The 136137-nt window shown below is 46.0% G+C and overlaps 2 protein-coding genes across 3 annotated transcripts; one reads left to right on the top strand and one right to left on the bottom strand.

The window, feature by feature from the left end:
* The first annotated feature begins 28224 nt into the window (after positions 1-28224).
* BRSK1 (BR serine/threonine kinase 1) lies at positions 28225-91045 on the top strand. The gene is made up of 19 exons (XM_033962067.1): positions 28225-28333; positions 62885-62979; positions 64802-64887; positions 67631-67771; positions 68058-68174; positions 68709-68742; positions 73738-73806; positions 74050-74196; positions 74572-74603; positions 80497-80661; positions 80844-80941; positions 82000-82150; positions 83337-83397; positions 84161-84710; positions 84813-84861; positions 85601-85724; positions 85821-86001; positions 88624-88713; positions 90531-91045. Exons 1-19 carry the CDS (start codon positions 28225-28227, stop codon positions 90749-90751), a joined length of 2520 nt encoding a protein of 839 aa, XP_033817958.1. The 3' UTR covers positions 90752-91045.
* A 7772-nt stretch (positions 91046-98817) lies between these two features.
* Positions 98818-127272, bottom strand: TMEM150B (transmembrane protein 150B). Of its 2 annotated transcripts, XM_033961345.1 has the most exons (7): positions 126980-127272; positions 123155-123230; positions 113618-113677; positions 109429-109496; positions 103610-103737; positions 102053-102230; positions 98818-99878 (listed from the first exon to the last, which is right to left on the bottom strand). In XM_033961345.1, the coding sequence occupies exons 1-7, from the start codon at positions 127047-127049 to the stop codon at positions 99712-99714; spliced, it is 747 nt and encodes a 248-aa protein (XP_033817236.1). In that variant the 5' UTR covers positions 127050-127272; the 3' UTR covers positions 98818-99711. The 2 variants fall into 2 exon arrangements, with proteins under 2 accessions (XP_033817236.1, XP_033817237.1); XM_033961346.1 differs by lacking the exon at positions 113618-113677.
* Between the last annotated feature and the right edge of the window lie 8865 nt (positions 127273-136137).

Below are 136137 nucleotides of genomic sequence, written 5' to 3'. Positions count from 1 at the left end.
TGCTGCACTAGACAGTGTCCTGGGAGGGAATGGGAGAGGCTTCTGCACTACATAGTGTCATGGGGAGGGGCCGCTGCACTAGACAGTGTCATGGGAGGGAAGTGGAGGGGCTTCTGCACTACATAGTGTCATGGGGAGGGGCCGCTGCACTAGATAGTGTCCTGGGAGGGAAGGGGAGGGGCTTCTGCACTACATAGTGTCATGGGGAGGGGCCGCTGCACTAGATAGTGTCCTGGGAGGGAAGGGGAGGGGCTTCTGCACTACATAGTGGTATGGGGAGGGGCCGCTGCACTAGACAGTGTCCTGGTTGGGAAGGGGAGGGGCTTCTGCACTACATAGTGTCATGGGGAGGGGCCGCTGCACTAGACAGTGTCCTGGGAGGGAAGGGGAGGGGCTTCTGCACTACATAGTGTCATGGGGAGGGGTCGCTGCACTAAACAGTGTCCTGGGAGGGAAGGGGAGGGGCTTCTGCACTACATAGTGTCATGGAGAGGGACTGCTGCACTAGACAGTGTCCTGGGAGGGAAGGGGAGAGGCTTCTGCACTACATAGTGTCATGGGGAGGGGCCGCTGCACTAGACAGTGTCATGGGAGGGAAGTGGAGGGGCTTCTGCACTACATAGTGTCATGGGGAGGGGCCGCTGCACTAGACAGTGTCCTGGGAGGGAAGGGGAGGGGCTTCTGCACTACATAGTGTCATGGGGAGGGGCCGCTGCATGAGATAGTGTCCTGGGAAGGGGAGGGGCTTCTGCACTACATAGTGTCATGGGGAGGGGCCGCTGCACTAGACAGTGTCCTGGGAGGGAAGGGGAGGGGCTTCTGCACTACATAGTGTCATGGGGAGGGGCCGCTGCACTAGACAGTGTCCTGGGAGGGAAGCGGAGGGGCTTCTGCACTACATAGTGTCATGGGGAGGGGCCGCTGCACTAGATAGTGTCCTAGGAGGGAAGGGGAGGGGCTTCTGCACTACATAGTGTCATGGGGAGGGGCCGCTGCACTAGACAGTGTCCTGGGAGGGAAGCGGAGAGGCTTCTGCACTACATAGTGTCATGAGGAGGGGCCGCTGCACTAGACAGTGTCCTGGGAGGGAAGGGGAGGGGCTTCTGCACTACATAGTGTCATGGGGAGGGGCCGCTGCACTAAATAGTGTCCTGGGAGGGAAGGGGAGGGGCTTCTGCACTACATAGTGGTATGGGGAGGGGCCGCTGCACTAGACAGTGTCCTGGTTGGGAAGGGGAGGGGCTTCTGCACTACATAGTGTCATGGGGAGGGGCCGCTGCACTAGACAGTGTCCTGGGAGGGAAGGGGAGGGGCTTCTGCACTACATAGAAACATAGAAATAGACGGCAGATAAGGGCCACGGCCCATCCAGTCTACCCACCGCAATGACCCTTCCCCACCTAACTCAGTGAATAGATCCCACGTATCTATCCCATTTGGCCTTAAAATCAGGCACGCTGCTGGCCTCAGTGACCTGAAGTGGAAGATTATTCCAGCGGTCAACCACTCTCTCAGTGAAAAAGAATTTCCTGGTGTCACTGTGCAGTTTCCCTCCCCTGATTTTCCACGGGTGCCCCCTGGTTGCCGTGGGACCCATGAGAAGGAAGATATCTTCTTCCACTTCGATGCGACCCGTGAGATACTTGAACGTCTCGATCATGTCTCCCCTCTCTCTGCGTTCCTCGAGTGAGTAGAGCTGTAACTTATCCAGCCTTTCCTCGTAAGGGAGATCCTTGAGACCCGTGATCATCCGGGTTGCCATTCTCTGCACCGACTCTAGTCTCAGCACATCTTTTCGGTAATGCGGCCTCCAAAATTGCACACAGTACTCCAGGTGTGGTCTCACCATGGATCTATACAATGGCATAATGACTTCAGGCTTACGGCTGACGAAACTCCTGCGTATGCAACCTATGATTTGCCTTGCTTTGGAGGAAGCTTGCTCCACTTGATTGGCAGCCTTCATGTCCTCACTGACGATCACCCCTAGGTCACGCTCTGCTTCAGTTCTTGTTAGGATCTCGCCATTTAGGGTGTAAGTCTTGCATGGATTATGGCTGCCCAGGTGCATGACTTTGCATTTTTTGGCATTGAAGCTGAGTTGCCAGGACCTAGACCAGCGCTCCAGTAGTAGTAGGTCGTGCATCATGTTGTCGGGCATTGAGTTTTTGTCTGTTGTACTCTTGGCCACTACATTGCTTAGTTTGGCGTCATCAGCGAATAATGTTATTTTACCTCGGAGACCTTCTGCCAAGTCTCTTATGTAGATGTTGAACAGGATCGGGCCCAGGACGGAGCCCTGTGGCACTCCACTGATCACCTCCGTCGTTTCGGAGGGGGTGCCATTCACCATTACCCTCTGAAGCCTACCCTACATAGTGTCATGGGGAGGGGCCGCTGCACTAAACAGTGTCCTGGGAGGGAAGGGGAGGGGCTTCTGCACTACATAGTGTCATGGAGAGGGACTGCTGCACTAGACAGTGTCCTGGGAGGGAAGGGGAGAGGCTTCTGCACTACATAGTGTCATGGGGAGGGGCCGCTGCACTAGACAGTGTCAAGGGAGGGAAGTGGAGGGGCTTCTGCACTACATAGTGTCATGGGGAGGGGCCGCTGCAATAGATAGTGTCCTGGGAGGGAAGGGGAGGGGCTTCTGCACTACATAGTGTCATGGGGAGGGGCCGCTGCACTAGACAGTGTCCTGGGAGGGAAGGGGAGGGGCTTCTGCACTACATAGTGTCATGGGGAGGGGCCGCTGCACGAGATAGTGTCCTGGGAGGGAAGGGGAGGGGCTTCTGCACTACATAGTGTCATGGGGAGGGGCCGCTGCACTAGACAGTGTCCTGGGAGGGAAGGGGAGGGGCTTCTGCACTACATAGTGTCATGGGGAGGGGCCGCTGCACTAGACAGTGTCCTGGGAGGGAAGCGGAGGGGCTTCTGCACTACATAGTGTCATGGGGAGGGGCCGCTGCACTAGATAGTGTCCTGGGAGGGAAGGGGAGGGGCTTCTGCACTACATAGTGTCATGGGGAGGGGCCGCTGCACTAGACAGTGTCCTGGGAGGGAAGCGGAGGGGCTTCTGCACTACATAGTGTCATGGGGAGGGGCCGCTGCACTAGATAGTGTCCTGGGAGGGAAGGGGAGGGGCTTCTGCACTACATAGTGGTATGGGGAGGGGCCGCTGCACTAGACAGTGTCCTTGTTGGGAAGGGGAGGGGCTTCTGCACTACATAGTGTCATGGGGAGGGGCCGCTGCACTAAACAGTGTCCTGAGAGGGAAGGGGAGGGGCTTCTGCACTACATAGTGTCATGGGGAGGGAAAGCTGCACTAGACAGTGTCCTGGGAGGGAAGGGGAGAGGCTTCTGCACTACATAGTGTCATGGGGAGGGGCCGCTGCACTAGACAGTGTCATGGGAGGGAAGTGGAGGGGCTTCTGCACTACATAGTGTCATGGGGAGGGGCCGCTGCACTAGATAGTGTCCTGGGAGGGAAGGGGAGGGGCTTCTGCACTACATAGTGTCATGGGGAGGGGCCGCTGCACTAGACAGTGTCAGGGGAGGGGAGGGGAGGGACTTCTGCACTACATAGTGTCATGGGGAGGGGCCGCTGCACTAGATAGTGTCCTGGGAGGGAAGGGGAGGGGCTTCTGCACTACATAGTGTCATGGGGAGGGGCCGCTGCACGAGATAGTGTCCTGGGAGGGAAGGGGAGGGGCTTCGGCACTACATAGTGTCATGGGGAGGGGCCGCTGCACGAGATAGTGTCCTGGGAGGGAAGGGGAGGGGCTTCGGCACTACATAGTGTCATGGGGAGGTGCCGCTGCACTAGACAGTGTCCTGGGAGGGAAGCGGAGGGGCTTCTGCACTACATAGTGTCATGGGGAGGGGCCGCTGCACTAGATAGTGTCCTGGGAGGGAAGGGCAGGGGCTTCTGCACTACATAGTGTCATGGGGAGGGGCCGCTGCACTAGACAGTGTCCTGGGAGGGAAGCGGAGGGGCTTCTGCACTACATAGTGTCATGGGGAGGGGCCGCTGCACTAGATAGTGTCCTGGGAGGGAAGGGGAGGGGCTTCTGCACTACATAGTGGTATGGGGAGGGGCCGCTGCACTAGACAGTGTCCTGGTTGGGAAGGGGAGGGGCATCTGCACTACATAGTGTCATGGGGATGGGCCGCTGCACTAGACAGTGTCCTGGGAGGGAAGGGGAGGGGCTTCTGCACTACATAGTGTCATGGGGAGGGGCCGCTGCACTAGACAGTGTCCTGGGAGGGAAGGGGAGGGGCTTCTGCACTACATAGTGTCATGGGGAGGGGCTGCTGCACTAGACAGTGTCCTGGGAGGGAAGCGGAGGGGCTTCTGCACTACATAGTGTCATGGGGAGGGGCCGCTACACTAGATAGTGTCCTGGGAGGGAAGGGGAGGGGCTTCTGCACTACATAGTGTCATGGGGATGGGCCGCTGCACTAGATAGTGTCCTGGGAGGGAAGGGGAGGGGCTTCTGCACTACATAGTGTCATGGGGAGGGGCCGCTGCACTAGATAGTGTCCTGGAAGGGGAGGGGCTTCTGCACTACATAGTGTCATGGGGAGGGGCCGCTGCACTAGACAGTGTCCTGGAAGGGGAGGGGCTTCTGCACTACAAAGTGTCATGGGGAGGGGCCGCTGCACTAGACAGTGTCCTGGGAGGGAAGCGGAGGGGCTTCTGCACTACATAGTGTCATGGGGACGGGCCGCTGCACTAGATAGTGCCCTAGGAGGGAAGGGGAGGGGCTTCTGCACTACATAGTGTCATGGGGAGGGGCCGCTGCACTAGACAGTGTCCTGGGAGGGAAGGGGAGGGGCTTCTGCAATACATAGTGTCATGGGGAGGGGCCGCTGCACTAGACAGTGTCCTGGGAGGGAAGGGGAGGGGCTTCTGCACTACATAGTGTCATGGGGAGGGGCCGCTGCACTAGACAGTGTCCTGGTTGGGAAGGGGAGGGGCTTCTGCACTACATAGTGTCATGGGGAGGGGCCGCTGCACTAGACAGTGTCATGGGAGGGAATTGGAGGGGCTTCTGCACTACATAGTGTCATGGGGAGGGGCCGCTGCACTAGATAGTGTCCTGGGAGGGAAGGGGAGGGGCTTCTGCACTACATAGTGTCATGGGGAGGGGCCTCTGCACTAGAAAGTGTCCTGGGAGGGGAGGGGAGGGGCTTCTGCACTATATAGTGTCATGGGGAGGGGCCGCTGCACTAGACAGTGTCATGGGAGGGAAGTGGAGGGGCTTCTGCACTACATAGTGTCATGGGGAGGGGCCGCTGCACTAGATAGTGTCCTGGGAGGGAAGAGGAGGGGCTTCTGCACTACATAGTGTCATGGGGAGGGGCCGCTGCACTAGACAGTGTCCTGGGAGGGGAGGGGAGGGGCTTCTGCACTACATAGTGTCATGGGGAGGGGCCGCTGCACTAGACAGTGTCATGGGAGGGAAGTGGAGGGGCTTCTGCACTACATAGTGTCATGGGGAGGGGCCGCTGCACTAGATAGTGTCCTGGGAGGGAAGGGGAGGGGCTTCTGCACTACATAGTGTCATGGGGAGGGGCCGCTGCACTAGACAGTGTCCTGGGAGGGGAGGGGAGGGGCTTCTGCACTACATAGTGTCATGGGGAGGGGCCGCTGCACTAGATAGTGTCCTGGGAGGGAAGGGGAGGGGCTTCTGCACTACATAGTGTCATGGGGAGGGGCCGCTGCACGAGATAGTGTCCTGGGAGGGAAGGGGAGGGGCTTCTGCACTACATAGTGTCATGGGGAGGGGCCGCTGCACTAGACAGTGTCCTGGGAGGGAAGGGGAGGGGCTTCAGCACTACATAGTGTCATGGGGAGGGGCCGCTGCACTAGACAGTGTCCTGGTTGGGAAGGGGAGGGGAGGGGCTTCTGCACTACATAGTGTCATGGGGAGGTGCCGCTGCACTAGACAGTGTCCTGGGAGGGAAGCGGAGGGGCTTCTGCACTACATAGTGTCATGGGGAGGGGCCGCTGCACTAGATAGTGTCCTGGGAGGGAAGGGGAGGGGCTTCTGCACTACATAGTGTCATGGGGAGGGGCCGCTGCACTAGATAGTGTCCTGGGAGGGAAGGGGAGGGGCTTCTGCACTACATAGTGGTATGGGGAGGGGCCGCTGCACTAGACAGTGTCCTGGTTGGGAAGGGGAGGGGCATCTGCACTACATAGTGTCAAGGGGATGGGCCGCTGCACTAGACAGTGTCCTGGGAGGGAAGGGGAGGGGCTTCTGCACTACATAGTGTCATGGGGAGGGGCCGCTGCACTAGACAGTGTCCTGGGAGGGAAGGGGAGGGGCTTCTGCACTACATAGTGTCATGGGGAGGGGCCGCTGCACTAGACAGTGTCCTGGTTGGGAAGGGGAGGGGCTTCTGCACTACATAGTGTCATGGAGAGGGGCCGCTGCACTAGACAGTGTCCTGGGAGGGAAGCGGAGGGGCTTCTGCACTACATAGTGTCATGGGGAGGGGCCGCTGCACTAGATAGTGTCCTGGAAGGGGAGGGGCTTCTGCACTACATAGTGTCATGGGGAGGGGCCGCTGCACTAGACAGTGTCCTGGGAGGGAAGGGGAGGGGCTTCTGCACTACAAAGTGTCATGGGGAGGGGCCGCTGCACTAGACAGTGTCCTGGGAGGGAAGCGGAGGGGCTTCTGCACTACATAGTGTCATGGGGACGGGCCGCTGCACTAGATAGTGCCCTAGGAGGGAAGGGGAGGGGCTTCTGCACTACATAGTGTCATGGGGAGGGGCCGCTGCACTAGACAGTGTCCTGGGAGGGAAGGGGAGGGGCTTCTGCACTACATAGTGTCATGGGAAGGGGCCGCTGCACTAGACAGTGTCCTGGGAGGGAAGGGGAGGGGCTTCTGCACTACATAGTGTCATGGGGAGGGGCCGCTGCACTAGACAGTGTCCTGGTTGGGAAGGGGAGGGGCTTCTGCACTACATAGTGTCATGGGGAGGGGCCGCTGCACTAGACAGTGTCCTGGGAGGGAAGGGGAGGGGCTTCTGTACTACATAGCGTCATGGGGAGGGGCCGCTGCACTAGACAGTGTCCTGGTTGGGAAGGGGAGGGGCTTCTGCACTACATAGTGTCATGGGGAGGGGCCGCTGCACTAGACAGTGTCCTGGGAGGGAAGCGGAGGGGCTTCTGCACTACATAGTGTCATGGGGAGGGGCAGCTGCACTAGATAGTGTCCTGGGAGGGAAGGGGAGGGGCTTATGCACTACATAGTGTCATGGGGAGGGGCCGCTGCACTAGACAGTGTCCTGGGAGGGAAGGAGAGGGGCTTCTGCACTACATAGTGTCATGGGGAGGGGCCGCTGCACTAGACAGTGTCCTGGGAGGGAAGGGGAGGGGCTTCTGCACTACATAGTGTCATGGGGAGGGGCCGCTGCACTAGATAGTGTCCTGGGAGGGAAGGGGAGGGGCTTCTGCACTACATAGTGTCATGGGGAGGGGCCGCTGCACTAGATAGTGTCCTGGGAGGGAAGGGGAGGGGCTTCTGCACTACATAGTGTCATGGGGAGGGACCGCTGCACTAGACAGTGTCCTGGGAGGGAAGGGGAGGGGCTTCTGCACTACATAGTGTCATGGGGAGGGGCCGCTGCACTAGACAGTGTCCTGGTTGGGAAGGGGAGGGGCTTCTGCACTACATAGTGTCATGGGGAGGGGCCGCTGCACTAGACAGTGTCCTGGGAGGGAAGCGGAGGGGCTTCTGCACTACATAGTGTCATGGGGAGGGGCCGCTGCACTAGATAGTGTCCTGGGAGGGAAGGGGAGGGGCTTCTGCACTACATATTGTCATGGGGAGGGGCCGCTGCACTAGACAGTGTCCTGGGAGGGAAGCGGAGGGGCTTCTGCACTACATAGTGTCATGGGGAGGGGCCGCTGCACTAGATAGTGTCCTGGGAGGGAAGGGGAGGGGCTTCTGCACTACATAGTGTCATGGGGAGGGGCCGCTGCACTAGACAGTGTCCTGGGAGGGAAGGGGAGGGGCTTCTGCACTACATAGTGTCATGGGGAGGGGCCGCTGCACTAGACAGTGTCCTGGGAGGGAAGGGGAGGGGCTTCTGCACTACATAGTGTCATGGGGAGGGGCTGCTGCACTAGACAGTGTCCTGGTTGGGAAGGGGAGGGGCTTCTGCACTACATAGTGTCATGGGGAGGGGCCGCTGCACTAGACAGTGTCCTGGGAGGGAAGGGGAGGGGCTTCTGCACTACATAGTGTCATGGGGAGGGGCCGCTGCACTAGACAGTGTCCTGGTTGGGAAGGGGAGGGGCTTCTGCACTACATAGTGTCATGGGGAGGGGCCGCTGCTCTAGATAGTGTCCTGGGAGGGAAGGGGAGGGGCTTCTGCACTACATAGTGTCATGGGGAGCGGCCGCTGCACTAGATAGTGTCCTGGAAGGGAAGGGGAGGGGCTTCTGCACTACATAGTGTCATGGGGAGGGGCCGCTGCACTAGACAGTGTCCTGGGAGGGAAGGGGAGGGGCTTCTGCACTACATAGTGTCATGGGGAGGGGCCGCTGCACTAGACAGTGTCCTGGGAGGGAAGGAGAGGGGCTTCTGCACTACATAGTGTCATGGGGAGGGGCCGCTGCACTAGACAGTGTCCTGGGAGGGAAGGGGAGGGGCTTCTGCACTACATAGTGTCATGGGGAGGGACCGCTGCACTAGACAGTGTCCTGGGAGGGAAGGGGGGGGGCTTCTGCACTACATAATGTCCTGGGGAGGGGCCACTGCACTAGACAGTGGCATGGGAGGGAAGGGGGAGGGGCTTCTGCACTACATAATGTCCTGGGAAGGGGCCACTGCACTAGACAGTGGCATGGGAAGGAAGGGGGAGGGGCTTCTGCAATATATACAGCTTCCTCAGAGGGGGAGGGGCTGCTGCCACATACACTGTGCCCTGGAAGGGGCAGCGGAACTATTGCACTATAAACAGTGTCCTGAGTGGGGGGAGACGGATGCTTTGTGTTCAGTGTCCTAAGGACATACTGACTTAATTATCCATCTAGGCCAGCATCCTGCTTCCAGCAGTGGCCAAGCCGGGTCACAAGTCAGGATCCCAAAAAGTAGCAAGATTCTGGCAAAGATGCCAAGTTACCCAGATCCAGGCTGGGGACAGTCCCAATTTCTCACCACCCCATCCTGGTAACATAACATAGTAACATAGTAGATGACGGCACATAAAGACCCGAATGGTCCATCCAGTCTGCCCAACCTGATTCAAACATTATGCAACCTGCTGCGCTGATTCAATGGTCAGGATAAGGCACTACAAATCCCATACTGCAATGGGATTTAAGTTTCAAAACCAGGACTGGTCCAGAAGTCTTCAGCCTGGAACTTGGTATCTCTGTTCTCAGGCTACTATGGGGCAGGGGTGTAGGCAGCACTCCGATTTTGGGAGTGCCCAGAGTAAGGTTACCATATGGCTCTGGAAAGCAATGGAAGTAAAACCCGGATGTCAATATCTGTCCTCCTTTTTCTGGAGCCATATGGTAACCCTAGCCTAGGGATGACCAGAGTGGAGGAGAGGGGCATTCCTTCCCCCTCCCTCCATGCACTAAACATATCTTTGATGGTGGGGACTTCCTGAGCCGAACCCCTCCTGGCGCTGTTTCTTTAATGGAGAAGTCAACTGTGTGCCTCCAGTTGCCAGCAGGACTTACTCATGCTCAGTTTGCAGTTTGTAGTGGGTTGGCGGGGCTTCCAGCATCCCTGCTAACTGTTTAAAGAGGTGGTGCAGTTCTGGAGGGGGTTTGAGCCCAAAGTGGGGAATCCAGGGCCCCCCATGGCTAGGCACTGCTATGGGGAGGAGTGGGAGGCCTGCTGACCTAAATACAGCATCCTGGGACGGGGGGAGGAGTGGACAGACTGATGCCCTTTATATAGTTTTTTTTAGGAAGGAGACAGGCGGAGAGACTATTGCCCTCTATACAGTGTTTTGGGAAGGAGAGAAGTTGAGGGACTGCTACCCTGTATACTTTGCCATAGGAGAGGGAGGTGTGAAGGGACTGCTGCCATATGTGGTGCCTTGGGAAGGGGACAGGTGCTAAGCAGAAGCCACTGCAGCCTGCATGCTATATCCTGGGAGGGGATAGTTGCTGATATGTCAAGTAACCCATTGATACTCTGTGTTTTGCAGTATATCAAATGAACTTGGCAATTCCAGGATGGAGACCTTTTGGTCTGTCCTGGTTTTAGACTTATATCCCAAAACAGTGTGAGATTTGTAGTGCCTAATACTGTAAATCCTACCATGCACCAGGGATGAGATGGTCAACAATCCAAGACTGGCACAAAATCTCCAGCCTGGAACTAGTTAACTTGGGCATCTCTGCAATTGGAGCACTCGAGGCCTGTAAGGCATCCCTTCTGGGGAGAGGGGTGGGGCACTGCATGCTATATAGTCTGTGCTCTGAGAGCCAGAATGGTGGGACACTGCCACCTTGTCACCTCTGGCCTGGGAGAGGGAGGAGTGAGAGCACTGTAACCCCCAGCCGTTCTCTGGGGGAAGAATGAAAGGAATGGACAGGAGGCATTGTTGGTTGAGTTTGTGTTGTCAGGTCTCCAAGGACTGGCCAAAGTGCTCACAAGTTTAACACTTGGCTAATTCAGCCCCTCTTAAGAACATAAGCAATGCCTTCGCTGGGTCAGACCTGAGGTCCATCGTGCCCAGCAGTCCGCTCATGTGGCGGCCCAACAGGTCCAGGATCTGTGCAGTAATCCTCTATCTATACCCCTCTATCCCCTTTTCCATAGCAGGAAATTGTCCAATCCTTTCTTGAACCCCAGTACCGTACTCTGCCCTATTACTCCCTCTGGAAGTGCATTCCAGGTGTCCACCATATGTTGGGTAAAGAACTTCCTAGCATTCGTTTTGAATCTGTCACCTTTCAACTTTTCAGAATGCCCTCTTGTTCTTTTATTTTTCGAAAGTTTGAAGAATCTGTCCCTCTCCACTCTCTCTATGCCCTTCATGATCTTGTAAGTCTCTATCATATCCCCTCTAAGTCTCCTCTTCTCCAGGGAAAAGAGTCCCAGTTTCTCCAATCTCTCAGCGTATGAAAGGTTTTCCATACCTTTTATCAGACGTGTCGCTTTCCTCTGAACCCTCTCGAGTAACGCCATATCCTTCTTAAGGTATGGTGACCAATATTGGACGCAGTACTCTAGATGTGGACGCACCATCGCCCGATACAACGGCAGGATAACTTCTTTCGTTCTTGATTATACCTAGCATTCTATTCGCTCTCTTAGCGGCCACTGCGCACTGTGCCGTCGGCTTCATTGTCATGTCCACCATTACCCCTAAGTCCCTTTCTTGGGTACTCTCCTTCAATAACATCCCTCTCTTCGTATAGCTGTACCTTGGGTTTCTGCTTCCCACATGTAGTACTTTACATTTCTCAACGTTGAACTTCATCTGCCATCTCATCGCCCATTCCCCTAGTTTGTTCAGGTCCCTTTACAATTCTTCGCAGTCCTCTTTAGTCCGAGCTCCACTAAATAGTTTGGTGTCGTCTTGTCCATATGTTTCCTTGTTCCCGTTATGCAGACAGCTGCATCATATACCTACTTATATTCCAAGCTTTTGGAAGCAGGGACCCTATTTGGAGAAGCAGAATGAATTTCTAACCCAGTGGCTGGCACTTATCTTTGGCTGATGCATGACCTAAAGTCCATGTCTCTTTTCTCCCAAGCCGTCTATCTCTGCTCTTTCTATTATCTCACCTTTAAATAAGGATATGTATCACCTTCTCCTCCTTAAAAAAATAAGCACTCCTTCCTTTCTCCTGAAACCCACTATGTCCTCAACGTTCCTTGAAGGCACTAGCAGTTTAAAACTTTTCAATTCTTTCAACTCTTTCTTCTCCCCTTTCCTAGAGATTTTTAATGCTATGTCTGGATTTCATAATCCCTTGATTTGTCTGATAGTACACCATTGGAAGCTATGGCAGAAAAAGATAACCTTGACACCATCGGCATCACGGAAACATGGTGGAATGAGGAAAATGTCTGGGACACTGTGCTACCAGGATACAAGCTATACCACAGAGACAGAGTAGGACAAAAAGGTGGGGGTATTGCCCTATACATCAAAGAGGGAATCGAGTCTACCGGAGAGAACATGCTGGAAATGAAAAATAAGGTAGAGTCTCTATGGGCCAAAATACCAGGAACAAATGGAACGGAAACGAAAATCGGCATCTACTACCGACCCCCAGAGCAGTCCGAAGAAACTGATAGAGAAATGTTGGACCGGGAAAGATGGTAGAGTCGCTGATAAAAAACCGCATCATTGACCACCTTGACGGACACAATCTGATGAGGACCAGCAAAGGAAGATCTTGCTTGATGAACTTACTGCACTTCTTCGAGGGAGTAAACAGGCAGATAGACAACGGTGACCCGGTCGACATTGTATATCTGGATTTTCAGAAGGCGACAAGGCATGAACGACTACTTTGAAAAATTGTGAGCCATGGAATCGAGGGTGAAATACGTGGATAAAAAACTGGTTGGCGGATAGGAAACAGAGAGTGGGGGGTAAATGGACAATACTCGGACTGGAAAAGCGTCACGAGTGGAGTGCCGCAGGGTTTGGTGCTTGGGCCTGTGCTCTTCAACATATTTATAAATGACCTGGAAATTGGTACGACGAGCGAGGTGATTAAATTTGCAGACGATACAAAGTTATTCAGAGTAGTGAAGACACAGAAGGATTGCGAAGACCTGCAACGTGACATAAACACGCTCGAGAAATGGGCTGCAACATAGCAAATGAGGTTTAACTCGAATAAGTGTAAGGTGATGCATGTCAGTAACAAAAATCTTATACATGAATACAGGATATCCGGAGCAGTACTCGGAGAGACCCTCCAGGAAAGAGACTTGGAAGTACTGGTAGACAAGTCAATGAAGCCATCCGCGCAATGCGCAGTGGCAGCAAAAAGGGCAAACAGAATGCTAGGAATGATTAAGAAGGGGATCACAAACAGATCGGAGAAGGTTATCGCCGCTTTATTGGGTCATAGTTAGCCTCCACCTGGAATATTGCGTCCAGCACTGGTCTCCATACATGAAGAAGGACATAGTACTAGTCAAAAGGGTCCAGAGAAGAGCGACTAAAATGGTTAAGGGACTGGAGGAATTAACGTACAGTGAGAGATTAGAGAAACTGGGCCTCTTCTCCATTGAAAAAAGGAGACTGAGAGGGGACATGATCGAAACATTCAAGATAATGAAGGGAATAGACAGTATATAAAGATAGGTTGTTTACCCTCTCCAAGGTAGAGAGAACGAGAGGGCACTCTCTAAAATTGAAAAGGGATAGATTCCGTATGAACGTAAGGAAGTTCTTCTTCACCCAGAGAGTTGTAAAAATCTGGAATGCTCTTCCAGAGGCTGTTATAGGGGAAAACACCCTCCAGGGATTCAGAACAAAGTTAGACAAGTTCCTTCTGAACCAGTATGTACGCAGGTAAGGCTAGGCTCAATTAGGAGACTGGTCTTTGACCTAAGGGCCACTGCGGGAGCGGACTGCTGGGCACGATGGACCACTGGTCTGACCCAGTAGCGGCAGTTCTTATGTTCTATTCTGCTCTTTTCAAATTCATGCTATTGAAACTTCTAGCACAGGACTATTGAAGGGAATTTAAAGACCATTGCACATATCATGAGAATAATCAACCTCACCCCTAAGCCAGGGTATATGGAGTACGATATTGGTGTCAAATTTACAGCTAATTCTCACCATAAAACTTTTCCTCTAGAGTTCATAAGATGTAGCATGTATAGGCAGCTTATCCAGGTGTGTTTGGAACTTCTTTCTGATGAAGAATTTGACATCCAAAATGATGGGAAATATTTCTGTATCTTTCTACCACATTTTCTTGGTCTCAGACTGCATTTCTTTGTACTTGAGGATCTTCTCTTTCTCCATACAATGGGGGGGGGGGGGGGGAGGGTGGATGTGGAAGAGTGGCTTAATATTTAGGGCAGTAGGCTGGAAAACAGAAGGCCTATATTCCAAATCTCACCATAGCTCCTCAAGCCCTTGGGCAATCCATTAAAATCCTGTTTCTCTGAGATGGCCCCCACAAGCCATTTATGACTTGGGTATAGGGGGAACTACCATTCCATACTTCTGGTTGCAGCAATCCAGTTTTGCATTGCTAAAGTGATGGATATAACACATAGAATTAGATGTTTATGGTACAGTAGTAGCATACTGATTACAGAAAAGGACCATAAGAACATAAGAATAGCCTTACTGGGTCAGACCAATGGTCCATCAAGCCCAGTAGCCTGTTCTCATGATGACCAATCCAGGTCACTACTACTTGGCCAAAACCCAAGGAGTAGCAACATTCTCAATAACAGACTATGAACTTTTCCTCCAAGAACTTGTCAAAACCTTTTTTTAAATCCAGCTACATTAGCCACTCTTACCACAACCTCTGGCAATGCATTCCAAAGCTTTAACTATTCTCTGAGTGAAAAAATATTTCCTCCTATTGGTTTTAAAAGTATTTCCCTGTAACTTCATCAAGTGTCCCCTAGACTTTGTAATTTTTGACAGAGTGAAAAATCAAGTGGGTTCTACTCCACTCAGGATTTTGTAGACATCAATCATATCTCCCCTCAGCCATCTGTTTTCCAAGCCGAAAGAGCCCTAACCTTATATGAGAGGAGTTCCATCCCCTTTATCACTCTTCTTTGAACCTTTTTTAGAGCCGCTATATCTTTCTTGAACGCAATACTCATGGAGCGATACAGAGGCATTGTTAAGCATCCTTTTTAAAATAATTCTTAGCATCATATTTGCTTTTTTGGCCGCAGCTGCACATTGGGTAGAAGGTTTGATCGTATTGTCTACAATGACACCCAGATCCTTTTCATGGGCACTAACCCCCAAGGTGGACCCTAGTATCCAGTTACTGTGATTCGGGTTATTCTTCCTAATGTGCATCATTTTGCATTTGTCCACATTAAATTTCATCTGCCACTTGGACGCCCAGTCTTCCAATTTCCTAAGGTCTGCCTGCAATTTTTCACAATCTGTGTTTTAACAACCTTTCTAGTTTTCTCATTCATTTTGATTCCTGTCTATACTGCTAAGCACATATCCAAGTTGTTAGCCAGCTCTGTGGGTGGCAGTGGACACTGAGCACCCCCAGTATTGAGCAAGCTCCCCTGCAGGTGCTTATGTTTAATCATTGAAACAGAGGAAATTACGACAGATCAGGGCCATTTGGCCTACCCAGTCTGCCCATCCATATCATCTGCTGTCTCTTCCTTCCCTGTCATGCCTGTCCTATACTTTCTTGAATTAAAATACAGTATTCGTTTGCACCACCTTTACCAGAAGGTTGTTCCACGCATCCACCACCCTTTCCATAAAGAAGTATTTCTTTAGATTGCTTTTGAGTCTATCCCTTTTCATCTTAATTTTATGCCCTTTCATTCCAGAGCTTCCTTTCTGTAGGATATTACTTCTTGCCAAGCCAGTTTCTCTTTTTCTCCTTGGATTGGATAACCTGCACTCCAATAGTCCAAATAGCTGCAAAAACCAGTAGCACTGGATCCAGTCCTCCAGTATCCTAGATTGCATTGCATTACATTACATTACATTAGGGACTTCTATTCCGCCTATACCTTGCAGATCCCTTTGACTTTGCTGGACAGCATCTGGAGGCAACCAACTTATCAATACATAGAAACATGATGGCAGATAAAGGTCAAATGGCCCATCCAGTCTCTCCATCCACAGTAACCATTATCTCTTCCTCTCTCTAACAGATTCCACATGCCTATTCCACACCTTCTTGAATTCAGATAGTCTCTGTCTCCACTACTTCCTCCGGGAGACTGATCCACGCATCTACCACCCTTTCTGTAAAAAAGTATTTTCTTAGATTTCTCCTATGCCCTCGCATTCCAGAGCTTCCTATCAAATGACTTGACTCGTGTATTTATGTCGCATAGATATTTAAACATCTCTATCATATCTTCCCTCTCCCGCCTTTCCTCCAAAGTATACATATTGAGATCTTTAAGTCTGTCCCTGTACGCCTTATGATGAAGACCACGCACCATTTTAGTAGCCTTCCTCTGGATCGACTCCATCCTTTTTATATCTTTTTGAAGGTGCGGCCTCCAGAATTGTACACAATATTCTAAATGAGGTTTCACCACAGTCTTATACAGGGGCATCAATACCTCCTTTTTTCTACTGGCCAAACTTCTTCCTATGCACCCTAGCATCCTTCTAGCTTTCACTATCACTTCACAGACATTTTCAGATTTAACCAAAATGGCAGCTGTAAACAAATTGAAGATTATACTGGGATTAGTTTATTTAATTTATATAGATGCTGGTGCAATGATGAAAGGCCCCCGAACCAATACCAGTTCACCTTTCTTGGTATAGGACAACTAAGACGAACAAACCATCGGGTGCTCACCAATTCTTATATGATTGTTCTGAACTAGGTCCGCTACAAATCTCCGTGGCAAATACCACCCACAAGCCTTCCAAAGCACACAGAAACAAGACCAAGAATAGAATTTTTAAAAAGTTAGAATATACAGAAACTCCTACCATAACACACTATGGGAATTTCAAGGAATATTATCTGAACGCCCGTCCGTGAGAAACAAGGCACAGGTGATATATGATTGGATCTAACAAAAGAACCCAGACCTCCTATTCCTAACTGAAACATGGATAGTATCTGATACAAATGTTATAATGAAAGAAATGTTACCGCAGGGTTATAAAATCATTCCACTAGCTAGAAGTTGGAAAAAAGGGGGAGGTCTAGCAATAATCTTAAAATAATTTTTCAATTTTAGCAGAAAAGATTTTAAAACTACAGAAGAATTGGAAATCCTAACTTGTAAAATCACTAACACCGAATTGAAAGAACCATTAGCAGTGACACTTTTTTATATCCCCCCCCCCAAAAAAAAAAAAAAAATGGACAAGAGCCAAAGAAAAATTATTTGAATTCCTCATGACTAACACCTTAAGGGGCCTGTATAATCTGCTACTGGGCGACATAAACATACATCTAGAGCAAGTGGGAAAACCAAATTGACAGAAATTAATATGTTCCTAACAACCCTCGGTTTTATAATACCAGATACAGAGGAAACACATGAAAAGGGACACCAACTAGACATAGTCACTTTTTCACACAAAGACATCCCTGAACCAAAGATCCAATATTGTATAGGAGCATGGGAGAAATGCATATGGTCAGACCATTATATTTGCAATTTTGATTTACGCTGGAAAAAGAAACAATCTTTTGCAAAACACATATGCAAAAACACAAAGAAGAAAACAGTCACCAATAGAGGCATTATAAATCCAATTGAATTCTGGGCACATTATGAATTACATCCCAAAATTGAGGAAGAACAGGACTTCCCTGCTGAATGGGGAAAGTTCAGCAAAGAAGTATTAAACCAAATAGCACCTATTCAAACATACGAAAAGAAAGAGAGGATGTCAAAAGAGTGGTTCGATTCCGAAACTAGTTATTAAACAGGAATTGAGAAAACTAGAAAGAACATGGCTTAAAACAAATAAACAGGAAGATAAAAGAAACTGGAAAGAAACAATGAAAAAAATACAAAACTCTGATAAAAGAAAAGTGTTCAAAACACTCCGCTCAGAAAAAAGGAACAACTAAAATAAACAGAAGAGAACTGTTTAAACTGGTAAATAGGTTAACAGACACAACACAGGTTCTGAAAAAGAATAATGAACGCATAACATCGGATGATACCCTGGCCAGCTACTTCAACAACAAAATCTTAGACTTAAGAGCAACAATACCTACACCCACACCCGAATTCGAATTCCAGTTCAGACCACATGAAAGGGTGCCCAGAGTGGACATGCTCTGGGATCATTTTGAGCTCCCTAATTGGCATCAATTCCTCACTATGTTTAACAAATACACCAAATCAAACTGCTTGCTAGACGAATGCCCATCTAAGATCATGAAAGTGGCAGTACCTGAATTTAAAAGGGATTTATTTAACTGGATAACAACCACTCTCATCAGAGGGACATCACATGAGGAAATGGGACATCCTGATCACAACCATCCCTAAAGACCAGAAAAACTCTATCGCACTGAAGTCCAATTACAGGCCCATAGCAAGTATCCCCTTATTCACAAAACTACTGGAAGGACTGGTAACTAGTGAATTACCTAGACAAATTCAACATCCTCAGTGAACACCAATCAGGATTCAGAAAAGGATACAGCACAGAGACAGTGTTAGCTTCAATACTCAATCACCTTTACGGTCTCTTTAGCAAAGGTACTAGTGCTCTGATCTTACAACTAGATTTCAGCAGTGCTTTTGACCTAGTGGATCATGAAATAATGCCAATTTGCTTGGATGCATTGGGGCTCTCAAGAACTGGTTTCAGGGTTTTTTGACCAAAAGATCATATCAAGTAGTCTGCGATGGGAAATATTCCAGCTCTTGGAAAAATCCTTCGGGGGTGCCCCAAGGCTCTCCACTATCTCCCACCTTATTTAATATCTCCATTTCATCATTAGGTCATCTATTACAAAAGTTAAACCTAAAATACTACATATATGCTGATGATATCTCTATTTTAATTCTGCTGAATAACATGACCAACGAAACTTTAGAACACATTACCCATATCATGACTGAAATCGAACAGTGGACAATCAATTTTAAATTGAAATTAAACACAGAAAAGACAAAAATTTATTGGCAAGCCCAAAGGATAAAATTACCAGAACATCTTTACACCTAAATGGTTACGATTACCCAATAACGAAAACCATAAAAATACTAGGAGTTACATTAGACACCCACCTGACCATGATCGAACACACAAACCTAGTGGCAAAAAAAGTGCTTTTATGCACTATGGAAATTGAAGACCATTAAAAAATATTTCGACCCTCTATCTTTTAGACTTCTGGTTCAGTCATTGGTCCTCTCCACATTGGATTACTGCAACATCATTTATGTGGGTTTACTTAAAAAAAACTGTAAAAAAAATTAAGAATAGTGCAGAACACGGCCATCCGCTTAATATTCAGACTAAAGAAAAGCGAGCATGTTAGCCCCTACGACAAACTGCTACACTGGTTACCAATGGAGGCGCGAATAATGTTCAAGTTCTCTTGCCTATGCTTTAAACTGGTATGGGAATGGCCCCTACCTATCTCTTACCACATTTCGAGCTACACATTCCCAGTAGGACAACCAGAAACTCCAATCTTTTTGCCTACCCAAGGATCACTTTTTGCAAATACAGGTCCTTTATGGACAGAACTTTGAAGTCTCAAGCTAGCAAACAGCAGACTTGGCTAGGCAACTACATCAACAGAGCTAGGCTGACCTACGTCGCATTTCAGAAAGAAATTAAGACAGCACTATTCAACAGATTTATCTCCTAATCAGTTACCAGTTCTAAACGATTAACTCCATGCTGATAACTTGAGAAATACGTGTACTGTACAAACTGTATTATATCGTATTGTATTTTACTAATTGTAATCTGTAATTCACTGACTGTACTGTATCATCCTCGCCATTTGTATTCTGTAATTCGCTGACTGTCCAGCTCTCTTCACTGTGAACCCCTAGCAGTCGTAAGATTATGGCGGTATAGAAGAAATAAAGTTATTATTATTATTATTTTGAACCTGTTTGGCCATCTTAAGATCATCACATACAATCACATCTAAGTCCCGCTCTTCCATCATGCACATAAGTTCTTCATCCCCCTAAACTGTACACAATACTGACCCAGTTGATATCTGGGACGCTCTAATCTGTTGATACCAACTTGGCTAGCCAATGGCCTGCTGTGATGCTAGGTCTTAAGTAATCCTTGCATGAAATGTGACAAAAGCCAGGCCTACATCGGCCTGTTCAGTTGTCCTGAGACAAGGTGGCAACTCAAAGCTATACTGCCATCTTGGGTTTTATCCACTTGATTGTTTGAGGAGTTGACGGTTTTGTCAGCCAAACCCTTGTGTCACTAGGGTCACCAGCTCATCCCAGTTGAACTCAAAGAGTCCTGATTTTACCACTGTTGAATTCAAGGCCATAGGTCTGAGTTCCCCTAAGGAAAATAAGACTACAATCTTCCTGTGAGCAATGGGACTGGATCAATAGTTCTCGAATAGTTCTGTTATTGTCTAAATGTAACCTAATTGTTATCATGACTATTCTGTTCTTAAATGGATTGTGAATGTCAAATTATAACCCGTTCTAAGCTTCTGGGAAAACGGAATAAAAATCTAAATAAACTTCTCTGGGTTGACTTGGGTGAGGTGGCAGACCTGTGTGTCATCATGAGATTATTATGATCCAGTCTTGATTTTATAACAACCATCCCAAACCACTCTCTGGCACAAGCAACCTGTCTGCTGCATAGGGAGCAGCATTAGAAGATCAGGACAGGACTTCCACGTTATGATTAGAGAATGCCATGGGGACAAATTTTTCCCCATTCCCATGGGAACTCATTTTTCTGTCCCGTCCCAGAGAGTTCTTTTACTGCCCCATTCCTGCAAACTCTGTCCTCATCTGCCCAAGCCTCAAACTTCTAAAATCATAAGAGTCCAAGACTTGTGTGGTTAAGGCAGAGCTTACAGGAATGGGGTGGGACAGGGACAGCGACAAAACTCACGGGGACAGGGAAAATTGAGTTCCTGCAGGAACAGGGAAAATTTTATCCCCCCATGTCATTCTCTAGTTATGATGGCATGGGGCTCAGGAGAAGGTATCCAGTGCCTCGGAATATTTCTTGGTGGATAGCTGCTATAACCCATTCCTAGCACATGAGCCCGTCCTACTCCAGGACCATGCATGCCTGAGGCAGTCCAGCACTGCTCAGAGTCACCATTTCTGTCACAATTTCATTGTCCCTCAACTGTTTAAATATTTTGTCAACGGAATCCAAACAGCCAAATTCCTCTGAGACCAAAAGCAGATGGTAGGGCTCTAATTTTACATAGTAACATAGTAAATGATGGCAGATAAAGACCTGAATGGTCCTTCCAGTCTGCTCAACCATACATGCTCCATAATTTAATTATTTAATTTAAATGGTCCTTTTTCTTAGATATTTTTGGGCCAGAAACCCAGAGCCCTGCCCAGTAGTGTGCTTAGGTTCCATCGACTGGAGTCTCCATCAAAGCTCACTCCTGCCCATCTTAACCATTCCAGCCATCGAAACCCTCCCCAGCCTGTCCTCAACTGAATGTCCAGTGCTGGCCTTAGTTCCTTCAATATATATCCATTATTTTTTGATTAGAGATCCTCTGTGCTCATCCTATGCTTGTTTGAACTCTGTCACTGTTGGTTTGGGTTTTTTTTAAATAGTATTTATATACTACTTATAGCGTAAGTGGTTTACATTCAGTTACTCAAGCATTTTTTCTTGTCCGTCCTGGTGGGCTCACACTCTACCTAATGTACCTGGGGCGATGGGAGAATGAAGTGACTTGCCCAGGGTCACAAGGAGCAGCGTGGGATTTGAACCCACAACCTCAGGGTGCTGAGGCTGTACCTCTAACCACTGTGCCAGACACTCCCCTCCCTCGGAAGCGCATTCCACGCATCAACCACCCTCTCCGTAAAGAAGAATTTCCTAACATTACTCTTGATGCTCATTGCTGTGCGTTCGCCCTTAAAAACGGGTGTCATGTGATATAAACGTGAGGCAGTCCTCGCTGCGGTTTTCGCTGTCATTTGTGCATTTTGAAGCTCCTCAAACACTTGTCTGTTAAAGAGACAATAAATATGTTTTGTCACAGAGCTCAGAATTTTGCTAGTCTCCTGATTTTCATCCCCCCCCCCATTGCTTTCTGCATTTTCCTGGCATTTCCTCTGGTATTTTCAGTTCCCCCCCCCCCCATGCTCTCTGCATTTTGTTGGTAGTATCCTCTGATAGCTCTAAGCCCCATCTGGTACAAGGCTGTTACAAAACCGTTCATAGTCAAATGGGCGCAAGACAAATACGCGTAGTCAAATGCACGCAGACATTTGGGTGCAGGACAATAAAGCGCGGGTCTGTATCGCTCAAGACAGTAGCATGCAAGACGTGCACGGACACATGTGCACAGGTCTATATTGTGCTAGACAATAGCACGCAAGACAAATGCACGTGGACACATGCGCGCAGATCTTTATTCAGTATTGTGTTTCAATTTATTTATTTATATTGTGGTCCTTTGCCCATGGGGCCTCCTTCCTATGTCTTTAGTGCCCCCAGGGCCTCTTTTGCCGCATACGTCATGCGTAGATTTCTGCGGAGTAGAGAACATTTATATTGCGCGCGAATGTCTCTCGCTGTATTGTCTTGCGTGATGTTGTCTCACGCTCATTTAATCTGCGTGTGATTGTGTTGCATGCGATTGTGTCACGCTCAGTTATCGTGCGCGTGATTGGCGCGCATTTGTATTCTGTGGTATTGTCTTGCATGCATTTGACCGCGCATTTGTCTTGCGCGCATTTGACTTGCCACCTTACAAAACACCTATGCCACGGAATACAACTAGATGCCAATCTAGAAGCCTCTATTAGGCACGGTATCACTTTTATTGTGGAAGGAGTTGTACCACAGATCTCTTAGGCACGGTATCGCTCTTAATATAAGAGTACAGGGGATCTAGAATCAGAAAATAATATTAAAAATTGAACTAAGGCCAGTACTGGGCAGACTTGCACGGTCTGTGTCTGTGTACGGCCGTTTGGTGGGGGATGGGCTGGGGAGGGCTTCAGTGGCTGGAGTAGGTTTTGACGGAGATTTCGGCAGTTGGAACCCAAGCACAATACCGGGTAGAGCTTTGGATTCTTGCCCAGATATAGCTAAGAAAGAAAAAAAAATTAAATTGAATCAGGTTGGGCAGACTGGATGGACCATTTGGGTCTTTATCTGCCGTCATCTACTATGTTACTATGTCTTGTCCTCCAGTCGCCGTGCAATTGCTGTGAAGGCAGACCTTCCATTGAGTGCAAAAGGAAAGGGTCACACATCCACCGGAAGTCAGAGTTTAAAAGGGAGCACCCCAACTCTATATCACTATAGCAGGGGTGTCCAATGTCGGTCCTCGAGGGCCGCAATCCAGTCGGGTTTTCAAGATTTCCCCAATGAATATGCATTGAAAGCAGTGCATGCAAATAGATCTCATGCATATTCATTGGGGAAATCCTGAAAACCCGACTGGATTCCGGCCCTCGAGGACCGACTTTGACACCTGTGAGTTAGACAATTGACAAAACAATTTGGACACACATGAATAAGTAGGAAGGAGGGGGAAAGTTACAATTACATTGTTTGTTAAAATTTACATAAAATGGAAAATACATTAGGTATAAATGGGGTGAGGCGAGAAGAAAATATTGTTGATTATTACAAGGATATAAAAATTTAAAATAGGTCATATCATAAATCAAATGCGTCTTGAAATAAATAAGTTTTTAGAAATTTTTTAAAAGAGATAAGATCTTTTTCATTTTTAATAAAATTTGGGAGAGAATTCCACAATGAAGGGGCCACCACTGAGAACATATCATTTCGTCTAGTGCCGATTATTCTTAACGATGGGACTGAAAGCAGATTTGACGAAGATGATCTTAAAGAGCGAGAAGGGTTGTATGGGACAATCATTTTTGATATAAATTGCTACAATTTCTGGCCTTTATATGACAACATTTACTAGGTCAGTTTGTTACTATATCTATTTATTTTGTTTTCTATCCCGTTGTCCCCAAAGAGCTTAGAACAGGTTACAGGTTAAACATACATAATACACAGCAGGTTATGATTTGCCATAATTACAGTGCAAGTTTTACGATAACAAATTTTTATCCTAACGCGGCACATACTAGGGGATCTAATGCCAATATACATAATAGACAGTTTACAGGTTACAATTTGCCATAGTTATCCTTTCTCTGCAAGTTTTTTTCAGTATAATTGTGGGATTTCTTCCTTTTGGAGATGTGCAGGCTTCCGCTGGAAATGGTTTTTCTACTGAGTGATATTCTGTGGGACTCCTTCCATCTGAAGATGTTTTGACCTCTAGTGAGTTTGATTAGTCTTTTTTTAAGTCTTGTCTGTTATTTGGTGTTAATTCCCCCATTTTATTCATGTATTATTTTAATGTACACCGCTTCGAATTTTATGATTAGTGTTTAACCAAATTTTAATAAACTATGAAACTATGTATCACTACTGAGGGATTACCTTCTTCTGGATATACTCTAATGTTCAGTAGGTGTGGTATCACTACCAGGTGATATACAGTGGGTCTGCTTTCTTTTAAAAACACTCTGGCCTCCAGTGAATGTTAGCATTAAACATCACCAAAACCAAAGCCCTATTCTTTCCAACGAAGCAAGGATTAACACTGTCAACGCCTTTTCTAATAAGCAACCTACCAATTAACATAGTATCTTCTTTAAAATTATTAGGAGTCACTATTGATGATAAATTTACGTACCACGAACATATCAGCAATGTGGTAAAATGCTGTTTTTTTCGTTTGCGCTTAATTCGCTCGATGTCTAAATTTTTGGAACCTAAATCTTTGAATATCTTAATACACTCTTTGGTCATGTCCAAATTAGACTATTGTAATTCACTCTTATTAAACATCACACAAAAAGAAAAAAAACGTCTACAAATAATACAAAATACTGCAGTTAAAATCATTCATAATGGCAAAAAATACGACCACGTAACACCTTTTTTAATAGACTCACACTGGCTCCCAATTAATCAACGAATAACCTATAAAATATCACTTTTAACTTTCAAAACTCTATTCAATAATGAACCCTTATTTATAGATCAACTGTTAATTCCATATAGCTCGTCCCGAGCATTAAGATCAACTGCTCAAGGAATACTTACTGTACCTTCCCTAAAGATCATTGGAACCAGACGTCACGACATATTCTCAGTCATGGCTCCCCTTACTTGGAATGCCCTTCCTTTATACATTAGAGAAATCAAAGACCTGAACTTATTTAAATCTAACTTAAAAACTTTCCTTTTTAAAACTTCTTTTAATATTTAAAACCTTCTTACTTATTATTATTTTTAATTTTTTAATCAGTAATTTTAAATAATCCCTTTTTCTTTTTATTCCTAACTTCTCTCAATATGACTTTCTAAACCCCCAACCCTAATGTTTTTTCCTCTATCATATTTTCACTTTCTTCTCCTCCGAGAAACGCACTATGTAACTTTAACCTACTTTACCCCTTCCCATTGTTTCTCTAGTTTGTCTGTATTGTCTGTCTGAAGTTTTTTTATGTACCTCTTTTAAAGCTATGTACAGCATTTCTTTTTTAATTGTTGCTCGCTTAGTACAAAATAGGCGATTTATCAAATTCAATAAAACTTGAAACTTGATATCACTATATTGGATGATATAGTGAGGGACGCCTTCCTTCTGAAGACACTCTAGCCTCCATCAGAGGTGTTTTCATTGTTGTGTGGAACTTCTTTCTTCTGAAGATATTCTGAATTCCAATACATATGGTATCACTATTGGGTAATATACTTTGGGACTCCTTTCTTGTAAAGATGTTCTTTGACATCCAATGAATGTGCTATCACAATTGAGTGATATACTGCAGGTCTTCTTGCTTCTGAAGACTTTCTGGCCTCTAGTGGATATGGTATCAGGATTAAGAACATGCCTTACTGGGTCAGACCAATGATCCTTCTAGCCCAGGAGCCCGTCTACACGGTGGCCAATTCAGATCACAAGTACCTAGCAGGAACCCAAATAGTAGCAACATTCCATGCTATATAATCCAGGGCAAACAGTGGCTTCCCCCCATGTCTGTCTCAGTAGCAGACTATAGACTTTTCCTCCAGGAAATTGTCCAAACTTTTTTTTTTTAAACCACTGTTACCACATCCTCTGGCAACACGTTCCAGATCTTAACTATTCTCAGAGAAAAAATATTTCCTCCTATTGGTTTTAAAAGTATTTCTCTGTAACATCATTGAGTGTCCCCCTAGTCTTTGTAACTGTTGATGGAGTAAAAAAAAATCGATCCACTTGTACCCGTTCTACTCCACTCAGAATTTTGTAGACTTCAATCATATCTCCTGTCAGCCGTCTCTTTTCCAAGCTGAAGAGCCACAACCTTTTTAGCCTTTCCTCATATGAAAGGAGTTCCATTCCCTCTATTGTCTTTTCTAGTTCCACTATATCTTTTGTGAGATTGGGAGATATACTACGGGATGCATTCTTTTTGAAGAGACTCTGTCCTCTTGTAGATATGGTGTCACTATTGGGTGATATGCCATGGTGGTTCTTCTTTCTGAAGATGTTCTGGCCTCCAGTGGATGCTTTGAAGATGCTTCTTCTATGGGTGGATGTGGTATTGCTGTTGGATGGTATACTGAAAATCACCTTTCTTGGACAAATACTCTGCCCCCCCCTCGCTGATGTGGTAGGACTGCTGGGTTGTATAGTACTGAAGATGCTATCGTTGTCATAGCATCCTTCTTCAAACAACGTTAGCTCACTTGCCGCTATATTATACTTCTTAAAATGCTCTGTAATGTATCTTCTGTAGCATTAAAGCTACAGCCTCAGCACCCTGAGGTTGTGGGTTCAAACCCACGCTTGCTCCACCCTGGGCAAGTCACTTAATCCCATTGCCCCAGGTACGTAGATAGATTGTGAGCCTGCCAGGACAGAGAGGGAAAACTGCTTGAGTACCTGAATAAATGCATGAGAATGGTATAGAAAATTGAATAAATATATACAATTCTTCTACTGTGCTAAATTGTGTTTGCTCTAAATTGCATTATAAGCCCAGCTCATAGCATCTCTTTTCAAACAGCACTAGCTCACCTAAGTTGTACTGTGCCCCTCTCTCTCATTAGAGTTTGCAATGTACCCTCTATACTCCTTGTTCTGTTCTGAAATATTCCTTTTTAAATTACACTGTAAGTTACCTTGAACCTTTTTTAAGCACCGCGCGACTCAATAAATCTCAGATTAGATTAGATCTATATCGGGACTTCTTCCTTAAATAGGTAGACTTGATTTCACAGGTGCTTCTTTCTTCTGAAGGTCTTTTGGTTTCGGGGAAAGCGGTGTGGCAATGGGACTCCTTCTTTCTGAAAGTGCTCTGGGGGGTGGTTTGCCACGGGGCTCCTCCATCCCGGTGCTTCTGTGTGGCCGCCCTCGCAAATACCTTATTGGAGGGTGAAATCACTGGGTCAGGTTGGAGAGAACATCTGAAAATTCAGTCACGAAATAAAGATCGCATGCCCTCTTCCCTTGCTAGTCCAACCGATGAATCTCCACGTTTCTCCTCCTGTCACCCCTGGGATTGTATGGTATTGCTCTCTCTTCTGCTTTGCACACTCTTCCCCTCTGTCTCTGTCCTTGCACAATTCCTGGCAGTGAAATCATTCTCTCAGCTCTTTGCAGGTTGTCAGGTTGTGAATGACTTAGAGTCAGAAGTGAATATGATAGGTTCTCTCTATGCCCCTCCCTCCCTAATCTGCTGTTCCATTCTCATACCCCTGGACAGGCTGCGGAAGACCCAAGCTGGGTAATAAAAAGGGGGGGGGGGATGGGAGGAGGAGCAGCAGTGAAAGAGTTAAACCAATTTTAGCTGTCAGTGAGTCCCCGGATGCTGATGAAAGAAAGAAAGAGCAAGAGAGAGAGAACGCAGAGGAGAAAAGAGAGAAGGAGAAAAGGGGGAAGGGAGGAGGGAGCAGGGGGAGGGAGGGAGGAGGAAACCGCAGCCTCAGCATCACCGAGAAAGCAGCATCCAGAGGAGGACCACACAGCTCTTGGATGATGCTAGTACCAGGACCCTAGCATTGGTCCCCCCCACCTCCCTCCCTCTCTTTCCCCTCCCACTTGGATGCATCAGCAAAGAGGACAAGCAGCAATCCACTTCCTCCCCTCCCCCCTTGTGCCCCCCATCCAGGGTGAAAAAAGAGATCAAGCATTTAAATCGAAGGAAAGGACTGTAGGAAAGGAGGAGGCGGAGGGAGGGCTAGGAAGAGACAAATCCGGCATCTGTGTCTCCTTTTTTTCCCCCCCATTGTTCTAGCCCTGGGAGGGGAAGGCCGGACCCCGCTGGAGGAGTGACAAAGCCAGGAATATGTCTGGGGGTAAGGAGACAGGAGGCGTGCATCCTTACCAGCAGAACCAGCACGCGCAGTATGTGGGACCGTACCGGCTGGAGAAGACGCTGGGCAAGGGACAGACAGGTGGGCCTTCTTGTACTATTGCTGGGATTATGTGGGGGAGGAAGAGATGGAGAAGAAGCAGGTGCCAGTAGGCTATGCGTGGAGGTGGGGGTGGGAGGGCTGATTTAAAAATGGTAATGATGCATGATACCCTTGGGGACAGCTTTATACATCAACGCAAGAGAAAGCGGCACCTCTGTTTCTCATGTAGTGTATCCCCAGGATTTCACTAGCTTATCTGTCTGTAGGTTGCAGATCTCCCTGCCAGGTATCTCCTAACAATTCGTGCATAATCTCTTTCTTCCTCTATAGACCGCAGGCATGAGCACACATCCATGGTACCAGCTGCTAATTTCTCACTGCCCTTGACTACCCCCCTCCCCCCATCTAGAAATAACTAACTCCCCCCACCCCCAACCCTGTTCCATGCCAGAAATTGAGGAAGAGATTCCTGAGAGGGGATGGCGGTGCCCTGCTCAGAGTTTGGTCCTGCAAATGGGTATTGGACTGGGGTATTTGATACGTGACACTAAGATCAACTCAAGGAAATGGGGTTTGCTGATTCTCATTTACTGTTGCTGCCAATTCTAGAGGTGAAGGGATAGATGAAAAATATCTTTTTTGGAGGGGGCATTTCTCTGCAGAGAGGAAACATGGGTTGAGGTGGTTTAGAGGATTATACCAAGTCAGGGGAATCCCACCACTTCCAAATGTTGATACTCCAGGTGGGATTGACAGAAGAAGGGGCTGGAAGTCTGTGTGGGGGGGGGAGTGTTTTCAGAGAATGGGGAGGGAGGGGAGCAGTTGATCTGGCAAGTGGCCTGGTATACAGAGAGATGGGGAATCAAAACCAGGCATACTTTTTAAGGAATAGATAAAAATGTGCCACAGAGGGCAGACTTTGCAAGAGGAGCTTTCTGCCTCTGAGATGTGCAGACACATTACTGGGCTTTGATACTGGGAATGATGTATCAGTGGGAGAGAGAAGCTCCCTGCCTCTAAGGTGTGCAGACACCCATTACTGGGCTTTGATACTGGGAATGATGTATCAGTGGGAGAGAGAAGCTCCCTGCCTCTGAGATGTGCAGACACATTACTGGGCTTTGATACTGGGAATGGTGTATCAGTGGGAGAGCGAAGCTCCTTGTCTCTGAGGTGTGCAGACACATTACTGGGCTTTGATACTGGGAATGGTGTATCAGTGGGAGAGAGAAGGTCCCTGTCTCTGAGGTGTGCAGACACACTTCATTGAGCTCTGATACTGTAGCTGGTTTAAAAAAAAAGGTTTGAACAAGTTCCTGGAGGAAAAGTTTTTAAACTGCTATTGAGACAGACATGTGAGAAGCCACTGCTTGCCCTAGATTGGTGGCATGGAATGCCGCTACTATTTAGATTTTTGTCAGGTACTTGTAACTTGGATTGGCCTCCATGAAGATGGGATACTGGGTTAAATTGGTCTGATCCAGTAAGGCTATTCTTATGTTCTTATAATGGAAATGGTGTATTAGTGGGAGTGAAGTTTCCTGCCTCTTAGGTGTGCAGACATACTAATGGGGTCTGATACTGGGAATGGTATGTCAGGTCCCAGTGCTTTGGTGATGGTGGGAATAATTTTTCTCCTGCTTTCTTATCGTGGAAATTTGCAGGCTGTATGCTCTGGTTGCTGTATAATTATACAGCTTGCTGGCCTCTTCACGTCACACTGAAGAACTGTCAGTGGGCATGCTCAAAAATGTAGTTAACTACAAGTGCAAAGTGATGCATATGGGACAGAAGAAGCCAAACTATAGCTATGTGAAGCAAGGTTCCACATTATTTGTCACCACCCAGGAAAAGGATCTAGGTGTCAAAGTTCATGTTATGGTGAAATCCTTTGCTCAGTGTTCAGCGATGGCTAAGAAAGCAAATTCAATATTAGAAATGTATTTATTATTTTAAATGTTTTTTGCCTATGTGGAGATAAATATATATATATATATATATTCTTAAAAAAACAACATAACATAAAAACATCAAAGCTATATAAAAACTACAAAACATACAGGACAGGAATAGAATATTGCCTGTAATTTCGGTCATCAAGTCTCAAAAAAGATATAGTGGAATTAGAAAAGGTACAGAGAAGGGCGACGAAAATAATAAAAGGTTTGGGACGACTTCCCTAGGAGGACAGGCTAAAGTGGCTAGGGCTCTTCAGCTTGGAGAAGAGACAGCTCAGGGGTGATATGATGGAGGTCTATAAAATACTGAGTGAAATGGAAAGGGTAGATGTGAATCACTTGTTCACTCTTTCCAAAAATACTAGGACTAGGGGACATGCGATGAAGCTACTAAGTAGTAGATTTAAAACAAACCAGAGGAAATATTTCTTCACATAACATGTAATTAAGCTCTGGAATTTATTGCTGGAGAATGTGGTGAAAACAGTTAGCTTAGCAGGGTTTAAAAAAGGTTTGGCTGATTTCCTAAAAGGAGAAGTCCATAAGACATTATTAAGATGGACTTGGGGAAATCTACCAAACACAGTGAGGTGAAAAATAATCAATAATCAGCAAATAACTCTTTTCACAACAAATGATGTGTTGAATGAGAACTTCACAACATTAAGTACATTAAGGGGAAATCCACTCCTTTTTCCTAGGATAAGCTACATAAAATCTGTTTTTCTCCTTGGGATCTTGTTAGGTACTTGTGACCTGGGTTGGCCACTGTTGGAAACAGATTACTGGGCTTGATTGACCTTCGGTCTGTCCCAGTATGACAGCTCTTATGTTCTTATGTGAGCCAAATGTAGGACAATTGAGCCATTATGACATCACTGATGAGGTTGGCTCTTAGGCATTGGTGGAATGAGCCATTATGACATCACAATCTCAGCTCTGGAATGTTGCTACTCTTTGGGTTTCTGCCTGGTACTTGGGACCTGGGTTGGCCACTGTTGGAAACAAGATACTGGGCTTGACGGACCTTCGGTCTGTCCCAGTATGGCAGCTCTTATGTGAGCCAAGTATAGGATAATCAAGCCATTGTGACATCACTGATGAGGTTGGCTCTTAGGCATTGGTGGAATTAGGCATTATGACATCACAATCTCAGCTCTGGAAACTTACTACTCTTTGGGTTTCTGCCTGGTACTTGGGACCTGGGTTGGCCACTGTTGGAAACAGGATACTTGGCTTGATGGGCCTTCGGTTTGTCCCAGTACAGCAGCTCTTATGTTTTTATTTGAGCCAAGTATTGTGACATCACTGATGAGGTTGGCTCTTAGGCATTGGTGGAATTAGGCATTGTGACATCATAATCTCAGCTCTGGAAACTTACTACTCTTTGGGTTTCTGCCTGGTACTTGGGACCTGGGTTGGCCACTGTTGGAAACAGGATACTTGGCTTGATGGGCCTTCGGTTTGTCCCAGTACAGCAGCTCTTATGTTTTTATTTGAGCCAAGTATTGTGATATCACTGATGAGGTTGGCTCTTAGGCATTGGTGGAATTAGGCATTATGACATCATAATCTCAGCTCTGGAAACTTACTACTCTTTGGGTTTCTGCCTGGTACTTGGGACCTGGGTTGGCCACTGTTGGAAACAGGATACTTGGCTTGATGGGCCTTCAGTCTGTCCCAGTATGGCAACTCTTATGTTCTTATATCACCCAGGCCACCATTGGGTGCTCCTTCCAGGTCTGCTGATGGACACTCTGGATTACCCAGAGATCTTGCTTTGTTGCAGGACTTATTGGTGATATTTTTAGGAGGGCTAGGCATGCCAAAGTCATGGCTCTTTGTTTAGATGTGGAATTGACTGTGTGGATAAGGCCCTGATAATGCAATAATACAGCTGTTATTTCCAGGATTAGAGAATCTACTGATGGCAGATTCTATCAACCCAGTAGTAGAGAACAGGGCAATGAGATGATTGGAAATAGAAAAAGAGAACACTGAAGGCAGATAAAGGCCATATGGCCTATCCAATGTGCTCATCCATGTCATCCCTTTCTCTTTTAGAGAACCTATGCACTTGTCAGAAGCTTTCTTAAATTCAGTTACAATTTCCAACTCCACCACCTCCACTAGGAGACTGTTCCACACATTTCTGTGAAAAAGTATTTTGTCAAGTTACTTCTGTGCCTGTCCCTTTTCACCTTCATCCTGTGCCCCCTCATTCCAGAGCTTCCTTTAATTTCCTGTGCATTTATGCCATATAGATATTTAAACGTCTCTATCATATCTTCCCTCTCCCGCCTTTCCTCCAAAATCTGTCCCCATACGCCTTATGTCGTACATCACCGACCATTTTAGTAGGCTTTGTCTGGATTCAACTCCATCCTGTTTATATCGTTTTAAAGATGCCGTCTCCAGAATTGCACACAATATTCTAAGTGATGTCTCTCCAGAGTCTTATACAGGGGCATCAATACATAAAGGTAAAGGGGATGGGGCTTGATATACTGCTTTTCTGTGGTTACAATCATGGTGGTTTACGTATTTTAGACAGGTACTTATTTTATACTTTGAGTAATGGAGTGTTACTTGTCTTGCCCAGAGTCACAAGGAGCAGCTGGAATTGAATCTGTAACCTCAGGGTGCTGAGACAGCAGCTCTAAACACTGGGCCAGACCTCCAATCCATCCTCCTAGCTTTTGCTGTTACTTTTTCTATCTGCATGGCCACCTTAGCATTTTTTTTGCTACTTCAGCTTGTCTGCGGTGTTCTTTGCTCACATGTTTAAAGACAATAGACTGTTTTCAGTCCAATTCTTTATATGTGAGGTTGCAAACCGTTGGACCCCTGAGGAAGGCGTGTTCGCCGAAACATGGACCGTGTAGGGTCCGGTTGGATTTTTATCACAATATTTTTTAGCATTGTACTTTTTTAATTGAATTTTCATGGTTTTATATGTTAGTGTTTAATAAATTATCTCCAGAACATCTGTATCCACAGTTTTTTGTTTTTGTTTTCATCGGTGGATTGTTTTCACTGTGTATTATTGGGTCTCCCCATTTTTCTTTGTTGTGCTGCACACCTTAGGATCATTACATTACTATTACTATTTATCATTTCTATAGCCCTGAAAGGCGTACACAGCGCTGTATGTTGAAGCCTTCAAGAGACAGTCCCTTCTCAGTAGAGCTTACAATCTAATCAAACAGACAGGACAAATAGGGGGTTATGGTGTTTTACGAGTGGGGGTTAGGAGTTAAAAGCAGCTTCGAAAGGTGGGCTTTTAGCTTGGATTTGAATACCTCCAGGGACAGAGCTTGATGCACTGAGTCAGGCAGTCTGCTCCAGGCGTATGGTGAAGCAAGAGAGAAGGGACACAGCCTGGAGTTGGCAGTAGAGGAGAGGGGTGCAGATAAGAGAGACTTACATGATGAAGGGAGTTCTCAAGGAGGAGTATAAGGAGAGATATTGAGGAGCTGCACATACAATCACACACAAATCCACTCCTCTTTCATGCGCAAAAGTTCTTCACCCCCTAAACTGTACCATTCCCTTGAATTTTTGCAGCCGAAATGCATGGCCCTGCATTTTTTTTTTAGCATTAAATCTTAGCTGCCAAATTCTGGAACATTCTTTAAGCTTTGCTAGATCCTTCCTCATGTTATCCATACCATCAGGCGTCCACCCTATTGAAGATTTTGGTATCAACTTCAAAAAGGCAAACCTTACCAGACAGCCGTTCAGCTATATCACTTACAAAATTGTTAAAAAGAACTGGCCCAAGAACCAATCCTTGAGGCATACCTTTCCTCAGAGTGAGCACCATTTACCATTACTCTCTGTTGCCTTCCACTCAACCAGTTCCTAAATTAGGGCCCATACTGAGGGCATTCAGTCTATTTATTAGTCATAAGTATAGACAGCTCACCAGGTCGTGCAGGTGCAAGGCCGGAGGATTAGGACATTGATGGGAAGATAGGACTTCGATGAGAAACCTAGGGGGCAAGGGGGCCCCTTCTGGTGATTAAGGCAGGTCATGACCTGTTGGGCCGCCGCGGGGGCGGATTGCTGGGCGGGATGGACCTCTGGTCTGACCCGGCAGAGGCACTGCTTATGTTCTTATCTATGCGGAACCATGATAAAGGCCTTGCTAAAATTTAAATACACATCTAGCGCCCTCCCTTGATCCAACTCTCTGATCACCCAGTCAAAGAAATTGATCAGATTTGTCTAAGAAGGCCTCCTCTGGTGAAATCATGTTGCCTCATCCTGTAATCCATTGAATTCTAGAAACTTCACTACTCTCTGTTGTAAAAGTATTTAATAAGAACATAAGAGGTGCCTTACTGGAACACACCAAAGGTCTATTAAGCCCAGTATCCTGTTTCCAAATAGTGGCCAACCCAGGTCACAAGTAAGAAGATAAGAATAGCCTTACTGGGTCAGACCAATGGTCCATCATGCCCAGTAGCCCGTTCTCATGGCCAAAACCCAAGGAGTAGCAATATTCCTAACTATCAATCCAGGGCAAGCAGTGGCTTCCCTATGTCTGTTTCAATAGCATACTCTGGACTTTACCTCCAGGAACCTATCCAAACCTTAAGTTAACCACTGTTACCACAACCTCTGGTAATGCGTTCCAGAGCTTAACTATTTTCTGAGTGAAAAAAAATTTCCTCCTATTGGTTTTGAAAGTATTTCCCTGTAACTTCATCGAGTGTCCCCTAGGCTTTTTAATTTATGACAGAGTGAAAAATCGATCCACTTGTACCCGTTCTACTCCACTCAGGATTTTGTAGACTTCAATTATATCTCCCCTCAGCTGAAGAGCCCTAACCTTTTTAGTCTTTCTTCATATGAGAGGAGTTCCATCTCCTTTATCATTTTGGCCGCTCTTCTTTGAACCTTTTCTAATGCCGCTATATCTTTCTTGAGATAAGGAGATCAAAACTGAACGCAATACTCCTGGTGAGGTTGTACCATGGAGCGATACAGAGATGTTATAACATTCTTAGTCTTGTTAACTATCCCTTTTCTAATAATTCCTAGCATCTTGTTTGCTTTTTTGGCCGCCGCACACTGGGCAGAAGGTTTGATTGTATTGTCTACAGTGACACCCAGATCCTTTTTTTGGGCGCTAACCCCCAAGGTGGACTCTAGCATCCGGTAACTGTGATAAGGTATTTTTTCACAATGTTCATCACAAAGTCTGACCAGTACAGAGCCATGCCCTTCAGTTACCATGAATCTTCCCTAGAAAGGGAGGGGCTCATCTGGGAATTAAACCCAGGACCCATTAATTTACTTACCACAAGGAAAAAATAGCCAAGGAGGCAAAAAACTTCAAGCCGTTCTTTTGATATATTAAGGGGAAATGACCCACGAAGGAAGCAGAGGGGCCGTTGCCATCGCCAACAAACTGAACACATTTTTTGCATCTGTATTTACCGAAGAGGATATATACAATATACCAGAAGCCGACAGGCTATACGCAGGAAACGAAGATGGGAAACTGACAGGGTTGACGGTCAGTATAGAAGAGGTATGCAGGCAGATTGATAGGCTTAAAAATGATAAATCCCCGGGACCGGACAGCATCCATCCGAGGGTAATCAAGGAACTGAAAGGGATTATAGCTGAACTGCTTCAACTAATAGCCAATCTGTCGATCAAATCAGGAAGGATTCCGGAAGACTGGAAAGTGGCGAATGTTACGCTGATCTTCAAGAAAGGTTTGAGGGGCGATCTGGGAAACTACAGACCTGTGAGTCTGACCTCGGTACTGGGAAAGATAGTAGAGGTGCTGATAAAGGACCGCATCATTGAGTACCTTGACAGACACAATCTGATGAGGGCCAGCCAGCACGGCTTTAGCAAAGGAAGATCTTGCTTGACAAACTTACTGCACTTCTTTGAGGGAGTAAACAGGCAGATAGACAAATGTGACCCGGTCGACATTGTATATCTGGATTTTCAGAAGGTGTTCGACAAGGTCCCACATGAACGACTGCTTCAAAAAATTACAAGCCATGGAATCAAGGGTGAAATACTCACGTAGATTAAAAACTGGTTAGTGGATAGGAAACAGATAGTGGGGGTAAATGGACAATACTCGGACTGGAAAAGTGTCATGAATGGAGTGCCGCAAGGTTTGGTGCTTGGGACCGTGCTCTTCAACATATTTATAAATGACCTGGAAATTGGTACGACGAGTGAGGTGATTATTTGCGGACGATACAAAGTTATTTAGAGTAGTTAAAACACAGAAGGATTGCGAAGACCTGCAACGTGACATAAATACGCTCGAGGAATGGGCTGCGACATAGCAAATGAGGTTTAACGTGGATAAGTGCAAGGTGATGCATGTCAGTAACAAAAATCTTATACACGAATACAGGATGTCCAGTGCAGAACTCAGAGAGACCTCCCAGGAAAGAGACTTGGGAGTACTGGTAGACAAGTCAATGAAGCCATCCGCGCAATGTGCGGTGACGTCGAAAAGGGCGAACAGAATGCTAGGAATGATTAAGAAGGGGATCACAAACAGATTGGAGAAGGTTATCATGCTGCTATACCGGGCTATGGTATGCCCCCACCTGGACTACTGCGTCATGAAGAAGGACATTGTACTACTCGAAAGGGTCTAGAGAAGAGCGACTAAAATGGTTAAGGGGCTAGATGAGTTGCCATACAGTGAAAAATTAGAGTAACTGGGCCTCTTCTCCCTTGAAAAGAGGAGACTGAGAGGGGACATAATCGAAACAGTCAAGATAATGAAGGGAACAGACTTAGTAGATAAAGACAGGTTGTTCACCCTCTCCAAGGTAGAGAGAACGAGAGGGCACTCTCTAAAGTTAAAAGGGTAGATTCTGTACAAACGTAAGGAAGTTCTTCTTCACGCAGAGAGTGGTAGAAATCTAGAATGCTCTTCCGGAAGCTGTTATAGGGGAAAGCACCCTCCAGAGATTCAAGACAAGGTTAGACAAGTTCTTGCTGAACCAGAACGTATGCAAGTAAGGCTAGACTCAATCAGGGCACTGGTCTTTGACCTAAGGGCCACCGCGTGAGCAGACTGCTGGGCACGATGGACCACTGACCTAGCAGTGGCAATTTTTATGTTCTTATGTTCACAGAAGTCAGACTTACTGGCTTGTAGTTCTCTACTTCTTTCTTTCTTCCACTTTTGTGGAGAGGGAACACATCCACCCTTCTCCAGTCCTCTGGTTCCCCTCTTGAATATGTTGTTGATAGGTACCATAGACTTGTGCTCGAGTCCTAGTGACTTGATGAATTGTGAATATAAAAATAAATCAGTTTTGTGCTAGTCCAGAAAGGTCCTCCAGTGTCATCCCCATGGTTGTTTTCAACGTGTTCAGCCATCTGATTGCAGGTCGCCTTCTTCACCTGGTTCCTTTGATCTTCCCAAAACATAACATCCTTCTCCAGTGATCTCTCTCTTCTGATGGTGTGACCAAAATAAGACGGTCGTAACTTCATCATTTGGTCTTCGAGTGACATAGCCGGTTTGATCTCTTCCGGAATTGATTTGTTCTTCTGGCAGAAGACTCTAGACTCTAGACTCTACAGAAGCATTAAAAAGGTCAGCCAACGGAGCTGCCAGGACTTTACTGAAGGAACTTAGGGAAGTTCTGGCAGCTCCACTGGCTGACCTTTTTAATACTTCTCTAGAGTTCCATCAGTACCCTTGGATGAATACCATCCAGCCCCATCGCTTTGTTCACCTTCAGTTTAGCTATCTCCTCACAAACACAATCCTCTGAAAATCAATCAGGATCTGCCACACTTTCAGCTCTATTTGTGTTTGTCTTCTGTGGTCCCCACTCTTGGTGCTTCAGCTGTGAACACAGGACTAAAGTTGCCAGAGCATTAGTCTTTGACCTGGGGGCCACCGTGTGAGCGGACTGCTGGGCATGATGGACCACTGGTCTGACCCAGCAGCTGCAATTCTTTTTTTTTTTACTTTATTTTTATTGAATTTAACATACTTACAAGTATAACTACTTGGTTTAGAAATACAGAATCATGTTCCAAAAGAAAAACATCATTGAACATTACAATATTTAAAATAAATATATATATATATGAAACTTAACTCTTCCTTAGACCTCAAATTAGGAGGAGGAAAAAGAAAACAAAGATATTATAGGGAGTAATATTACAATAATATAACAAAAAAGTAAAGGCTTAAATGCTACAACCCAGCAATTCCTTTAAGCTACACTCCCTCCACTAGATAAACCTTTGAGATCTAAAAAGGAATGTAGATGATCTGGTGTAAAATACACATATTTCAGACCTTTAAACTTAATAACACATTTGCATGGATAAGCTAGCAAAAAAGTAGCACCTAGCTTCCTTGTCTCTTCTCTCATGCCCAAAAACATTTTCCGTCTTTCCTGGGTTATTCTAGTTACATCATGATATAACCATAAACGTTGACCACAAAAAAGTGATCCAGACTTTTTCAAGAATAACCTCATAACTGCATTAAGATCTTGTTCAAAGATAAAGTTAACAATTAAAGTTCCTATCTCTTTAACTTCCATAAATGATTCCTCTACTATTGCCGTAAGGATTTGCAAGTCTTTATCAGTGACCATATTCTCACCTTTAGGTATATCTGAATTTCTTTTTGAAGTAGGTAAAAAGTATAGTTTATTTAGAGGCGGAATCTGATCTTGTGGATAATTCAAACATTCTACCAGAAATTTTTTAAAAATCTCAATGGGTGATATTGCCAAAATCCTTGGGCAATTTAAAATTCTCAGGTTCAATCTTCTGTTAAAGTTCTCAATCATTTCTATTTTACGGGCAGTGGAATTTTGTTCTTTAACAATGGTGGTAATTGAATTTTTCAATGAAGCTGACTCAGTTTGTATTTTGTCCATGCACTCTTGCTTGACTTTTAGCAAACTTTCAGAAAAGTTATCCATTTTCTTAACCATGACCTCAGTATCTGAGGCAGTCTTCTCCACCTTCACATCCATTCTCTTGATAGCCTCCAAAAGTATCTCCAGTGTCACTGCTGGGGTGCTTGTTGGTGCTCCTTCTCCTTCAGCAGCCCTTCCTCCCAGCGTCCCAGCTAGGGCAGTAGCTCCTCCCATTGCCTGCTCCGGGGTCTCCAACTCCTCTCCCTCGGGGCCAAGCTCGACACTCTGCGCCTCTGCTGAACATGGGGGGCGCAGAGAGATGCGGTGGAGACAAAGATGTCATCAGATCCAAAGACCCGAGTGCTCCCTCACTCAGGTCCGACGCGGAACTCTCCCACCGCGGGGATATCTGGGCGTCGGCTGGGCTGGGCAGGAGACGATGTGAGCAGCGGCAAGTGCCCCGCTCTCACACTCCCCTTCCTCTTCGTATGAGGCATTCCGTTAGAGTAAGTATCTGTTTCCAGTTATTGAAATGAAGAAAAAAAACGCTAAGCCTGCCGAGCACAGCTACATAGCGTCCGCCATCTTGTATTCCTCCTCCAATTCTTATGTTCCTCTATAGAAAAGGAGGATACCTGATCCCGCCCCATTCTGCCTCCAGCTCCGCCCCATTCAATTCCTAGCCCCACCCACAGACTCACCTCCCACACAAACCTCCCCATGCTTGGGACTGCATCTGTGCATGTGCGGACATCATCGCATCGACACTTTCCAGAAATAGCCCTGAGGTTGGTTACTTCTAAAACCCAGACAAACTTCTGGGTTTTGGAAATCCCTCCGGGCACCTGGGCAGTCCTCTACAAATAGGATATGTCCAGGTTGTCCCGGGCTTCTACCGCTAACTCCGTCTCCATCCCTTCTGCCTTGCTGCACTGCATGCTTGGAACAACCTGCCTGGCTTGTTACGTCAGGCTCTGTCTCTGGCAGTATTCAAAGCCAGACTAAAAACCCACTTATTTGAAGCTGCATTTAAACACTGACCCAAACAACTCATCTGTCTGTCATTCCCTTAATAGTCCTCTACCACCTTTTAGCCCCCTCTGTATGTCTGTCATAATTACGGTAGATTGTAAGCTCTTCTGAGCAGGGACTGTCTCTTGCATGTACAATGTACAGCGCTGCGTTTGCCTGGTAGTGCTATAGAAACAACAAAAATGTTGTGGTTGCTCCTCCATTCTCTATACCACTCTGGCTTCTCTTGGTGCCACACACCTCCTTTCTCCTGTTGGGGGCTGAGATCTGGTATCAAACTGCAGCTGTGCCCCACATTTCCCTGCTTCATTTGCTCCTTGCAATGAGACGGGCTATGAAAAAATTGGTGATGGTGTGTTTAGAGCCATGATCGCCTCACTAAAAGAAGCTAAGGTTGCCAACAGGATCCAGATTTGCCCAGCGGCATTGATCCAGTTCCGGGTTACTCCAGTGCATACAGGGACTTGGGCTTGCTTTTTCTAAGGAATGCAATGATGAAATCAGAACTACAAGTCTTTGCAGTAAAGCCAGGACTGGATCAACCCCCCATCAGGTGAATCTGGATCCAGTTGGGAACTCTAACGCTCCTCTCTTGAGAACAAGGGGTCACTCGATGAAATTGAAGGGGGACAGGTTTAAAACAAACGCAAGGAAGTACTTTTTCACACAGAGGGTGGTGGACACATGGAACACCCTTCCGGAGGCCGTGATAAGAAATAGCACAGTACAGGGTTTCAAGGATGACCTGGATAGGTTCCTGGAAGACAAAGGGATTGAGGGGTACAGATAAGAGCAGTGGAAGGTTTAGAGATAACTGTAGAGGTAGGCAATAAAATTAGTCAGGGACCGCTGACCAGGCAATATGCCTGATGGGCCGCCGCGTGAGCGGACCGCTGGGCTGGATGGACCTCTGGTCTGCCCCGGCGGAGGCGACTACTTATGTACTTATGTATTCAGTAGCCCTATCTGTTTAAGTAGACGTGCCGAATGTACAGGCTTGCAGATGTTACTTACCTATTTAACGTTAGGACCGCTGTTTGTGTCAGTTTCCAGAAAGAGGCTGGAAATTACTGCTCTCTGGATAACTTTTGGCCCCATTCCTGGGATGTATCGGACCCTTCCTATTGTTTTGCAGATACATTTTAGTTGGGCACAGAGATGTCAAGCTAGCAAAGGCATTTATGCTGGAGGGGTCCAGCGCAAGGTAGATGCAGCAGGCCAACTGTCCTTGGACTGTGGCCCGTGTGAGATTTTTAGGAAAATAAACTTCCATTTAAATAGCGAGTGCACATGATTTTAAGTATTGCAGAACCGTTTGCTGGAGATGAAAACACAATTTAAGAAGAGACTGACAGATTTAGACAAGTATAAATCATGCTATAACAGGCTAATACAAGGATTCTTCAAAACATTTCCACGCTTTCATATTTTCGCAGGAAATGGTTGGGGCGGGAGCAGTGGTGTACCTAGGGTATATGGCACCCGGGGCCCATCATTTTTTGACACCCCCCCATGTAAAAAAATATTTTTTGTAATAACCATGAAACAGAATAAATGATCAGAATAGAAACAGGCAGTGAAAATTTTCTTTTATTGAACCTCATATATGTAACCATTATTCCAAACATAATATAACAAACATAACATAAATTATGTCTGAATTGTCATGACATCAGAAGTACATATGGAGTAGTTGCAGGTGATCCTTGGGACAGTTCTGATTGTGTTAGTTCGGTTTTATGTGTTTTTTTTAATAGAAGGATTTTTATTTCTTTTTTGATGGTTTTGTAGTCTGTGGTCGAGGTCAATAGGTTGTAGAGTTGGGGGGGTCGAGTGTTAGGAGGTTGTCGAACAGTTTTTTTTCTTTTGACGATTTTGGTTGGGGGGTGTGTGAATGGTGTGTGAGTTCTCCTATGTCTGGTTGAAGTGGATTGAATTATTTAGCTGAAGAAATTAGTTACCTCCCCATTCCACACACATTAATTCTCTTCCATTTTTGTTCCCATTATAAAAAACACTGATAAGTTCCCAGAAAAAAATACATTAAAATAAGAAGTGAAAACAAAGGCCCCTACAGATGAGAACATAACATAAGAATAGCCTAACTGGGTCAGACCAATGGTCCATCATGCCCAGTAGCCCATTCTCATGGTAGCCAATCCAGGACACTAATACCTGGTCAAAACCCAAAGAGTAGCAACATTCCATGCTACTGATCCAGGGCAAGCAGACACTTCGCCCATGTCTTAATAACAGACTATGGACTTTTCCTCCAGGAATTTGTCCAAATCTTTCTTAAAACCAGCTAAGCTATCTGCTTTTACCATAACTTCTGGCCACTTCATTTTTAAGTTTAGATCTTTCCTTCCAAACAGAGACCTTGCTAGATGTCAAATAACTTCACAAGGTAACTTCACAAGGTAACTTCACAAGGACTTAGCTGTGCAGGAAATGTGAATCTCCTCATACACCCACCATATAGTGCAAAAATGTGCAAAGGTCTGTTTTTTTCTTTCGTTCACTACATAGCCTAATGCCACACAAGCAGCGCTGTTACAAACATATTCTGAAGGTCAATGCTAAGGTTAACAAAGTTTCCTTCCTTGGACCACAAGGAGATACTGACAAACCACTGGAAGAGATCCCAAAACAACTACCCAGGCACAACACCCAAAGACCACTCAATGTGTGAACCAGTTGAGTGGAGTGGACTAACTGGGGAGTGGAAATGGGCCCGGAGTTTGCTCAGCAGAATTTCCCAGCCCACCTCTTCCTCTCAACACATTGACACGCTGCCACCACCACCACCACCACCATTAGGAACACCTCAACGGGTAGGCCAGCAATGCTTATAAACTTTATAAAACACATTATTATATTTTCTTATAAAGCACATATTTTAACTGAACTCTCTGACATCCTCAGCCTTGCCATTCACAAAAATAGAAGGAAGAAAAGTTCCCATTTCCTGCTGTCTCATGTCCCCGGCCTATACAATATTTTTCTTCTGCAGACCCTTCAAAAGTCTGACCAAATCCTCGTTTCACTTGCATTATAAAGTACTGAGGATGCCATCTCTCCCAAATCCCAGGTCTTAAAGTCTAAGACAGTAGTGCAAACTAGTGCTGCCCGATTCAGGAAAAAAAATAAATTTTTGATTCGATTCAGCCTATTGAATTGGTTTTTTTATTTGATTTTCCTGCCCAATTGGGTGTTTTTTCTTTTTTTTCCCCAAACATCCTGATGGGTTTATTTTATAGCTTTTTCACCACCACCCCCCCCCCCCCCCATTGGCTTCTCCTAACCACACTGGTGCTGTGGTGTAAATAAAATAAAGAAACAAAAATGACTTTTCCTCTCTCTGTTAAATCCTAGCTCACATTTGCGGTCTAACACTAGCTCTGGCAGGATACACATTTCAAATCTGACATATTGTAATCACAAAACAGAAAATAAAATTAGTTTTTCTACCTTTTGTTGTCTGGTTATTTTTCAAATCTTGTTGGTCCAAGGCTCTGGTTGTCTTCTGATAACTTGCTTGTCAGGGTCTCCTTCTTCCTTCTTTCTGCATGCTAACCATCCATCTGCCATCTCTGTCCTCCCCGTTTCCCTTCTCTCCCCAGGAGGTCTGGCTTCTTTCCCTTTTTTGTCTCCCTCCACAGATCCATCTTATCTTAATTACCCTTTCATCCAGCATCTCTCCCTCCTTCCCTACCACCCCAGGGTCCACCATCTCTCCCTTTCTTTTCCCAACTACCCTCCTATCCAGTATCTCTATCCCCCCCTCCACACCATCCCTTGTGTCCAACATCTCTCCCTTTCTGTTCCTTCCCTCCCTAAAAACTATGGTCCATCATCTCTCTCCCTCTCCTCTATTTTCAGACCCATTATTTCTTCCCACCCAAAGTCTGGCATATGTGCGTCTCTTTGAACCCCTCCCTTCCCTCCGTGTACTTCTACAACAGGGCCCCCCTCCCCTGAAGGACTGTCCCCCCTTAAAGGTCTGCATCCCACCCCCGAAGGCCTGTCCTCCCCCTTGAAGGCCTGCACCCCCCCAAGGCCTGTCCCCCCCCCTTGAAGGCCTGTCCCCCCCCTTGAAGGCCTGCCTGCCTGTCCCCCTTGAAGGCCTGTCCCCCCCCCCTTGAAGGCCTGCTTGCCTGTCCCTCCCTTGAAGGCCTATCCCCCCCCCTTGAAGGCCTGCCTGCTTCACCCCCTTGAAGGCCTGCCTGCCTGTCCCCCCCCCCTTGAAGACCTGCTTGCCTGTCCCCCCTTGAAGGCCTGCCTGCCTGTCCCCCTTGAAAGCCTGCCTGCCTGTCCCCCTCCTTGAAGGCCTATCCCCCCCTTGAAGGCCTGCCTGCCCACCCCACCCTGAAGGCCTGATGCCCTGCCCTACCCCAAAGGACCGCTCGCCCCCAACCCTGAAGGACCGCTCATCCCCCTGGCCTCCCCGCTCCACCTACGGTAGAGAAGCAGTCCGCAGCAAGATCGCGATGCCAGCAATCCCTGCGCTGCTACCTCTGCCGCGGTCCCTCCCCTCCTCTGACGTCAGAGGAGGGGCGGGACCATGGCAGAGGAAGCAGCGCCGAAGCAGTGCAGGGATCGCGATCCCGCTGCAGGCTGCTTCTCCACCGCAAACAGTGCGGGGGGGGGGGGGGCGGGGGGAGAATCCGGACTTCGGGGGGGGGAACCAGATGCCAACGGCTTCAAGGCCGGGAACACCCCCCTTGGTACGCCACTGGGCGGGAGAAGTGGAAAGAGGGTGTGTCATAGAATGTCATGTGACTAGCCAATCCGGCAAGCCCGCTCACCTCGCAGGTAGTGATATAATTTGCTTTTGAGATATTATGTTTAAATATTTTTATTCATTTTCAACGTGCAGAGAAACATCCATGGCAAAACACAACAAAATACTTACATTTGTGCACAAATACAATCCCTCCCTCCCATCCCCCTCCCCCAATCCCCCGAATAGAAACAGAAACATAATCATCCCTGAGCTTAGGGAGCCAAGCACAACACAAATTACAGGTTCAAGAGTCTACTCCGGGCCATAGGTGTAAGAGTCATCCAAAAGCGTTCCCAGATCAAAGTAAATCGTTGACCCGGCCCAGTGTCAAGATTAGTACAATGTCTACATTCCAAGGATGCATGTATGATTAGTGTGACCATCTGGCTCCAGAAAAAAGGGGACGGATTGAGACATCCGGGTTTTACTTCCATTGAAAGCAACCAAGATGAATCAGTCTGTTCTCCTTACTTCCATTGCTTTCAATGGAAGTAAAACCCGGATGTCTCAATCCGTCCCCTTTTTTCTGGAGCCATATGGCCACACTATGTATGATCATCAAAGTTCTCCATTGACTGTAAGTCGGAGCGTCCTTTGCCAGCCACTGTGTCAAAATTGCTTTTTTTACCAAGCAACATTGCTCGTGACACAAATGCTGAAAGGCCTTTTGGTTTAGGTGGGACAATATCATAGAAACCAAAATTAAGGCTTTTGAGATATTACATAGTGTTTAAAAAAAATAAAAGTGTGGACATTTTTTTGAAGATCCCTCGTATATTCAAGTGGCCCACTATAAAAAAAAGATTGCAAACACTGGAGTTTTGGTTCTTGCAGTTCCCTGTTCAAAATAAGAACATAAGACTAGCCATACTGGGTCAGAACAATGGTCCTTCTAGCCCGGTATCCTGTTTCTACAGTGATCAATCCAGGTCACAAATATTTGGCCAAATACTCAATTAGTAGCAACATTCCATTCTACTGATTCCAGGGCAAGCAGTGGCTTCCCCATGTCTGTTTCAATAGCAGACTCTGGACTTTTCCTCCAGGAACTTATCCAAACCTTTTTTTTTTTTTTAACCCATCTAAGTTAACCGCTGTTATCGCATCCCCTGGCTAACTATTCCATGAGTGAAAAAATATTTCCTCCTGTTGGTTTTAAAGGTATTTCCCTATAAATTAATTGAGTGTCCCCTAGTCTTTGTAAATTTTGACAGAGTAAAAAAATCGATCCACTTGTACCCATTTTACACCACTCGGGATTTTGTAGATCTCAATCATATCTCTCCAAGCTGAAGAGCCCTAATCTCTTTAGTCTTTCCTCATACCAGAGGAGGTCCATCCCCTTTATCATCTTGTAGCCACATAAATGATTTCAAATGTTAACTCTTTTTAAGGATATGCTTATTCATTTCCAAGTTAAAGTTTCAAGTTTATTTAAGCTTGATATACCACTTAACCATCCTAAGCGGTGTACATAATAATTTAAACCAGGGATCTGTCAAATGCAATTAAAATATGATACAGACAAAAGGGGAAACTAAATAATAGAAAGGGAGACGGATGGGATTACAATGTTTCTTTAAATAAAACATTAAAAATCAGTGGGAGAGGGAAAAAGCAAAAGGACATATTGAATAAGTGAAATCGAGTTCCAAGTCTATACCTCATAGGCGCCTTTAAAAAGAAAGGTTTTAAGGTTAGATCAAGTGGCATTACAGAGGATTAATATTACCCTCTGCATGGTCCATTGGTCTAGCACAGTGGTTCTTAACCTGGGTTCGACCGAACCCCAGGGGTTCGGTGAGTCAGTCTCGCGGGTTCGGCGGAGGTCAAAACACACCTCCGACTCATATAGCGCTTCGGTCACGTTCAATCATCTATCAGTTATTCAGTGATTTTGATCAAGACTGATCGTGTACTCGGTTTCTTGATCTATCAATCTGTAACTAACGCCTCATATACATCAATCAATTCCTGATCAAAATTTGTGATTTAACTGATAGATGATTGAACGTGACCGAAGCGCTTATGATTCGTGATGATACGCCCCGCTTGTCCATAATTGGCTGCAGGTGATCACGCAACATCGCTTGGCCTATCTGTGCTGCAGGGGATTTGATGCGCGCAGTAGTCGAATTGTAACTGTTGTGATGGTACGTCGTGTGATACCTATCTTAATATTTCAATCCCTTACTAACTATGTCGAGCAAAATACGAAAGTGGTCGGACGAATATGTACAATATGGATTCACATGTATAACGGAAGGTGATGGGAGTCAGCGTCCTAATTGCATGATTTGCAATGCCAAGTTGAGTAATTCTAGTCTAGCTCCGGCAAAACTAAGGGAATAAAGAAGGGTTCGGTGAACACGCATATGAAACTGGTGGGGTTCAGTACCTCCAACAAGGTTAAGAACCACTGGTCTAGCATGACACTGCACGTGTTTCATAGTGTTCCATGGCTCTAGTGTGATACTTTGTACAGCATGAAGTCACTGTGTGTGTGTGTGCATGTCGTGAGCAACTGTGAAGTGAGGCACATGGAGGAAAATGTCTCTATATTGCTCTGTGGTGTGACCGTACCTTGAGTTTTATGTGCAATCCTGGTCACTGCATCTCCAAAAAAAGAGTTAGAAAAGGTTCAAAGAGAGGTGATCAAAATGATTACGGGGATGGAAAAGCTAAAACGGTTAAGGCTCTTCAGACTGGAGCAGAGATGGCTGAGGGGAATATGAGAGAATGGAGTTGGATAAGTAAACGTCAAGCAATTGTTTTAATCTTCCTAAAGTACGAAAAGATGGCGACACTCAAAGTTGCGTATGGGCTTATTTAAAACAAGCAGAGGAAAATATTTTTGTGCTCGACATATAGTGAAGCTGTGGGATCTCGTTTCTGGAAGATATTAATGAACCTTTACAAAGGTTTGGACAAGTTCCTGGAGAAAAAGTCCACGGCCCTTATTGAGACAGATGCAGAGAAATCCACTGTTTTATCCTCCGGGTTAAGCAGCAGCAAATCTTGCTACTTTTTGGGACTTGGCTAAATGGACTCTGGACTGGCCACCACTGGAAACTAGATATGTTCATGTTTATTAGAATTTCGGAATGCCCATCGGCCATCACCTGATCTGAGCAGTTTACAAAACAGAGTTAAAACAATCATTTTAAAAGTGAGGAAAGGAGCTCCATTAATGTTCAGGAAAGATGGGCTAAATGGACTCTTGGTCCGACCCAGCATGATAGCTCTTATGTTATGGTGTGAAGTGTAGTGCATGAATGTGCTCGTTCTATGGTGCCAGGGGGTTACAGAGTGACACGTTGCACAGGATTAAGGTCGCTGTTAGCATTTGTATTGTTTTGTTGGAGGGTTATAATGTGACATGTTGCTCAGGATTAAGGTCACGGTAGGCTTGTGCTATAGGGTTCTCTGTATAATACAGCTTAGCTGAGGATTTCATAGTAACATAGTAGATGACGGCAGGTAAAGCCCCATACGGTCCATCCAGGCTGCCCACAAGATAAACTCATAGCACAAGGTATGATGCGATACCACATACCCATGCTTGATCTTGATTTGTCCTTGCCATTTTCAGGGAACAGACTGTAGAAGTCTGCCTGGGACTTCCCTGATCTAGGAGGTGGAAGGCACACACGAGCTTCCATAATGCGCATGAGGAGGCGTGCCAGATGCACGCTCAGGCCCATCTAGGAAACGTTTTACAGAGCATGACATTCTCCCTTTCTCAGCCACCCACTCAGAAAAAGCAGATGCGCATTGCATGGCTGCTTTGAGAAGAAATGCTGCTCTTGATTTTCTACAAATTAGCAGAAATCTGCCTCTAAGAGCAAGAAAGTAACCACCTGATAATTGCTGTCAGCAAGCAGTAGGGCATGGATATAGTTTGATATTGTCACTGCCTGAGCAAGCTCCATAGTGCCACACGATTATCTTCTTCTGGACCTATTATTTTTGATCTTCAAGATCCCTTTTGAGGATGTCGATTTCTGTTATTTTTTTTTTTCTTTTTTCCTGAAGCGTGGTTATGCTTTCTGTGTTGACATTGCATCGTAGTTCTGTTTTGGTGGCGCGGCTCTGTACGTCTGAAAGTTGAGTTTTAAGATCATTGATGTCTTCACGAAGAGCCATCAGTGAATTAGTGCAGGAGTGTGTGGCGCAGTGGTTGAAGCTACAGCTTCAGCACCCGGGGGTGGTGGGTTCAAACCACGCGCTGCTCCTTGTGAGCCTGGGCAAGTCACTTAATCCTCCAGAGCCCCAGGTACATTGTAAGCCCGCCGGGACAGATAGGGAAAATGCTTGAGTGCCTGATTGTAAAAATGCTTAGATAACCTTGATAGGCAGTATATAAAATCCTAATAAACTTGAAACTTGAATTATGGCTACCTTGCAGTATTCCCTTTAGGGATAAGATTTCATCCATAATAAGTTCCAGAAAGACGTCTCCTTCAGCATTAGAAACCATCATGTTTATGCCGTTTAGAAGCTGGCATGATGCTGGAAGTTGGTTCTGGCTTTGTATTTTTTCTAGACATTGGAAGTCAAGTGCAAAAGGCAGTGGTTCCCAACCCTGTCCTGGAGGAACACCAGGCCAATCGGGTTTTCAGGCTAGCCCTAATGAATATGCATGAGAGAGATTTGCATATGATGGAAGTGATAGGCATGCAAATTTGCTTCATGCATATTCATTAGGGCTAGCCTGAAAACCCAATTGGCCTGGTGTTCCTCCAGGACAGGGTTGGGAACCACTGTGAATCTAACCCATTATACTGTAATAACATCACAGTCTGTGCACGCTTGTTAGTGCTACACAGTTAGGGTCAGATTCTGTAAACGGAGACCTAAATCAGCAGCTGCCTACAAAAATGGTGTTGACCATGTGGCAATCACACATAGGCACCATTTAAAGCAGTGGTTCCCAACCCTGTCCTGGAGGAACACCAGGCCAATTGGGTTTTCAGGCTAGCCCTAATGAATATGCATGAAGCAAATTTGCATGCCTATCACTTCCATCATATGCAAATCTCTCTCATGCATATTCATTAGGGCTAGCCTGAAAACCCGATTGGCCTGGTGTTCCTCCAGGACAGGGTTGGGAATCACTGATTTAAAGAACCATGGCTAACGGAGCGTACCACAAAACTTAGACATCTGCATTTTTGCTTTCTTAAAATTTCTGCACTCTGTATTTCCTCTGATCATCTGCATATTGTAACTCGCTGAACGTTCAGCTTCCTTGATTGTAAACCGCCTAGAAGTCGCAAGATTGTGGCGGAATAGAAGAATAAAATTATTATTATTATTATTGAGACATTTAAGTACATCACGGGACGGGTCAAGGTGGAAGATGATATCTTTCTTCTCAAAGGACCCTCGAACACAAGAGGACATCCGCTCAAACTCAGGGGAGGGAAGTTTCGTGGAGACGTCAGGAAGTACTTCTTCACGGAACGAGTGATAGAGCATTGGAACAAGCTTCCAGTACAGGTGATCGAGGCCTGCAGTATCCCAGACTTCAAGAATAAATGGGATACCTATGTGGGATCACTGCGAGGGTCATACCAATGAATAGGGTCGCTAGGATATTGACTTAATAGAGCAGGTCAGTAGAGTTAAGGGGGCCAGTAGAATTATAAGGGTGGGTCAATGGTGTGGGCAGACTTGATGGGCTGTAGCCCTTATCTGCCGTCATCTTTCTATGTTTCTATGTTACATTGCAAACACCTAAGTGCTTATGAGAGTCATGCCTAAGGTCATCTTTGCCCCCTAACCATGCCTACTTTGACATAGATGCGATTACAATGCCTACTTTTTTTTTTTTTTAGCAAGTTTTAAATTGGTTTTTAATGGTGCAGTCAATTACCATGCCAATTAAAACAATGAAGTTAGGCAGCGGTAGGGTGCCTATAGCTGCTTAACTTACAGCACCATTTACAGGATCAGTCCCTTATCATCTAACTCACTATTTCATACGAATATCATAATTGTGCAGGTTCCATAGTGCTACACAAGTGTCTTCTACTATGTAAACCAAAACGGAGAAAATATTTCCTCACGCAGCATGTAATTAAACTCTGGAATTCATTGCCAGAGAATGTGGTGAAATCAGTTAGCTTAACAGGGTTTAAAAAGGTTTGTATAATTTCCTAAAAGGGAACCATTATTGAAATAGCCTGGGAAAATCCATTGCTTATTCTTAGGATAAGCAGCATCAAGTCTGTTTTACTACTTGGGATCTAGTTAGGGACGGGTTGGCTACTGTTGGAAACAGGATACTGGGCTTGATGGACTTTCAGTCTGTCCCAGTACAGCAGCTCTTATGTTCTTATGTGAGCCAAGTATTGTGATCGTGTACCAATCGGTTTGCGAGCCCTTTGCGACCCGATTTACTAACCTGTGTCCTGACCATCCTCCAATGTGCGCATGGCAAATGAAGGGGAACGGCATTCAAATGATGGCAGGTGGCGATTCACTAACTAAAACCCTGCAACTCTGACTGGGCTGGCCGATCACAAACAAGCGAGGACCAGTCACTCAGGTCCTTTCCAACTGCCCTGCCTTCTGACGCCCTGCTCTCTGTCCTGCTTTCAGACTTTGCTGCCTGTCCCGATCTCCTGCTGCCCTGTTCTTCTGCCTGCCCCGAACTCTTGCAGCCCCGACTCTCTCACTGCCCTGATCTCCTGCCTGCCCCAAACTCCTGTAGCCCCGACTCTACGCTGCCCTGATCTCCTGCCTGCCCTGATTCTCTCACCCTTCCCCTCAGTGCAAGCCCGTGGTTTTAACCCGCAGGCTTAAAGTGGGTTAACACCATGGGCTACAAAAAAGTTAAAAACAGAAAAAAAAAAAAATTGCTGCCGAGCTCGGATACAGATGGTCTGCGCATGTGTTGGGATCGCTATGTGATCCGGGCAGGCAGTTGGGGGCGTGATTCCGATCGCCCTCATTTGCGTGAGGGCGATTCGTGAATCAGCCCCCCGGACATGGATCGGATCAGATCCCTCACGGATCAGATCCGATCCGTGCCCTTAGTGAATCTAGCCCTATGACATCACAATCTTAGCTCTGGAATGTTGCTACTTTTTGGATTTCTGCCTGGTACTTGGGACCTGGGTTGGCCACTGTTGGAAACAGGATACTGGGCTTGATGGACCTTCAGTCTGTCCCAATTCTTATGTGAGTCAAGTACAGTATAGGACAATCGAACCACTGTGACATCACTGATGAGGTTGGCTCTTAGGCATTGGTGGAATGAGGCATTATGACATAATAATCTCAGCTCTGGAATGTTGCTACTCTTTGGATTTCTGCCTGGTACTTGGGACCTGGGTTGGCCACTATTGGAAACAGAACACTGGGTTTAATGGACCTTCAGTCTATCCCAGTATAGCAATTCTTATATTCTTATGTTTAAATAGCCGAACTGGACCAGACTAATGGTCCATCTAGCCCAGAGTCCTGCTTCCAGCTGAAGTCAATGCAACAGGTGAAGAGTGGCCTAGTGGCAGAGCTGCTGTCCCAGTACCTTGAGGTTGTGGGATCAAATCCAGCACTGCTCCTTGTGATCCTGGGCAAGTTACCTAATGCTCTGTTGCCCCAAGTAAAAAATAAGGCTATATATGGAGAAAGCTCTACTGGACTGACATTAAAATCACACATTTCTTCTATAGTTCAAGAACATCCCAACATCCAAACTGGATTTTCCTTCTCCGCAATGTAACATAGTAACATAGTAACATAGTAGATGACGGCAGATAAAGACCCGAATGGTCCATCCAGTCTGCCCAACCTGATTCAATTTAAATTTTTTTTTTTTTTTTTTTTTCTTCTTAGCTATTTCTGGGCGAGAATCCAAAGCTCTACCCGGTACTGTGCCTGAGTTCCAACTGCCAAAATCTCCGTCAAGACCCACTCCAGCCCATCTACACCCTCCCAGCCATTGAAGCCCTCCCCAGCCCATCCTCCACCAAACGGCCATACACAGACACAGACCGTGCAAGTCTGCCCAGTAACTGGCCTAGTTTAATATTTAATATTATTTTCTGATTCTAAATCCTCTGTGTTCATCCCACGCTTCTTTGAACTCAGTCACAGTTTTACTCTCCACCACCTCTCTCGGGAGCGCATTCCAGGCATCCACCACCCTCTCCGTAAAGTAGAATTTCCTAACATTGCCCCTGAATCTACCACCCCTCAACCTCAAATTATGTCCTCTGGTTTTACCATTTTCCTTTCTCTGGAAAAGATTTTGTTCTACGTTAATACCCTTTAAGTATTTGAACGTCTGAATCATATCTCCCCTGTCTCTCCTTTCCTCTAGGGTATACATATTCAGGTCTTTCAGTCTCTCCTCATACGTCTTCTGGCGCAAGCCTCCTATCATTTTCGTCGCCCTCCTCTGGACCGCCTCAAGTCTTCTTATGTCTTTCGCCAGATACGGTCTCCAAAACTGAACACAATACTCCAAGTGGGGCCTCACCAATGACCTGTACAGGGGCATCAACACCTTCTTCCTTCTACTGACTACGCCTCTCTTTATACAGCCCAGAATCCTTCTGGCAGCAGCCACTGCCTTATCACACTGTTTTTTCGCCTTTAGATCTTCGGACACTATCACCCCAAGGTCCCTCTCTCCGTCCGTGCATATCAGCTTCTCTCCTCCCAGCATATACGGTTCCTTCCTATTATTAATCCCCAAATGCATTACTCTGCATTTCTTTGCATTGAATTTTAGTTGCCAGGCATTAGACCATTCCTCTAACTTTTGCAGATCCTTTTTCATATTTTCCACTCCCTCTTCGGTGTCTACTCTGTTACAAATCTTGGTATCATCTGCAAAAAGGCACACTTTTCCTTCTAGCCCTTCAGCAATGTCACTTACATACATATTGAACAGGATTGGCCCCAGCACCGAACCCTGAGGGACTCCACTAGTCACCTTTCCTTCCTTCGAGCGACTTCCATTAACCACCACCCTCTGGCGTCTGTCCGATAGCCAGTTTCTGACCCAGTTCACCACTTTGGGTCCTAACTTCAGCCCTTCAAGTTTGTTCAACAGCCTCCTATGAGGAACTGTATCAAAGGCTTTGCTGAAATCCAAGTAAATTACATCTAGCATATGTCCTCGATCCAGCTCTCTGGTCACCCAATCAAAAAATTCAATCAGGTTCGTTTGGCACGATTTACCTTTTGTAAAGCCATGTTGCCTCGGATCCTGTAACCCATTAGATTCAAGGAAATACACTATCCTTTCTTTCAGCAACACTTCCATTATTTTTCCAACAACTGAAGTGAGGCTCACCGGCCTGTAGTTTCCTGCTTCATCCCTGTGACCACTTTTATGAATGTCTGGTATAAAACACTCTTCGAGTCTACCTTCGCATTTCAAGGTCCCAAAATATGGAAGTCTCTTCCAAGTAGCTTGCAACACATCTCTTCTTACCTTCAATTCAGGAAATCACTAAAGACATATACTGAATATTATATTACATTATATTAGTGATTTCTATTCCGCCACTACCTTGCAGTTCAAGGTGGATTACAAAAGAAGTTATCTGGCCTTTTCCAGAGGAATTGAAGAGTAGAGCGATTTGCTACAGGGAATTGGACTGAGTCTTGCAGTGTTAGTTTGTCTTCAAGGATGTCTTGAATAGGATGGTTTTTATTTCTTTTCTGAACGATTTGTAGTCTGGAGTCGTTATCAGTAAATTGGAGAGTTGGTAGTCTAGTTTTGCTGCTTGAGTGGCTAGAAGGCCATCATACAGTTTTTTTTAGTTTGACGTCTCTAATTGAGGGATGCATGAACGGTTTGTGCGTTCTCCTGTGTTTGGTTGAGGTAGGTTGGATTAGGCGGTTGTTTAGATAGGCTGGGCTGTCTCCATTGATGGTTTTAAATGGTAGGCAGTAGAATTTGAATTGTACTCTTGCTTGTATTGGGAGCCAGTGTGAGTCGAGGTGTGCTGCTGTGACGTGGTCGTGTTTCCTCAGTGAATAGATAAGTCTTAGCGCTGTGTTTTGAACTGTTTGTAGTTGTTTTATCATGGTTGCGGGGCAGGGGAGATATGCAGTATGTTGCAGTAGTCTAGAAGACCTAAGACTAGGGACTGGACCAAAAGCTGGAATTGTGTTCTGTCGAAGAATTTTTGAACTTGCCTCAAGTTTCTCATGACCGTGAATGACTTTTGATTTGTGGTTGCATGTTGTCTCTGGAATCCCAAAACTCAACCGATTCTTGATGAAAATCCATTAATCTTATTGCAAGCCTCAATTAATCCTTGCTGACACTTGCGGGGGTATAAGAAACTGTATGCTATGGCGTGGTATATGTAAACGGCTTTGAATGGTTCACCACAAAAAAGAAGACTACAAGTTCCATTCCTCCCCCATCTTCTAACCTATTATACCGTAATGATATCCAGTGGGATAGCGAGGGTGAGAGGTGCCGGGGATGGTGGCATTCCTCCCCGCCCTCTTCTCAACCCCCCTGCACCTTCTCACCCTCCCCATCCCACCACCACCAAATGCGTGCACTCCTTCTCTACCCTGTACCTCTTTTAACTTCTCTGGCGCAAGCAGCATCACCAACTTGCAACCCATTGTTGGGTCAGTTTCTTCCACTGACGTCACTTTCTATGTGCAGGACCCGGAAGTGACATCAGAGGGAGAGCTGACGCTGGCGCGAGCAGCGGGTTGGAGTTGCTGCTCGTTTTGGCAAAGAGATAGAGGTACGGTGTGGGGGGGGGGAGAAGTGAAGGTGCACACGTGTCGGGGGAGGAGTGGGAATGAATGGGGGGCAGAGAGGAGAAGGGGTGCCAGCGCCCGGGGCAAACCGCCACGCCCCTCCCTTACAACAACACAGATGATATCACAGTCTGGGCACAGTTATAGTATGACACAGTATTTGACATTAGCATCACCTTCTTTGCTTATTATGTAGTGTTAAGTGATTTTAGTGTGATGCGAATTATGGTTGTATGACCATCTGTGAGTGCTCGTAGAGAGTGACACAGGGACAAATTCGTCCCCGTCCCCATGGGATCTCAATATCTCTGTCCTGTACCCACGAGTTCTGTTCCTGTCCCTGCCTTATTCCTGCAAGTTCGGCCTTAACCACACAAGCCTCAAACACTTATGATTTTAAAGTGTTCAAGGCTTGTACAGATGAGGACAGAGTTTGCAGGAATTGGACAGGGACAGAGCTTGTGGGAACGGGTCCCCGTGTCATTCTCTACATAGTATTACATGGCAATTTATGTGATGTGTTCTAAGGTAGGTTCAATATCTTTCAGTTGCGTGTAATGTTTTGTGCTTATAATTTGATGTAATTATGAAGTGGTGCTTTCACTTCAAGTGAGACTTTGTGTGCTGCTGATCGATCGCTTCAAGTGTCCCCTGAGGAAGGCATTTCCATACGCCGAAACAGGGATCCTTGTCGGGACTATTACTTGTCAAATAAAGATTTTACCACTGGTTAGAAAGATACCACCCTTGCCTTTTTTTGTTTGACTCTGTTTTAGGTAATGACATTATTCTCGGAAGCATGTGCCATAGTGGCACAGCTAAGGTTGTTCATATAAAAGATATTTCCAACAGCTTCTCTCATTTCAGGCCACAACTTGGGATAAAGAGGTCAGTCATCTGATTGTTAGTTCTGTTTCTTATCATTTTAGGAAATTATTGAAGATTTATTTATATATGAAATTTTTGTCGCCCCAGAGGAGGGCGACAAAAATGGTAGGAAGTTTGCACCAAATGACGTATGAAGAGAGACTAGAAGCCCTGAATATTTATATCCTAGAGCAGGGGTGTCAAAGTCCCTCCTCGAAGGCCGCAATCCAGTCAGGTTTTCAGGATTTCCTCAATGACTATGCATGAGATCTATTAGCATACAATGAAAGCAGTGCATGGAAATAGATCTCATGCATGTTCACTGGGGAAATCCTGACAACCCGACTGGATTGCGGCCCTCGAGGAGGGACTTTGACACCCCTATCTTAGAGGAAAGGAGGGGGAGATATGATTCAGATGTTCAAATACTTGAAAGGTATTAATGTATAATCAAGAAAGGTATTACAACCAGAACGAAAGAAGTTATCCTGCCGCTTTATCGGGCAATGGTGCGCCCACATCTTGAGTACTGCGTCCAGTATTGGTCACCGTACCTTAAAAAGGATATGGCATTGCTCGAGAGAGTTCAGAGGAGAGCAACACGACTGATTAAGGGGATGGAAAGCCTTTCATATGCTGAGAGATTGGAAAAACTGGGACTCTTTTCCCTAGAAAAGAGAAGATTAAGAGGGGATATGATAGAGACTTACAAGATCATGAAGGGCATAGAGAGAGTAGAGAGGGACAGATTCTTCAAACTTTCAGAAAATAAAAAAACAAGAGGGCATTCGGAAAAGTTGAAAGGAGGCAAATTCAAAACTAATGCTAGGAAATTCTTCTTTACACATCGGGTGGTGGACACCTGGAATACAATTCCAGAGGACGTTATAGGGCAGAGTACAGTACTGGGGTTTAAGAAAGGTTTGGACAAATTCCTGCTGGAAAAGGGGATAGAGTGGTATAGATAGAAATTTACTGCACAGGTCCTGGACCTGTTGGGCCGCCGCGTGAGCGGACTGCTGGGCGCGATGGACCTCGGGTCTGACCCAGCGGAGGCATTTCTTATGTTCTTATGTAGAACAAAATCTTTTCCAGAGAAAGGAAAATGGTAAAACCAGAGGGCATAATTTGAGATTTAGGAGTGGTAGACTCAGGGTAACGTAAGGAAATTCTTTATGGAGAGGGTGGCTGATGCCTGGAATGCATTCCCGAGGGAGGTGGTGGAGAGGAAAACGATGACAGAGTTCAAACAAGTGTGGGATGAACACAGAGGATCTCGAATCAGAAAATAATGGTATATATTGAAGAACTAAGGCCAGTATTGGGCAGACTTGCACGGTCTGTGTCCTGTATATGGCCATTCAGTTGAGGATGGGCTGGGGAGGGCTTTGACAGAGACTCTAGTAGATAGAATCTAAGCATAGTACAGGGCACAGCTCTGGGTTTCTGGCCCCGAAATATCTAAGAAAAAGAACAATTGAAATGAAATCATTAATTTAGAGAGAGTGTATAGTAGGGCAGATTGGATGGATCATTCGGGTCTTTATCCGCCATCATTTACTATGTGTGTGTGTTCAGCTTTTTTTTTTCTATTGTTAACCATATAGAACTACAAGGTATTGCGGTATATAAATACACTTTTATGTTATGCTGTATTTGTGTGTGTTTTATAGTATTACATGGCCTTCATGTCACTTATTAGACAGCATTACCATTGTGGATTCTGCATTGTTGCTCAATTCTAGTCTGACCTGTTACAACATCAGTGTTTACTTTTCGGAGATGAGGAGTGGCCTAGTGATAGAGCTGCTGCCTTAGCACCCAGAGGTTGTGGGATCAAATCCCAGCACTGCTTCTTGAGACCCAAGTTACTTAATCCTTCATGACCAAGAAGAGGGATGGAACTCCTCTTGTGTGAGGAAAGACTAAAAAGGTTAGAGCTCTTCAGCTTGGAAAAGAGACGGCTGAGGGGAGATACGACTGAAGTCTACAAAATCCTGAGTGGAGTAGAATGGGTACAAGTGGATCGATTTTTCACTCCCTCAAAAATTACAAAGACTAGGGGACACTCAGCTGAACAGGGAGGGGGGTGGTGTTCTAAATTATCTGCCAGCTGTAAACATCAAAGATGGATTTAAGGGGATATCTCAAAGGCCTGTGACATTCCTTTCTCCTCACAACCCATCTGGATTTGGAATATTTCTCCCCTTTCCTGGTACAATACATTTTGTTTTCTATTTTGATTGTCGTCGCTGAGAAAGGAATTCTCATTGGCTAAGTTGGGAGTTTTGCAGTCAGTCTTCACTCCCAACGACACAGTCCAGGAAGACTGCGGCACCAACCTTGGTTTGATTCGCAGCCATACACCTGAGGCGAGAAAGCTCAATCAGGGGATTGTTCTTCATGTAGTGGTTCATCTCTATCATGCCCAGATTGCAGTGGCAGCCTGGCAAAAATGAAATAATCCACAACAGGCACGTGAGGGACCACTATTCTAATATAATAAAACGCTAGGCCGCGCATGCGCACTTCCATCGCGTGGGTCCGTTTTCCGTGAGCTGTAGCGACCCATAGGAAGTGCGCATGCACGGCTTACGGTTCTTTGAAAGATGCAGCGGTGGCTACTCTCACGATCCCCGCCTGCGTCGGACTTTCGACGCAGGTGGGGATCATGAGAGGAGCCACCGCCGCGTCTTTCAAATAAAAAAAAAATACGGCAAGATGGATGTCGGCTGTGGCGGCTGTCGACGGCTGCAGGCCACGGCAGTGGCAGCTGTAGCCCGCTGTGGCTGAGAACGGAGACAGGCCGAAGTTTTTTTCAACTTCTCAAAGACGCTGCAGTGGCTCCTTGCACGAGCCGCTCCTGCGTCGGAGAAGGCGGCGATCGTGAGAGGAGCCGCCGGGAAGTTACACTGCTGGGGGCTCAGGCTGTTAAGTCCGTGCAGGCTCCTCTCGCAGTAAATAGAGGGAGAGGGAATGCTGCGGCTGCTGGACAGGGAAGTAGGGAAGAAGATAGGAAGAAAGACCCAGGGACAGGGGCAGGGAGAGAGACAGAAAGATAGACAGACAAAGGGGGCCAGGGAGGGAGAGAGACAGAAAGAAAGACAGCGGGAGGAAGAGAGACAGAAAGAAAAAGACAGGGGTATGGAGAGAAACAGAAAGAAAGACAGCGGGAGGAAGAGAGACAGAAAAAAAAGACAGGGGTATGGAGAGAAACAGAAAGAAAGACAGACATATATTCTACCACCAGGGGGAGGAAGGGAGACAGAAAGAAAAGAAGAAAGACACAGGGACAGGGAGAGACACAGAAAGACAGACAGACAAAGGGGGCCAGTGACAGAGACAGACAGAAAGAAAGACAGCAGGACAGAGAGAGAGAGACGGAAATAAAGACAGACAGACAGACATATATTCTAACACCCGTTAATGTAACGGGCTAAAATACTAGTTTTATAGAAAGACCCCACAGAGGCAGTGGCTTGAAAGGTTCATGTTCTTCAGGCTGTCAGACCTCCAGATGAAGTAGCCGGATCTGCATTAACCGTTTCTTCTCTACCTGATTTTTCTACATTTCCTTTGGGCTCCCAGTCTACTGGAGAAATTTTGCTCCAAAATTTGTGCTTTTGCTGCACCTAATCTTTTTATTGAGACGTACATAATCACCACAGGTGAGAAAGTTTGCTCATTCCCTTCATCTCTGGATAAGGAGGAAAGATTTTACTAAGTTTCAATGCCTCTTTTGAATTATCCAGCCTCCTTGCTTCATAGAAACATGATGGCAGATAAAGGCCAAATGGCCCATCTAGTTTGCCCATCCACAGCATCCACTATCTCCTCCTCTCCCTATAGGCTAAGGGGCTCATTTTCAAAGCCTGAATAGGTATGAGTGACACACAAATGAAAGATTAGATTAGATTAGAGATTAGCATTTAGACACACAAAGTACCATAGATTTCTATAATAATAATAATAATAACAGCTTATATACCGCAATACCGTGAAGTTCTATGCGGTTTACAAAAGATTAAGCAAAGGTACAAATTGACTGACTTCAAGAGGGGAAGAAGAAAGAGAAGTAATTAGACAGGAAATTCATTGTTGAGGAGAAAAGTGATCAAAAGGACAGTAGGTCACTATTGAGGGGAAAGAGATAAGTGGATCAGTTGTCAAGATGTTTTAGGAACAGGTGTGTTTTTAACGTTTCCTAAATTCCTCATAAGTAGAGGGCGAAAGTAATTGTTCTAGATCTTTACCCCAAGATGTTGCTTGGTGTGAGAGAAGGAATTCATGGTGTTTTTTCAGTTTGCAACCTCTCACTGGGGGGGAACGAAGTTGGAATGTGAGCTTCTCTTGTGTCTGTTGGTTGAGAAGGAGAAAAGGTCAGTAATGTATTTGGGGGCAAGTCCGTGTAATGCTTTAAAGCTATGGTACTCTAAGGCTCTTTACACCTGCATTTTTAGGTCATAGAGCATTAGTGTTATAAGCTATGACTCTTTACACTTGCACTATGAGATCATAGAGCTTTATGGTTATAGAAACATAATGGCAGATAAAGGCCAAAAGGCCCAGCTGAAGGATTCATTGTCTCCTCCTCTCTCTAAGAGATCCCATGTGCCTGTCCCATGCTTTCTTTAATTCAGACACAGTCATCTCCACCACCTCTAACAGGAGACTATTTCACGCATCTACCACCCTTTCTGTAAAGAAGTATTTCCTTAGATTACTCCTGAGCCTATCACCTCTTAACTTCATCCTATGCCTTCTCATTCTGGAGCTTCCTTGTTCTTTGAATATCTTGAGGATGGTGAACTCCCTGCAGACAAGGGGAATGATCCCTCTGCTTGCTGTCCGCCTTTTCCAAAAGGATGAGTTCTGTGCTAATTTCTAAAACCCTGGAAACTGTGGAGGTATTCTTATTTCAAACCCACTATACTGCTAAAGCTGGCAATCCCATTCTAATAGGCTCAAGGCATTTTTCCATGGAGTTTATAGTTCAAGAAATGATAGAAGCCTTGCTGTCGGAGAAGTGGGGTAATCCTGAATTTGGTCTTAGGGAGGGCAGAGCTTTGGCCATTGTTGCTGAAGGTAAGGATACATTGCAGAAGCCCAAGGTGGACTTCTATTTTGTTGAAAGACGGATCAACCTTAAGAAACTTGTAGGATCGCAAATTGAACACCTTGCCTAAACAAGGCCTTGCGGTTTTAGTCTTGATTGTTGCAGTTGTCTGGGGCCAAAGTTTGTTTCTTTCTCTATAATATTGCTAAAATCCATCCTTTCCTTTCTGAGCATGCTCCGAAAACTCTCATCCATGCCCTCGTCACCTCTGGATTACTGCAGTGTGCTTCTCACCAGTCTACCGCTATGCCATATCTCTCTGATTTGTTCAAAATGCTGCTGCGCACCTCGTATTCTGCCAGGGTCGTTATACCCACATTATTCCTCTCCTCAGGTCGTTTCACTGGCTCCCAGTCCATCTCTGCATACGATTCAAATTCCTCTTACTCACGATCAAGTGTACTCGCTCTGCAGCTCCTCAGTATCTCCTCTCGTTACCCCCTATACTCCCTTCCAGGAACTCCTCTCGTCAGAAAATTCCCTTTTCTTTATACCCTTCTCCTCTACCACCAACTCCTGTCTCCGTCCCCTCTACCTTGCTGCATCGTATGCTTGGAACAACCTGCCTGGCTCGATACGTCAGCTCTGGCGGTATTCAAAGCCAGAATAAAAACATACTTATTTGAAGCTGCTTTTAAACACTGACCGTCTCTTGCATGTACAATGTACAGCGCTGGTAGCACTATAGAAATAAAAGTTGTTGTTGTTAATCTTGATGCATCTGAGTGTCAGCCATTTTTGTTACTTCTGGTTTTCAAATATTTCACAGAGTTTAGAGTTCTGCGTTTTCCAGTTCAACACTTCATATATTTTCCTTAAAAACAAAGAAACCAAAACAATGAGACAAACGTGAAGAAAGATTAAGCTCCAGTTAATGCAGAATCCCTCTGTTCACCATTGCTTAGTTATTTGAAATAGAGTATTCCACAGCTGCATGGCGTCCTTTAAAGGCAGACCAAGTGGAATTATTTTGGTTTATTTTCTGTCTTTATCTGCTGGTCTGTAGCCATAAACCACGTGTCCTGGACTGGTCTGGTAGGGCTAACGGAAAGAAAATTATCAGGTAAAACTGAATTTCTCCTCATGTGTACAGCAGCGTGTTGTATGATTCTGGTGTGACATCTTACACAGCTGTACCTCCTCTCTCTGCTGATGAGCCTTTCCTCTCTCTCCCCACTTCTGTCACAGGACTGGTGAAATTGGGAGTCCACTGCATCACGGGACAGAAAGTGGCCATAAAGATCGTGAACCGGGAGAAACTGTCTGAGTCAGTGTTGATGAAGGTGGGTTGGTTTCAGCCTCCGCTGTATCTGTAGTTGCACCATGATCCCTTAGAGAGGAAAGAGCCTGCCTAAAGAAATTCCCCTTCCCCTTGATTTCTATCTTCCTCTTAGTCAGGGAAACCTTGAAAACATGTCTGACAGGAGTTACAGACTCGCCTTGCCTTCGTTGTGGGTTCCCGATGCATTGCTGCTGAGCCTCTGTGCTAATCCCAGACTTTCTCCCATGCTCTGAGATTCCAAAATTCTCCTCTAACAATCGGCTAAATTGTGGCCATGCAAATCGTTGCTCGAGCAAAATTTAACTGGAAAAAAAAAAAGGCGTTTGTGGTGCAGGAGCAACATTCCCAGAACTGTTATTTAGTGATGGGCAGGTAAATCACCTGGGTAACTCTGACTGGTTAAGTAAGCGATCCGGAGTTAACTGGATAACTTTACCTGTCCAGCATTCTGCTTGCAAGTGGCTCCATAGCAGCCTGGTTTTTTTTTTTTTTAAAGAAATATTCACATTGGTGTCTCATTCTGTGGCCTCTCCTTCTAGAACCACCTGTGTGTGATTGTGCTTCCCAGGTGTTTGAATGTCCCATCTGAATCTCTTGCTCTCTAGTAGATGTACAGCTATATTTACTAAAAGGCACTGCCACGTTACCACATGCTGACATGCATTATATCCCATGATATTTACAGCAGGTCCCATTTGATGCCAAAGAACCTGTTTAGTATATCTGGCAGTTATGATTTTTATCTGTTGTACACCAACTTGGGTGACTGTCTTCCTAATGGTGGTTAATAAATCCCAGAGAACAAATATGTAAGTTTCATTCTTAGGATTCCTGGTGCAGGTCCTGCACTATTTTGGTTGCCCTTTCAGGACCTTTTCCAGGCTTTTCTGTATCCTTGCAGAGGTAAGTCTCCAGAACTGGACAGACACAGAGACAGAATTTCTCCCCGTCCCCATGGTTAACCGTGGGAAACCATCCCCGTGTCATTCTTTAAGGAGAGAGGGAAGAATCAGAGTATGAATGGGCCCAGCCACTGACGAATGTTTTTGTAGAAAGACTGAGGTTGAGATAGACACTAAAGAATGACACGGGATGGTTTCCCGCGGTTATCCATGGGATGGAGATGGTGACAAATTCTAGAGAATGACACAGTGAAAGAATTTGTCCCCGTGGATAACTGTGGGAAACCATCCCCATGTAATTCTTTAAGGAGAGAGGGAATAATCAGAGTTTATATGGGTACAGACACTGACCCTCAAGCCTTGCATTGGTGTAGAAGGACACATACTGTCCCCATGTCATTCTGTAGGACACAGTGAGGCTGATATTTATTGCTATCTAGTTGGCTGGGAATGGCTCCTGGCTGACTAAATAGCACAGAGATGAATATCCTGTGATATGCAGCGGGAGATAGATGACTGTCTCCTGCTGAATATTCAGCTTAATAGGTTGGCTGGTGACCGGCTATATAGCCAGTCACCGCCAATATTCAGTGGCTTGCCAGTTAAATTTGCTGGCCAGAAAGAGCCGCCTAAAAGGGTGTCTATCTTTGGCCGTTGAGGCCTAGCTAACTAGCTGGTAAACATTGGCTTAACTGGCTATGTCTCAGCTGGCCAAAAATAGACCAGAAATTCAGTGCTGATCGCTGGATACATTGAGTTTCTGGGTTCGCCACGGACTGCAGGAGATTGCCGGTGATCTCCTATGGTCTAAATATCAGGGGGAGTAGTTCAGATGAGGTCTCATCAACACTTTGTACAGAGATATTCTTGCTCCCATGTGCCATAACCCTGTGCTCAGCAAACTACTGTCTTCTCCTGCAGGTGGAGCGTGAGATTGCCATCCTGAAATTAATTGAGCATCCGCATGTCTTGAAACTCCACGACGTGTACGAGAACAAGAAATATTTGTAGGTATTTAGAGACATTCCCTGACTTTACCAGGCTCAGCTACTGCTTGCATGTGCTAGTAGTGAGAGTGTGTGCCAATGACAAGGCGCTAAAGGTGACACCAGTTAGCATGTGCTGGTGAATGAAAGTCTGTAGAGACACCAGTTAGAGTGTACTTGTGAGAGGGCGATGGTGAAAACACTGACTAGCATGTGCCGGTGAATGGATGTCTGCAGAGACACCAGCTAGTGTGTACTTGTGAGAGGGCGATGGTGGAAACCACTGGCTAGCATGTGCCGATGAATGGATGTCCGCAGAGACACCAGTTAGTGCATACTTGTGAGAGGGTGATGGTGAAAACACTGGCTAGCATGTGCCGGTGAATGGATGTCCGCAGAGACAATAGTTAGTGTGTACATGAGAGGGTGATGGTGAAAACGCCCGCTAGCATGTGCCAGTGAATGGATGTCCACAGAGACAATAGTCAGTATGTACTTCTGGGAGGGCAATGGTGAAAATCACTGGCTAGCATGTGTCCGCAGAGCCACCATTTAGTGCATACTTGTGAGAGGGTGATGGTGAAAACACTGGGTAGCATGTGCCGGTGAATGGATGTCCACAGAGACACCAGTTAGTGCATACTTGTGAGAGGGTGATGGTGAAAACACTGGGTAGCATGTGCCGGTGAATGGATGTCCACAGAGACACCAGTTAGTGCATACTTGTGAGAGGGTGATGGTGAAAACACTGGCTAGCATGTGCCGGTGAATGGATGTCCGCAGAGACAATAGTTAGTGTGTACATGAGAGGGTGATGGTGAAAACGCCCGCTAGCATGTGCCAGTGAATGGATGTCCACAGAGACAATAGTCAGTATGTACTTCTGGGAGGGCAATGGTGAAAATCACTGGCTAGCATGTGTCCGCAGAGACACCAGTTAGTGCATACTTGTGAGAGGGTGATGGTGAAAACACTGGGTAGCATGTGCCGGTGAATGGATGTCCACAGAGACACCAGTTAGTGTGTACTTGTGAGAGAGCGATGGTGAGAACACTGGCTAGCATGTGCCGGTGAATGGATGTCCGCAGAGACACCAGTTAGTGCGTACTTTTGAGAGGGCGATGGTGAAAACACCGGCTAGCATGTGTCGGTGAATGGATGTCCGCAGAGACAATAGTTAGTGTGTACATGAGAGGGTGATGGTGAAAACGCCCGCTAGCATGTGCCAGTGAATGGATGTCCACAGAGACAATAGTCAGTATGTACTTCTGGGAGGGCAATGGTGAAAATCACTGGCTAGCATGTGTCCGCAGAGACACCATTTAGTGCATACTTGTGAGAGGGTGATGGTGAAAACACTGGGTAGCATGTGCCGGTGAATGGATGTCCACAGAGACACCAGTTAGTGTGTACTTGTGAGAGAGCGATGGTGAGAACACTGGCTAGCATGTGCCGGTGAATGGATGTCCGCAGAGACACCAGTTAGTGCGTACTTTTGAGAGGGCGATGGTGAAAACACCGGCTAGCATGTGTCGGTGAATGGATGTCCGCAGAGACAATAGTTAGTGTGTACATGAGAGGGTGATGGTGAAAACGCCCGCTAGCATGTGCCAGTGAATGGATGTCCACAGAGACAATAGTCAGTATGTACTTCTGGGAGGGCAATGGTGAAAATCACTGGCTAGCATGTGTCCGCAGAGACACCATTTAGTGCATACTTGTGAGAGGGTGATGGTGAAAACACTGGGTAGCATGTGCCGGTGAATGGATGTCCACAGAGACACCAGTTAGTGTGTACTTGTGAGAGAGCGATGGTGAGAACACTGGCTAGCATGTGCCGGTGAATGGATGTCCGCAGAGACACCAGTTAGTGCGTACTTTTGAGAGGGCGATGGTGAAAACACCGGCTAGCATGTGCCGGTGAATGGATGTCCGCAGAGACAATAGTTAGTGTGTACATGAGAGGGTGATGGTGAAAACGCCCGCTAGCATGTGCCAGTGAATGGATGTCCACAGAGACAATAGTTAGTATGTACTTCTGGGAGGGCAATGGTGAAAATCACTGGCTAGCATGTGTCCGCAGAGACACCAGTTAGTGCATACTTGTGAGAGGGTGATGGTGAAAACACTGGGTAGCATGTGCCGGTGAATGGATGTCCACAGAGACACCAGTTAGTGCATACTTGTGAGAGGGTGATGGTGAAAACACTGGCTAGCATGTGCCGGTGAATGGATGTCTGCAGAGACAATAGTTAGTGTGTACATGAGAGGGTGATGGTGAAAACGCCCGCTAGCATGTGCCAGTGAATGGATGTCCACAGAGACAATAGTCAGTATGTACTTCTGGGAGGGCAATGGTGAAAATCACTGGCTAGCATGTGTCCGCAGAGACACCAGTTAGTGCATACTTGTGAGAGGGTGATGGTGAAAACACTGGGTAGCATGTGCCGGAATGGATGTCCACAGAGACACCAGTTAGTGCATACTTGTGAGAGGGTGATGGTGAAAACACTGGCTAGCATGTGCCGGTGAATGGATGTCCACAGAGACACCAGTTAGTGTGTACTTGTGAGAGAGCGATGGTGAGAACACTGGCTAGCATGTGCCGGTGAATGGATGTCCGCAGAGACAATAGTTAGTGTGTACTTGTGAGAGGATGATGGTGAAAACCTTGATTAGCCTGTGCTGGTGGGAAGATGTCAGTGCAGATGCTGGTTACTGTGTGGTGATGATTGACGCTGGGCAATGTTTTCCTCTCTGGCAGGTATTTGGTATTGGAGCATGTATCAGGAGGAGAGCTCTTTGATTACCTGGTTAAGAAAGGACGTCTGACACCCAAGGAGGCTCGCAAGTTTTTCCGGCAGATTATCTCTGCTTTGGATTTCTGTCACAGTTATTCTATCTGGTGAGCGGCCTACAACAGGGCTGCCTAAGACTGACCCTGCTGACCTGGAGCTTGGAAAAGCCCTGAAGGAGAGGGGAGGGATGGTGGGCAGAGGGAAATGTGTGTTCCTTCCTGTAACTGTCTACGTGAAGTGAATATTCCTATATCCATCTTTGAGTGTCTTTATGAATGTCTGTGTGTGTGCATGTGTGTTTTTGTGCCTCAGGGTGTGGGTGTACGCATGTGTCTGTCTTTGTGAGTTTTGCTAAGGGGTGGGATCTGATGTCTGACCTTTGCCTCCTGCCAGTCACAGGGACCTGAAGCCAGAGAACCTGCTCTTAGATGAGAAGAACAACATGCGGATTGCGGATTTTGGCATGGCCTCTTTGCAAGTGGGGGGTAACCTCCTGGAGACCAGCTGTGGGTAAGTGCCAGGACCTGGGACACCCAAGGGGAAGTGGGACAGAAGGAAATGGAGGTGCTGTTCTCTTTCCAAGTTTTTTGGAGAACAAGTATGGGAGGTAGATCTAAATAGGGGATGTTTGCTCCTAAGTTAAGCTGCCAATTGGATCCAGATTTGAAGGACTGGTTTGATCCAATCAAGTTTCAAGTTTATTTGGGTTTTGATAAAATAGCTTTTTTCATAGATTACAAAGCGATGAACAATAAAAATGGGGGGGGGGGGGGGGACGGGACAAACACTTTATAGGGGGACTCACAGACATACTTTCCATGAGAGGGGACTCATTGTTCAGATGTTCCCACAGTAAAGCAAGACTCCAGGTCCCAGCATGCACTGGAGTAAACCCAGGACTGGATCGAGCCTGTCCTATGAATGTGGATCTAGTTGTCAACCTTATCCTAGCTTATGCTGTTCACTGAGCTTTGCCTCCATTAGTTTTCTCTGGTGTGGATGAGTCCCAACACTCTTACTTCTAATTCTGCCTCCTTTCCCCAGGTCCCCGCACTACGCTTGTCCAGAGGTGATCAAGGTAAGCTTCAGCAGCTGTGAGCCACATCTTTTCTTCCTGGAATCTGCCTAGCACTGGACAGGTATGGAGGGCCCAGTGGCATAGTAAGAGGGTGACGGTCTGCCCCAGGCGCCAGCTCCCGTCCTCCTTCCCTGCCCCCCCACTACCACGCCTCTTATCTTCCCACGTACCTCTTTAACGTTCATGGCGCAAGCAGCAACCCCAGCCTGCTGCTCGCACCAGTGGCGGCTCTTCTTGACGTTACTTCCTGGACCCACGCTTAGGAAGTGATGTCAGAGGAAGAGCCGACACTAGCGCGAGCAGCAGCTCGCACAGCGAACGTTAAAGAGGTATGGAGGAAAAGGAAAGGAAAAGGTGCGCACGCAGCAGGAGGGGGCGGGGAAGGATCAGAGGGGGGTGGTGGGAGCATAAAAGATGGCAGGGGAGGGGCGCCACTGCCCCAGGCACCTCTCACCCTCTCACCCTCATCCACTGGCAGGACCTGTGGATTTGGCATTTGTTTTTTCCTCTCATTTAAGAAGATGGGGGGAGGATAAAGTACATACACAGATGCCCGAAACACAAAATATGCAGCATGGGTTCTCCTAGCCACTTAGAAGCACGTATTCTAGCTTGGTTCATATTTTTGCGGGAAATGGTTGGGGGGGGCGGGAGAAGTAGTAAGAGGGCGTGCCCTAGAATGTCATGTGACTAAGCTGCAAAACAGGGTGATTATGTGGAAAAAGTGAGGTAAAAATAAAAGGGCAGGAACATTTTAAAGATCCCTCGTAGAATGCTAGCGTGATGCGCTTATTTGTAGACAGGAGCGCCTACGCTACCTGGTGTAGGCTTGCGCAGAACCAAATGCATTCTATAACCTGGGTAAGTGCTGACATGCCGCTAACCCGCCCACGGCCTTCCCGAGTCCAGCCTCCCTCTCCGTTGCGTGCTATGGATTATGCACACTCACCACCACCCCCTTTTACAAAACCGGAGCGTGGTTTTTCACGCTGGCCGCGGGCAGTAACAGCTCTGACGCCCATAGGAATTCTATGAGCGTCGGAGCTGTTACCACCATGGCCAGTGCTAAAATATATGCTATGGTTTTGTAAAAGTGTGTGTGGGGGGGGGGACAATTTGTAGAATAGCGACTAAGCACAGTTGCATGCAAATTCAGGTCAATTAGTATCAATTAATACCAATTATAGGCATTAATTTTTGTTAAGACCAAATTTAACGATTAAACTACACGGGCAGCTGACAGTATTCTATAACGTGTGCAGGTAACGTTTTGTGCTAAACATTAACCCCCCCCTTTTACAAAGCCATGGTAGAGGTTTCTACCGCAGCCCTAATAGTAGAGGCAAGGATCATCTTTAAGTTCGCTTGCCTCTGCTTCAAAACTTTAACAGGCTCCTCCCCAATTTACCTCTCTGAGCACCTTGAAATAGCAGGCCCCTCTCGCACACGAAACACCCACTTATTCACCTTTCCCTCCCTAAAAGGCTGTCTCTACAAGAGATTCATTGATAGAACCCTAGCATTCCAAGCGGGCAAATGGAACAATTGCCTAACCGCCCTCATCTCTAACTCTCCGCCCTACCACCTGTTCAGGAAGTCACTAAAAACCTACCTCTTCGACAAATTCTGCTAACTCTCCCTTCCCTCCTCCCCTGCCCCCCTCCCGACCCCGATATGCCTCCAACCCTCCGACTTCGCCCTCCTTACCAAGCCATTTATGGCCTCTCTTACTCAATCTCTGTTTTTATCTAATTGCCCGGCCTTTGTGCTGGCCTCCACAACATATGCCTTTCATTGCCATATATGTAACATCACCGTAAATGTAACATCACTATAATATTTAACATCGCTGTATATGTACAGTCTCTTCTTTAGTATATCCTTTTCATTACCATATATGTAACATCACTGCAAATGTAACAACGCTGTAATATGTAACATCACTGTAAATGTACAGTCTCTTCTATTGTTAACCGCATAGAACTTCCATGGTATTGCGGTATACAAGAATAAAGTTATTATTATTATTATTATTATTAATCGCTAAATACTCTGACGCTCATTGACTTCCTATGAGCATCGGAGCAGTGTCGGAGCATTTATAGAAGGTCAGTGTTCTGGACTGCACTGGCCCCAGTTTTTCCTGCTGGCTGTGTATGAGTTTATTTTAAAAGCCCACATGCTCATTAAGACACGGAAGGAATGTGAGAGTGTAAAGAAAACACAGACTCTGAGGTTCAGGAAGTCAGACCGGCTGGATAGGCCCATATAGTCTTTTTTTTTTTTTCTGCCAATACATTTTGCATTTCCACGAGAGCTTGAGTGGAGGCTGTGTGTGGCAGCGTGAGCGTGGCAATTTGTGAAGGGTGAGGATGTGTTTGCCATTGTGAATTTGTATCTGAGGAGTGTGTGTATAGTTGGGTTTTGTGGCTGTGTATGCATTTGGGAACTCACACATATGCGAGATGACAGCGCTAGAAGTTGGCCACCAAATAGGAAGATACCTGATTTGAATCTGTGATGAGAATCTCCAATCACTTAAATAATCACAGCTCTTGGATAATTCTTAATTATAAAAACCTTTTAACATCTGAAAGTAAAAGTGCTCAGACCACATAACCCTTCATTTAGTGACGACACTAAACTGCGGTTAGAATAGGGACCATCATCGCATTTTTAAGGTCCCTGACCCAACCATTCAAAAATAGCTATATTAGCTGTATTATAAATGAATATGTAATGTAATGTAATTTATTTCTTATATACCGCTACATCCGTTAGGTTCTAAGCAGTTTACAGAAAATATACATTAAGATTAGAAATAACAAAGGTACTTGAAAAATTCCCTTACTGTCCCGAAGGCTCACAATCTAACTAAAGTACCTGGAGGGTAATAGAGAAGTGAAAAGTAGAGTTAGAGGAAAAATAAAAATAAAATAAACATTTTAACAAGACAGCATTGATCTAAATACTTTGGAAGGTAGAAGAGAGGAGAGAAAGGAATAGAAGCAGAAGGGGGAGCCGTTGAACAGTAGAATTCTGGAGAAATTTAAATGATAGAAATAGAACAAAACAAAGACAAAAGGCAAAACAATAGATAAGATTAAAGATAAATCATAAGCTGGAAAGAAAAATAAAATAAAACTTTGTCTTCAATCCACGGTTTCAGCATCAGTGATGAAGTGGAGCAAGTAAGTTTAGGAGGAGCGATTGATGTTTCCAGAAAGGGCTTCTTCAGGGAAGAGACTTGGCAGACAGTCCCAGGATGCCTATGTCTCCTCCCCTGCGATGTTCTCCCATCCATGCATTCCCTCCCAGACACACTGCCCGTGCCCCAGCCGCTCCAAGGAGGCTGCCCCAGATGAGGCCCACGGTGAATGCAGGATTCTCTCCTCTGCGGGAAAGCCGCCCGGAGCCGACAGTCGATCTTCTTAGCGGATTGCATGGGGGGAAGAGTTCACACTCTTGGTAGGATCGGGTCTGTGTGCTCTCGGTGGTTGTGGCTGGTCTCGTTGCTGCTTAGGTGTAAAAGCAGTTGATCTCCACTGCTGCTGATATTTAAAAGCAGGCAGATTGATCTCTCCAATGGACTGCAGGGGGAGGAGTTCACACACTTATCTGTAATTGTTGGAAGGTTGGGTGCTATTTCCCCCGCAGCAGTAATATACAAAACAGTGCTTAAAGGTGCCTATAGTTGTGCGAGTAAACTATTCTTTTTTTTTAAATTTTATTTATCATTTCAGATTATCATTACATCACAATGATAAGGAAATACTGAAATACAATACAATCAGTGCATGCTGATAAGCAAATTAACATAAGGAAATATAGTCCACAATAGGTGAAGGAGAAAAGAAGAGAAAAAAAAACAAAAACCAATAACCCCTAGGGGAAGGGATACATTAACCAAATTGAGAATTCTAAAATAAAGAGCAGTAACAGCCTTCCAAAAATTAACGCCACACAATCCTGGTTCAATCTGGATGCGTAGAGACACCCTTACCTTCTAAGAAAAAGCCTAATTGGGCAGGTTCAAAAAAAAACATATTTAGTTTCCTGAAAGGAAACCACACATTTACAAGGGAATCTTAACTGAAAAACTGCCCGTAACGATATCACTTTCATTCGGTATACAGTGGTGCCTCGCATAACGAACGCCTCGCACAGCGAACGCTGCGCACAACGAACTTCATGTCTTGCTTCCTACAACGAACTTCGTTTCACACAATGAAGTCGCCCGAGCTGCATCCTTCCGCGCAGGCACTGCGCTTAACTGCCCTCTCTCCGCCTGGCTCCCTGTGCAGTGGCGGACCGTCGGCTCGCAGGGGCCCGGCGCCTACTGCTGATGCGTTGGGGGGGGGGCGGAGCTACTCTCACCGCTTCCCCGATGCTAGAAAAAAAAAAAAATGAACAGTTAAGTCCCAGTTTTTGCCGCTGAGACTCTGCCCTCTCTCACTGTAAAATTAGACTCTACTTAGTCTGTCTTTAAATTTAAAAAATGTGTGTTGTTTTAAAAAACAATTATGTTTTTAGATGTATCTAAATAAAAATAATAACAAAAAATTTATCTTTTTTTATGTCATCTTAGCATATTTTATGCTACAGAACGAATTATTTTTTTTAACATGTATTGTTATGGGAAAACGCGTTTCACATAACGAACTTTTCGCATAACAAACTTGTTCCTGGAACCAATTAAGTTCGTTGTGTGAGGCACCACTGTATTAGAAATTCTTTTCTTCTAGATTGCGTCCATTTTGAGACATCAGGAAACATATATATTCGTCCGCGAGTGAACTATTCTGCCGTGTCATAATCCATGACCCCCCCAGGGTTATGTGGTCTGAGCACTTTTACTTTCAGATGTTAAAAAGGTTTTTATAATTAAGAATTATACAAGAGCTGTGATTATTTAAGTGAGTTCTAGAAGTTTGCTATGTCCAGTTAGGGCTCAGTGAGGGTCTTTGCTTTTTTTTTTTTTTTTCCTCACTGCAGGGAGAGAAGTATGATGGACGACGGGCAGACGTCTGGAGCTGTGGTGTCATCCTCTTTGCCCTGTTGGTGGTAAGGCATTTCCTTCTCTGATTTTCATGTAGACATCTTTGGAGCTTGGTGCTTTTTTTTTTTTGTAATTCTTTATTTAGAAGAAAAAAACACACAACGCAAGCAGCATGTCATCAAGCAGAAACTGGAGCTTGGTGCATTTTTAATGTGTAACTCATGATCGCTGAGTCAGGAATGGAACCCAAGGAAATGCCCGAATCCAAAAGCAGCTTTGATTAATCAGTCTTTTCCCCCCACCTGCAGGGGGCATTGCCCTTTGATGATGACAACCTGCGCCAGCTGTTAGAGAAGGTGAAACGTGGGGTGTTCCACATGCCTCACTTCATTCCGCCTGACTGCCAAAACCTGCTGCGGGGTATGATCGAGGTGGAGCCTGAGAAAAGACTCAGCGTGAGTATCAGAGCACTGTCTCCGTGCCAGTCAGTGCAGTATACCTACTTCCCCACCCCCACCCCGTGAGCACCTCCACCCTTATACCAGGGAATACTACCCCCTAGTGCTAGCTATGCCCCCATCTCTATACTAGTGAATCCCATCCTGGTGCCAGCTTCACCTCACCCCCCATACGAGTGAATGGCAGCTACAACCATACCCACCCCTGTACCAGTGAAAAAGTTTGCCTTGCGCTCAGAATGGGAGAGATGGCCAGCAGTCAATTTGAATCCAGGCTCTCCCCGTAAAGATGAAATTACTAAGCTGCTATATTAAAAGCTCCCCTCTGACTTTGTAGTCAACCTTTTCTTTTTACTTTTGATTTCTTAACAGCTGGAGCAGATCCAGAAGCATCCTTGGTATCTGTGAGTAATTTTATGCATTAACTAAGGGGTAGATATGCAAAAGGGGTTAAAAGGAGATTTAGCAGCACTTAAGTGGGCTGTGCCATTGAGTACCCCCTCTGACGGTTGCGGAATTCATTGTCAGAAAATGGTATCAGGTCAGAATACCCCAACAAAAAAGCCCTGGCAAATCAGCCCATACTGAAAATAGCTCCGACAAAAAAAGCCCCTGACAATATAGCGCCTGATAAAAGGGCCTGCCCCTGACTCTTTTATTCATTCTTCTTTTACAATGTGTGCGCTGCCAGACCCATGGGACAGAGGGGAGAAATACTGGACTTGGGTTTGTGGGAGAAAGGGACAGAGAGGGGAGGGACAAGGCACAGAAAAGAGATGCTGGGCATAGACACAGGAAATTTCTGGAAAAAGGGTGGATAGGGACACTAAGAGGGAAGATGCTGGACAGGACAGATAAGGATGTAGAGAGACGATGGATGGCAGATATGACCAAGCTGTTATGTCGGGGTGCATCAGAGAATGTAGTAAAAACACTTAGCTGAGCAGGGTTTAAAAATGGTTTGGACAGGTTTCTAAAAGAAAAGTCCATAGGCCATTATTAAGATGGACTTGGGAAAATCCACTGCTTATTCCTAGGATAAGCAGCATTAAATCTGGTATTCTCCTTGGTATCTACTCGGAACCTGGGTTGGCCACTGTTGGACACAGGATACTGGGCTTGATGGACCTTTGGTCTGTTCCAGTATAGCAGCTCTTATGTGAGCCAAGCCTAGGACAATGAAGCCATTGTGTCATCACTGATGTGGTTGGCTCTTAGGCATTAGTGGAATACGGCATTATGACATCACAAATCTCATCTCTGGAATGTTGTTACTGTTTGGGTTTCTGCTTGGTACTTGGGACCTGGGTTGAACACTTTTGAAAACAGGATACTGGGTTCGATGGATCTTCGGTCTGTCCCACTAAGGTCTACGAGGAGAAAATAGCGTGAGAGGCCAAAAATTTCAAGCCCTTTTTTAGATAAGTAAAAGGGAAAAAACCCGCACGGGAGGCGGTGGGACCGCTGGACGACCTGGGAGGAAAAGGGTGCGTCAAGGATGACAAACAAATTGCAGACAGACTGAATTCCTTCTTTGCGTTTGTCTTTACAAAGGAAGACACTGCAACAATACCTGACACAGTGAAAGTGTTCAAGGGAGTCGTACAGGACAGCCTCACCACAGTAGAAGTGGACTTGGACCAGATTTACCACCAGATCGACAAACTTAAAAGTGATAAATCTCCTGGACCGGACGGAATTCATCTGAGAGTCCTAAAAGAACTGAAATTTGAAATCGGAGAACTATTGCAAAAACTTGCTAACCTGTCAATCAAAACAGGACAGATACCGGACGACTGGAAGATAGCGAACGTCACGCCGATATTTAAAAAAGGATCGAGAGGAGTGCCAGGCTGTCCCTGGAAAGATGGTTGAGGAGCTGATCAAAGATAGCATAGTCCGGCACTTAGACACACATGACCTGATGAGAGCCAGTCAACATGGCTTCAGGAAAGGGAAATCATGTTTGACGAAACCTACTTCAATTTTTTGAGACAGTGAACAGACAAACTAATAGTGGAGAACCGGTGGGATATTGTATACTCGGACTTTCAGAAAGCGTTCGACAAGGTTCCACATGTAAGACTTCTCAGGAAATTACAAGGCCATGGAATAGAGGGAGATATACTAAGATGGATAGGCAAATGGCTAGAGAACAGAAAAAAGAGAGTGGGCATAAATGGGAAGTTCTCAGAATGGAAAAAAGTGACTAGCGGTGTACCCCAGGGCTCGGTACTTGGACCCATCTTATTTAATATTTTCATAAATAACCTGGAAGAAGGAACATCCAGTGAAATCATCAAGTTTGCAGACGACACAAAGCTATGCCGGGCAATCAGATCGCAGAAGGACAGCGAGGAACTCCAGAGCGACTTGAATAAATTGGAGAAGTGGGCAGATAAATGGCAGATGAATTTTAATGTGGAAAAATGCAAAGCGATGCATTTACGCAGAAAAAATAAAGATCACAAGTATAGTATGTCAGGTGTAACTCTGGGAAAGACCGAACAGGAAAAGGACCTGGGTGTACTGATAGATAGGACCCTGAAACCGTCGGCGCAATGTGCGGCGGCGGCAAAGAAAGCAAATAGAATGCTAGGCATGATAAAGAAGGGAATTACGAGTAGATCAGAGAAAGTTATAATACCGCTCCACAGAGCCATGGTCAGACCGCACCTGGAATACTGCGTCCAGCATTGGTCTCCATACCTAAAGAAGGATATAAAACTGCTAGAGAGGGTGCAGAGACGAGCAAAGAAGCTAGTGAAAGGTATGGAGAACCTGGACTACGAGGAACGACTTAGGAGACTGGGGTTGTTCTCCCTTGAGAAGAGGAGACTGCGAGGGGATCTGATCGAGACTTTCAAAATACTGAAAGGATTCGACAAAATGGAGCAGGGGAAGAAGTTATTTACAATGTCCAGTGTGACACGGACAAGAGGACATAGACTGAAGCTGAGGGGGGACAGGTCCAGGACGAATATCAGGAAGTTCTGTTTCACGCAGCGAGTGGTGGACACCTGGAATGCTCTCCCAGAGGAAGTAATTGCAGAATCCACCGTTCAAGGATTTAAGAGTAAACTAGATGCGCATCTCCTTAAGAGTGGCATAGAGTGATACGGGTAAGGGTAAATTAGATGCACATCTCCCTTGAGAAGCATACGGTGATATGGGGACTAAAACTATGCCAGGGTACACTTGGCGGGGCCTCCGTGTGTGCGGATCACCGGACTTTATGGACCCAGAGCCTGATCCGTAGATGGTAATTCTTATGTTCTTAATATTTGCATGTCCTCTCCCTATAGGCTAAGGCTCTTTACACCTGCATTGTGATGTCATAGAGCCTTATGGTCATATAAACATAGAAACATTGGCATATAAAGGCCAAATTGGCCATCCAGTATTCCCATTTGCAGCATCCACTATCTCCTCCTCTCCCTATTGGTTAAGGTTCTTAATATTTGCATGCCCTCTCCCTATAGGGTAAGGCTCTTTACACCTGCATTATGATGTCATAGAGCCTTATGGTTATAGAAACATAGAAAGGGTAAATTAGATGCACATCTCCCTTGAGAAGCATACGGTGATATGGGGACTAAAACTAAGCCAGGGTACACCTGGCGGGGCCTCCGCATGTGCGGATCACCGGACTTGATGGACCCTAGTTCTGATCCGGAGATGGCAATTCTTATGTTTTTATGTACTTAAAAGAAGTCCTACATTTGCCCAGTTAGCTATACAGATGCTGGCACTGAGTATTGTCCAGCATCTGTGTAACTTCCAGGTACATGGAAGAGTCTGGATATTCATATCTGGTGCCCAGCATTGAATATCCAAGTCTAATTTTAAAACAATTGCTGCCACTGGCTGAATACTGACTGATACATGTATAAACATTTACTACTATTATACTCCACAGTTCTGTTACCACGCTCTTCACCGGCTATCTCAGCAGTATACCACAAAAGAGAACCGGAAAGGAATCTCCACAACAAATGCAATCAGTCATAGACAGCAGGATACTTTTTCATTTGGGGAGGCCCAAAAGCTCCGCCCTAGCCCCAGCAGAATTCTGTGGCACGATCTCTCTCTTCAGCTCCCAACTCCCCCACCTACCTTCCTTGGTCGCTGTAATTTAAAATTTTCCGGCACCCGCCGCGCAGCGTCAATGAGCAGACCCCAGAAATCTTCATTCTGCAGTGACACTACGTGGCGGCTGTCGGAAGATTTAAAATTACAGTGACCGGAAGGAGCTCGGTGGGGGAGTGGAGCCATTGCTAACTCTGACTGCCAATTTTTGGGGAGGCTATGGCCCCTGTGGTCTCCCCCGTTCCGATACCTATGCAATCAGTCAAACAAAAAGAGTTGGGTGGAAGAGATGGTTCCACTCAGGCTATATCCACTTAAGATCTTTATTCTTCAGTCTCAAGAAGTTTGTAACCTCTGCTCCATGTAGCGTTTTCCAGCGTTGGCAGGAAAATTTATTGAGACTGTGAAATAATATTTTTTGAGTTATTGTGCAATCATCGTACGTTGACTTCTGAGGAAGGCACTTAAATGCCGAAACACTGGCTGTGAAGAGTCCAGTTTTACCACCTTTATTTCTGAAGAATAAAGATCTTAAGTGACTATATCCTTGCTGGAAGCATCTCTTCCTCCCCACTTGTCTCAGCTACTGATGGCATCTTGCCCCCCGCTTACTATTCTTCATGTTTAGTGCCTATGATGGTTCCACCCCACCTCTCTCCTTCCTAGCTAGAGCACTGGTGGTGCTGCATGAAGAGAAAATGTAATAAACTATTACAACCCCTCAAATATTTTGCAAGATTAGACAGAAGTGTTACCCAGAGACATCAGAGTGAATAAAGGATATCATACAGTGTAAAAGTAAACCAATATATTTATTCACAGAACATAAACTCAAGTGAGCAGTACACTTTCAGTAAGGCTTTCTTTTACTGAGCTGCGATAGAGGCTTCTATCACGGCCCAGAGCGCTAAATGACGATCATAGGAATTCTATGAGCATTGGAACATTGGAGCATTGGGCCATGGTAGAAACCTCTACCGCGGCTTAGTAAAAAAAGAAGGGGGGGGGAATAAATTTGTAATTCAAGAAAAAATTAGTATTAGACCCCTAGTATATGTCAAGTTAGGATGAAAACTTGTATCATAAACTTGTACTGTAATTATGGCAAATCTAGTGCAAATCGTAACCTGTTAATTGTATATTATGTATATTTAACCTGTAACCCGTTCTAAGCTCTGTGTGGAAAACAGGATAGAAAACGAATTAAATAAATAAATTAAAACTGATATATTTGTCATTCCCCTGGAGGCCAATAGGTGTCTGCTTGCATTTAGAATAAATTAGGATCAGGTGCTATTCAATAAAGGTTCACTAGATGGCACAATAGGACTGAAAATAGATGTTTTCCCTAGGTCACAGCTTGCTGAAGTCAGATCTAAAGATTTGTTATCTGTGGTACATCTGAATGCTTTGTGGAAGGACAAGTAGAGAACCTTTGCAAAGGAATCTTACAGTTCTCACTGAAACAAGGACATGCTGGTCTCTTATTGTCCTGAAGCACTGACCCAAGAGTAAGAAAAGCAAGCCCATTCATTTGGATATAGTGTCCAAGGACTCAGATTCACCCTTTCTAAAACTGACTCAGGGGAGAAGTCAATACATATTGTCAGTCTAGTTGTTTTCCATGGATCCTGGCTGTTAATGACTCAGGCTACGGCTGAGAAAGTCCCGACAGACTTAGTGCTGTGGAAGTAGACCCAGTGATGTTCATTCCTGGGCTTCAGCAGTTCAATATGCAATGGCTTTGGTACAGACCGGTAGAGAAGTTCCACATGCAACACATTCATTTCAGATGGCCACGACAGTTCTATCACTGTCAATTTCCAGAAGAGATTTGAGTCAGAGGACTGGGCTCTTCTATTTCCCTCTGAGAGTTTAGCAGGATCTCCACCGGCTAAGGATAGGAATGCATGCATGCATGCAGAAAGAGCAGATTTAGAATATAAGAATAAAGCAGCCACAGTGTTGGATTTAAGGACTGGCAGAGCCTTAAGAGACGCTAGCACGTGCTTTATGTCTGAGGGTTTTATTATGCAAAAAGAACAATGAAAAATTTCACCTGGGTTTTCCTGTCCCCTCTTCTGAAGTTGTTGAAATGAAGATTCACGAGTCCAAAGTCGTGTAGTTTAAACATTGAGTGGGCTGGGTATCTCCAGGTTGAAAGAGGTCATTCACTGCGCACTGCCATTCCTTTTGTTCTCATTTCAGAGGGGGTAAGAATGAGCCAGAGCCAGAACAACCCAGCCCGCGGAAGGTGGCGATAGGCCGGATCCACTCAGTGAGCGAGTTCGATCCTGATGTGCTTGACAGCATGCACTCTCTGGGCTGTTTCAGAGACAAGACCCGGTTGAAACTTGACCTGCAGAATGAGGAGTGAGTTCCAGGAAAGGAGAGAAGGGGGGGGGAGGGAGGGAGGGTGTGTCATATGAATAGGAATTAGCTTATGGGCTGGCAGAATACTCTTAATGCTGCTCCACCCCACTATACACTACATTTCCCCCTCCCCTGTTTTCCTGCTTGCTCTTTTTCCATCCTTAGCAATCTCTCTCTTCCAGGGAGAACCAGGAGAAGATGATTTATTACTTGCTTCTGGACCGCAAAGAACGATATCCCAGCTGTGAGGATGAAGATCTGCCTCCAAGGAATGACATTGGTAACAGCACTCCCTAACCTCAGGAAGTCTGGCAAGAGTCCTCAGAGGATCATTTAGAGTCAGAGAAAGATGGAGGTGGGAGAAAACTCAGGTGATCATCTAGAATCAGAGAGAGACGGGGCTGAGAAGGACCTCAGGAGATTGTCTAGAATCAGCAAAAGATGGAGCTGGGAGGGAGTTTGGGGAATCATCTAGAAGTAGTGAAAGATGGAGCTGGGAGGGAGATTGGGGAATCATCCAGAATCAGTGAAAGATGGAGCTGGGAGAGAGATTGGGGAATCATCTAGAAGTAGTGAAAGATGGAGCTGGGAGGGAGATTAAGGAATCATCCAGAATCAGTGAAAGATGGAGCTGGGAGAGAGATTGGGGAATCATCTAGAATCAGTGAAAGATGGAGCTGGAAGACTGGAGAAACATCTAGAATCAGAGAAAGATGGGGCTGGAAGACTGGGGAAACATCTAGAATCAGTGAAAGATGGAGCTGGGAGGGACCTCAGGAGATCATCTAGAATCAGAGAAAAGCTGGATCTGGGAGATACCTTGAGGGATCATCTGGCACTTCTCCTTCTTTCAGACAGGATTCAGATGCATACATTTTTCCAGACAGACATGTCTAACCTGGTGATAAAACCCGCCAGTGATATAGATCTGATCCTTCCCTGGATAACTCGTTCTGGAACTTGATTCCCTCTGTGGTTAAAAAGTTCTTCTTAATATTTCCCCTGTTGTGATTTAAGCTGAACAGCCCGTGCCCCTGACCCCACTGGAGAGAAGGACTTACCATTCACCATCTTTGTTATGACACCCCCCCCCCTCCTTTTTATGTATTCAATGGCAATCCTCCAGTGACCTGTTGGCTTTCCTTTCTCCAGGCTCAGACCTCCTTTTATTCCTTCATGATCCCCTTAGAGTGAGTATCCCAAAGTAGACTCCAAACTAGGTCTCACCTATGTTGAGTGGTGGGAGAATTTCCTCATTTCCCTTACAAGTAACTCTCCAATGAAAGCCCGACACCATTTTGGAAAACCTCTCACTGTACCTCTCTCTCTTTAACCCAGACCCTCCACGAAAACGTGTTGATTCACCAATGCTGAACCGCCATGGGAAGCGCCGGCCTGAGAGAAAGTCCATGGAAGTCCTAAGTGTGACGGATGGAGGGTCTCCAGTGCCTGCCCGGCGAGCTATAGAGATGGCTCAGCACAGTCAAAGGTGAGTCCAGCCTCTCCCCCCATTCACCTCCTTCATCTGCGTCCTTCACATGTGGCTACGTTACTCTGCAAACAGTGCTAGAAAATATGGATTCATGTCTCAACCCCCCTCCCCCCCAAGGAGCATCAAATTATAAATCCCATACAGTGGCATAGTAAGGGGGGGGGCGCCAGCACCTCTTCGCCCCCTATGCCATGCTCACACCCTCCCTTCCCTGCCCCCCATACCTCTTTAACATCTCGCCAGCGCGGGCAACTACTGTAGCCTGTTGCTCACGCAGGCCTGACTCCCTTTGAAATCACTTCCGGGTTGTGGGGCCAGGAAGTGATGTCAGAGGGAAAGCCAGCCTGAGCAGCAGGCAGAGAAGCTGCTTTTGCTGGATATTTAGAGGTATGGGGGAGGGAAGAGATGGCGTGAGTGTAGCGAGAGGGGTACCACTGCCCTGAGTGCCTCCCACCTCCGCTAGGCCACTGCATACAATATAATTCACTTGAAGGAGGAGCAGCTTTGGATCATTTGGACTTGAACAACCCTTCATGTGACATAGTGAAAACTTTGTTCAATTCCAAATGATCCAAAGCTACTCCTCCTTCAAGTGAATTATATTGTATGCAGTGGCCTAGCGGAGGTGGGAGGCACCCAGGGCAGTGGTGCCCCTCCTGCTACACTCACGCCATCTCTTCCCTCCCACATACCTCTAAATATCCAGCAAAAGCAGCTTCTCTGCCTGCTGCTCAGGCTGGCTTTCCCTCTGACATCACTTCCTGGCCCCGCAACCCGGAAGTGATTTCAAAGGGAGTCAGGCCTGCGTGAGCCGTGGTGGTATTTGATGTATTTCCACATGATCTGTTGGAATCAGCTCACTTTCACATTGACAGATAAGATACCAGCTGTTTGAATGGGTTGGTTCAGGAGCACTTTAAATGCAGTGATGGTTCCCCTGTTTCTCTTTCGGCTCCAATGCAAGAGATGTGGGTTCTCAGCACTTTTCTCACAATTTTATCATATACCGGTATGTTGTAATCAGTAATATTTTTGACTAGGCCTATACATATTTATTCAAGTAAAAAAAAAGGTAAAACAACCCCCAAACTGAATCATACAGGATAGTGTAATATTTATGGTGACATATTTAGGTCCTCAGATATAACCTGTGACCGGTATCTTTCTGTCCTCTCTCTCTCAGGTCACGATCTGTCAGCGGTGCCTCCACAGGCCTCTCTTCCAGCCCCCTCAGCAGCCCCAGGGTAAGTATATGCCTGAATATGTCTTCAGTTTGATCTACCCTTTTGCCATCATACTCAGGGCAGTCATGTAGCCCATTAAATCAAAATCAAAGGAGATAGGGAGGTGAGGGAGAGGAGAGCTGAAGAATCAAAGCATCCCTCTGGTGTACCAGCCCTCTTGTTCACTTCCACTTTTTGAAATGGGTACTGTGTTTTATGATTATTGGATATAATGAGGTTTTATTATTTTACGCCAGCAAATATTTTTTGTGATGTTCCCCTCCTTAAACCTTTTGGAGTACAGGGAATAGAGACATGTTTAAATTAAATTTAATAAAATTTAGTTTGTGTTATACATCAACAGCTAATGCTGAGAGCTGATCCACAGGCTTGAGTAAGCAGTGGACTCAAGGCTTGAGACTAGTTAAACCCAGAGGATTAGCAAAGATAAAGCGATTAATCAAATCTGAAACTTGAAACTCAAAGGAGGAGGCAGTAGAGAGCTGGAAAAGAGGGCCACTATTCTCTATGGTAGTATGCAACGGACTCAGGGAATAGGACGTCTGATGATGTCATGCCAGCTACTCTTCAGTATTTCAGCCTTGGGTTGGTCCATGGTTGATTTTTTTTTTTGGGGGGGGGGAGCGGGGAAGATGCGATCGTGCCTGTGCGCAAAGGAGAGCAAGTTGAGGCCCCTGCCTTTGTCATGCTGTACCATTCTGCCATTTCATTGTCAAACCTCAATGCCCACTGGCCCGTTTTCTGTCACCTCCCCCTTTCCCAGAGCCCAGTTTTCACGTTTTCCCCTGCACCGCTGGAGCCCACCGAAGGGGAGGACCCTCGTGCCATCTGGCAGTCCAAAGCCACACCACATCAGGCTGACCCGAAGACCCAAACGCTGCCGGCCAAACCCAGCCTGGGAGAGAAGCCCCTGCAGAGCATCAAGTCAAACCCTTTTCCCATGCCTATCTCTGTCACCGCCTCCTCTTGCTCCCCCCAGCATGAGCCCTCCTCATCTCCACCTCATCGCACTGCCCTCTCCCCTCCCTTGTTTTCCCCTCCCTCGTTCCCTGCTCGGTTCTTCCCTGGTACTAAATCCACCACCAAATCTGTCCCTCTGACACAGGTGACTCCCCATCCTTCCCCCCGAGGTAGCCCCCTCCCTACCCCGCTGGGAACCCCAGTGCACACGCCCAAGGACAGCCCAACAGGAACTCCTGGAGGCACTCCACCCACCAGTCCTGGCATCGGAGGCATGGCATGGAAGACACGTCTCAACTCTATCAAAAACAGCTTCCTTGGGTCACCCCGCTTCCACCGCCGGAAACTGCAAGGTCAGTCCCAAAACCATTACTCCCCTCCCTGTCTGTCTGTCCATCTCTCTGTATCATGAAGGAGGTGAGGCCTGTTCTGATTGCATCTTTCTATCCCTCCAGTCCCTACACCTGAAGAAATGTCCAGCCTGACACCCGAGTCCTCTCCTGAGTGAGTAATCATCTGGGAATAATATATGTTTTGCAGTTTTGGGGAGTAGGAAGGGGAGCTGGCACCGGGATGACCCTATCAGGGTTCTTATAGTCTCTTGCTCTATGTCGAACCCTGGGGAGGAAAAAAGGGGAGAAAGTCACTTTTACTACTCATTCATTACTAGACTTAAGAATGACTCTTGATTGAATCTTCCTGCAGAAGTCAGGGTGGGCAGGGTTTAACTCTCTACCTCAGAGATGCCTCACTAGTCTAGCCCTGGAGGGAGTATCCTCTGCTAGGCAAGGGCGCTGACTGCATTACTTCACGGTAAATCAACCCATTTTCTCTTATTGCTTGGGCTCCAGATATCAGAGAGAAGCCATTTCCCCCAACTCACCCAGCCTCCTTTGTCAAAGGCGTTCTTAGCCACGTTGTCTGCTCACTCCTTCACAGGACTGATTCATCCATTAGGCAGGACTAGGCAGTCATCTAGGTCAGCAGCTTCAGCCAAAGCAGGACATTAGATCCTGATAGCCAGACAAACTGCAAGAACCGTTGATGGGCAATTTTCAAACAGACCCATTTGATTGGGGGAGGAATTTTGTAAATTGCACTTATTACAAGTTACCGTCTTGATGTCTTGCAGGAGGAGCCCATGAAAGGCCTAAAAATTAATTGGAGGCCTAAAGCTATTTGGCCTAGGAGACCCAATACTCTTGCACCAGCTCTGCTCCTTCACCTTCTTTCTATCTTTCAGGCTTGCCAAAAAGTCCTGGTTTGGGAATTTCATCAACTTAGATAAAGAGGAACAGATTTTCGTAGTGATCAAAGACAAGCCTTTGAGTTCCATTAAGGCGGACATTGTCCATGCTTTCCTATCTGTGAGTATCTGGGCTGGGAGATCGAGATGTTAGGTAGGGGGGTCGGGAACTGGACCCTGCCCAGCGGTGTCTGAATGCTTCTGTATGTTCTGGCAGATCCCAAGCTTGAGCCATAGTGTGGTCTCACAAACCAGCTTCCGAGCAGAGTACAAGTCCTCGGGTGGACCATCTGTCTTCCAGAAACCCATCAAGTTCCAGGTGGATATCAGCTACTCAGAGGGGGCAGAAGCGCAGAAGGAGAACGGGATCTATTCTGTGACCTTCACACTAATATCAGGTGAGCTTGGACTAGCAAAGGCCAACTTATAGAGAATCTGCCTTGACCAACAACTCAGTTCATTCATCCAGCAGCCAGTACAAGGAGTGGTGGCATGTATAAAAGGTGTATTGAATCAAAGGTTCCCGAGGAGAGGAGAGAAGAAGAAAGGAGCTTTGTTGTTTTTATGGGGGTAAATCTGAGAGAGCCTGCATAGCTACAGCCTGTGAGGATGGTGCACCTGCTATCATATACCATAAACATTTAATGACAAACAATCAAGTGAAACTCTATATGGCCAAGTTTCGGCACAAACCTTCATCAGGGATAACAGATGTTCTACAACATAAGACAAAATAGAAAGTAAGTGTCAAATTACATCACACAAATCCATGTACAACTGACATTTTAAAATCATGTCAACAAATATATTTAGAGAAAACCAAGATGCATTAAAAAAAAAAGTAAAAACTCAGTTTATTTGTTGACATGTTTTTAAAAGTTTTATTTCTCTAATGTGTTTTGGAATTTATATTCTCTTATTTTGCGGAACATTTGTTACCTCTGACGAAGGCGTGTGCCGAAACATGGCTGTGTGCGATTTTACTTGGTTGGCTTTTAGCTTGTTTTTCAATGAACATTTTTGGTATATCATAGCAGGTGCACTGTCCTGGTTGTTCTGTATTTGTGCATCATCTGTGTTTTCTCAGTTTTAACCTACCTCCTCTGTGCAGAGTTTCAAAGTGAAACCACCTGAAAATTCTTAAATGCAAAATGTGTGCATTAAAAGAATCCACATACTCTGAATCTGCCAGTGCACATATATCTGAAAAGAAAATAGGTTCAAGAATATATGGTCCTAAATTTGTCACTGTGACCAGAAATCTCATGCTAAACCAGAGCTAGCAACTGCTATCATCCAGGGCCAGTGATGTGCAAACACCCTTCAGATAAGAGTAGAGGTAGATTATAGGGATGGGATTAGAGGTAAGTTACAAAATTAATCAGGGACCACTGTTCAGGCACTAGGCCTGATGGGCCGCCGCGGGAGCGGACCGCTGAGCAAGATGGACCTCTGGTCTGACTCAGCGGGGACAATTTCTTCTTCTTAGCTATAGATGCCATTTCTTAGGGCTACCATATGTCCGGATTTACCCGACATGTCCTATTTTAGAGGACTGTCTGGGTGGTTTTTGAAAACCCAGAGGTTTATCTGGGTTTAGGCACTCGGGGCTGTGTTGCCAAGCTCATGGAAGGAAAGGAGAAGAGGTTCGTGTGGGGACAGAGCCTGGGGGCAGCGTCACACGACCTCTTTTTTTTTACCGGAAGACATATGGTAACCCTACCATTTCTAAATGATTTAGCTAATCTGTTCTTTGCTTTCATTATCAGGGTCTGTGCATGAATGCTTTTGCCCCTTCCCCCAGACTTCTCAGTTTGGGCTTACACTGACCCCCCTATAGTGTTTCTTTGAAGTTACTCATTCTGCTTATCACTTATCTTTTCTCCAGCATTATCAAAACCACCATCTCTTCTTACAATACGCCCATCGCTCTTGTTGTCAAAGCTGATGGCATTCCCCGTTTCGTCCTAGATTTTAGGACGAAATTGCCCCTCCCTGGGTGCGGTTAAGGAGCTTTCTCATTACTGGAGCTGCTCAGCACGCAGAGTTGGCTCCTATGAATTCAACCTCTATCATTTTCACACGCAGCCAGTCAGAAGCTAGTGCTCCTACCCCTTGCAGATCAAACTCCTATGCAGGCTCCAGTACACAACCAATGAGTTAACAGATAAACCAGCCAATTGGAAGTACAGAATCTATTGTTAACCCCCTTCTGGGGTATACCTTACTGTGAGCAATCATACAAACGGACCAATCAAAACACAGTATACAATTTTTTGTAGTTAATCCCCCTTCTTGGGATGTACCTTATCTCATAGGTGGGATACAACCCATAACCAATCAGTGAGCAATCAGATAAACTGGCCAATCAGAAACAGAATACAATCCATTGCTAACTCTCTCCTGGAGATGACCCTTACTCTGTATACAGGATAGATCAGTGTTTCTAAACTCAGTCCTGGACAGTCAGGCTTTCAGGATTTCTACAATGAATATGCATGAATGAAATTTGCATATAATGGAGGCAGTGTTTGCAAATCAAGTATATGCATGTTCATTGTGGATATCTTGAAAACCTGACTGGCAAGGGGGGTACTCTAGGACCAAGTTGAGAAATACTGGGCTAGAGCCAGAGCCAATCAGTGAACAGCTGATAAATCAGCCAGTCAGAAACACAGAATACAATCCATTGCTAACTCTCTGATGCGGATGTACCCTACTTTATACAAAGGTAGAACCCAGAGTTAAAGAGTGAACAGTCGGACAAATCAGCTAATCAGAAACTCAGAATACAATCCACTGCTAGCCATGTGCAGGAGGAAAGTGGGAGATGGCCTGCTAGCAGAAGTGATGGAGGTATCCTCATTACTACAGATTCTGGCTGTGCTTGGGTCACATCTGGAAAGAGTAGGGACTTGTTTCTTGTTGGAATGACTGCAATACTTTATATGCTGGGTGGTCTTCTGATGTTATCATTTATTTTGCTACATTGCTGATCTCTGCTCTTGCTCCTTTCCCAGGTCCCAGCCGCAGATTTAAACGAGTGGTAGAAACAATTCAGGCTCAGCTCTTGAGCACACATGACCAGCCCTCAGTGCAAGCTCTGGCAGGTAAAAGATAAAGAAGAGACAGGGGACTGAGAGAGATTGGGAGGGAGGGACAGGGCTGAAAAGAGATAGAAAGGGAGAGAGAGAGACAAGATGGGGGGGGGGAGGTGAGTGAGAAAAAAAAGAGTGAGTCAATTTGACTAGAAACATACTGTAATTGGATCACAGAAGGTATGGACCAGTACTGGAACTTGGAAATTGCCCTGGATACTCTTCTCTCTTTGCAATGTAATTTTATCTTGTGGTTGTGATTTCTGTTAGGCCTAAAGCAGTGTATCGTAAACTGTGTGCCACAGTGAGATTCTGGGTATGCCAAGGGGTGTGTCATATATGCGAGTCTGTCACTGCTGGATCTGGCGCCTCTCCTCCTTTCTGACTCCCCCACCCCAGTGTACCTCAGTAAATGGAATTTTAGGATTACCAGATAGAGGAATTTTCAAAACCCGGCAATTTTTCAGGGTTTTGGAAGGCCCCCTCGAGATCAGGGCTGTGACTGGAGGGCCTCTAAGCATGCCCAAATTTCAACGTGATGACATCACGCACATGCATGTGATGTCATCGGTTGACGTCTGCGAATGCTCAGAGGCCTTCTAGACACAGCCCCGAGATTAGTGTGCTGGGGTTAGAAAATGTTTGTGAGACACTGGTCTAATGCCTGTCCAAAAAAATGTCAGGATGTAATGTTGCCACGAGAAAGAGCCACAGAAGTTAATGGATTCAATCAGCCAGCTCTTGGAGTCATTAGGGATCAGGATAAATTACTCCAGCTCCTGAGCTATTGGAGAGCTTATCCGCAAATTGGGAGCTGTTGGGACAACACCCATATGTGGCTGACTCATCCTGCTTGTCCTAGGAGAATTTGTTATTGTTCTTTCAGAGATAAAGGAAAGTACACATCAACATGTGGAGATGTTCAACGGGATGAGAAACTCCCTTGGCACTTCTCAATATATGTTCAGCAGATCTTGCTCTTTCAGTGCATTTGAGCAACTTTGAGCTTGTGAGGCACCTTCTGAGTCAGCCAACAGCTCAGGGACTTTGTCCTAGTGGCTAATTGCATGAAATCTGCCAAGGGATATCTTTTTCTAGATTTCTCAGACCTAAGCTATCCTATTTAAGGATGTGGCCAGACTGTGCCGAGGAGCTCATGTAGGACCTTTATTCTGTTCAGGAAAACTTCATCTAAGCGCTCAGGGTGATCTGGAATATTATAAAGCAAAGCGCTCAGGGTGATCTGGAATATTATAAAGCAAAGCTTCCCAAGCGGTGGTTCACAACCCCAAAGAGGGTTCCAGAACCCATGTTAGGGGCTGTGACTTGGGTAGATGCTCCATAGAACGTTACTGTCCTGCACCACCCAAGGGTTGCGGCTGCAGAAAGATTGGTGAGTGCTATCTAAGGTCTGATTGTCCAAATAGGCAATAAGTTAGTGATGTTCTGGACAGGCAAGGTGGAACTGAATCATAGCTACTGTGTTGGGAGACTGTCAGAATGTGGAACCATCTCATCTCATGGGGTGACCATCAGAGTTATGAATCTGGCAGAATAGGATATCATCAGCGGACAAATCAAATCATGAATAGTCCTGGGCAGAGGAGAACAACCCTGGGAGGTATTTGGGTGTCTAAATTTCTTAAGTCAATTTGATACACAATGGGTTAGGAGAGAGAATGTGACAGAGAGAGACACACACACAGATTGAGACAGGGAAAGAAGAGACAGATAGAAATGGCTAGAGAGAGCGAGAGATTGAACAGTCGGTTCTTGATTTCTCTACCTCTGTCCTCCCCTCCATCTTCCTCTTTTCTTCTCCTCTACAGACGAGAAGAACGGGCAGCAGAGCCGGCCCCCAGGAACCCCTACCAGATCCTGCCAGAGCTCACGCCGGCCGGAGCCAGATGGTGCCGAGCAGCAGCAGCCGCCAACGCCGCCCCCGCCCCCACCCCCACCACACCACCACCACCACTCACACCACCACCGTCGAGGTTCCTCCAAGGACAAAAAGGTGCTAGCATCAAACGGGATGGAAGCGCAGCCTTGAACTCCCCACTGCCGCCATCAACATCAGCACCTCCGCGAGCGGAGCAGAGGCCGGGCGGCCGCGCAGGGAGCATGGACCGCAACAGGCAGAGCGCGGATAGGACACGGCCCTGGCACTAACTGTGAAGATTGTAAATATTTCAGGACAGAGTAAAAAAAAAAAAAAAAAAAATTCCACCCCAGCAACCACTGATAAAACTGAATCTCGGCCACAAGGATGTTGGAAATCTCAGCAGGAAACAGCGCAGAACCAGCAGCAAGAAGTCACAGGAGAGAGGAAACAAATTGTCCCATCTTTTGGTCCTTTTTAAGTGATTTATTTGAAGGGTGTCTTTTTTTTTTTTTTTTTCTATAATTTTGGCTAACATATATGGCATGAAATCAGGGTGTACAAAGGGAGACCCGCCTTCCCCTTGGGGCAGGATCAGGAATTGAAAGAGAAATTGGATATGGGATCAGGGCATGCAAAGAGAGACCTTGCTTATCATGGGAATGGAATAAGGGTGTGCAAGGAGAAGCCCGCCTTCCCCTCTGGATAGGATCAGATCTGCTTCTCATAGGCATGGGATTGGGTGTGCAAAAGGAGACCTGCTTCTCAAGTGCCCCTGGTCCTATGTAAGTCCCAGTCTTCCTGTTTCTGGGGTGTTTACCATCTCCTGCCTGGTCCTCTGCTGGCACAGGGGGAAGGAAAGGGAAGAGACCCTGGATTTGACGGAGGTGATATGCAGTTGGGGACAAAGAGAAGACCAGGAAGCAGAAAAGGGTTACGTGTCTCTTTTCTGTATGGTGGCAACTTCCAAAGGGAGACCTGCCTTTAAACTAGGATTAGGATGTGAAAAAGGAGCCCTGCCTTCTCTTGGATTGCTGATCAAGGCGTGTCATGGGAAAGCTGTCTATCTTCACAATGCCTCATTTGAGGAAGAGCAGTCTCCTTTGCGTGTAGTGAATAGTGATTCTGTGCTGAGGGAGGGACAGGTCTCCTTTATGACATACATGTAAATGTAGTGGTGGAGGAGGCAGCCTCTCCGTCTCTTTTCCTCAGTGCTGTCTCGTTACAGGGCTAGGAGCTAGTATTCCTTTTTTTTCTTTTGCTGCTTTTACCGAATGTGAATTTTTTTTCTGAATTTTTAACTTATTTAATATTTATTTATTTAATATTTATTTATTTATTTATTTATTTAACGTCCTTCCCATAAGTAATTCGCACTGTGAAAATAAAACGCTGCCATTGAATATGTTATTTCCCATTTTTGACATCCAGGCCCACAGAAAAATTGTTTTCCAGCTGAGGCTCCTGAAGAGCCAACCTAGCAGAGGAAGACTCAGCAGTGGTCCTGGCTGTTTAAAAATCACCTTTTTTTTAAAAAAAGAAAAAAAGAAGAAACATTTGAATTTTCAGAGTGAGCTACACAGCATGCTGGCGTGCACATTCTCAAGGGTAAAGCCTGTATTAAAATCCTCTTCCCATCAGACATGCCCTGCTCCTCACTGTCTTCCAGCCCATCCGCCTCCCCTCTCAGACACACAGGCATGCTCTTCTCCTTTCTCACAAATGTACTTGCTGTTTTCTCTTTGTAACACACACACACACAGATTCTCCTTCCTCTCACACAGCCTCCCCTCTCTCACAAACACTGGCTAAGCTCCAATTCTTTCACACCAACGCAGACACCTGCTGTTGCCTCATCCCTCCCTCTTTCTGTCTCGCAAGCACACACGCTGGTCAATATTCGGGGTGAGTTAACCAGCTGGGAACGACCGCCCACGGCTTTAACTCACGTCTCAGTGGCTAACCAGGTTATCGCCACCGAAAATGCTCGGCTAGTACTGAAAAATAAAACCACGATATTTGGAACTTAAGCGGCCAGGCTTAGCGGGCAAAGCCGCTAAGCCATGGCCGGTTAAGTCTGAATGTCAGCTTAACTGCCCAGGCACTAGCCAGACACTTGCACATTGAGCCCATCTCTCTCTCTCACACACACACACACAGACACACTCTTGTAGGCTTCCTCTCTTTCTCATGCTCTCCGGTCTCAGGCCTTGGAATTCCCTCTCTGCCTCCTCCTCCTCTGCACCTCTCACATGCTTTTCTCTCAGTTTCTTAAATCTGCTCTAACATGCAAGAACTAAATTACAAATGAAAGAAAATAAAATGCATTTCCTGCTGGAGACGTTTCCTTTGGCATTGGTTATACAAACATTACACCAAGTGGAAAAGAGGTGGAATTCTAATCTCCCCCCCCCCCCGACAACCTGCACCTCTCATTCTCACTCCTTTAGAACAGCCAGAATGACATGCCCCTCTCTAGCCTATTTAGCAGAGTCCCAGCCCTGGAAGAGTGACCCCCCCCCCCCGACCCCCAAATCATCACCTTTATCAAAGTCAGGATAGAGCTACCAGAAGGCTGAGAAAATACAGACATATCCTCTTTATAGAGCACTTTCTGGGTGCCTGGACAGTTTTTTTTTAAATAGAGGAGTCGGTCCGGGTTTAGCAGGCTCTCCTGAATCCCCCACCTGCCGCTGTAATTTAATTTTTGGGCAGCTACAACAAGGAAAGCCTGCTGCCGCCAGCCTGCCTCCAAAGCTGCCTCTCTGTAGGTCCTGTCCACGTGGGAACAGGAAGTTGCTGCAGAGAAGCAGCTTCCGGGGCAGGCTGGCGGCCGCGTGCTCTCCTCGTTGCGGCTGTCCAAAGATTAAATTACAGCAGCTGGGCCTAGGGAGGAGAGGTAGGTGGGGTAGTCGGGAGCTAGAGAGATTGTGAGAGGAAGCAGCATCAGGGGTCAGAGGGAGGGGAAGTGAGGGGGCTGGAGAAACAGCATGGAAGGAGGCATGGCTGGAGAAAAGAGCATGGAGTAAGGTAGTGCTGGACGGGAGGGGAGAGAGAAACAGCAGGAAAGGAGGTTGGGGGTTGGAAAGAGAGTGGAAGGAGAGAGAGAAAGAAAGAGAAGCACTCATGGAGAAGGAGGGCTGGAAGAAGGGAGAGAGAAAGAAGCACTCAAAGGGTACAGAGGATGGGAAGGGAGACCATGGAAATGGGTGGATAGTGGGCGGGGTCATCGGTCCACTTTTTCTGTCTTCACAAATATGGTAACCTAAAGCCAGGATAACACAGGAAACATGCACCCCCCCCCCCTGTCTAGCCCATCCAGCAGAGTCAGTGTAGCTAGGATTACCAAATGTCTGGATTTACCCAGACGTGTCCTCTTTTTAAAGGACTGTCCAGGCATCTGGACGGCTTTTCAAAACTTGGAATTTTGCCCGGAATTTTTAGGGTATGAGCACTATCAGGTCTTGGACCTGAGGGGCCGACGCGTGAGCGGACTGCTGGGCTCGATGGACCTCCGGTCTGACCCGACAGGGGCACTTCTTATGTTCTTATATTTGAAAAGCTTTGAGTTCCCGGCCGTGTCTGGAGGGCGTCTGCTCATGTGCAGACGCTCTCCAGACGTGGCCCAAAAAGACGAGGTTTGTGTGGGGCCAGGGTTGGGAGACGGAACGAGGCGGGGCTGTGGGTGGAATGATCTCTTTGACCAGCAAAAATCTGATTAGCCCTCCTTGACCATCACCTTTCGTAGAGCCAGAATGACATAGGAAACGTACCCCCCCCCCAGCCCATCCAGAATTGCAGTTCTGGAAGAGTGACCCCCCTCACCATCTTCTACTACTACCATTTCTATAGCGCTATTAGATGTACACAGCACTGTACATTAAAACATTCTGTAGAGCTTACAATCTAAAGAGAGAGACAAACTGGACAAGTAGGGGGGGGTCAGGGATTTTCTCAGGTATGAGTGCGTTGCCATCACCTTTAATATAGCCAGCATGATACAGGAAATGTGCCCCCTCCCAATCAGTATAGCCTTGGAATAGCGACCCTCCCCTCATCATCATCAACTTTAGCAGAGCCAGGAAAACACAGGAAATGTATTGTCCCCCCCCCAGCCCACCCAGCAGAGTTAGTTCAGCCCTGGAAGACTGATCCCCCTACAACATCACTTTTAGTAAAGTCAGGATAACACAGGAAATGTGCCTCCCCCCATCCCATCCACCAGAGTGCAGCCCCCTCCCCAACCCATCTAGAAGAGTCAGTTTAGCGCAGGAATATGAGGAACGACTCAAGAAACTGGGACTGTTCTCCCTTGAGAAGAGGAGACTGCGAGGGGACATGATTGAGACTTTCAAAATACTGAAAGGCATCGACAAAATAGAGCAGGAAAATAAATTATTTACATTGTCCAACGTGACACGGACAAGAGGACATGGACTGAAGCTAAGGGGGGGGCAAGTCCTGGACAAATGTCAGGAAGTTCTGCTTCACACAACGAGTGGTGGACACCTGGAATGCCCTCCCAGAGGAGGTTATTACGGAATCCACTGTGCTAGGATTCAAAGGCAAATTAGATGCACATCTCCTTACGAGAGGCATAGAGGGATATGGGTGACTAAAACTACATCAGGTGTACAACTGACTGGGCCTCCGCGTGTGCAGATCGCCGGACTCGATGGACCATGGGTCTGATCCGGAGATGGCAGTTCTTATGTTCTTAAGAGTGACCCCCATATCACTTTTAGTAAAGCCAGGTTGACACATGAATGAAAGTGTTGGGATGGGGGTGAATGGATGAATTTAGTCCAAGCTGTCACTGTGGACTGTAGACACTTGTATTTAGCCAAAAGCCCCGATGTAATTTAAAAATCCTCATCCTCAGTGCACTTTTCACTGCAGTGCACATTTTACTCTCGGATGTAATGTGGACTTTGGTTCATAGACAAAATCGCGCGAGACAACGGCGCGCAGACAACTGAGCGCAAGGTTGACGGCACGCCGAAGAAAAGCACTATTTTAAAGGGTTCCGACGGGGGGTGTTGGTGGGGAACCCCCCTATTTTACTTAACAGACATCGCGCTGGCGTTGGGGGGGGTTTGGGGGGTTGTAACCCCCCTCATTATACTTGAAACCGAACTTTTTGCCTGTTTTTTTAGGGAAAAAGATCAGTTTTAAATATAATGTGGGGGGTTACAACCCCCCAAACCCCCCCCCCACACCCCTCATCAGAGCCCTTTAAAATAGTGCTTTTCTTCGGCGCGCCGTCAACCTTGCGCTCAGTTGTCAGCGCGCCGTTGTCTCGCGCGATTTAGTCCAGTCACCGTGGACTTTCATGAGTTAAAAAAAAAAATAGCATTGCAAAAATGTTACTTTAAATCTAGTCCAGGACCCCTGAGCGGACCAAGTCTCTGGTGGCCCTAATGACCTTCTTTAAAAAAAAAAAAAAAGCCCTGGTGGGCGGCCGTTGGCACCTCTCCCTCTCATTTCCAAGGGGTGATCCCTACTGGCTCCTGCCCAGAAGGGTCCCTCGACAGGTCTACTAGACCTCTAGCATGGCTCTGAGTTCTCCCCATCAACAGGGTGTTTTTTTATTTTTAAATAATAAACCTCTACCGCAGAACTCCATGTGAAAATGTAGACAGAATCTCCAACTTAGTGCAGATTTTATAATGCCTGATGCATGCACATGTTTTTTTTTTTCTTTTTAAGCTTGAGTAGAGGAAAATCCTTGCTGAAAATTAGTAGTTCATCGGACCAGGCTTTGCTCTTTCTAGAATGCAACGTACCTAATTTGCAGCAATAGAGATAAAAGGGCAACGTTTAAACCTTCATGTTTTAGTGCCTATGCGGTGAGCAAAGAATATAAAACTGAGACAGGTGAGAGGAGAAAGAAAGTGACAAGAGTTCATTTGGCGATTCAGACCTTTACCACTAGAGAAGCGCTTTAACGAAGACCAACTCATACATAAGGTTGTGCCGAACCCCACAGCGCCTGGAGTCCTGGGTACATAGGATCCCGAAGGATCACAGCAATCAGAAGAGGTGGCAGGGCCAAGTCCCAGCCTTTTCCCTTGACTCTCTCTGCAAGTGACAAGAGCACATCAAGACTGCTAAATTTGCAGGCAGCAGATGGGCAAATCTCCCCCCTCCCCCCAAAAAGAACGCGGCAATGAAAAAAGTCTGCAAGTTCTTTCCTGCCCAGTGTCCCAGGGCTCTCTGTGAATAAGTTGCAGTAAAACGTCCCACCTCTCAGTTTTCAAAGCTTTGCTCACCCTGACTCTGAGCAGTACCCTTTCAAAGTCCAGATGCCACGTTACAATAGGACATGGTCCATGAGGGAGCAGCAGGGCCAGGGTTGGCTTCGTCATCAGGCCAGTTAACGCAGTCACCTAGGGAGGCAACTTCCATTAGGGGGAGAGGGAAGAGACAAATTATAGCGGCTGGAGTGGGGGAAATTTTCAGATGCCTCAGCATATTCAAAGATAGACCTATCTTGAACAACATTTAATTTTAGAAAGTATAAATACTGAAGTCTCTAAGTCTGTCCCTATACACTTTATGACAATATGTATACTCTAGAGCAGTGGTTCCCAACCCTGTCCTGGAGGAACACCAGGCCAATTGGGTTTTCAGGCTAGCCCTAATGAATATGCATGAAGCAAATTTGCATGCCTATCACTTCCATCATATGCAAATCTCTCTCATGCATATTCATTAGGGCTATCCTGAAAACCCGATTGGCCTGGTGGTCCTCCAGGACAGGGTTGGGAATCACTGCTCTAGAGCAGTGGTTCCCAACCCTGTCCTGGAGGACCACCAGGCCAATCGGGTTTTCAGGATAACCCTAATGAATATGCATGGAGCAGATTTGTATGCCTGTCACATCCATTATATGCAAAACTCTCTCATGCATATTCATTAGGGCTAGCCTGAAAACCAGATTGGCCTAGTGGTCCTCCAGGACAGGGTTGGGAACCACTGCTCTAGAAGAAAGGCAGGAGAGAGAGGATATAATAGAGACATTTAAATATCTCAAGACTGTACAGGAGGATGAAGTTATGAAGTGACAGGCTCAGGAGTAATCTAAGGAAATACTTTTTTTACAGAAAGGGTTATAGATACGTGGAATAGTCTCCCGGAAGAAGTGGTGGAGACAGAGACTGTGTCTGAATTCAAGAAAGCATGGGACAGGCCTGTGGGATCTCTTAGGGAGAGGAGGAGATAGTGAATGCTGCTGATGGGCCGACTGGATGGGCCATTTGGCTTTTATCTACCCTCATGTTTCTAATTTTAGTTTGAAGTTTAGATATATGATTTACAAGATTGTTTAGGGAGGGGTGATGTCAGAGGGATTATGATTGTTGAGTTTAATGACCAAATCCTGGGATTAAAAACCTCGTAGAGCACAGAATGGCAGCTACAACCTCAAAACCAAGGGGGAATAGCCTGCTGAAAATGACAGCAACATAACGACACCCAAATGGAAAGACTAGAGAGGCCACTTCAGAAGCCGGGACAGCAAGAACAACACTAACAGAAGCAACCAAAACAGTAGCGATATGACGTGTAGCAGTACCGATACTTCTGGAGCAGCAGCAGCAGCAGCGTCAAGAGCCATGACGGCAACGACAGGAGCAGCTGCGGCGACAGGAACAACCGTCCAAAGAGCAGAAGCAATACAAAGATCAGTAAAACTGAAAGTAAGAAGAGGAACAACAACCGTAGCACTAGTAGAGCAGTGTAAACAGCAATGGGAAGAGCCACACCAAGGGCAGAGAATTTCCAGCTGCTTATTTACAGCAAAACTGAAAAGAACCTCTGGCCTCTTCACCCCCTTCCCGGACCTCAAAGATCCAGGGATCAGCACAGACCCCCCCCCCCTGCACATCATCTTTCCATGACTCGTTCAACCCTTTATTTATTTATTTATTCATTCAATTTTCTATACCGTTCTTCCAGGAGAGCTCAGAATGGTTTACGTGAATTTATTCAGGTACTCAAGCATATTTTCCTCTCTGTCCTGGTGGGCTAACAATCTATCTGGGGCAATGGTGGGGGGGGGGGATTAAGTGACTTGCCCAGGGTCACAAAGAGCAGCATGGGTTTGAACCCATAACCCCAGGGTGCTGGGGCTGTAGCTTTAACCACTGCGCCGTCCTCTCTGAAACCCATCCTGTCCAAAGTGTGGAAGGTGAATGGGGGCCGAGTCCTATAATAAGCCAGTAACCGCATACTGCTACTATTTAAAAAATAAACCTTTTACTGTCAGTATAATGATGATAACAAAGGGTTTATATGGATCTATACGCAAACGGAGGTTGCAGACGCTGGTTTCACCCCAGCACTCGAAGGCAGAGCACCGTGACAGGAGAGGAATAGCTCAGGCAGCGGCAGTGCGAGACGCACACAGATCACTGCCCCATCGCAACACAGGTACAGTGCATGCGGGAGAAGCAGAAACTCCACAGACAGACACATACAACAGACACTCACAAACTCACAGAGGACAGATACAGCACAGGCAGAAGCAGTAGAAGCTCCAGAGCTAGACACACAGAGCAGGTACAGCACAGGCAGAAGCAGTAGAAGCTCCAGAGCTAGACACACAGAGCAGGTACAGCACAGGCAGAAGCAGTAGAAGCTCCAGAGCTAGACACACAGAGCAGGTACAGCACAGGCAGAAGCAGTAGAAGCTCCAGAGCTAGACACACAGAGCAGGTACAGCACAGGCAGAAGCAGTAGAAGCTCCAGAGCTAGACACACAGAGCAGGTACAGCACAGGCAGAAGCAGTAGAAGCTCCAGAGCTAGACACACAGAGCAGGTACAGCACAGGCAGAAGCAGTAGAAGCTCCAGAGCTAGACACACAGAGCAGGTACAGCACAGGCAGGAGCAGCCCATTCCCTCGGCCGTTCTCACTGCTGTATTTCATGCTATTGGGCTAAGAAGGAGCTCAAATCATGGAAGCAACTGCAATGTCCACAGTGTCCTTGTTGACAACTAACTTGCCCTGTAGTGTCAGTCGTGGCAACAATTCAGACTCCGGCCCAAGCGCGCTCCACACACTCCAAGCAAGCTGGTCAGAGAATAATGGATACATGCTGAGTTCCTGTCTTGTATGGTCCCCACCCCCTACTCTCGTTTCAGAACTGATTGCTTCTTCTGAACGTGGTAGAAGTGACCGTCCAGGTGCCAGAAATCCACGGCAAAGAGGCCGAAGAGGAAGAACATCATCATCGCTGCTGTCCATTCACAAATGGCCGCCACGGATTTCAGGTCCTGAATGTGAAAAACCATCACTGGTGTCCCCAGAGTGAAGGAAAGCCATTAGCAGAAAGCAACCTTCCATTCTGCCCTTCGCTCCTCTTTCTCCACTCCCCACTCCCTCTCTCCTTCCTCTCATCCCTTCATATGAGCCTTCTTCCAACATTATTTTGTAACCCGCCTAGATTTTAGGCGGGAAAGAAGTTTTAAAATTAAATCAATCTTTTTTGTCTTGTTGCTGTTATCCCTTGGTCTGCCAGCTCGCTCCACTGCATTCAGGATGGCATACTCCAGTCCTAAAAAGAGCTGAGTTAGAAATCTCTGCATGATTCCATCAGGCTGACAAAGGGCCAGATTCAGCAAATGGCACCAGTGGTGCCAGTCATGCCTTCTTCTCTACCCCTGCTGCTCCTTGCATGCCCCCACGTCACACTCACGCCCTCCCTTCCCACTTCTTACCCCTTTAAATCTTCACCAGCGCGAGCAGCTTCTCCAGCCTGCTGCTCTCACTGGCATTGGCTTTCCCTCTGATGTCACTTCCTGGCCATGCGACCCAGAAGTGATTTCAGAGGGAGCCAGGCTGGCGTGAGCAGCAGGCCAGAGTAGTTGCTCATGTTAGCAAGATATTAAAGAGGTATTGGGGGAGGGTGCAAGTGTGGCATGGGGGGGGGGGAGGCGGAGAGGTGCCAGTGTCCCCACCAAAATGTTTCTAGGGGCAGTCCGTCCCCTCCCCTTACTACTCCACTGAATGACACTCAGATTTAGGCCAAAACACAAATATGGGGAAAATATCCTTTAACAAACATCTGTTGAACAGATACTGGGAAACTGCACTGGGGACCCTGGAGTTTTTGGAAGATAAGTTCACTTTTTACTTTTTTTGAGATTGTGGAGCTTTTTGAATTTTCTTGCAAAGAACACATCCCATGCGATGATTGGGCGGAGAGACCTAGTTTGGGGAGCGCTTCCTTGAGAGGTCTCCGGGTCTCTGAGTATATATTACATCTATACATTGTCGATACAGAGACATTGGCAATATATGACATATATGTCTGGGAATATCAAGGTTTTGTAATTCATTCTATAAAGGGCACGCTATGCCAAGCACTTTCTACAGCAGTGTCTCTCAAACTGTGTGCCACCGCACAGTGGTGTGCCCCGAAGAGATTCCAGGTATGTCTCGAGAGATTCCAGAATTTTATTTCATTTTTAAAAAGTCCCTTACACGAGAATAGATGACTTGTATGTCATGTACGCATGAGTCTTGTCAATGCTATTAGTGTCTGTGTGTAAGGAAACAACCGCCCAGACAAGCATCGTTCTTTGATGTGATTGGTCCTTGAAAATTTAACGGCAAGTAATTTTAGTTTTTTTTTTTTTATGCAGTAGTTATCCCAAATTGAGCAACAAATTATTGTTTGGACCTTCTTATCTTTGCGAACTTGGATTTCCAGCTTTGACAGAAATTAAATCAGAAAAAAAGAGAACGACTGCAGATGGTGGATGATGAAATGCGTGTTTGCTTGTTGATTATCGAGCCACATTAAGTTAATTTGCACTCAAAAACAAGCACATCCATCGCATTGATTAGCATTTCTATTCTATCTACTTTAATTTCACCATTGTTACAATTACCCATACATAGCTTAAAGAACTTTAAATAAAAAACTCAGAATTTAAGTTTTTGTTGGTTTTGCAATTTTATAATTTAAATTATAATGTGCCATGAAAAACATTTGCTCCGTTTAGTCTGCCAGAGCTAAAAAGGTGTGAGAGACACTGCTCTATAGAATAGCGCTTAGTGCAGATTCCTGCACCCAAAACGTACAGCTAATGAAAATCCTGGTGCGCTTGTCGGAGGCACAACCAGGAATTCTAAAAGTTTTGGAATGCCGTAACCCACCTATGCCCCTTCCATGGCTACACCCTTGTTGGGTTGCACACGATACATTATAAGCTTACAGCGTTACAGAGGAGACCATAGGTGGATGCATGTGTAAGTCCAAATTAGTGACAATGCCAACGCCTGAATTATTAACGGCTCAGTGCACCCAAATTTGGACGACCTTTATAGAATCAGAGAGATAGAAACCTTTCTTCCCTCCTGAACAAGGCACCCTTAAGACCCTCCCCAATCCCCCCCTCCTTCCCCAACCCTCAGCAAAAGAAGATGTAAGACTGGATGGAGGATAGGGGATGGAAAGGATACTCATGATGATGAGAGCTGTGCAGAGCAGGCAGAGGCAGAAACGCAGTGGCCCGACCCACTTGCCACCGTGCCGTGGCTTCACTTGGTATGTGAGGGCCGTCTGAAGCCAGAAGTATGCCATGCCCACATAGAAAGCCAGGATGGACCCCACCAAGTGTGTCTCAGTCTGGTTGGTTTTCTGGAAGGAGGAGGAACATGTTGGTACCAGAACAAAGTTAGCCTTATTTTACTATGAGACTCTCATAGGTACAAAACGTTGGAACTGGTTTTAATTTCCCTAGTTTTTGTCGGAAATCTAAGCATTATGATGTCACATAAGGCATTTCTCACACTGCTGGAACCAATCAGACAGCTGCGATTGTATGAGATCACTGGGGCATTGTTCTTAACATGGCTGCCCAGGGGATCGTGGGCCCTAGGAAATGGAATGGGTTGTGGAAAGGCTGCAGAATGATATATTTAAAAAGATCAGACTTTATCAAGATCTGATTAAGGAATAAAAAAAATGGCTGATTGCCTCGTTCAGGTTTGACAAACTGCAGTGATTGTTATTTCATTTTTATTATTATTTAAAATACCTGGCTCTGATATGCAGCTGGTGACAATCAGCGTTTGGCTGACCGTTGCCGTCATTATCGACAGAAATTAAGTGCAGGCCCATATCTGGGCTCTGGCACTGAGTTTCTGGATATATGGTGCTAGTGAAACCATAGCTGATTTGTTGGCTATGGGTTAACGCATAAAGACAGGATATTGTCCTATTTAGGTGGTGACCTTGGCTGGTTTACGTGCTGAATGTCAACACTTAACCGGCCACGTGCTGACTTCACCCCCCCCAGAACACCTCCCAAAATAGCCAATTCTGCTTTGAACATTAAAGGGGAAATTCCCTATCGGCTCCTAAGTTAATTGAAGAACAATGTTAGAAATGTCAAAAACAGCAAGGTTGAAGCGCCTACCGATGCCTAAATAAAAGGCACTGGAATTGCGCCTACACTGGCGCTTTAGGCTGTCCAACGCTTTTAAATTGTACATCGCTTAGAAAATTTGTATAAACGATTCATCAAACGTTAATAAAACTTGAAACTTAAGTGGCATTAAGCGCCCTAAAGCACCGACATAGGCATGAATCACGCAAAGATAGGCGCCAGGAAAGTAGGCCTTGAAAACCTTAGCCTACATTTCCGGTGCTTAACTTTCCTATAGATGTGATTCTGAAACCGGCGCCAATGTGTGATTGGAATGCAATCGGCGGCCACTTTTAAGGCGGCGCCAATATCAGCACCAGTTACAGAATCCAGGTGTAACTGGACACATTCAGGAGAGCTCTCTAGTTAAGTGCCACTGAATATATAGCCCCAAACAAGCGACTTAGCCAACCAAGAGCTGTTTCTGGCCAGTTAAATTGGTTTGATAATTGTCCCCTGTGTATTCATGGGATTGCTTGCTTTATCTGTGCTGATGGGATGTGGGGCAGGGAGGGAGGTGTGCAGGCACCCCAAGCTAGGCCACAGTGGAGGAAGGGGGTTACTGCTCTAGCAATGTCATGGTTCTTACCTGGAAGTTGCCAACTAAGGAGATCCCTAGCATCATGACCACTCCTAGGATCAGGCTGATGGTGTTCAGGCGACAGTGGCACCCATAGTCTCGGATCTGTTGAAAACGGATGAAGCTGATCCAGAGCCCTAGGGAAGAAGGTTCTTAAGTTGCATGTGATACATCAACTCACCCTCACTGTGCTTTCAGAGGCCCTAAATGCAGGTGACCAAGAGCTTCTCAAGATGTGGTACATGACATATGCCACTGACTGACCACTAGTTATGGTAGATAACATCTACCAAACCCAAGAGGTTTGGTCTACACAACAACTGGAGGATGTAAGTTGTGAACTAACTTCCAATTATGAAGAAGGAGTGGCTTACTCTGGATTCTACTGTATAGAGGTCACCAAAAGCTGAGTGCCTAATTTTGGGTGCCCAGGACAGATGTACACACAAATTGATAGTTTAATAAAATGCTTAACATACCACCCTTCAGCATCTGTCAGAGTGGTGTACAATCAATAAGAAATACAAAGTATTCTTCTACTCCCTGTCAAATGTAAACATTTTTTTGAAAGAGGAAAAAGGCCTCAGGAGCCGCGGAGAGCAAATGCTACACTGCAGCTATGAAGAAAAGAGCTGTACAACCTTACTGGCTCTCCTGCAAAACTCTGGTGTGACCTCATTTAGAACATCGTATACAATTCTGGATCAAAAAGAGTAGTGACAGTAAAACCCAAACGATTTCAAAAAATGTCACTCACCAGCAGGGGGCAACCTCTCTAAGATCCAACATTGAAATTCAAAAATTCATAGCTGAAATTCACTGCTGAATCATCAATGATTGCTGCATATTTAAAACGTTTTTGAGGCTTTTTCTCCATCTGTTTTCGAATTTCAATGTTGGATCTTTGAGAGGTAGCACACTGCTGGTGAGTGACATTTTTTGGAATCGTTTGGATACAATTCTGGATACCACACCTTCAAAAAGATGTAAACAGGATGGAGTCAGTCCAGAGAAAGGCTACTAAAATGGTCGGTGGTCTTTATCATAAGGTGTATGGAGATGGAATTAAAGATCTTAATATGTATACTTTGGAGGAAAGGCAAGAGAGGAGAGATATGATAGAGATGTTTAAATACCTACGTGATATAAATACCGGTACCGGGAAAGATGGTAGAGGCGCTGATAAAAGACCGCATCATTGATCACCTAGACGGACACAATCTGATGAGGACCAGTCAGCACGGCTTCAGCAAAGGACGATCTTGCTTGACGAACCTGCTGCACTTCTTCGAGGGAGTCAACAGGCAGATAGACAAGGGTGACCCAGTCGACATTATATATCTGGATTTTCAGAAGGCATTCGACAAGGTTCCGCATGAACGACTTCTTCGGAAAATTGAGAACCATGGAATAGAGGGTGAACTACTCACGTGGATTAGAAACTGGCTAACAGATAGGAAACAGAGAGTGGGGGTAAATGGACAATACTCTGACTGGAAGAACGTCACCAGTGGGATGCCGCAGGGCTCGGTGCTTGGACCCGTGCTCTTCAACATATTCATAAATGATCTGGAAATAGGTACGATGAGTGAGGTGATTAAATTTGCGGACGATACGAAGTTATTCAGAGTAGTGAAGACGCAGGGGGACTGTGAAGACCTGCAACACGACATAACCATGCTTGAGAAATAGGCAACAACATGGCAAATGAGGTTCAACGTGGATAAGTGTAAAGTAATGCATGTTGGTATCAAAAATCCCATGCACGAATACAGGATGTCCGGGGCGGTACTTGGGGAGACCCCCCAGGAAAGGGATTTGGGAGTACTGATTGACAAGTCGATGAAGCCGTCTGCACAATGTTCGGCGGTGGCGAAAAGGGCAAACAGAATGCTAGGAATGATTAAGAAGGGAATCACGAATAGATCGGAGAAGGTAATCATGCCGCTGTACTGGGCCATGGTACGCCCTCACATGGAATACTGCGTCCAGCATTGGTCGCCGTACATGAAGAAGGACATGGCACTACTCGAAAGGGTCCAGAGAAGAGCAACTAAAATGGTTAAGGGGTTGGAGGAGCTGCCGTACAATGAGAGATTAGAGAAGCTGGGCCTCTTCTACCTTGAAAAGAGGAGATTGAGAGGGGACATGATCGAAACATTCAAGATAATGAAGGGATTAGATTCAGTAGATAAAGATAGATTGTTCACCCTCTCCAAGGCAGAGAAGACGAGAGGGCACTCTCTAAAGTTAAAAGGGGATAGATTCCGTACAAACGTAAGGAAGTTCTTCTTCACCCAGAGAGTGGTGGAGAGCTGGAATGCTCTTCCAGAGGCTGTTATAGGGGAAAACACCCTCCAGGGATTCAAGACAAGGTTGGACAAGTTCTTGCTGAACCAGAACGAACGCAGGTAGGGTTGGTCTCGGTTAGGGCACAGGTCTTTGACCTGGGGGCCGCCACGTGAGCGGACTGCTGGGTGCGATGGACCGCTGGTCTGACCCAGCAGCGGCAATTCTTATGTTCTTACATGAGACAAGTCTCTTTAATTTGAAAGGAAGCTCCAGAATGAGGGCACAGGATGAAGTTAAGAGGTGATAAGTTTCAGGAGTAATCTAAGGAAATACTTTTTTACAAAAAGGGTGGTAAATGCATGGTAGAGGTGATGGAGACAAAGACTGTGTCTGAATTCAAGAAAGCATGTGGGATTTCTTAGGGGGAGGAAGAGATAGTTGATGCTGAGGATGAGCAGACTGGATGGGCCATTTGGTTTTTATCTGCCATCATGTTTCTATAACCATAATGCTCTATGACCTCACAATGCAGGTGTAAAGAGCCTTAGCCTATAGGAAGAGGAGATGCAAATGTTAAGAGCCGTAGCCAATAGGGAGAGGAGGAGATAGTGAATGCTGCGGATGGGCAGACTGGATGGGCCATTTGGCTTTTATCTGCCATCATGTTTCTCTGTTTCTATAACCATAAAGCTCTATGACCTCACAATGCAGGTGTAAAGAGCCTTAGCCTATAGGAAGGGGAGATGCAAATGTTAAGAGCCTTAGCCAATAGGGAGAGGAGGAGATAGTGGATGCTCTGGATGGGCCATTGGGCCTTTATCTATCATCATGTTAATATGTTTCTATAACCATAATGCTTTATGACATCTCAATGCAAGCGCTAAGAGCCTTAGCCAATAGGGAGAGGAGGAGATAGTGGATGCTTCGGATGGGCCATTTGGCCTTTATCTGCCATCATGTTACAATGTTTCTATATAACTAGTTATATATCACAATATAATGAATTTATATAATCATTTATATCAAACTAGTATTTTAGTCCGTTACATTAATGGGTGCTAGAATATATGTCTGTCTGTCTTTCTTTCTGTGTCTCTCTCTCTCTCCCGCTGTCTTTCTTTCTGTCTGTCTCTCTCCCTGCCCCCCTTTGTCTGTCTGTCTTTCTGTGTCTCTCTCTCTGCCCCTGTGCCTTTCTTCTTTTCTTTCTGTCTCCCTTCCTCTCGCTGTCTGGCTTTCTTTCTATCTATCTGTCTCTCCCCCCCCACTTCCGTGTGCAGCAGCCACAGCTGCATTCCCTCCCCCTCCATGTCCCTGTGCAGCAGCATTTCCTCCCCCTCCACTACTTCCCTGTAAAGTAGCATTTAGATCCCCCCTTCCCTGTGGAGCAGCCACAGCAGCAGCAGCATTCCCTCCCACCCCACCCCACTTCCCTGTGCAGCAGCAGCGTTTCCTTCACCCCCCTTTCCCTTCCCTCAGTCTTGCCTGCTCCCTTAGTCCCTTGCCACCCCCACCCTTCCCTTCCTGTGGTCCGACAAACCTGACGATTCCAGCAGCGTGTGCAGCACTCTACACACGCTGCTTTGAGGCCTTTTACTGCCCTGATGTACTCTGGCACGTCCCTGATGACATCATCAGAGACGCAGCAGAGCAAATCAGGGCAGTAAGAGGCCCCGAAGCAGCGTATGTAGAGTGCTGCACACGCTGCTGGAATCAGCTGGTTTGGAGTTGGGACCAGGGCATCCCTTCGCGGCTGGAGTGTTTTGGGCTTCCCTTCCCGCGAGGTGTCACCGCGGCTCCTCTCGATCCCGCCAGCATCGGAAGCCTTCTCCGACGCTGGTGCGGCTGGTGAGAGGAGCCGACACGGAGAGCAGGGAGTCCAGCGCTGACATCTAGTCCTGCCGGTGAGTGGTAGGTGCTGGGAAGTAAGGCTGGGGACTCGCGCGTGCGCACTCCTGCGGCCACAGACCTGCGGATCATGGAAGCATGCAAATAGGAGTGCGCATGCGCATGGTAGGCTTTTATTATATAGGATAATTTCTTTTTTTCTTTAAATAGTGCTCAGATCCACAACCTTAAGTGGTTAAGTGTATAAAACAAAACACAGGCTGCCATCAGACCATCATAGCACCATTTATGTCTGTACCACCTTATATCATTATAAATAAACTTATTAATAAAGACTTAAAGAACTTATCTTTTCTGGTGGTAAATTTCCATTCGAAGGTTACGTGACAGGCAGCTCAGCGTTATAAAGTGCTTATGCATAATTTTAAAAGACTCCTGGAAGCCATGAAATACAAGTCTTCCCTTCGACTCGAGTTTCGCGATGTGTGTGCTTCCTCAGGAAGGGATTATCTTGATTCAGCCACCAGGGAGGGACCAACCCAATGTTCCTACCACGCAGGCAACTAACAGACAAAGCTGAATCAAGATAATCCCTGAGGATGCACGCACATTCGGAAACTCGAGTCGAAGGAAGACTTGTGTTTCATGGCTTCCAGGAGTCTTTTAAAATTATGCATAAGCACTTTATAACGCTGAGCTGCCTGTCACATGACCTTTGAATACAAATTTACCACCAGAAAAGATAAGTTCTTTAAGTCTTTATTAATAAGTTTATTTATAATGATATAAGGTGGTACAGACATAAATGGTGCTATGATGGTCTGATGGCAGCCTGTGTTTTGTTTTATAAATTTGAACACTTAAGGTTGTGGGTCTGAATACTATTTAAAGAAAATAAGAAATAAAGAAATTATTTGATATAAATGATTATATAAATTCATTATATTGTGATATATAACTAGTTATTTAGTATATTATCACAATTATAGAATTGTATTGTTCCCTATCAGTAGTAAATACAATGTTTCTATAACTCTATGACATCACAATGCAAGTGTTAAGAGCCTTAGCCAATAGGGAGAGAAGGAGATAGTGGATAGACCATGTGGCCTATATCCGCCATCAAATTTCTATGTTTCTGTGTATGCCTATGACCCACCCATGACCCCTCCCATGGCCACACACCCCTAGAAGTTGTACATGATAAAAATTCCGTGCATGACTTCTAGAATCAGGACTAAGAGCAGTTCCATGCGTAATTGCTACTTGGTCCAATTAACATAAATTTAAGCCAATAATTTAATAGCCAATTATTAAATTAGGTTGCATGCCCAAATGATCTTATTCTATAAACTGTGTGAAGTTGGATACCCAATTTTATCAAATTAGGTGTTCTTAAAAACTTGAGCTATTGAAGGTCAAAAGGGCACTTCCCTGTAATGGCTCCAGGTCATGGCTACCCCTCACCCAGATAAGCAATAGAATAGATCAAGCTTATATAAGTGTCCTACCACCATCTTATCTCAAAGTCTATAGCAGGGGTGCCCAATAGGTCGATCTATGTGTACAGTGTGCTTTGTGGGTTTTTTTAAAAATTTTATTATTGGTAGATCATTTTGACTTGGTCATTTTAAAAGTAGTTCGCAAGCCCAAAAAGTGTGGGCACCCCTGGTCTATAGTGTTCTACTTACCGAGAACGGCCCCGATATTAAGAACCTGGGCAAATATACAGCTCTGAGGTGAATAGGTTCCACAGGTGCTAGAAAAGAGAAAGATCAGGGATCTGCAATTAGTGTTACCATGACTGGTACAAAAACAGATGCACTGGAAACTATGCACTATGGCTCCCAGGTAAAAGACAGATGTTAGGAAGAAGAATGAGCTTTGAGGATCCATGAAATCACAAACCACTGTTCAGCACCATGACAACTGGACAGTTCCTGAGAGGGACAAATGGGCATTTCTGAAGTCTCTGAACATTTTAAAGATTTTACAAAAGAACAGCCAGTGAAGAGAAGGGGAAGTGAGTGTAATCCTGCAGTGTAAGATCTCTCAGCTATCTGGATTATGATGATGCAACTGTGTTCTGCACTTTAGAGTGAGTGGGAGAGATTTATTTAATTTTCTATACTGTTCTCCGGTGTCAGGTCAAAAGCGCGCGGGACAAAGGCGCGTCCAGACAATTGAGTGTAGTGCGAGGCACGCGCCTCTCAAAATTACTGTTTTTAGGGCTCCGACGGGGGGGCGTGGGGGGGGGGGAAACCACCCCACTTTACTTAATAGACATCGCGCCGCGTTGTGGGGGCATTGTGGGGTGTGTGGGGGGTTGTAACCAGTGTTCCCGCTAAGCTGCGTTGACGTGCGCACGCGCACAAAATATTACCTCGCAGCGCACAAGTTTCTCGTCGCAGCGCACACAGTGTAGAGCACAGTTCTTCAACCGCCGGTCCGCAAACAAAATCTTGCCGGTCCGCGAAGGATTCGGTCCCCGCCGCAACGAAAGGCCGGCGTCAGCTGACTTGCAACTTCCTGTTGCAGTCGCTGTGCCGGGACTCCTGCCTTCGCCGGGACTCCTGCCTTCCACCGCGTTTGCCTCCTGCCTTGTCTCCGCACCTCCAGACCAGCAGCGGCAGCTGTGTATGCTTTTAACTTCGGCACAGAGCTGCCCCTAATCAATAGTTTAGCGCGGTTTCATAAGGCAGCCTCGGGGCCTTTGCTAGGCCGGCCCACATCGTATCATCGAAGCGGGCCGGCTATCAAAGGCCCCGAGGCTGCCTCATGAAACCGCGCTAAACTATTGATTAGGGGCAGCTCTGTGCCGAAGTTAAAAGCATACAGAGCTGCCGCTGCTGGTCTGAACTCTTGGGCCGCTGAAGGAGGGCAAAAAGCAGCTGTCCTGGAGGTTTCCCTTCCTCTCGCCTTTACAGGTTCCTTTTTTCCACCTTTTTTTTTTCCTTCAAACGGCAACGAGCCCCAGCATCGACATCAATCAAGTAAGTTCCACTGTCAATCAAGCGGTTCTGCTCGGCCAAAGCTTCCCCTGTGACATGAGCCACCCTCAGGGGAAAGAAAGTGACCCACAAAGGTGAGGGGAAGGGGGGCAGATGATGGAAGTTGGGGGGGGGGGAGAGAGAGAGAGAGAGAGAAGGGGCAGATGATGGAATGGAGGAGATGAGAGAGAGAGAGAAGGGGACAGATGATGGAAGTGAGAAGAAGGGAGAGAGAGCAGAAGGCAGATGGATGTCAGTTGAGAAGGGAGAGCAGATGCTGAATGGAAGTGGGGAAAGAACACATACTGGATGGAAGGAGGAGATAAATAAAGGGGGAAGAAAATAGTAAGATAATGGAGGGGTGAGGGAAAGGGGTGACAAGCTGTGTGTAGACACAGTGAAAAGAGGGAAACGGGACTAAATAGTAAGAAAGAATTTAATTTAGATGGAGGCAGAAAATAGAGAAGGAAGACCAGAGAAGAAAAGGGAAGAGAGAGCAGAGAATGATCAGATCTGAGTGGAGGAAATGAGAAGAGAGATATGCTAAAAACCACAGGGGGGAGGGAAGGATAGAGATGCCAGACCATGAGGGGAACAGAAGGAAGATGATGGATGCTAGACCAAATTGGGGGGTGGGGGGGGGGCAGGAGGAGAGATGGCAGGGAAAGACAGACAGTGAATGGAAGGGGCAGATGCTGGACTGAAGAGACAGAGAAGGTTATCATGCTGCTGTACCGGGCCATGGTACGCCCTCACCTGGAGTACTGCGTCCAGCACTGGTACTTTAAGAAGGACACGGTACTACTCGAAAGGATCCAGAGAAGAGCAACTAAAATGGTTAAGGGGCTGGAGGAGTTGCCGTACAGCGAAAGATTAGAGAAACTGGGCCTCTTCTCCCTTGAGCAGAGGAGATTGAGAGGGGACATGATAGAAACATTCAAGGTACTGAAGGGAATAGACTTAGTAGCTAAGGCAGGGAGAACGAGAGGGCACTCTCTAAAGTTGAAAGGGGATAGATTCCATACAAACGTAAGGAAGTTCTGTGGTAGAAAGCAACATATTTATTTGGCTCATAACTTGCTGGCGCCCGATATTTTTAGCTCACAGTGAAAAAAGTTTGCTCACAACACCCGCCCGCTTAGAGGGAACACTGGTTGTAACCCCCCACATTTTACTGAAAACTTAACTTTTTCCCTGTTTTTAGGGAAAAAGTTAAGTTTACAGTAAAATGTGGAGGGTTACAACCCCCCAAACCCCCCATAACGCCGGCGCGATGTCTATTCAGTAAAGTCGGAGCCCCTAAAAACTGTAATTTTCTTCGTTGCGCGCCTCCGTCTTGCGCTCAGTTGTCGGCGCGCGCCTTTGTCTTTCGCGCCGTTGTCTATGAACCCTGTTCTCCTAGAGGTATTCCAGTATTTTTCCTTGTCTGTCCCAGTGGGCTCACAATCTATCTAATACAGTGGTCTTAAACTTGTGCAGGGGCCACATGCGGCCCGTCAGGTCCTATTTTGAGGCCCTCGGTATGTTTATCATAATCACAAAAGTAAAATAAAACAGTTTCTTGATCATATGTCTCTTTAGCTATAAATGACAATATTATTATTAAGAGTTAGCCAAAAGGAAAGATTTAAAAACTATAAAGAGTTTTACCTCATGCAAAATTGTCATTTCTATAATAAGACATTAACTCTTTTTCCCGAGGCCCTCCAAGTACCTACAAATCCAAAATGTGGCCCTGCAAAGGGTTTGAGTTGGAGACCACTGATCTAATATATCTGGGGAACCAAGTGACCTGCCCAGGATCACAAGGAGCAGCATGGTTTTGAACCCACAACCTCAGAGGGCTGAGGCTGTAGCTCTAACCCCTGTGCCACACTCGCAGACATAGTATGGTACAAGATAGCATGGCAAATATCTGACAAGAGATGGCAAAACATACCCCCTCGTTTCCGAATGCATAGCGCGGGTTTTAGCGCTGGCAGTGGCGGCAACTGCTCTGACACTCATAGGAATTCTGCTGGCGCTAAAACCCGCGCTATGCTTTAGTAAAAAAGGGGGATAGTTAACAAAGCATGGTAACATAATATGACGAAACAATGGTGAGACATGGCATGGCAAGCATAGCTCGGCAAAAGCATAGCACAGCAAACCTAGTATTACAAAGCAAGGCTAACATAGTACACGGCTTGGCAAAAATGGTGTATGACGAAACAGCATGGAAGACATGGAGCGGCAAACACCGTGTGGCAGATACGGCATGAGAGATCGTAGCATGGTAGACATAGTATGGCAAACATACCCCCTCCTTTACAAAGCCGCTCTAGCGCCGGCTGCCGCGGTAACAACTCCGACACTCACAGAATTCCTATGAGCAATTCCGTGTTCCCTCTAAGCTGAGCAGGTGTCCTCCAGCTGCATTGCTACCACTAGGGGGTGGAATATTTTCAGTCGCTAAGGACAGGTATGTTCCCTGGAGTCCTGCAGAACTTGCCTGTCCCTCACAACTGAAAAATGTGACAGTAAAACAGCACCCTCTATTGGTGAGACTGTGGGTGGAGGACTCCTGCTCAGCTTAGAGGGAACAGCGCAAAATGCTAGTGGGACAATATGGTAAATCCAGGTTCAAATCTATCTCCTCCCCTATTTGAGAGTGGTCCAGTTAAGCCTTGGCATGCATTGGAAGTGATTTCACCTTTAACCTTTAATCAGTGATAGTGAGGGAGGGGGGGATATTTACTCTGAAGCCAGGCAAGACATACTCATAATTTATAAAGCAGAGGCAGATTGGGAGAAGGACAGGTAAGGCTGACACTGCTTTGGAGCAAAAGAATATAAAGATGAGGCTGGCTGGAAACTCTGGCAGAGAAGATCTTGTCCGTATGAGGCTTACCTGATGTAAGGGAAGTCAACCATGACATTAACGGAGCCATTAGCCACTGCCATGGCATATCTATGAGAAAAAGAGAACGTGGGATAAGGCAGAAAGCAAGCAGATTTCAAGCTGCCGGCATGGAACATAGAAAGGTGAGATATCAACTTATCAACTAAAATCATTATTGAATGGGGAGTGTGCAGCTTGAAAATTCTCATTTTGTATTATTTCTTTTGTCCTGTATAAGAATTTTCATTTTGTAAAGGGGGGGGGGGTGCAGAATCCTTACTATTAAATTAAAAAGGGGGGACTACGGAAAGTGTTCATAAAACCACAGTCTAGAGTGGGCTCGTACAGGGTCAAATTAAATTAAAGGTAACAATAAGTAGCATTTCCATATGAATTGGGGGGTGGGGGAGCCATAACCAGGGTATGACCCACCACTGAGAGACTTTATGCAGGGCTGCATTAAAGGAAATGGCAACAGGGGTGGGAGGGGGGGTCAGGGCTAGGGCAGCCCCCTTAAGCTATCCCAGAACGCCAGTATTCATGGCAGAGCTGATGTGATGCTCTCGAGAGGAAAGGAGAGCTTGACATTTATTTCAGCCAAGCGTGGGACCAAGGATTCAGTGTATGAATTTTTTATCATATTTTTAGAAGTTAAAATGACTTCACTTGGTGTGTGAGGTGGAGGGTGGTCACACAGAGCTGGAAGAGCCAGACAAATTCTTGGTGTCAGCTTTCGCGGGGTTGTCTATGAATCTTCTCGGTGTCAGGTCAAAAGCGCGCCAGGACAAAGGCGCGTGCAGACAATTGCTCGGTGTCAGGACAAAGGTGCGCGCTGCAGAAAATTACTGTTTTTAGGGCTCCGACGGGGTGGGGGGTGGGGGGGATTTACTTAATAGAGATCGCGCCGCATGGTGGGGGTTTGGGGGGTTGTAACCCCCCACATTTTACTGAAAACTTCACTTTTTCCCTGTTTTTAGGGAAAAAGTTAAGTTTACAGTAAAATGTGGGGGGTTACAACCCCCCAAACCCCCCACAACGCCGGCGCGATCTCTATTAAGTAAACTGGGGGGCTCCCCAACAAAAACCCCCGTCGGAGCCCCTATAAACTGTCATTTTCTTCGGCGCGCACTCCGTCTTGCGCTCAGTTGTCGGCGCGCGCCTTTGTCTTTCACGGGGTTATCTATGAACCCAAATGCTCACCTCCCACTTCTCCAAGCTACCACCCTGACCCCCCACCCCTAGGTGCTGTGACCACCAGTCTTTCTGGTCCCAGGAACAAAGTGTGCTCACCTATATGCTGAATCCACTCCCTGCAAGGACGCGCCACTACACTGAGCAAGGGGCATAGTGCCAAGGAGCTATAGAAGCTGTCATCTGTGCTGGCAAAGCTAGCAATGGGTAATATTGACTCCCACCCCCAAAGACACAGCTCACCTATCAACAGCCATGTAAGAGCTGTGCCAAGGGCCTGTCAGAGTGGTTGGAGATGATCTTCAGCTCTGAACGGTTCATAGACAAAACCGCGGAAGACAAAGGCGCGCGCCGACAACTGAGCGCAAGACAGAGGCGCGCGCCGAAGAAAATGACAGTTTTTAGGGGCTCCGACGGGGGGTTTTGTTGGGGAGCCCCCCCACTTTACTTAATACAGATCGCGGTGGCATTGTGGGTGGTTTGGGGGGTTGTAACCCCCCTCATTATACTGTAAACTTCACTTTTTCCCTGGGTTGGCCACTGTTGGAAACAGGATACTGGGCTTGACAGACTGGTACTGGTCTGTCCCAGTACGGCAGCTCTTATGTTCTTATGTCCTCCACTCATCACCTCTGGTCCTTGAGATCTCTCATTCCACCGGATGTTTTATGGTTCACCCAGCCAGGATTGACAGTTTCTTTTCTGCATTCCTGGAAACCTCACTTTTGCCTGTGACCCAGCACTTCACCCTCTCTTCCTCTTGGGGTTTTGAGGAGTTTGCTCAGCAGAATTTGTCCCTTCTGGTGTAACACATGCATCCTGTCTGTGGCCTCACCTTGAGCCCAGCTCTGTGCCAGGGATTTTTAAGGAAACTTACACCCTACAGCTTCAGTTTCAGGCCCAAAACAGCCACATGTTGCCGAGAGCCAGGGAAACTGGATTCAATTCCCATTTCAGCTCCTTGTAACCCTGGGCAAGTCACTTAACTCTGCATTGCCCCAGGTACAAAAAATTAGGGGGCAGGGGGCAGACTGCCCCAGGTGCCGTCTTGTTGGGGCTGCTAGCATCTCTCTGCCCCTTACAACCCCTTCCCCGCCCCTTCGTACCTCTTTAAATCTTCACCAGCGATAGCTGCTCCGACCCGCTGCTCACACCGGCTTGGCTCCCCTCTGAAATCACTTTCAGGTCATGGGGACAAGAAGTGACTTCAGAGAGAAAGCCAACACTGGAGCGAACAGCAGGCCGGAGAAGCTGCTTGTGCTGGCGAAGATTTAAAGAGGTACGTGAGTGAGGGGGGCATGAGTTTGGTGTGGGGGGCGGGGGGTGAGGAAGGAGCAAGGGCTTAAAGGAGGGTGCGAGGGGGGGGGGTGACATTGCCCTGGGCACTTCCTACCCTGGCTATGCCACTGCAGGGTGGAAATCTATAATAGACACACAATCTTTCTAAAATCACATGTAACCTGGTGTAAATGCATGAGCACACACAAAGCTTTTTGGAATGCCCGTGGCCACACCCCCTTATGAGCTACACACTAGTGGAGTTAGATGCCAAGCCTTTTAGAATATATGAGGGATTTTCAAAAAGTTTCTGCACTTATTTTTATTAAACACTATTCAAAGCCAATTACGTCACTTTTCCACATAATTACCCAGTTTTGCGATACATTTTTCCCAGTGTCCCACTAACTTCTTAATGCCATCAGAAAAAGAATGTTTTTGGTTGAGCGTGAAAATACAAAAGCGCGGAAATATTTTGAAGAACCCTCATAATGGGCGCCAGTCTTGTGTCAGTAGTTACTTGTCAACACTCTGCAACGAGAGGGCATAGGATGAAGATAAGAGGCGATAGGCTCCGGAGTAATCTAAGGAAATACTTTTTTACAGAAAGGGTGGAACAGTCTCCCCGAAGAGGTGGTGGAGACAGAGACTGTGTCTGAATTCAAGAAAGCCTGGGATAGGCACGTGGGAACTCTCAGAGAGAGAAAGGGATAATGGTTACTGTGGATGGGCAACTCTATGACCTCACAATGCAGATGCACAGAGCCTTAGCCTATAGGAAGAGGAGATGCAAATGTTAAGAGCCTTAGCCAATAGGGAGAGGAGGAGGTTACTGCAGATGGGCAGACTAGATGGGTCATTTGGACTTTACCTGCCATCATATTTCTGTTTCTAACACCCAATTATTATTAGTTGGCTCATTAGCCAATTAATCTTCACATGTACCTCAGAAGCACGTTCAAATTTTGGAATGCAAATCTAGGTACCGTATGTAGAATTAGGGTTACCAGGATTTAGAGGACTGTTCGAGTGTCCGGACAGGTTTTCAAAACCCGGCAGTTTGTCCGAGTTTTGAAAACCTCATCTCTTCGGGACTGCAATTGGAGGGCCTCCGCGCACGGGTGGATGCAACATGGCGATGTTGCAGCATGTGACATCATCGGGTCACATCATAGAAACATAGAAATAGACGGCAGATAAGGGCCACGGCCCACCCAGTCTGCCCACCCTAATGTCCCTCCCCTACCTTTGCCCTGTGAATAGATCCCATGTGCCGATCCCATTTGGCCTTAAAATCAGGCACGCTGCTGGCCTCAATCACCTGTAGTGGAAGACTATTCCAGCAATCAACCACCCTTTCCGTGAAAAATAATTTCCTAGTGTCACCTCGCAGTTTCCCGCCCCTGATTTTCCACGGATGCCCTCTTGTTGTCGTGGGACCCTTGAAAAAGAAGATATCTTCCTCCGCCTCGATGCGGCCCGTAAGATACTTGAACGTCTCGATCATGTCCCCCCTCTCTCTGCGCTCCTCGAGCGAGTATAGCTGTAATTTGTCAAGCCGTTTTTCGTATGGTAGATCCTTGAGTCCCGAGACCATCCGGGTGGCCATTCTTTGCACCGACTCCAGTCTCAGCACATCCTTGCGATAATGCGGCCTCCAGAATTGCACACAGTACTCCAGGTGGGGCCTCACCATGGATCTATACAATGGCATAATGACTTCCGCCTTACGACTGACGAAACCCCTTCGTATGCAGCCCATGATTTGTCTTGCCTTGGACGAAGCCTGCTCCACTTGATTGGCAGACTTCATGTCCTCACTGACGATTACCCCCAAGTCTCGTTCTGCTACCGTTTTTGCTAGGATCTCGCCATTAAGGGTATAAGACTTGCATGGATTCTGGCTGCCCAGGTGCATAACTTTGCATTTTTTGGCATTGAAGTTGAGTTGCCATGTCCTAGACCAGCGCTCCAGTAGGAGTAGGTCGTGCATCATGTTGTCGGGCATTGAATCTTCGTCTGTTGTGCATTTGCCCACTACATTACTTAGTTTGGCGTCATCGGCGAATAATGTTATTTTACCTCAAAGCCCTTCTGCCAAGTCCCTTATAAAGATGTTGAATAGGATTGGGCCCAAGGCTGAGCTTTGTGGCACTCCACTGATCACCTCCGTCATTTCGGAGGGGGTGCCGTTCACCACCACCCTTTGAAGCCTACCTCCAAGCCAGTTCCCAACCCATTGCGTCAATGTGTCACCTAATCCTATAGAACTCATCTTGCTCAGCAACCTGCGGTGTGGTACGCTATCGAATGCTTTGCTAAAGTCCAGGTACACGATGTCCAGGGACTCCCCAATATCCAGCTTCCCCGTCACCCAATCAAAGAAGCTGATCAGGTTGGATTGGCACGATCTCCCTTTAGTAAATCCATGTTGACGGGGATCCCGTAGATTCTCCTCATCCAGGATCTTATCCAATTGGTGTTTGATTAGAGTTTCCATTAGTTTGCTCACTATCGATGTTAGACTCACTGGTCTGTAGTTTGCTGTCTCCATCTTTGAGCCTTTCTTGTGGAGTGGAAAGATGTTAGCCGTCCTCCAGTCCAACGGGACGCTGCCTGTACTGAGGGAGAGGTTGAAGAGCGCGGACAGTGGCTCCGCCAAGACATCACATCGGCGCATGCACAGAGACCCCCCAGACTTGGCTCTGAAGAGACGAGGTTTGTGTGGGGCTGAGGTTGCAGTTCGGAATGGGGTGGAGCCCGGGGCAGACTGGGGTGGGCTGGGGGTGGAATAATAATAATAATAACAGTTTATATACCGCAGGACCGTGAAGTTCTATGCGGTTTACAATTATTAGAAATGTTACAGATTAAATGGAATAAACAAAGTACAGACTTAATTATTGATAGTTCTAGCGATCATTTGTTGAGGATTGAGATTGTATAGGTTGGTTTCCTAAGTATTTCAGGAACAGATGTGTTTTTAGGCGTTTCCTGAATTCCCCATAGGTAGTGGGCACAAGCAATTATTAGAGGTCTTTAGCCCATAGTGCTGCTTGATGTGCGAGAAGATGTTGGTGATAACTTTTAAATTTACAACCTCTGACCGGTGAAGAGACAAAGTTCAGATGTGAGCTTCGTTTGTGTCTGTTGGTTGTGAAAGAGAAAAGGTCTGTTATGTATTTAGGGGCTAGGCCGTAAAGTACCTTAAAGCAGAAACAACCAAACTTGAATTTCACACGTGCCTCCATCGGCAGCCAGTGTAAAAGTCGATAGGAAAGTGTCACGTGATCAAACTTTTTCAGTCCACAGAGTAGTCTGATCGCTGCATTTTGAACTAGTTGCAATCGCCGCGTATACTTCTGGGGGAGTGCCAAGTAGGCGATGTTACAATAATCTAGTTGACTCAGTATAAGGGATTGTACCAGAATGGGGGCAGAGCCATGCGTCTTGGTTTTTTTTTTCTTTTTTAAACAAAAAAATCTGGTAAGCCTACGTAGAATCAGGGAGGATAATGCATGTTAGCCACTTAGGCATAATCAAATAAATCCATGACCCTTTAACCTTTTTACAAAACAGAATCACAAACATCTGTATGAAGATTTTCGTGCAAAGGCTGAAAATGAAGCCAGTAGCTCCACCAGTTTATTTCCTATTACTTTGTTTAATTTTTTTTTGGGGGGGGAGGGGAGGAAGGAAAAAAAATCATAGCTAGATGATAACTCTTACAAAAATGTCTCAGGGATGTTTCCCCCTTGTGAAATAATTTAGTAACTTATAGCCAAAGGTCCACAGCAAGTTTGGTCAGTTTTCCTTCCAAAATTTCTCTGAAGATTCCTCAAAATGCTTACCCTTCAGTTTCAAAAATCTACTATCTCCATGAGGGGAGGAGGGAAACACCTGAAGACCAACAGGCTCCAGTGCTGGACATGTTGGACTTAACAAATATCTTGGAAAGTTCAGAGACAGAGCAGTTGCTACACTCTTTGTTCAGTTAGCACTGGACTCAGACACAGACTGGCTTTAGAAAATTTTCTTTAAATATAACATAAAAACATAAGAATTGCCGCTGCTGGGTCAGACCAGTGGTCTATCATGGCCAGCAGTCCGCACACGTGGCAGCCCCCAGGTCAAAGACCAGTGCCCTAACTGAGACTAGCCCTACCAGCGCACTTCTTGTTAAGCAGGATCCTGTCCAACCATGTCTTGAATCCCTGGAGGGTGTTTTCCCCCTTGACAGATTCTGGAAGAGCGTTCCAGTTTTCCACCACTCTCTGGGTGAAGAAGAACTTCCTTACGTTCGTCCGGAATCTATCCCCTTTCAACTTTAGAGAGTGCCCTCTCGTTCTCCCTACCTTGGAGAGGGTGAACAACCTGTCCTTATCTACTAAGTCTATCCCCTTAAGTACCTTGGATCAGAAAGTCAGAATGTATCTGGATGTTTCCAGAGATATCCAAAAAAAGAGGAAGCAATTTCTTCTTTTGAGGTCTCAGGTTCTAAAACTGGGGGGTACTTTTGCACTTAGATATCCTTGTAAATGTTGTGTTAAGTTTCAGGGAGCAAAGCACATTTTCTTTGGGCTCCTTTTATCAAGGTGCGTTACGGGGGTTAGCGCGTCGGACATTTCATCACGCGCTAACCCCCGCAGCAAGCCAAAATACGCCTCAATGGAGGCGTTAGCGGCTAGTGCGGCAGGCGGTTTAACGCGTGTTAAACCCTACCACGCCTTGATAAAATAATAATAATAATAATAATAATTTTATTCTTGTATACCGCCATACCCAAAGAAGTTCTAGGCGGTTCACATCCATTAATTACGATCCGCGGTGACACACGGATTTACAAAATTTTAACAAAATTACAGACAATGAAGAGGGGGGCGTGGGGAACTCTTTAACTGAGAATTAGCAGAAGTAGCGGTAAAATAGAAGGTAGGGTTGGAAGGAAAGCAATAACGAGAGAGAGACCTAGTGGGGAGGGGGGGAGGAGGGGGAGTCTTCATAGCTTTCAAGGTTTATTATGGGTAAAGATAAGGTTACTGCAAGCACCCCTGCTAAATTACAGAAGGAAGGCTCGTGAGTTTAATACTAGGTTTGTCATCAGGTGTGCTATCTAGTTTTCCTAGTTTTCTCACAGGTGATAGGCCTGAAGGGCCGTCGCGGGAGCGGACCACTGGGCAGGATGGACCTCTGGTCTGACCCAGCGGAGGCAAATTCTTATGTTCTTATCTGATTAAACCAATTTTTTTTTTTTAATTTATTTATTTATAAGATTTTTACATTATTATCAGAAAGTATGATCAAGAAACCATAAAATTAGTTTAACTTCAAGAAAACAAAGGTAAAAAGAAAACACTTCTCGTCTTAATCACACACTAGTCCTCAATTTAGATCCAAGATTAACGAAAAGAGTAATTAAATTTGAGGAATAACTTTACAAAGAAAATTCACTTAATCTGTGCTGACGCAGAGCTCATTTTAACTTGGATACAGATAGTATTTCACACTCAAGACGCTTCAGAGAGAGAAAAGCAATCAAGTGAGCCGGTTCTGCAAATACATATTTAAAGGAGCGGTATCTAATGATACAATTACATTAAACCAACTTTTTAAAGTTATCTCCCCAACAATTGTGGACTAACAATTGAGCAATGAAAAATATTTTGTTTAGTTTGTAATTGCCTTTTGTAATGATTTAAATGTTATTGCTTATTGGTTTTTGTGTATCATATAGGGCTCCTTTTACAAAGGCACGCTACCCACTACCGCCCCTCCTCTTGAGCAGGCGGTAGTTTTTTGGGTAGCGCGCTAATCTGGTGTGTGCACTAAAAACGCTAGCACACCTTTGTAAAAGGAGCCCATAGTGTTAAAATGCAATAAAGAAAAAAATTATTAAATTAATTAATTAAAAAATTTAAATTAAATTAAATTTAAAAATTTCAAAAAAAAATTCCAGGGATGTATTAGGTGACTTTAAAGACAGCTGGGAGGTGAGCCAGCTTGTCTAGAGAGGTGAAGCACATTTGGGAGGCTGACGCTGACTGCTGCAAGGAGATGGCAAGGGGTTGATGGGGGGGGGGGCTGGAGCGAACACTCGTGTTACGAGTGTTATGGTTTTCTCAGGCCCTTTACCCCACCAGAGCAGCCCCCAATCAAGAGCAAGTGCTTTTACTGGGTCCAGGGAGAGGTCCTTTCGATTGTGCTGTTAGTAAGCTAGATTACATTACATTAGTGATTTCTATTCCGCCTGTGCCTTGCGGTTCTAGGCGGATTACAAATTAGAAGAGATCTGGATATTACCAAGAGAATTACGTAACAATGATTACCTAGAGAATTACATAACAGTGATTCATGTACTTTACATGGTGTGGTAGAGGATTCAATTATAAGATATCTGGATTTTTCCAAAAGAATTACATAGCAAAGAATCAAGTGATAACAGGATACAGTAGAGAATATTAGTATATACGGGTTACAGAAGAGAAATTACCTAACAATGACGTAAGAAGTTTGTTGGATAATGAGGTAGATGCTTATTTAGGAATCAGAATATTTTTGGAAGGTAAGGTTCTAGGAGTTGACTAAAGTGTTATTCACGAGAGGGAGAGCTTGTGCGAAAGGGGAGGAGATTAGTTAGTAGGGACGTGTTTTTTGAATAGAAATGTTTTGATTTCTTTTCGAAACACTTTGATGTCTGTTGTGTTGATCATTAGTTTGGTGATGGTGGAGTCAATTTTCGCTGCCTGTGTCGCTAGAAGGCTGTCGTATAGTTTCTTATAGGATCTTTTAATGAATTTTATTTTCTGACTTATTTCAAGTCTTCCACTTTTACCCTCCCTGTTGTTTTTTCCTTATTTGTCTTATTTACTATCAACAATTGTATTTCTTTCCCCTCTGTTTTCCCTTTTGTTTGGTATGTTCTGTCTGGTTAGTCCAAATTGTTTATTCTGTCCCCCTGAAATTTGTAATTTTAATTTTTGTGCATTGCTTAGAATTTTGAATAAGCGATTAATCAAATTTTTAATAAACTTGAAACTCCCCCAGTCATTCTGAAATGTTCACACCTATGATACTCACACTATCCAGAGACCAACTGTGGTCCAGACGGTCAGCAGGATGGGAAGCAGAGCCCAGGCCCACATTTTCTGCAGATCTGTAGTGGATTAAAGCCAGGGAAGGAGTGAGACCTCACCAGCAATTACCGCGTCCGCCATATACAGAAGAGAAGCTTAGGAGGTAGGGGGTCCCCGCCAAACCCATCCTTGCCACCTGGCCAGAACTGGCTGAGGGAAGTCCTTTGTTTTGGGTTTCCCTAATCCCAGCTGAACTGCTGCTGAGAAAACACCAAAAGCCAGGGGGAATTCCAGGATGCGAGTGGAGGGAAATCAATGATGCAACAAAAAAAATAGCAGACACATGAGCTGTGCCCATCCCCCAAGCGCAGGCTCTGCCTCCATTCCCTAAGCCCTCCAGTCCTAGATAGAACTGGTTTTGTACATCTGTGCCAGTTAAGCCATCCAAGTAGGAAAGCATTGAGCTCAGGCTGGTTTTAGCAGAGTGGCTGTGAATGAACCTCCCCCTTTCCCTTCAGTGCTTGGAAAGACTGTAAGAGATCTTCATTAAAAAACAAAACAGAGTCCACTTTCCCTTCCTCTCCCTTAGAGATCCAACGCAGTGGCGTAGCGAGGGTGACAAGCGCCCGGTGCAGGGGCACCTTGCCTCCCCCCTATCTCTGCCCCCTGCTCCTCCCCTGATCCCACCTGCCAGGGCGCACCCCTTCCCTTCCCCCGTACCTCTAGCTGAAGTTGTTGCTCGCGGCAGTCAACAACGTTCTCCTCGTGACCCCGTCGGCTTTCCCTCTGAGGTCACTTCCTATGTGCGGCACCCAGAAGTGATGTCAGCGGGAGAGCCGATGGGGCCGCGAAGAGCATGTCGTTGACCACTGCGAGCAACAACTTCAACTAGGGGTAGGGGGGAAAGGAAGGGGGGAAATGGGAAGAAGATGGGGCAGAGAGAAGGAGGGGTGCTGGCACTGCCCCATCAACATGGCACCCAGGGCAGACTGCCCCCCTCGCCCCCCCCCCACTGATCCAACATACTTGTCCCAAGCTTTCTTGAATTCAAATACAAATTTCATCTGCACCCCCTCCATTGGGAAGCCATTCCATGAATTCACCACCCTTTTCCATAAGTCACTTGTGAGTCTCTCCCCTTTTTCCCTTCAGCTTATGTCCCCTCATTCCAGAAAAAGGATCAACCCCTGAGGTATTTAAAGCGTCTCTATCATCAAGTTTCAAGTTTCTTTATTTTTGATATACCGTCTATAAAAATACATGTCTAGACGGTGTACATTATAAAAAAATTATAGAAAACAATTAAAATAAGTAAATAAAACCAATAATTTTATCAAATATTATTTAAAAAGAGTATTGGACAAATTAAAATTTAACATACATGAAATGGAAAGAAAGTAAGGGAGGGAGAGGTTGTTTAAAATACATCGAAGTAAAATTAATAAAAAAGGACGGTAAATGAGGAATGGTAAGAACATTAGGAAGGGGGATCGCTTCAGAAGAAGTGTTAGCAGTTACAAAGCTCCCCACCTTTCCTGCAAAGTATACAGATTGTGGGTCCCCATACGCCTTATCACGAAGACCACACACCATTTTAGTAGCCTTCCTCTGGACCGACTCCATCCCTTTTATATCTTTTTTGAAGGTGCGGCCTCCAGAATTGTACACAATATTCTAAATGAGGTCTCACCAAAGTCTTATACAGAGGGGTTCATAGACAACCCCGCGAAAGACAAAGGCGCGCACCGACAACTGAGCGCAAGACGGAGGCGCGCCCCGAAAAAAATTACAGTTTTTAGGGGCTCCGACAGGAGGTTTTGTTGGGGAGCTCCCCCAGTTTACTTAATAGAGATCACGCCGGCGTTGTGGGGGGTTTGGGGGGTTGTAACCCTCCACATTTTACTGTAAACTTAACTTTTTCCCTAAAAACAGGGAAAAAGTGAAGTTTTCAGTAAAATGTGGGGGGTTACAACCCCCCACAATGCCCCCACAACGCGGCGCGATCTCTATTAAGTAAAGTGGGGGGGTTCCCCCCCCGTCAGAGCCCTAAAAACAGTAGTTTTCTGCGGTGCACGCCTTTGTCCCGGCGCGCTTTTGACCTGAAACCATAAAGAGGCATCAATACCTCCTTTTTCCTACTAGCCATACCTCTCCCTATGCAACCTATGCATCCTTCTAGCTTTCGCCGTCACCTTTTCAACCTGTTTGGCCACCTTAAGATCATCACATACAATCACACCCAAGTCCTGTTCTTCCGTCGTGCACATAAGTTCTTCACCCACTAAACTTTACCACTCCCTCGGATTTTTGCAACCCACGTGTATGACTCTACATTTCTTAGTATTAAATTTGGATCTTTTCCAGATAAGCCCCGCCACCTTTTGCCAGCGCACGCAACCTTAACCAGTGAAGTTCTCAGCACAACACCCCCACAACGCGGCGCGACGTGTATAAAGTAAAGTGGGGGGGTTCCCCCCCACCCACCCCCGTCAGAGCACCCAAAAAAAGATTATAAAAAAGAGGCTATGAAACTTAACATTATAAAAAATAGGATAAACTGTCGACCATTTTTTTAAGGGCTCCGACGGGGGGGGGGGGGGCGTGGGGGGGAACCCCCCTACTTTACTTTATACAGATCGTGCCTCTTTTTTATAATCTTTTTTGGGTGGCGGGGGTTAACTTTTTGGCGGGGCTTATCTGGAAAAGATCCTTAAATTTTAGCTGCCAAATTCTGGACCATTCTTCAAGATTCACTAGCTCCATCCTCATCCACATTATCAGGGGTGTCAGAATATCTCAAAACACCTGGACCTCCAGCAGAGTGTCTGCTCCAGGGTCCTGAATCACCATGCTGGTGGAGGCAGAATCCTCTCATCCTGCCTATACTCACCCTCCACCCCCCCCCCCCTAAAAAGATATATTTCCAGTTAACAAACTGCTAGTTTCTTTCCTTGTCCCAGATGGCACACCTTCCAGGATACCAGTTTGCTAGTAGGATTCTTACCCGCTACACCCTGCCAAGTTCACTTCCATCCTCAAGAGAGCTCGCTCGTGATCTAAAGTGCAGTGTCTCTCTCTCTGTACCATCCACCTCTCCTCTCTCCCCTCTTTCTCCATACCTACTTTGATCTCTCTGTGTCTCTATTCCCTCTTACCTCTCTCTGCTCCCTCACGTCCATCTCTCTACCTTCCTCTGTGCATCCTCTCTCTCTGTATCCTCCTATTCATTAACCCCTCTGAGCCTCCCCGGAATGGTAACTGTCCCTCACCATCTTCCCACTACCTTTCCTAAGCAGTCTAGCAACTTTTTGGACACTTATTAGATAGATTTGCTTCTGTGATCCCAGGGGAACAGTTACAAAATCGGTGGTCTCCAGGCAGGATCATGCCAGCCTCTGTTCCTGGGTCAGCCAGTTATGTTGGCTTGATTCATACCAGACTCTTTCCAGAACAGAAACTCCTCCAGAAGCCATAATCAGTTCCAGGAATTCTGCAAGCACCGGTTCCACTTTGGGTTTTTTTTTTTTTTTTTTTTTTTTCGTACTTTTGGGTTTCCCTCTTATGCCAGCCTAGAGTTTTCTCCATCCCTGAAGCCATCAGATTGCCACGGGCGGCTTTGGGTGGAAGGGAGGGGAGAGAACGCGATCGCAGCGCCTTCCCTTCCCGCCACAAGGGCAAAGCAGCCTCTTGGGACCCGGGAGGGCTGGGGAACCAGTGTGGCCCTGAGATCTGCCCATGTCGGCTGCCTTCCAAAGCAGGGTCCCAGGGCTTGGATTCTCGGCAAGGCTACGGAGGCTGATCCCACAGCCGTCGCCCCGTCCCCACTTACCCGTCAGCTCTTCTCCCCCTGCGGACTCTAGCGCTGCCTCAACGGCTCCTCGCCCTAGTGCTGGGAGCATGAAGCTCCGCCCCCTTCTCTCCGCCCCGTGAGAAACTCTGCCCTGCGGGCTGTAAAGTCTCGTCTGTTTGAATCCGCTACTGTCTCTTAAGCACCCGGGCAAAGGTCAGAAAGAAGAGATCCAAGAGAGTTTGATTTTCAACCCCCCCCCCTCCAGATATGGAAGCTTATCCTATACTGCAGGGATCTCAAAGTTCCTCCTGGAGGACCGCAATCCAGTCGGGTTTTCAGGATTTCCCCAATGAATATGCATGAGATCTATGTGCATGCACTGCTTTCAATGCATATTCATTAGAGAAATCCAGAAAACCCGACTGGATTGGCCCTCAAGGAGGGACTTTGAGATCCCTGCTATACTGCCAACCTCTGTATACTACTTATAGCCTAAGTCAGGGGTAGGGCACTCCGGTCCTCCAGAGCCGTATTCCAGTCGGGTTTTCAGGATTTCCCCAATGAATATGCATGAGATCTATGTGCATGCACTGCTTTCAATGCATATTCATTAGAGAAATCCTGAAAACCCGACTGGATTGGCCCTCAAGGAGGGACTTTGAGATCCCTGCTATACTGTCAACCTCTGTATACTACTTATAGCCTAAGTCAGGGGTAGGGCACTCCGGTCCTCCAGAGCCGTATTCCAGTTGGGTTTTCAGGATTTCCTCAATGAATATGCATGAGATCTATGTGCATGCACTGCTTTCAATGCATATTCATTAGAGAAATCCTGAAAACCCGACTGGATTGGCCCTCAAGGAGGGACTTTGAGATCCCTGCTATACTGTCAACCTCTGTATACTACTTATAGCCTAAGTCAGGGGTAGGGCACTCCGGTCCTCCAGAGCCGTATTCCAGTCGGGTTTTCAGGATTTCCCCAATGAATATGCATGAGATCTATGTGCATGCACTGCTTTCAATGCATATTCATTAGAGAAATCCTGAAAACCCGACTGGATTGGCCCTCAAGGAGGGACTTTGAGATCCCTGCTATACTGCCAACCTCTGTATACTACTTATAGCCTAAGTCAGGGGTAGAGAACTCCGGTCCTCCAGAGCCGTATTCCAGTCGAGTTCCCTACCCCTGGCCTAAGTGATTTATTTTCAGGCACTCAAGCATTTTTCCCTATCTGTCCCGATGAGGGACAATGGGGGATTAAGTGATTTGCCCAGGGTCACAAGGAGCAGTGTACAGACCCCCCCAAACACACACACACTTTACAGGAGCATGACCCGAGCAGCCAAAATGGGTTTCGGGGGGGGGGGGGGGAGGGGTTAAAGTTGTTTGAAGGGTTAGAGGTGGACATCTTGGAATAAGGTAAGGACTGAGCTTTTGAGGCTGCGGGAGCACCCTATTTGCTACTGGATTTCATATTTGATTTACAGTCAAGTACAGTAGACAGTTCCCTACCCCAGAGGGCTTACTGATAGTAGCATCTCCACCTTCTCACCTGCCTGTCCCTTTATAACCCTCACCTATTTCTCTCTCTTCTCACAGAAAGATCTTTTTTTTCCCCTGGCTTGGCAGAGACCCTGTGGGTTGAGAATTTTCTTGGCACAGCAAGAAACACTGTGTCCTCCGGGGCTGGTGACCCCAGATCCAGGACTCCTCCAACATTTGAAGGAGGTCACCTTTTTTTTTCTTGTTACAGAGAATATTTCAGTGCTATTTGTTCTGAAGACAAATGATTGTTCGCTAGCTGGTCCAATAGACACTGGAGTTCCTTCTGTAGCAAAAGAATTACCATAGTGGGACAGACTGAAGGTCCATCAAGCCCAGTATCCTGTTTCCAACATTGGACAACCCAGGACCCAAGTGTCAGTTTGAAAGTGGCCCCCACAATATTAGGTGGTAGGGGTTAAGTGAAATGCGCACTGACAGACGCCAGGTCCCAGGTTCAGTTCCTTCACAGAAGTTTCATTAGGGATAGAATCAAATAAGAAGCACAGCCAGGGGTGATTATATAAAGAATATATTATAGAAATAGTCTTACAGAAAAGTAATATTTATAAGCATTACAATTAAGCAGAGAACATTACACTTAAGCAGAAAGCAAGCAGTCTCACTGCCTTACAGAGGTCAGAGGCAAAGAGGGACATAGAAGCTTGCAGTTCTAGGAAGCTTCGTGTTCCATAGATAAAGGGAAGGATAGACAGAGAGAGGGGGAGCCAGAGTGCCAAGCCAAGAGCCAAGAGATAGCTAGATAGAAAGAGAGAGAGAGGGCCAAGACCCCTCTCCTGATAGCTCCATAGAAAAAGAGAGAGATAACTTGATAGAGCAGAGCGCAGGCTTTTATACCTTGGAATCTTATTCTGAATAGAGAAAATATTGTATCTCCCAGTATCTTTCTGTTTAGAACTTGCAAACTGTTTGAGACAATGGTCAATTTAATAGACAAAGGAGGGTGAGAAAACTGCAAGCATGGTGATGGGATTAAGTCTCTGGCTTGATCTGTGCACCATTGTCCTAAGCACCCTCTTAATCAGACATTAACACCTTTTAGCTAGCCATGATTCAATCAGGGCTACTTGAAACTTAAAATATATAAATCAGGGCTACTTAAAACAGTTTCCCTGCACTAAGGGTCTATCTGCCTTCCCATGCCAGGGTCAGATTGATATAATCTCCCAGAGGCCTCTAGGCTGACATCTCCCATAATTTTTTAATTTTTATTCTTTGAAATGAGGGCAAGCTTGTGGTACCCTCGCTTACCTCCAACAGTACGTCCCCTGTCTTGCAGAATCTCCAAGCTATGAAGATAGGTTGTAAACAGTTCCCATTACGAGTTCAAACCTCTGTCTTAGGTCGTATAGGCCATAATCTGGGCGGGGATCCCAGTATGCTTATATCTTACCCGTCATTGAGCGAATGAACGGTGCATAATGGATGAAGCTTTTTCAGGAGGTTCAGGTATAAAGGTACCAAGATGTCATAAGAGAGAGTATCTAAGTATGGGATATGGGATAATATTATATCTGACCCTGGTAATGGTAATGCAATAGGCCATGCCAAATTAAAACCAAATTAGAACCAAATTAGCAAGTGTCAGAAAAGATACTGGAAATACATGTATAACTGCCTTAAAAGTTAGAAGGAAGCTTGTATGATAAGCGTTGTAAAGAAATGTACATGTGTTTCACTTTACAGCAAAGAAAAATCATAATAATACATAACAAAATTTGTACAATAATTAAGATAATGATAGGGTGAATTAAAACATTAAATACGTGGTTTGCAGTGGGCGAATACCCAAAGAAAAGTTCCCAAACTGAGACATGAGCGTCTTGTATTAAATTTTGTGCAATCTGTCCATTTTAAAAAGTGATAGTATGAATCACTTCTTTGGAAGTTTTCTTAAGTTGTTCAATGTAAGTATGGAGGTCAGTAAAGTTCAGCAGCTTGTGGAATGACTCATTCCCCATTCCAAGAGGTAGTGGATGTACAGCATAAGAAATAAAGTCTGGAATGTCCATAGAATAGGTTAAATAGGAGGAATTGTACAGCAAAGCGTTCTTAGGAAGGTGGCTATATCCGATGAACAGGAAACATTGTGTACAGCATGTGTGGAAAAGTCTTTGCAGTCAGGGTGCATGAAGATGAATTAGTCCAGCAGGAACCGGCAGTCTCTTTAAACTGATGAGGTTCACACTTGAAATGAAAGGATGTTTGCACAGGATCTGATGTTTGCACAGGATCAGTCAAGTCACTGGAAACTGGTGGTGTTCGCCCTTGAGATGAAATGATGTCTGTGCATACAGGGAGGGATTTGAAAAGAGTCCCGATATCATTCAGCAGCTGTACTCCAGTGTGATCCAAATAAGAGATAGAAAATGGAAGAGAAAACATGTTGCCTGTACTGAATGCATAGAGAGAGAGAGAGAGAGACTAGTTGCCTGTACTGAATGTGGCAACATGTAACAATATTAATGCATTTACTTGTTATAGTTATGGCAAAAGACAGACAATAATCAGGTACTTAAGGTTCTTAATCAGACATTTCAAAAAGATATGTTTTTGTGTGCTGCATATAACTTATGGCAATTCAGAGAAACCATAATTCTGTACTGAATGTATATATAAAAAAATTATGTCAGAAATGTGTACTGAATCTAATGAGGAGCATAGAATAAACATGGTATAGATATAGAATAAAACCTTTTCTTAAAAATATAACCCCTAACTAAGCTACATTTAGCATATGCAAATTATAGGGAAAAAAGAACATTGCGCAATTGGGCTAGTTAAAAAAAAAATTGGGGAAAAGAGCTCTAGAAATAGAAACATAGAAATTGACGGCAGATAAGGGCCACGGCCCATCTAGTCTGCCCACCCTGATGACCCTCCCCTACCTTTGCCTAGTGAATAGAGCCCACGTGTCGATCCCATTTGGCCTTAAAATCAGGCACGCTGCTGGCCTCAATCACCTGCAGTGGAAGATTATTCCAGCGATCAACCACCCTTTCAGTGAAAAAGAATTTCCTGGTGTCACCTCGTAGTTTCCCGCCTCTGATTTTCCACGGATGCCCTCTTGTTGCCGTGGGTCCCTTGAAAAAGAAGATATCTTCTTCCACTACGATGCGGCCCGTGAGATACTTGAACGTCTCGATCATGTCCCCCCTCTCTCTGCGCTCCTCAAGTGAGTATAGCTGCAGTTTGTCTAACCTTTCTTCGTATGGGAGATCTTTGAGTCCCGAGACCATCCGGGTGGCCATTCTCTGTACCGACTCCAATCTCAGCACATCTTTGCGATAATGTGGTCTCCAGAATTGCACACAGTATTCCAGGTGGGGCCTCACCATGGATCTATACAATGGCATAATGACTTCCGGCTTACGGCTGACGAAACCCCTGCGTATGCAACCTAAGATCTGTCTTGCCTTAGATGAGGCCTGCTCTACCTGACTGGCAGCCTTCATGTCCTCACTGACGATCACTCCCAAGTCCCGTTCTGCTACCGTTCTTGTTAGGATCTCACCATTAAGAGTATAAGTCTTGTATGGATTATGGCTGCCTAGGTGCATTACTTTGCATTTTTTGGCATTGAAGCTGAGTTGCCAGGTCCTAGACCAGCGCTCCAGTAGGAGTAGGTCGTGCATCATGTTGTCGGGCATTGAATCTTCGTCCGTTGTGCATTTTCCCACTACATTACTTAGTTTGGCGTCATCGGCGAATAAGGCTATTTTACCTCGAAGCCCTTCTGCCAAGTCTCTTATAAAGATGTTGAATAGGGTCGGTCCCAAGACCGAACCCTGTGGCACTCCACTGATCACTTCCGTCATTTCTGAGGGGGTGCCGTTCACCACTTTGAAGCCTACCACCAAGCCAGTTCTCAACCCATTTCGTCAATGTGTCACCTAATCCTATAGAACTCATCTTGTTCAGCAACCTGCAGTGTGGTACGCTATCGAATGCTTTGCTAAAGTCCAGGTACACGATGTCCAGGGACTCCCCAACATCCAGCTTCCCCGTCACCCAGTCAAAGAAGCTGATCAGGTTGGATTGACATGATCTCCCCTTAGTAAATCCATGTTGACGGGGGTCCCGTAGATTTTCCTCATCCAGGATCTTATCCAATTGTCGTTTGATCAGAGTTTCCATAAGTTTGCTCACTATAAACTAAACTAAACTAAACTAAACCTTAAGTTTATATACCGCGTCATCTCCACGGAAGTGGAGCTCGACACGGTTTACAGGGATTAAAAATAAAGAGGAGGAACTACAATGGAAGGAGGGAGAGGTAAGGTGAGCAAGGATGGAGGAGGTACATAGAATAATGGAGAGGGAGGGAGTGGTTACATTTTGGTGAAAAGCCAGGTTTTCAGATGTTTTCTGAAGTGTTGGAGGGAGGTCGAACTCCGAAGATGGGCCGTAAAGCTGTTCCACAGCTCAGTGATCCTGAAGAGGAGGGATGTACCATGTTTTCCTGTATGGGAGATGCCAATTAGAGAAGGGAAGGATAGTTTGAATTTCTGAGTGGATCTGGTGGAGTGAGTGCTCGAGAGCCAAGATAGTGGGAAGAGGGGAGGAAGGATGCCGTGAAGAGATTTGAAGGTAAGACAAGCGCATTTGTAGCGAACCCTGAGGAAGACTGGGAGCCAGTGAAGCTTAGACAGAAGCGGGGAGACGTGGTCAAATTTGCCTTTTGCGAAGATTAATTTAGCTGCGGTGTTCTGAATCCGCTGAAGTCTGAGAAGATGTTTCTTTGTTAGGCTTAGAAAGATGGAGTTGCAGTAATCGAGTCGGGATAGAATGATGGATTGGACAAGGACGGCGAAATGTTGTTGGTGGAAGCAGGATCTAACTTTTCTTAGCATATGGAGATTGAAAAAGCATTTTTTTACTAGGGAGTTGATGTGGTCGTTAAAGGACAGTGTGGAGTCGATGATGATTCCCAGAACTTTGCTAGAGTGCTCAAGCTGCAGATTGGTGCCAGAGGAAAGTGGGATGTGGGAGGGTAGCTGATCCAGTTTCGGGCCGAGCCAAAGTAGTTTTGTTTTGGCCTAATTTAGTTTCATTTGAACAGTGAGGGCCCAGGATTGTAGACTTGTTATACAGGATGAGATGTTAACCGAGAGGTTGGTGAGGTTAGAGTCGGTCTCAATAAGGACGAGGATGTCGTCGGCGTAGGTGTAAAGTGTCTCCGAGGTGGAAAGTTGGAGGAGTTTCAGGGAGGACATATAGACATTGAAAAGAATCGGGGATAGAGGTGAGCCCTGCGGGACTCCGCAGATCGGTTTCCAAGGGGAGGATGAGGAACCCTTCATGTTAACGAGGTAGATGTTAGACTCACTGGTCTGTAGTTTGCTGTCTCCATCTTTGAGCCTTTCTTGTGGAGTGGAATGACGTTAGCCGTCCTCCAGTCCAACGGGACGCTTCCTGTACTAAGGGAGAGGTTGAAGAGTGCCGACAGTGGCTCTGCCAAGACATCACTCAACTCCCTAAGCACCCTGGGGTGTAGGTTGTCAGGCCCCATTGCCTTGTTAACCTTGAGTTTTGACAGCTCATCGTAGACACTGCTGGGCGTGAATTCGAAGTTACTATATGGGTCAACTGAGTCTGCCCTTGTCTGTAGTTGAGGGCCAAGCCCCAGCGCTTCACGGGTGAAGACTGAGCTGAAGTATTCATTTAATAGCTGGGCTTTTTCGGAATCCTTTTCCACATAGTCTCCGTTTGGTTTCCTAAGACGTACAATCCCGCCAGAGTTTTTACTTCTATCACTGATATACCTGAAGAAGGATTTATCTCCCTTCTGGATGTTCTTTGCCAGAGACTCCTCCATGTGAAATTTAGCCTCCCTGACTGCTGTTTTGACTGCTTTTGACTTGGTCAGGTAGTCTGCCCTAGAGTCTTGTTTCCCCGATTGTTTGTAAGAGATGAATGTTTTTTTCTTTTCCTTGATGAGGTCCGAGATCTCCGCAGTGAACCATTGCGGCTTGTTGTTTCTTCGCCGCTTACTTACTAATTTAACATAGCGGTTTGTCGCTTCTTGTTATGGCCAATGTTATGTATCCTGGGGTACCCCCTAAACTAAAACAAATAGACAAAAGACAGACCACATAGCACAGACAACATAAAACACAAATTTTGAGGCGTCGGCATTATTCTTCCATCTGTCAAGTGTTCAGGGCTGAATTTAACTCTGCAAATAAACACATTGTCATAGAAAAACACAGCAAAGATGAACACCTGAGTAGTACAAATAATGCATATCATAACCATCTCATATTCAGAAAAGGCATAAAGCTAATATCTTCTTTGGAACATCTTTATCTCTGCAGTGATAAAGAGGAACCTTGGAAAACACTAGAAATATCTTTGTGCCAAAATTGGTCTGGGATGACTATATCCGAACTGCTGCTAGGAAAAAGAAAAAAACATTTTAAATTAGCAGCAACCTCAAGGTCACTTAGAGCAAACTTTGTCCATGTTCCATTCAGGCCGACCTGGACCACATGTCTGCCACCTGGGTCCCACTGCACTCGGAGGAGTGGGCACTGCGGTGCAGAAGTCAGGTGCAGGCTAGATTTGTCTTCTTTTGTCTGCACTGTTGTGTCCTGGCATTCAGAGGCAAGGGGCAAATTCCGAAAATCATTAGTCATGTCTAGGACAGAGAAAAATGCACATTTAGGGTTAAATGTCACAGTCATTTCAGAGTGAGAGGCTGCCACTGGTACTATGGGCTTTGAAGTCTTAGTTAGGGCCTGAGAGTGTATAGTGAGCCTAACAGAGCCCTCTGAATTAGCAAATGACCCAGTTGGAGAGCCACATGCTAAAGAGATAGGTCCACTCAGACCTCTCTCCTCCATCTTAGGCACCAGTTCTGTTGCTGGAGGAAGTACTGGTTGCTGTGTTTGTGGTGCAGGATCTTTGCCCTCAAACAAAATTTCTGTGTACCTTTTCCCACAATCTTGTGCCCAAACTGAAAGATCTGCAGCCTCTGAGTGAGTTACACTATGATCATGCTTCTGCACTGGCAGGCAGCATTGTGTGGCTAACTGCACAGGAATAACCTTGTGAACCAAAGGTTTAGAAGCATTTAGAATTCCTGTACCTAATGCAAGACCAGTCACCTCAACTATTTCTTTGCCTGTATTCTCACTCGTGCTGGCAGTAGTTTCTACAATATCTTTCATTTGTTCCTTTTGTGGGATAGACACACACTTTGAAGCTTTGTCATTTAGACCCTGAATCTCACAAATTTCCATATTTTTCTGATCTCCAGTAGGAGGCGCTCTACCTATAAAACTGATTCTGGCCCCTGTATCCATCAAAGTTAATTTATCCTGACCCTCTATGGTAGTATTAACATTGGGGCAGTCGGATGTGTCCAATATCAAAGGTGCCACATACCTCAAGCTGAATTCTGAGTCTGACTTCTTTCCCTTATCCTGCGTCTCCAAAAGTAAGTCCACAGGTAAGTGAAAGGAGTCTGGCTGGGCTGTGAAGGCCTGAGTCACCTTGGCATTCGGACACAGAGAGTCAGGACATCCCTATGGACTAGCACTGTTGTTCCTAGCTGTCAAATCACTTTTTACCCTGTCCAATTCTATCTGCATTGTGTGACGATCCTGTTCCCATTTCATTTTCTCTTTTT

This window comes from Geotrypetes seraphini, chromosome 10 (assembly GCF_902459505.1).
Source record: "Geotrypetes seraphini chromosome 10, aGeoSer1.1, whole genome shotgun sequence".
Classification (NCBI taxonomy): domain Eukaryota; kingdom Metazoa; phylum Chordata; class Amphibia; order Gymnophiona; family Dermophiidae; genus Geotrypetes; species Geotrypetes seraphini.
This window is presented reverse-complemented; position numbering and strand designations above follow the sequence as displayed.

What these genes read in the sequence shown, in the direction of transcription:
- BRSK1 (XM_033962067.1), top strand. Translation starts at nt 28,225, where the DNA reads ATGTCTGGGGGTAAGGAGACAGGAGGCGTGCATCCTTACCAGCAGAAC. An exon ending in ACACCCGAGTCCTCTCCTGA is followed by an intron (nt 84,862 to 85,600) that starts GTGAGTAATCAT and finishes TCTATCTTTCAG; the next exon opens with GCTTGCCAAAAAGTCCTGGT. An exon ending in GACCTTCACACTAATATCAG is followed by an intron (nt 86,002 to 88,623) that starts GTGAGCTTGGAC and finishes CTCCTTTCCCAG; the next exon opens with GTCCCAGCCGCAGATTTAAA.
- TMEM150B (XM_033961345.1), bottom strand. Translation starts at nt 127,049, where the DNA reads ATGCTCCCAGCACTAGGGCGAGGAGCCGTTGAGGCAGCGCTAGAGTCC. An exon ending in GTTGACTTCCCTTACATCAG is followed by an intron (nt 109,497 to 113,617) that starts GTAAGCCTCATA and finishes TCTCTTTTCTAG; the next exon opens with CACCTGTGGAACCTATTCAC. An exon ending in CCTTAGTTGGCAACTTCCAG is followed by an intron (nt 102,231 to 103,609) that starts GTAAGAACCATG and finishes TCCTCCTTCCAG; the next exon opens with AAAACCAACCAGACTGAGAC.